Source organism: Hyaena hyaena, unplaced genomic scaffold, assembly GCF_003009895.1.
Source record: "Hyaena hyaena isolate Hyena2069 unplaced genomic scaffold, ASM300989v1 scaffold_267, whole genome shotgun sequence".
NCBI classification, from domain to species: domain Eukaryota; kingdom Metazoa; phylum Chordata; class Mammalia; order Carnivora; family Hyaenidae; genus Hyaena; species Hyaena hyaena.
Genome location: NW_024080903.1, coordinates 1659344 through 1800329, shown reverse-complemented (window position 1 = coordinate 1800329; position 140986 = coordinate 1659344). Strand labels below are relative to the sequence as shown.

General features: G+C 58.3%; 1 protein-coding gene and 1 long non-coding RNA gene across 3 annotated transcripts; one reads left to right on the top strand and one right to left on the bottom strand.

The window, feature by feature from the left end:
* The first annotated feature begins 38148 nt into the window (after positions 1 to 38148).
* LOC120240952 lies at positions 38149 to 44456 on the top strand. The gene is made up of 3 exons (XR_005530786.1): positions 38149 to 38246; positions 39369 to 39531; positions 43761 to 44456. It is a non-coding gene; the product is annotated as an uncharacterized LOC120240952 (long non-coding RNA).
* An 11457-nt stretch (positions 44457 to 55913) lies between these two features.
* Positions 55914 to 106415, bottom strand: CTDP1 (CTD phosphatase subunit 1). 2 transcript variants are annotated; one of them, XM_039245827.1, is made up of 13 exons: positions 105935 to 106414; positions 97250 to 97333; positions 96517 to 96610; positions 94938 to 95066; positions 92112 to 92262; positions 89553 to 89643; positions 87776 to 87942; positions 85762 to 86733; positions 84427 to 84568; positions 83808 to 84011; positions 76460 to 76619; positions 66584 to 66741; positions 56209 to 56446 (listed from the first exon to the last, which is right to left on the bottom strand). In XM_039245827.1, exons 1-13 carry the CDS (start codon positions 106237 to 106239, stop codon positions 56305 to 56307), a joined length of 2799 nt encoding a protein of 932 aa, XP_039101758.1. In that variant the 5' UTR covers positions 106240 to 106414; the 3' UTR covers positions 56209 to 56304. The 2 variants fall into 2 exon arrangements, with proteins under 2 accessions (XP_039101759.1, XP_039101758.1); XM_039245828.1 differs by lacking the exon at positions 66584 to 66741 and having other exon boundaries at positions 55914 to 56446; positions 105935 to 106415.
* Positions 106416 to 140986: the final 34571 nt, after the last annotated feature.

Sequence of the window (140986 nt, the reverse complement as noted above, 5' to 3'; positions counted from 1 at the left end):
CAGGTGAGAGGTCAAGAAACCTGAGCTAAGCCGGAGCGTGAGGAACGCGGAGATGCCTCGACAAAGAAAAGTCACACGCTCTCCGCCTCTGCCTTGGCCGAGGAGGAGGCTCCGTCTACCTTCCCTGTGGAGGGGGGTCCTGGCTGGCCGCAGGAAGGGCCCAACCCTGTATTCCGGGGTTGGAATTCCACGGCGACCTGCCTCGACACTCAGGGCCCGTGGAGAAGGGCTGTTCCCTTGAGAGCACACTGAAACCACACGTCCGGATGCTGGAGGTTCCCTGCGAGCCGGGCGCCGAGCCCAGCACGACTCTTGCCGCCCAGGCGGGAGAGCCGGGGATGAGTCAGCGGACGGGGCTGGGGGACGCGTCTTGGCCGCATTGGGGGTGCATCTGGGGCCCCGTCACCTGGCTCTCTCAGGTCTCCACGTCCAGGTAGTAAACCAAGGGTCAAATGAGACAATCTCTAGCTGCCCTTCAGACAGCAAGGGAGCTGTGGTGCTTTGGAAAACAGAAGGAGCGGGAAGGAGGGAAGAAGTAGCAAAGACTGAAGAGGGGAGGGGCTCAAGCCCGGGAGGGAGAGCGTGTGGGGGTGCAGATGAGGGAGGGGGTATAGGTAAGGGACCCCGGGGGGCAGGTGAGGGGCCCCGGGGGCAGGTGAGGAACCCCTGGGGAGGGGAGAGGCACCCCTGGGGAGGGGGGAGGAACCCTTGGGGAGGGGGGAGGGACCGGGGGGCAGGGGAGGCAGGCTGGCATGGAGCTGGTTGTGAGCTATGCCATCAGCCCCCCGGGGGGTGAGCATCCTACATCCCCTTCGCAGCCTTCAGTCTGGGATCTTGGGAGGGGCTGGAAGAACACCGTTCTGTGGAGGATGGGGAGGCTGAAGCCTCGGGGACACGGGGGACAAAGGGGGGGCTGGGGGGCAGCGGACACGGGTTCTCCGGGGGACCCCAGTCCATCCCGCTCTTCAGTTAAAACTCAGGGTGGTACCCTTGGCCGCCTCCTGCTGGCCTTCCCGGGTAGCCCTGGGCTCCGGGTGCCATCAGGTGCACGAGGCGGCCAAGATCAGGACACAGGTCATCCGTCCTCACCACCTCTGAGGAAGTCCGCGTGTTTGTGGCGTCGTGTGCTGGGATTCTCTAAGTGCAATGGTTTCACAGAAAAGACCAGTCCCCCGGTGCCCGTGGGAGCCGGGCGCTGGGAGCTGGCACGCTGCTTACCTCCCGTCGGCCTCCCTGTGCAGGGCCTCATCCCAGGGGGTGCCTTGCAGATGCTGCCATCTCATCAGGCCCCTGCAACGACACGTCAAAGCCCCTTTCAGGGCACGGTTTCCTGACCGTGGTTCTGCGGCTGGGTCATGAACTTGTTAGAGAATCCGACGAACACAATCCATCTCCTCGGGTATAATTCACTCCAGCACACACGTCATCGCCTGGGGTGTCCCCGGACCCTGTGCGCTCCACCCAAGGTCCTGGGGACCGCCGATCCCGTTAGGGAACTTCTCTTCCAGGGGGAATGTGTCGTATTTATTCTAATTACCAATTTAATCATATCTCCTCCCCAAACAACACCGTCACTCCTGCCCCCAAATGTACAGAGTCTCTAAGTGCAGGATTTGACAAATGGAAATGTAACAGCTTTTCAGAATCTGCTCCTTTCTCTTCTCTCTGTGTCCCATTTGCAAGTCAGATGGCCGCTGGGGGGTCCCACACGACAAGGTGTAAGGAGTGTCACCTCCAGGCTCCATTACAAGGTCCTCGACGCCCTCCTGGCCTCTGACCTCGTCTTTCCCGTTCAGGGAAGGAGGGTTGTTTCTGGGGGTCCATCTGCGTCCCGTGCCCCCTCCCACTCACGAGGGCCCCCAGAGACCTTCTCTTTCTGCCTTTCCCACACGCCTGCCACACTCTTGCACACGGACAGATGGGCCCCCGGCCCCAGACGGCCCCCGCGCACGGTGTACTTCTCACCCGCCCTCCCGGACGAGGGTCCCCACCGCCTCAGCCCCCCGCGCACCGCCGCGGTCCTTCCGCACCCACACTGGGCTTCTCTGTCCTAACCACACGCGGCCTCTCTCGGCGGGCCAGACGGTGCGTTCTCTCTAATCCTCTCTTCTCTGGGCTGGCCTGTCCCGGCCGGGTCCTGGCTCCTCACACCTCTCCCTCTGAACCTGGTTGTGCTTACTGCCTCCTGGACTTCTAGGCCAGGCCCCCGCACGCCACGTCCCGCGGGCCCAGAGCATGTCCTTCCCTCCCCTGCATCGGTGAAGCCGTTGAACAGAAGTTGCTGTGACCGGGGGCACCTGCTCCCCCTGCCTCAGTCTCCCTGGGTCCAGCTGACCCCAGGTGTGCACCACGTTACCCCCAGGATGGCCATACCTCCAGACCTCAGTGCCATTCGAGTCTGCAGAGCTGAACACGCACACCCTCCTATGTGCTTGCACGCCTCTCCGCACTGATGCCTGTGCACACCCTCCTATGTGCTCGCACGCCTCTCTGTGCCCGGTGCCTATTTTTAGGAAGAGCCAGTATGATTGTAACTGCTAAATCTGTTTCAATGTATAGGTAAGAGGATTATAATTAGCACACTTGTATGCAGATTACTGTCAAATTCACTTTTTATCTGAAGCAGCTATTTATGGGAGGGTTTTTGCCTGTGGTGTCCAGAGAAGAGAGACTTCCCTCCACCCACCACCCTCTGGGTAAGTACCATGAGCAGCGGGCAGCTGATGGGTGGGCAGCGGAGTCGCCCATCTGCTTGCTGGTGGTTTCCAGGCCTGCAGCTGGCATGAAACGTGCTCCTGGAGGGAGGGGCTGACCCTCCTTCTAGCATTTTCCAAACCCACCCTGACCACCTCTCATCTGTGATGGGCATCTGTCAGGCCCCTCGTCCAGGCAAGGGCTGGGACCTTGGTGTGTGTGTGGCACAGCCCCCAGGGGGTTTCTGACCCATCAGTTTCTAACCTTGGATGGTGACCCCCACGACCCCCACAAAAAGCCCAACTCTTGGAAGGCCAGATAAGTGTTGGATGGAGACGTGTGAGAGCCGCTCTGCTAAGCTGCCGCGTCCCCCTGGCCTGGCCTGAGCCCTGGCTCTGCCCAGATGCCACGGCTCCCGTGAGGCCTGGCCCCCGCTTTCCGGGACTGAGCTGCTGAGACAGCAGGGGAATAACGGGGACCCGGCATGAAGCTCCCATGGGTCCCAGTGGTTTTCCTGTCCTGGCCCTCTGCCCATCGGTACCCCCAGGACCTGACGGGGGTGGGGGTGTGTGCAATCTGGTGGCACAGGGTCTGTTTCGGACCTGCCACCAGGCTCCACGCTGGCTCCATGACCCCAGGGAATCTCTGCTGAGCCTTCAGTGAAGGGTCCCCGGGCCCAGACCTCTGTTGTGTCCCCATAAAGGACCAGCAGAGGCCAGAGCTGGCCCCCACCCATCCCAGTGAGAGCAGGCGCAAACAGCAAATCTCTCTGACCTGAGCAGCAAGGGAGAAAATTTTCCAGATAATTTAACTTAACTTCTCAATCATGACAATTCTTAATTGGTAATTTCTTTTTCAAATCAATTTTATAAAACAAGTGATTAATCATTGCTATGCCCCCAAAACAGAATGCCGTGCACATAACTTAACCTTCCGTGAGGAGCTGTGTGCACAGCTGTGAACCGACCACGCCGTGGTGCCAAGGGCACGTGTGTGTGTGTGTGGGGGGGGTGATGTCACCTGCTTGTGACCGCCATTTCCCCACAGAGGGGCAGCAGGCCCCCGGTGCTGCCCGCTTGTGCCAAAACAAGTCTCCATTAAAGTCTGAAGCAGCTACCGTCCCGGGACGAACTCACGCCCCCGAAACCTGCCCGGTTGACGAGAGCGCTGTTGGACTTGCCCGGACTTTCTGCGCCTGCACCGCAGGCCCGTCCCCTCGCTGCCAGGCTGGTGCAGATGCAGGCCGAGGGGCAGGCAGAGGGGCCGACCGAGGAGCACGGCCCAGCGTCCGGAGCCCACAGACCCACCGCCTCCCCAGCAGGGAACTCCGCTCTGCATCGCTTTGAGACGACCTTTCAAGCCTGGGCGGCGCCAGGAACGAAACCAGGCTGCAGAACTGCGCAGACCGCAGGACTGACCTTGTATCTGTAAGTTTCTTTCCTGGGGGGACACATCAGGAAACATCTGGAAGGAAACTCATCAACAGGCTGACAGCACACAAGTGGGGGCAGTGGAATCTTAGGTGATTTCTACTCTTTTCGAGCCTGCTTCTTTTTTTTAAACAAACGGTACAAGCAATTTTAGTAGCCAGAAAAAGGAATAAAACCGCTGTGATTTTACAGGGGAAGTCACATCTTACAGGGTTCCGTATGATGAGATGGAAGTCCCGTGAAATGACAATGTGACAGACTGACCTTCGTGTGAAGTCTGAACTGGCATTGAGCACCCCGAGTGTTTGCTCTGGAAGCCGTGTGAGGCGGCAGGGACAGGGCTCCCGTAACCACCAAGCACTAAACTGCTTTCATGGTGTGCAGTTCTCTAACCGACCACACGGAAGAGAGATTTTGTATAACCGCACATGGGCTTATTCTCTGAAAACTGAGGGTGAACAATTGTCTGTAACATGTTGCTTTAAACATAATAATACTTAAAATTCTAGGATGACAATCTTTTCTGGTCACTCAAACTCCCCTCCCCCAATTCTTTTTTTTTTTTCTAACATTTTTATTTATTATTAGACAGAGACAGAGCATGAGTGGGGGAGCAGCAGAGAGAGGGGGAGACACAGAATCTGAAACAGGCTCCAGGCTCTGAGCTGTCAGCACAGAGCCCGATGCGGGGCTTGAACCCATAAACTGTGAGATCATGACCTGAGCTAAAGTCAGATGCCCAACCGACTGAGACCCCCAGCCGCCCCTCCCCCATCATTCTTAACCACATGACTATATTCAAGAAATTTAACTTTTGAAATGGAATATAAAAAATCATGGGGCGCCTGGGTGGCTTAGTCGGTTAAGCGTCCGACTTTCGTTTAGGTCATGATCTCGCGGTTCGTGGGTTCGAGCCCCGTGTCGGGCTCTGTGCTGACTGTCAGCTCAGAGCCTAGAGCCTGTTTCAGTCTGTGACTCCCTCTCTCTCTGACCCTCCCCTGCTCATGCTGTCTCTCTCTCTCTCCTAGAAATAAATAAAAAACATTAAAAAAAATTTAAAAAATCATGAGACACTTTGGAGTCTTCTATGCAAATAAATCTAGAATCCTAGAGGAAATGGATAATTTCCAATCAAAATTGGTCCCAAGAGAGATGTAAACATACCAATTGTCAGTGAAGAAACACAAAGTTATAAAGGAATTACCTACCCTACCAAAAGTACCAAACCCAGAGGAGTCCACTGGGAATTCTGCCAAACTTCATAAAAGACCTGAGAGTCCTGATGCTCTAGGAATTATTCCGGAGCATGGCAAAGACGGGAGAGCTTCTGAACCCCTTTTACAAAGCAGGTAAACACTGATACTTAAACCAAACACAATTAGGACAAAGAAAGAAAACGAGAGTCCAATATCACTCATGAATATTCAAAAAATCTAAGCAAATATTATTAAACAGAAAAATAACCCCAATGTGTTTTTAAAAAACATATTAGAGGGGCGCCTGGGTGGCTTGCAGTTAAGAGTCGGTTAAGCCTTGATCTCGGCTCAGATCATGATCTCAGGCTTCATGAGTTTGAGCCCTGTGTCGGGCTCTGTGCTGACAGCGAGGGGCCTGCGTGCGATTCTCTCTCTCCCTCCCTTTCTGCCCCTCCCCAGCTCTTGAGGGCATGCGTTCCCTCTCTCCAAATAAATAAGTGAACTTAAAAAAAATTACTAGAAAAAGTGGAATTTATTCCAGGCATGCAAGATAGGTTCAAGGGTAGGAAGTCCAGGAACATCATACACATAAAAGTAAACCTAAGGGGTGAAGAATTCTCTCCACAGACCCAGGAAAGCCTCTTAACAATCACTCAAGAAACTGAGGGCTATTTCAGCAACACAGTAAACTACCGCGTGAGGTGTAAAACCGGCCTCTGGTTCGCCACGAGGGGCGTCCCCAGCGACGTACAGCTAGCGAGGGTCGCCCGCGGTCTCTGACGTCGCTCACTGCCGCCCTAGAGGTGCCAGCTGGAGAAACCGGGCCGGAGCATGGGTTAGAGGCGGGGGTGGGCACAGGTCGAGCCCTCTCCACGCGGAGACGACAGCGCACTCGGGGACAGCGGGGAAGCAGCGGAAAGACCGGATTCGCGGGACGAGAGAACCGAGTGAAGCAGCAGCTACAAAATCAACAGCTTTCTTCACACAGACAAGAAACAGAGGCGATGACTGAAAAGCCCCTTTACAGCAGCAGCAAGAAAAGACTAACCACGTAGGAAAGTTTCGCAAGCAGTGTGTGCAGTTTGTACAAGGAACACTGTTAAAACCCTCCAGAAACACAAAAGGAGACCTGAGCTAAGGGAGAGCCTCCCGCGCGTGGACAGGACAAGCCAGCACTTGACACTGAGAGAGTTTTCTCCTAAGGTCAGTGTGTAAATCCGGTTCAATCCCACTAGACGAGCAAGCCTTTTACAAAGTCAGGCACGTGACACTAACATTCAAATGCGTGCGAACAGTCAGGAGCGCTCTGAAAAAGAAGTCAGGAGAAAAGCTAACCTATAAAGAACTCTTGCAACTGAGGAACAAAGAACCAAAAACTCCATAGAGAAATGGGGAAAAAACCACGAAAAGGCAATTCACAGAAAAGAGAGAAAAATGGCTCTCAAAGGTGTGAACAAATGTTCAAGCACACGCATCTTCAGAGAAAACAACAGTGAGACATCGTTTCTCACCCGGGAGACGTGAACGATTTAAAAAGCCGACCTCAGGGGCGCCTGGGTGGCTTAGTCGGTTAAGCCTCCGACTTTCGCTTAGGTCATGATCTCGCGGTTCGTGGGTTCGAGCCCCGCGTCGGGCTCTGTGCTGACTGCCAGCTCGGAGCCTGGAGCCTGTTTCAGTCTGTGACTCCCTCTCTCTCTGACCCTCCCCTGCTCATGCTGTCTCTCTCTCTCTCCTAGAAATAAATAAAAATATCAAAAAAATAAAAAATAAAAAATAAAAAGCCGACCTCAGGGCACTGGCGAGGGTGCAGATGAGGACCCTCCCCCCGCCCCTCCACCCCGCGTGTCTGCCGGTGCAGCCCCCCCCGCCCCCGTCCCCCGCCCCCCGCGGGTCTGCAGGTGCAGCCTCCCCCCGTCCCCCGCCCCCCGCGGGTCTGCAGGTGCAGCTTCCCTCCCCCCGCCCCCCACGGGTCTGCAGGTGCAGCCCCCCCGCCCCCGCCCCCCCGCGGGTCTGCAGGTGCAGCTTCCCTCCCCCCGCCCCACGCGGGTCCGGCGGACACTCGGAGCGCACAGCGCGGGTCCCGGCAGCGCCCCCCGTGACCGCAGAGCACGGGAAGCACCCCGACGCCGGCGCCGGGGAGCGGCCGCACACACCCGGGGGGGGGGCACCAGGGGGCGTCGGCAGCGGCACAGGGAACGAGGGAGGCCCCCAGATCCGGCGCGCCTTCCAGGGCCGACCGTGGGGCGAAACGCAAGGGGCAGAGGGAGACGCGGGCGCAGCAGGCTCCGGGGCGAGACCCAGGCACGTGGGGCACACGGTGTGTGATGGCGGGACGACACCGGGCGAGCCAGGAACTGAAGACAAGAAGGGGGACCCCCTCCCAGCGCCTGTCTGCGCGTGACCCCCAGAGACGTGGTCCACGGCCCCTCGTGCGCCACGAAGCGACGGAGGCTGCGGGTCACGTGGCACCAGCGCTCACGTCACGAGGCTGAGGACACGGGGCCCCGAGGGGCCGGGGGACGCGCCAGGGCAGCGCGAGGGCCCCGCACAGACGGCCGGGTCGCCCCGCCACTTGTCGCAACCGCCCGCAGGCTGGGGCCGCGCGGGGCGTGCGGGGCCCTGGGTGGGGCCCGGGTCGCGGGCACAGCTGGGGCGGCCTCCCCACGGCCGGGCCGGACGCGAGTCCCCGCACGCGGGGCGCCACGGGGGGGGGGGGCGGGAGAGCGCCCTGCACTACTTTTGCAGCTTGTCTGTGAGTCTAAAACAGTTCAAATAAAAAGTTGTTTTTAATCTGACTTCTCCTGCTTCAACCCTGGGGCACTGGAACCGAATGCCCTGAGCCTGCGTTTGACAGGTTTTACCGGAAACCTCACTCTCTCCCCCAGATATTAGTGTGGGCTTTTCACTCAGGCCAAACCTACCAGGAGGCTCAGCCCACTTCTAGGGTGGCTCTCAAAATCCCAACACTGTTTCTTCCAGAAACAGGAAAGACCTATCCTAACGCTCACAAGGGGCATCAGGGACTGATTGCCGAAGGGCCCGAGGAGATGAGCAAAGGGGGAGGGCCGCTCTTCCCAGGCTCCAAGCGCACGCAAGGCTGCAGTGTCCGCACGGACAGACACGGCGGTCGGCGTGATGGGCCCGGGGGTCCGGAAGAAGCCTTCACATTGTGTCCTGTCGAGTGCAGACAAGGCTGCCAACACCACTCGATGTGGGAAATCAGTCTTGTCAGCAAACGGCGCTGGGAAAGCTGGGCGTCCACATGCGGAAGGGTGAGTCTAAACCCCTGCCTCACACCACAGATGAAGCTTAACTCGGCGTACATCAATAATCCAAGTTTAAGAACGAAAACTACAAAACTCTTAGAAAAAACACAGTGTGAGACCTTCACAACTTTGGATTTGGCAGTGGTTTCTTGTAGGGCCCGAAAGCACAGGCAACAAAAGGAAAAATTAGACCAGTTGGACTCCGTTAGACATTTGTTCTCTGAAAGACACTGTCAGCAAAGCGAGAAGGTAGCCTACGGAGCGGGAGAAAATATTTCCACATCACACAGTCTGTAAGGACTTGCTACTGAGATCGTGTAAGAGCTCCCACAACTTCAACACAACAAAACAGCCCAGTTAAAAAACGGGCAAAGGACTGGAAGAGACATTTCTTCAAAGAAGACACGCGAATGGCCAATAAATACCTGAAAAGACGCTCAACATCACTGGCTGCTGGGGAAATGCTGACCACAGCCGCAACGGCGCTCCACCTCCCGGGACTGCCAGCATCACAAAGACAGAAAGCGGCAGGTGTGGACACGCCGGAGCCCTGTGCACGGCTGGTGGGATGTGCACGGTGCAGCCGCCGTGGAAGAGTCCAGAATTTTAATATGACCATGTAATTCCACCCCTGAGTAGATGCCCCAAATAACTGAAAGCAGGGACTTCCGCGGGTCCATGTAAGCTAACGTCCACAGTGGCATTATTCACAATAGCGAAAAGGTGGGAGCATCCGCCAGCAGATGAATGGATAAAGAAAATGTGGTATATTTGTACAATCTTGCTTTTTTCTTGAAGTTAAGAGAAGAAATGAAAAAAAAATAATTATAGAGTAATTTAAATTAAGCACCATAATTTACCAAAAAAAAAGAAAGAAAGAAAATGAGGTTAATACATGCCCTGTTGTGTTTTAGCCACAAAAAGGGGTGAGGTGCTGGTCGGTGCAGGGCCGTGGACAGGCTGCGAAGACATGCTAAGTGGGAAGGCAGACGTAGAAAGGACAGATATGTGGGAAAACGGGCAGGTTTATGGAGACAGAAAGCAGCTGAGGAGTCACGGGGGGGGGTGCTGGGGGAGGGAGGGGAGTTAGTGCTCAGGAGCAGGTCTGCTTGGGGTGGGGGCACGTGCCAGGGACCACAGTCACGGACAGCAGAGCTTGAAACGGTTGGGACGGGGGAGTCTGTGTCCACAGGGTGGACGGCGCTGGTGGCCAAGCCCTGAGCTGCACGGGGACGGCTACCTGCAAGGTCACGGGCGCTCGTGTGGCCACGTGCCGTCCCGCCCTGCTGCTGACCCACTGGGTCCGGGCGCAGCCCGGCATCGGCCTGCCCAGCATCCCTCTGCAGACTTCTTCCATGGCCTTCGTCCCGTGGGCTGTGGTCTGCACCCCACCTCCCCGTATGGCCACTGCCCTCCCCGGCCTTGGACATCTGGGGCTCAGTCCCACCGCAGGGCTGCACGGCCAGCTTCCCTCCAGTACCGATCGCACCTGGCTCCTCCTCTCCTTCCGTCTTTCCTTCAGCTCCTTGCTGCTCTCAGACGCCTCAGTTTCTCATCCGACAGACACACCGCTGTTTGCTGTGCATCTCCCTGGCCAGGTGCCAGGCGGGGCCCTGGGCTCTGAGAGCCTGGAGCACGTGTCCCCCACGATCCTAGCCAGACCCCGGGGCCACGGCTCAGTGCAGCAGTGGGGGGCCGGTTTTAATGGCAAGGCTGCCGGGGGCCCACCTTGGGGTGACTGGGGAATGGCTCGCCCTGCAAAGCATCCACCCTGCAAAGCACTCCAAGTCTGCTCGAAGAAATTAAAGATGACACAGAAACTAGGAAGTACATTCTGGGGCACCTGGGGGGCTCGGTCGGTTAAGCGTTGGACTTTGGCTCAGGTCATGATCTCACGCCTTGTGAGATCAAGCCCTGTGTTGGGCTCTGTGCTGACAGCGCAGAGCCTGGAGCTGCTTCGGATTCTGCGTCCCCCTCTCTCTCTGCCCCTCCCCCGCTCATGCTTGCTCCCTCTCTCTTTCTCTCTCTCAAAAATAAGTAAATAAACATTGGAAAACTATTTAAAAAAAGAGGAAGCACATCCCACGTTTGTGCACTGGAAGACTTACTGGATGAAGATGTCTACACCACGCCGAACGCCCCACAGACCCAGAGCAGCCTATCAAAGTCCCAACAGCATGTATTTGTAGAAACAGAAAAAACCCATCGGAACAAAGCTGGATGTCTCACACTTCCTGATTTCAAAACCACTACGAAAGTAGAGGGTGCTGCTGGCGTTGAGGCAGACATACAGCCCAAAGGATTAGTTAGCGCAGGAGCCCAGAATAAAGTCCACTGTGTGTGGCCACGGACGTTGGCGAGGGCACCGAGGCCATTCGCCAGGGAGAGGACGGCCTTCGACGGCGGGTACTGGGAACACTGGACGTCCACATCTGTAAGAACAGAGCTGGACCCTCGTCACACCCCAGGCTAAAAACTGAGTCAAGTGGACCAAAGACCTGACTGTAAGAGCCAAACCTTAAAACCGCTAGAAGGAACCACAGTGTCTTCATGACTGTGGATTTGGTGATGAGCCCTTGGATCGGGCACGAGGAGCACAGTTAACAAAAGGAAATACCAGCTCACCGGACCTCCTCAGCCTGGAATCATGTTGAGCACACACCACAGCAGCAACCGTGAAAAAGCCCACAGATCAGATTGTAGGGAGAAAACGTTTTCAAACCATACCTCTGCCCAAGGATTAACATCCAGAAAATTCCATGTATCCAGAGAACACAGCAGCAGCAGCAAAACAATTTTAAAATGGGCAAAGCTTTGGAATAAATGTTTCTTCAAGGAAGACACACAGATGCCAATAAGCACGTGAACAGGCTCTACCGTCGTCAGTCGCTAGAGAAATACACCCCTTCGCACCCATCAGGACGGCCATTACACACACGGGACATGACAAGCATTCACAAGGACGTAGAGAAACGGGGAGCCTGGGGCCCTGGGGGTATAAACGGGGGCTGCTCTTTGCACAGAGTGCGGAAGAGCCTCAAAAAGTTACGAGCAGAGCTACCGCAGGACCCGGCAACTCCACGTCTGGGCATTCTCCCCAAGGTGCAGTCACATCTCTGTCCCCCACGTTCAGGGCAGCATCACTCACAACAGCCCATGTGTCCGTCAGCGGGTGAGTCGAAAAGCAGAGCGTGGTCTGTCCGTTCACTGGAATATTGTTCAGCCTCGAAAGGAAGGGGATTCTGACCCCTGCACAAATTCAGGAGCTCGGCCACACTGTGCTGAGTACAGGAGCCGGTGACGGAATTCCACTTACACGAGGTGCTTCTGCGAGTCACTGTCACGTGGGCAGGGTCTGGGTGGGGGTGGCACACTGCTGTTTAACCTGCTGGGGTGAGAAAGTTCCAGAGACGGGTGGTGATGGCCCGACAACAACGTGAATGTATTGCCGCCCCGGAATACGCACCTCGTGTAAGTGGAACGCCCCCGGGGCAGGCGTTCGAGCGTCCTCGGTTCCACGTCCAGGGCTCTCTCTTCTCCGTCCCCAGAAGAAGAAGTTGACGGTAAAACAGAAAGGTTGAGCAAGACCTACGAGGAGAAGTTTGGGGTCTGTGCTGTCTGGAGGGGGGGCAGGCGTGGAATGTGACGAGGCCCACGGTTCTGGTACACGGTGGACCCTTCACTGATACTGGGAATCCAGTATAAACACGGCGCTGGGCCTTCGTCGACGCCACAAGAAGTCATTCTCCACGTTCATCCACACTGTTGGTGAGCATGTTTACAGGAAGTGTGCATAATATCTCATCCCATAATATCTCAGCCCGAGGACGGGTTATTGCTTATTTCAGCGTTCCGCCATCACTGGGCATTATTTTAACACTAACCTGCAGTCAGACACCGTGAATGCTCTTGCCTGTTAAAGTCACTTGTTCTGAGAAGCCTTCCCCATCCCCAGCTAAGCGTCTTTATGTTAGCATACAGCATTTACAACGGCACACAGAGCAGAGAGTCCATGTCCACCATCCCCTGCAAGTCTAATCCAACCCTCACAGGTGACTCTTGAGGTGACACATTTGCCCAGAACTTTTACATGAAATATTTGCACATACATTCTAAAGATTAAACTTACTTTGAAATATCTGTGGGTTCATATGCAACTGAAGCACTAATATAAAGAGATTCCGTGTGCCCTTTCTCTGGTGCCCCAGTGTTAAAGCCACCAGGGTGTTGACACTGGTGCCCCAGATGCCGGACAGGCATCACCATCAGGGTCCATCCTGACATCCAGGTCCCTCCCTCTCCCCACCTCCTTAACCCCTGGCAACGGCTAATCATTCCCCATCTCTGTAATTTGTCATTTTGAGAATAATATATAAATTGGAATCATTAGAGTGATCGTTTAGAGATTGGCTTATTTTACTCAGTATAATTCCCTGAAGATTCATCCAAATTTTTGGGTATGTTATTAGTTTACTCCTTGGGGCGCCTGGGCGGCTCAGTCGTTTGAGCGTCCGACCTGAACTCAGGTCATGATCTCACAGTTCACTGTCTCCTTCCCTCTCCGTCCCTCCCTCCCTCACTCTCTTTCTCTGTCTCTCCAAAACAAGTAGACATTTAGAAAAGATAGTTCACTCCTTCTCACTGCTGAGTAGTATGTCGTGGTGAAGACGCCTATAGTGTAACCATTCACCAAGAGAGGGACATCGGATTGTGTCCAGTTTTTGACTATTACAAACAGCACTACTACAAGCAGTTGTGTACAGGTTTTTGTGTGAATATAGAGTTGTCGTTTCTCTGGGATAAATGCCCAGGAGTGCAACTGCTAGATCACGTGGTGTTCCATGATTGATTAGAAACGGCCAAACTATTTTCTAGAGTGATTATACCGTTTTCTGTTCCTACCAGCATGTATGAGAGATAATTCCTCTACACCCTCATCAGTATTTGGTGTGTATTTTTATTTCAGTCACTTTGATAAATGTGTGATGATAACCTCTTTATGGTTTTAACTTGCATTTCCCTAATAGCTAATGATGTTGGACATCTTTTCATGTGCTCATTTAACATCTGTATATCCTCTTCAGTGAAATGTATTTTCATATATTTTGTTCATTTAATTGCATATTTTGCTTGTGGTTTTTTTGGGGGTGGATTGCTATTGAGGGTTTTTTTTTTTTAACTTTTTAATGTTTTTGAGACAGAGACACAGCATAAGTGGGGGAGGGGCAGAGAGAGAGGGAGACACAGAATCCAAAATGGGCTTCAGGGTCTGAGCTGTCAGCACAGAGCCCCACGCGGGGCTCAAACTCACAGACTGCAAGGTCATGACCTGAGCTGAAGTCAGAGACTCAACCAACGGGGCCACCCAGGTGCCCTTAGTTTTGAGAATATTTTATATATTTATACATTCAGATTTTGGTCCTTTACTGGACATGTGGTTTGCAAATATTTTCTCTCACTTTAGCTTTTCCTTTCATGCTCTTAAATGGTCCTTTGAAGAGCAGTTTTTAATTTTGATAAGTTAGATTTATCAAGTCTACTTTTCATGATCATGCATTTGGTGTTAAGTGTAAAAACTCTTTGCCTAACCCTAGATCCAAATGGTTTTCTCTAATTTTTTCTCTAAAAGTCTTATAGCTAGCTGTACATTTGACATTTAAGCTTATGATCCATTTTTTAAAATTTTATTTATTTGTTTGTTTGTGTTTGTTTATTTTGAGAGAGTGGGGGAGGGGCAGAGAGCGAGAATCCCAAGCAGGCTCTGTGCTGTCAGTGTGGAACCGCACTTGGGGATCGATCTCGCAATTGTGAAATCATGAGCTGAAATCAAGGGTCAGACACCGCCTTAACTGACTGAGTCACCCAGGGGCCCCTGTGATCTATTTTTGTATTAATTTGTGTATAAGGTCTGAGGTTAAGTATGAGGTTCTTTTTCCCTGCCCGTGGAGGACCAGTTGCTCAACTATCACTTGTTGTGAAGACCCTGCTTCCCCCACTGACCCGGTTTTGCAGCTTTGTTACAAATCAGTTGGACATACTGGTGTGGGTCTGTATTCTGTTCCACTGTTCAGTGCATCTGTCTGTCACTCTGCCAGCATCACATGGTCCTGGCTCCTGGATCTATATAACAAACAGTAATATTGGGTAGTGAGACCTTTTTCTCAAGATTGTTTGAGCTATGTTAGAGCTCACACCTTTCCATAGGAATTTCAGAATCAGCTGCCTATGTGTACAAAAATTCTTGTTGCAATTTTGATAGAAATTTTATTAAATCCATAGATCAATTTGAGGAGAAAAGACAAGTAAACTATATAGGGTCTTCCAATCCATGAACATAGTATATCTTTTCATTTGTTTAGATGGTTTTGGGTACATGTCTTAGAATTTTCTATGTAGATAATCATACTATCTGCAAAGAGGGAGAGTTCTAGTTCTTCCTTTCTGACCTATACCATTTTTGTTTCCTTTTCCTGCTTTACCTACCTTCCAGTACGAGGTTGGATAACAGTGGTGAGGGTGGACAGTTTTGTCTTGCTCCTGATTTTAGGGGAAAACATTCAGCTTCTCACCATATGTATGCTGTTAGCTTTAGGCTTTTTGGAAATGCTCTTTATCTAGTTAAATATCTATTTCTAGTTTTCTGAGAGTTTTCATTATAGGTGGGTGTTGGATCTTATCAAATGCTTTTTCGGCATCAATTGATGTCTCCTGTGGATGTGGTGGCTTACACCAGTTGATTTTTTAATATTGACCCAGCTTGCACAGCTGGAGTAAATCTCACTTGGCCCAGCAACTATATACATTGCTGGAGAAATTTGCTAATATTTTGCTTAGAATTTTGTGTCAAGGTCATGAAAACTCTTGATCTGTAGTTCCCTTTTTGTGCTCTCCAGTGTGGTCTCCAGGTAATGCTAACCTCAGAAAGTGAGTTAGGAGATCCCTCCTTTTTGCTGAATGTTTGATAGAATTAAACCTTCTTCAAATGTTTGGTAGAATTTTCTAGTGAAACTACCTAGGCTTGGATATTTCTTTTCTTAGGAGTCTTAAAAGAATTAATTCCATTTTGTAAGTTGTATTGATTTAAGACTGGTGGGGGCTCATTTCAGACCAGGGACAGGACAGCCATGCAAGGCTGACTGAGTGAGCAATGCAGGACTAGATTGGCCCAAATGCAGATGCCTACCTGGGGCACAGACCCTGGCCATGGGCTCCAGGTCCCCCACAACCCCTGCAGGCTGGGTCCCCACAGTGGTGGAGGAGTTTGAAACCCGGAGCACCGAAGGAGTCAGGGAGGAAGACTTCTGGGAAATCCATAACCTGGGTGGGCCAGGGCAGTTAGCGTCATTCTGAAGCTCTTGTGTTTTCTAGAAGAGGTGAACAGCCTTCTCTTCTAGGGTGGCATGCCACGGAGCACCATATAAGGAAGATGACTCGGGGGACATGAGTGTCCTCCTTGCCGGGACTGAGGCTACGACAGAAGCCCCACGGAGCACTGGTGTGCCCAGGCAACCGTGTGCGGTGGAAGTGGACAGTGCCAGGCCCTCGAGTGCAGACTCAGGACCGGATTCGTGGCATCACAACCAGGACCAGCTTTTCTGACCTGGTGTGAGGGGGGCCAACCACATGCGTGGCTGTGGGCCCAATACCCAAAGTGCTGCCGGGACCCAGACCATGGGAATAGTCAGGAGGGAAGGGGCTGTCTGGGCCTGGGACAAGCCTGAGTCAGAAAATGTGTCTTAGTCATTCGACGAGAAGATGTGCGGCCTTGAGCTCTCACTCAATGTGCTTCTCATCTGTTACAGGGAGTGAACACACCTGCTTCGGGCTCTTTGTGAGAGTGAAAGTGCAGTGCCTGATGTGTGCAAAGAGGTTGTAAGGCTCGGGGGCCCATAACGCTTCCCGGAGCGAGACCGTGGAGCCCAAGGGCTCATTCAGGCGACAGCGCGTGAGGGCAAACAGAGACGCAGGGGGTTCTGGTGGCGTCTCACAGATGCGGGGAGATATGGGGGCCTGCTGAGAGCCCCCGTACGAACAGTCTCACACAACGCACTCCTCGGAGACCCCCTTTGGGGAAGAACAGAGGACAAGAGCCCACAGCCCCGGCCGGTACGCACCCCTGCGCTCCCGGTATGGGGCCGCAGTGCGGAGCCTGAGCCCCGCCGAGCCCTGGGCCGGCCTGGAAATGAGAGCTGGGCTGTCTCCCGCAGTTCCTTCCGGGCAGCCCCAGGCTTCACGCTAGATCTATTAGTGACCCTTAAAAAAGAAGAAGGAGGTCAGCCCTGGTGGCAGCCTGACGCCCTACGCAGAGCTCCGAGCCATGGGGAGGGACTAAAGAAAAGAAAATGAGGCAAAACCCCCACTTAGTATTAATGTCGAATTCTGGCCCCAAACCAGTGCGCGCTGGGAACGCCGGCCGGCGAGGAAGAAAGAAAGCTGTTTCCTCGTTAGGAACTTCACCTTCACTTGCCCGAGGAGGCTCCCAAGCACTTATTCCGGCCTCAGCCTGAAAGGGGGTCACCGCCACGGTCTCGGGGAAGGTGCCCTCACCAGAGAGCAGAGCGAGGGGTCACTTCGGTGGTGAACGGAGGCGCCGCGAGGAGCAGTCAGAGAGCCGTGTTCTGAAGCTTCCCCCCAGCAGGTGTTAATGGTGCCAGCTCTCAGAGGAAGCAGACGTCTGATTCTGCCGGCTTTCTTCTCCAGGCCTGACTAGGGGCAGACGGCACATCTGAAGGATCCCAGAATAACTCCCATTGCCAAGGGCCCCAGGCAGTGACAGAGTGGCTGGCCGGACACATTTTAGGAGACACCCATGAGACCCTGCCAAGCCCAGGGGACCCCAAGCCCACTGACAAGGTGAACAAAGCCTCTGTGGGTGCCACAGCCTGCAAGGCACAACCACTCCGTGCGGGGACACAGGAGGGCAAACCAGCACGTCCGACGTGCACAGAAGGCTTCGTCACGCACGCTGCCCTCGTCTCGGGAGATGACGAAACCCTCAGAGGCAGGTGTGCGTCCCGGGAGACAGGCTCCCCCCACCCGATGGCGACAAGGCTCAAGGTCACCCAGGACACTTGCATACCCCCATCGCGCAGACACCAGCACGCAGACCACCCAGCTCGGCCCTTGCAGGTCGGCCTCTCCCTGGGGACTCCATCCAGGCGTCTCACCAGCCCTGAGTCAGCGTCTGCTCATCAGGACGTGCTCGGTGACTTTTCCTAAGGTCATCCCTGCGCGCCAGGCTTGTGCACGTGTGTGTACACGTGTACACGTGCACGTGTGTACACATGTACTCACGCATGTGTGTGTGTGTGCACATGAGGCACGTATATCTACCTTCCTGCCCCATGATTACACTTGAGGTTTTAGAGGGTTGAGACATGTTTTCTAATTCTTAGCAGAACCAGTTCACCCTGAGTGCTCAGCAACGTCTCCTGACTTAGTGTACCTGGGTCCCTAGAAGCGCCGCCGGGCTCGAGGACAGCTGGCCAAGTGTGGGTGCTTGCATGCTGGGCGCCCCCCATGGGCTGGACAACCCTAACAGTGTCTGGGGGCACACGGGGTTCTGGGAAGAAGCGCATGCCGACTGAGGGCAGCGGAGAGCAGCATGGAGAAACTGAGGCCAGAGCAGCAGGGCATCGCATGAGGAAGGTCAGCCCCCCTGGGGGCAGACAGGGCACTCAAGGCAGCAGGGATATCTGAGGACCCACGCGGATAACCAGGTATCTCCTGTACACGGACACACGGTCCATGCATGCACTCACGTGTACACGCATGTGCACACATGGCCCGACGCCCAGAGGGATGGCAGCTGGACAGCAGCACATGTTCTAATTCACACGTTCTGACGCTGTGTGACTTTTACAACCAAAAGGCGCTCACTTTGGCGATCTGCAGGGAGGCGTGTGATGAGCAGGAGGAGGGGAGGGGGATGCGGGCCCACAGCTTCCCTGAGAAACGGTGTGATGTTATGTATCAAGTGCCTCAAGCACTGATGCTTCATGACCCAATTCAAAGTTTTCCAAGCATTTATCTACAAAGATGTCTATTCCGGTACTAATTAAAAGATCGATGAGTTAGAAACCGTCCACAGGGCCAACCTCAGGACGCGTGGACAGGTTCTGAGGGATCCACGCGAAATACGCTCCACAGAACAAGTGAAAATGACCCCACGTGTGTACGTGACAGCGTGTGTGCCGGTGGGGGCGGGGGGGTGATTCTGTGTACACACACTGAGCGACAGAGGAAACGTCCTTGTGAAGCCGGAGCCGGGATGTAACAATGTGTGCGCCTCTTTAATCTCGTCTCTGAGTCTCCTACGACAGAAGTGGTTTTGTTTCATAAGGAGGGAAAAGCGTTTTAACATTGTGCTTGTTGCATCTGGAAACTTGACAAACTGCCTTTGCAGAGGCCCTGGGGTCCAGTGCTGGCTGCTTCCTGGTGTCTCATTCCCTTTGCTGTGAAACAGTCCCCTCACAGTTCCCGGAAAAGAGCATCAGCCCAGACGTGACACACGGGTCAACCCCACCGGGGGGGGGGGGTCCCGCCAGTCCAGGGACACGGCTGTCGCAGCGGAACCGGGGTCTGATCACAGCTGTGTGTCAAGACGGCAGCGCCCGTGCCCGGCCGGGAGACAGGTGCATCTCAGCCCCCACCCTGGCCGGCGGGAGGGGGCCCCTCGGAAGCCGCCAACGTCACGGGCTGCTTTGAATAACAGCGTGTCACGACCACCAGAGGACAAGTCGCCTTGTGTCTGGGAGCGCTGCCCCCGGCTCCCGCACCTGCATTTTCTCCAGGCCTAGAATTTTCCTATTTCTAATGTGCTGAGTACTGAGGAAGCCACACGTTTCCTATTTCCTCATCTAAATGATGTCTTTTTCTTCTTTCAAAGGAAATTTGTTCACAGTCAGAAACTGTCCTTTTCTTGAAGGAAACGTGAACAGGCCAAGTGAGCGCGGGCTCAGCGGGAGCCCAGGAGACAGGGCGCCGCCTGCTCCCGACGCACGGCCGCGCCTCACGGCCGCCGTTCTGCCTGCGACTGCACAGCTATGCTACAAACAAGCATTAATTTTTCATGCATTTTATGTCACCAAACGTTTCACTCCGTTGCATTAATTGCTATGATGTTAAATAAAAGATACAAAAATAAAACTGGCCCCGCAGCTTACTTTCCTGTTAATCCACACATGAAGGCGTCTCCTCCGCACCCCTGAAAACAGGAGACAAGAAACCAGAAGGGAGCCCTTTCCTGGCTTGGCCAGACACGGGCTTGCATGGCTGCTCTGGGGGGTGACCAGAAACCCGCTGGGCTGCAACCACGTCTGCCCAGCGGACGCCTGAGCGGGGAGCCGAGTGGACAGAAGGAGACTGTGTGGGGAGCCTGCCGGGCGCCCCTCGGCAAGGGCAGGGGCCTGGCCTCCGCGCTGGTCCCGGCCCCTTGTGCTCCTCTGGGAGCCAAGCCCGCCTTGGCTTTCTAAGAGCTTTTGGAAATTTCTTCAGCTAACTGAGCTCAGAGACAGACTTGGGTGCCTCGAGGCTTTCAAAGTCTGGGGACGTCTGTTATTTTGAACCCACGATAAGACGTACATTGTATATTGTCCATACACACAAAATGGCTCCTGTGAGATATGAAATCCTGATACCTTCTCTTCTCTATCTTGTTATAAAAAAATACCAGTCACAGGGGCGCCTGGGTGGCTTAGTCGGTTAAGCGTCCGACTTTCCGACTTTCGCTTGGGTCATGATCTCGCGGTTCGTGGGTTCGAGCCCCGCGTCGGGCTCTGTGCTGGCTGCCAGCTCGGAGCCTGGAGCCTGTTTCAGTCTGTGACTCCCTCTCTCTCTGACCCTCCCCTGCTCACGCTGTCTCTCTCTCCTAGAAATAAATAAAACATTAAAAAAAAAAAATACCAGTCACAACCCACAAACCAGTATTTCCAACCTTCCAAATGATGAGCATTACCCAGAATTCGTGTTGAGAATCTGAATCCCTGGGCCCCACAGGACTGAACCCGAGAGGGATGTGAGCAGGTGTGGGCTCAATGCTCTGATTTCACACCCCTCCAGGGCCCAGGGCGCATGTGGGGACAGCCAGCCAGGGGCCCAGAAGGCCCTGGAAGCCCCCGCAGCGGGAGGCAGACGCTCTGCGCACCCACCCCTCCCCGAGTCCGCTGGGGCCAGGCAGGCGCAGGCCAGAGCCCAGGCAGGAAGGTGACCGCCACGCAGCCTCTCCCATGCCGCTAATCCTTTACAGAAACAAATCTGCCTCTTCAGGGTAGAAATGACTGAAAAGTGCTGACATTCATATTGGCCTGATGGTTTCTGAGGCTTTGCGGGGCCCGTAATTCCCACCTTCGATTTTCATGTGCCCAACACACGCAAGCCTAATCTGAGATTGAAATTTCATTGTTCAAATATCTGAGATTAAAAATATCCAGGAATTTCATTAAATTCTGGGAACTGCCACCCAGGGCTCTGGCCACTGCCTGCACAAGTCTGCCTTCCTCACAGCCCCCCGCTTGCCCCAGGGAGGCTGAGCCACGGGCTGGGACAGAGCAGGTGCGTCCTGGAGCACGGGACATGGGGGGCCCATGGGAGGGGCTGCTAGATGTCCAGTCGCCCGTGCGGGGCAGGAGCGGGCGACGGAGGCTGAGCCTGGCCTCTCAGGAGCCCCATGGGCAGTGGCACGTGCCTCTCTGTGAATTCTCTCTCGTCTTACCTCCGCTGGTTGAACAGAGCAACAGAAAGGTCTTCTGCACTATTTAAACATTATACTTCAATTAACCTTCTCCTACACATAAAATCAAATTAAAATACTGGGTGTTTCCATTTTGAGTGAGTATATTGCTAACTTCCTTTCTCACGATGCAAGTTTCTCCTCCAAATATCAGAAAGCTAAGAAGACATGGCTCGGTCCAGCCTTATCATCTGTTGTGGGAGGAATCAGAAAACACAAGCAGGGGACAGATTTGCCGACATCTCTTGGCCCGCAAGGCACGGGCATTTGCACTGAGCCTCCCAGGAACACGCACCCTTAGTAGGGGCCTTAATAACAGGAGCCAGTAACCAGCCTGTGCACTGAGGGTAAGTCTGGCTTCACCCGTCACAAGAAGAGGTCGAAGCAGCCTGTTTACACGGTTCCGTTAGGAGTTCTGTGACTGTGAGCCGACCCTCTACGGCCTTCCTCTGTTGATCTCTTTACACTTGATGTTTGGTTCACGTGCTTCTCAAAGCGGTTTCTGACCAAAGTTTGCTCTTACAAACAAACCTGCTTGTTAAAAGGAGCCCAGCGAAGACTGCACCCAGAGGTGCCCCCAGGTGAGACACCAAGCCAGGAGCTGGCCTCAGAGCCCGCTATTCCTTTAACATCCCTGTGGGCCCTGAGTGCCTCTCAAGCTCTGAAGTGCCCATTAATGGCTCACTAAAAGGCTGGGTGGCGTCGGGAGCCGGGCTGCAGCTCTGACCAGTCCCAGGGCCATCCTCCGTGCGCTGGGAGAGCCGGGAGCTGGCCCTCACCTGGCTCCCTTCACATGCCACTGTCCTCGGACACGGCCGGCCCAGGCTCCGTGACGCTGCCCTGACTCAGTCTGACCGCGAGTGGGTCCTCAGGCAGTGGGGGGCTCCCTGGCTTCGGCCCTAAAACATCCCTGTTCCTCACGAAATTGCCCGTTAGTGCACAGGTGCTCAGGTACTCAGACACACATGGCCATGATCTTGGGCCACCCCCCCCCTGCCCCCGCACCCACCTTCCCCATCTCTCAGGTCCTGTGCCCAGCAACCCTCTGTGGCCTCCCGATCCCCTAGCACACGCACCCTGGTGCCGCCCCCCTGCCCCCCTCCCCCCCTCCCACCCCCACACATCCGCACTGGCAGCAGAAGCGGAGAACTCCCTCCCACTGCAAACACTCCTCAGCTAGTCCCGCCCTCCTGGCGCCTGAGTAAGAGGTGCTTCTGCCGGAAGAGCAGCCGGCACCTTGGGGCTCCCCCACACTCACACCCCACCCGCCTCTGCCAGGCCAAACCCAACGTCTTATCGTTTCCAGCAACCTAGGGCTGCACCCAACCTATTAACTACAGCACATACACCTGTAATTATGATAATGCAGCTCCCAGCCGTACACTGGGTAGGAACTCTTAATTATAACTCCAACAATTAATCAGCCAGCACATATTTTCCGAGCATCTGGCACGCGCAGGACTCGGTGCCAGGCATAGAAAAGGGACACTGCACAGCCTCCCCGCTTCTGAGCCAGCTAAGAACGCACGTCCCTCCTTTTCTTCCCATGCCTACAAAAACACCCATTTTTTTCTTGAATTATGGAAATCTCAAGGTATAAAAAAAACTTTTGAGAAGTGGAATATATAAACTGTAAGAGGAAAGGGATCAGAGCACTATTTGGCACTTGCCTTGGAAAGAATCTCAAAATTGTTTTCTTAACCTGTCTCCAATTAAAATACAAATATGTCTTTTCTTAGCCATAGCGTATAATTCTCAGTACGTGTGTGGCCGGTGCACACCAGGAAACCACAGCTAAGTGGATTTCATCCCCCAACTGCAACGCACCCTCCCCACAATTCAGTTTAAGAGAACCCAGAGCAGTGCGCCCGGGGGGCCCAATCGGTTAAGCATCTGACTCTTGGTTTCGGCTCAGGTCACGATCTCATGGTCTGTGAGTTCCAGCCCTGTGCTGGGCACGGAGCCTGCTTTTGTTCTCTCTATCCCTCTGTCTCTGCCCCTCCCCTGATAGTGCGCACACGTGCTCTCTCTTTCAAAATAAATAAAAAGGGGTGCCTGGGTGGCTCAGTCGGTTAAGCATCCCACTTCGGCTCAGGTCATGATCTCACGGTTTGTGGGTTTGAGCCCCGCGTCGGGCTTTATGCTGACAGCTCAGAGCCTGGAGCTGCTTCAGATTCTGTGTCTCCCTCTCTCTCTGCCCCTCCCCTGCTCACACTGCCTCTCTCTCTCTCTCTCAGAAATAAATAAAACATTTAAAAAAAAAACAAAATAAATACACTCAAAAAAAAAAAAAAGAACCCAGAGCAATTCCATCCCATTGACTAGCTGGGAATGTTAAGGAAGGGAAGCCTCAAGAGGACAGAAGCACCTGCTGCAGAGCCCGAGGGGGAAGGGGGGGCGGCAGAGCCTCTCTTCCGCTCAAGCCCATCAGGGGTTTGTGGGGTCCCTCCTGGATGGCTCAGTAGAAACAGAACCATTTCATGACTTCGTCCCCTGGGCCTCCCTTCCTTGTGGCCAGGATGACCTTGGAGCGGTCCCCTACTGACCTTGGCAGCCGCCCCCAGCAGGGCTGGGAATGAGCCAGTCTCACCACTGCTGATCCCCAGAGGTCAGTCATCCTGAGACGCTCCAACAGGGTCCAGTCCGACACTGACCTTGAGCACACCCCCGAGGAAACCACCAGTGTTTGCAGCCCAAGAAGAAGGAGAAGGGAGGTCTGGGACAGGGAAAGGACTTTCTGGAATTCTAGACACCAAGTAGAATTCACTGGAGCCCCAAGGCGCCCTGGGCTGGGGTGCCAGGTGACACAGGGAGAAGCTGCCCCTGATCGGGGCCCTGCTCCGGGGGCCAGAAACCAGAACCCGAACCTCCGGAACAAGGCAGGCTGGAAGGGGCTCCACCGTCACCCCCAAACCGCCGGAGCACAGCGCCCGCCCCCCTCGCTCCCCCAGCGCCTGTCTGGTCCAGGGCTGCCCCCCGCGCGCCTCCGGCCCCGGATCGGGTCTCCGCGGGCGACTCTGCAGAACGTGCGGCTGCCTGGCCGGGGACCCCTCGCCGCCGGCAGGGTCGGCGCCAGGGCCGGGCCGGGGAAGACAGAGCCGGGAGGAGGGCCGTGCGCGCGCGTGGAAGGTGTGAGTGTGCGAGGCGCGCGCGTGTGGAAGGTGCGCGCGTGTGAGGTGCGCAGGGGTGAGCACGAGGGCTGGCGTTCGCCACCGCCCCCGGGGCAGCGGGAGCCCGATGCGCCCCCCCAGCGGGCGGGGGCAGCCGCAGGGGGAGCCCCGGTCACCCACCTCCGGGCGGCGCCCCTCCTGCCCGTCTTCCGACCCGGGCTCGCGCGGATCCGACGCGGACGGACGGGGCGGAGGCAGGACCCGGGCTCCGGCCGCGGCCGCGCAGACCGGCGCCCAGGGCCCCCGGGGCCCCCGGCTCTGGGCTGGGGACTGGGGGCGGCGCCCCGCACAGCCCCGCCCCGGCTCCGGGGTAGGGGGGGCACCGGGCGCGCGGAGGGCGCTCCAGCCACCCCTCCCGGATCCCCGTCGCCCCGACCCCGCGGCGCAACCGAGTGGCACCTGCGCGCGCGGGACCAGCGCCGCTTTGGGACGGGCGCCTGCGACCCCCGGCCCCGCTGCGGCCGCGGACCCTGCGGTGTGGACACCTCCAGCCCTGTCCCCGCTCCGGCCCCGAGAGACCCCAGTGTGGACCCCTCCTCCGCGCCCCCCCTCCCTGCTCCCTTCCAGAACCCTCCCACGTAGACCCCGGCGCTCCCAGTCCCCACGACCCCCGGGCGTAGGTCCCCTGCCTCTTCCCCGGCCCACGCGTCTGTCCCGCGACCCTCCGGCGCAGACCCCGGCCCCACCGCGCGCAACTTTACCTCGGGGCCGGGACTCCGCTCGCCGGGCCGTGGCCTCCTCGGGGCGGAGCTCGGCGTCTCCGGAGCCCGAAGCCCGGAGTCCGGCACCGCCCCGCGCGCCGCCCCCGGCCCCGCTCGGCCCCGGCGCTGCGCCCGCGGCGGTGGCGCGGCGCCCCCTCGCGCCCGGACGCGGGTCCCCACGGCGGGCAGACGCCCGAGCCCGGGCCGGTCCGCTGGCAGCGGGCGCCCTGGGACACGCGAGGCGCGGCCCACGCGCTCACACTCACGCGCGCACACGCGCGCTCACGCGCGCTCACATTCACACACTGGCGCTCACACTCGCACACACTGCCCCTCACTCGCACACTCACGCGTACCCCGCGCGCACACGTGCTCACACTTGCACACGCACCCGTGCGCACTCTCTCGCTCACACACGCGCACACAACGTGGCGCTCCAGAAGCAGAACCCTGCCCGCCGTCCTCCCAACCACACCCCGAAGCAGCCCTGCGGTGGAGGGGTGCGGCCCTGGGAGCCCTCGGGAAGGCGGCTGGGTCCAGACTCGGCCCGGCACTGGGAGGGCCTGCTGTCCGGGGAGCACCCAGCCGCGTCCCTGCCAGGAACTCGGGTGACCCACGCAGCCTCCATTCCGGGGAAGGAAGGGCCCCTCCCGGCCTGAGGCCGAACACGGAGACCTTGGAAAGAAGGGATCTCCTCCGTGGACCCACTCGTTCACCGTCAGAGCAGGAGAGGCCTGGCCCCTGGCCCTGGCAGCGCCCCCTTCCCACTGAGCCATGCCCTCTTTGCGCTCTCGCAGCCTTCCCTACGACCAGTGGACTCTGCTCTCCGCAGCCAGCACCCGGCCGCCCTGCAGAGGCCACGGAGGAGCCCAGCGCAGAGCCCTCTGACCCCGGAACACCCGCTGAAGCCTAAATCGGCAAACAAGATGACTCCTGGAAAGTTCTCGCTGTGCCTGGCACTCAGCGGTAGTTTTATTTACCGAGGTAGGGATGTGTTCGCATGACTTCTCAGGCTAAATGCTGCTCAGTCCCTCGCAGTCCCTTGCAGTCCCTCCCGGAGGAAGTTTCCAGGCCCAGCTGCACCCCGGCTGCCTCTTGCAGACCCCACACCTTTTAGCAAGTGCCTGGGTTTCTGTGGCTGTGCTGAGTGGTCCGTCACCTCCCTTTCCCAGACACTATACCCCTGTTCATCGGGCTTTTCTGACACTGCATCACATTTTCAGTCAACCTCGGCTTTTTAGTCAACAAAAAATCTCTACATCTAGTTGTTTTTATTTGTCCTGATCCATAATTGTCAGTCTGATTCTTTAAAATCAGAAGTCTTAGAAAACCTAATGCTATCGTGTAACACATTAGCTCCTTCCACACCTTGAGCCGTAGGGAAATCCGTGCGTCCAGGGCATGGATGCAGTCGCCGCTGTCAAAGGCAGGCTGTGCCCGAGGCCCCGGGTGCTCCACGGAACCCTGCCTGGGAACTGGTGCTGACCGGCGGGCCGGCCACAGCCTGTCTCCCGTCTACACGGCCCCAGCAACTCGCATCTCCGTTCGGCACGCGTCAGCGGAGGCATTCTGGAAAGCCTTTCAGAAACCCAATCCGGCTTGGGCAGCTGTGCGCAGACTTCCGTTTGCTTGATCTGACTCCACCTTCCCTTTACTCGTGTGTCTTTTTCACGAGCGGCTGGTCTGTAATTTCCCTCGTATGTGTCTCCTTCTCTCCTATTTTTTGTATTTGCCTTGTTTCCGAACCTCCCAGTGCTTCATCTGTTTCGATTGTTGTTGAAATCACAGCAAGGCAGCGTCAGTAAGGGGCTAACATGGGGGACACTGGACCGTCTGGCAGCCACACGTCTGGGGGGCCTGGGGGGCTGGTCCCCAAGGACGGGGGGGCGGGGGCAGGGCTGCCAGAGATGGTGTGCGTCGCCCCAGAAGGCTCCCGCTTGCTTCTGCTCGGCGATGTTAAATCCCTGTCCCGGTTTACGCGTTTGCACTTTTGTGTGGCTTCTGTTTTCTGGGAGGAGTGGCTGTTTACAATGGATTATAAATAATGTGCTCATTGTACAGCATCAGTAAACTTCCTGTGAAAAATACGAAGGAGATAATAAGAACTCCCCGGCTTTTCCTGTCCCCATCGTTCAGAAATTGTCACTGCCACTCTTTTGGTACCTAATTTTTGTACCAAAACATTTTGTTCTTTTTTAAAGTAACTGTATATTTGGTTATTTACACACAAAAATAGCACCATAATGTATACTGGATTTTCAGCACTTAACGAGAAATGAACATTTTTGATGTGTTCCAGGCTCTGATCGTTTTAAATGATGGTATAGAATTCCGGTACCATACTTTAACTGAAACTCAATTATTTGACATTTATATTTTCTCCAGTTTTTCACTATTATAAAATGCTCTGCCATGAACATCTTTGTAGGCAAATCTTGACCCATTTGCTTCACAGCAACAGAGTGGTGGCTAGTACTGAGTAGCGGCTAGTATTGAGTGGTGAACTAGTACTGAGTGGTAACTAGTACTGAGTGGTGACTAGTTCTTAGTGGTGACTAGTTCTTAGTGGTTACTAGTACTGAGTAGTGACTCATACTGGGTAGTGACTACTGCTGAGTGGCAACTAGTGCAGAGCAGTGACTAGTGCCGAGTGGTGACTAGTACAGAATGGTGACTAGTACTGAGCGGCGACTACTGCTGAGTGGTGACTAGTACTGAGCGGCGACTAGTACTGAGTGGTGACTAGTGCAGAGTGGCGACTAGTGCTGACCACTGTGCTCTTAGGCAAGTCCTTTTGTGAAAGTCACTGAAAATTCATTTCTCTGAAGGAACAAAGTTTGCACGTGCCCTTCCTTACCTGTGCTGGCAGGCGGGAAGCCCCTGGCGCGGGGCCGGGCACCTGAGCGTGTGTTTAGTAGGCGTCTGCCTTGAGTGTGCAGCTGAGGAAACGAGTGACACGTCGAATTCCTTTCTTCACTAATATTTTCCAAAGTAGTCAGTTTTTCTAGATATTTATAAGTTTCATGAATTTTCATTTCTTGGCTGCTTTTCAAACCAAGAGATGATACATTCCTTCCTCTTTTTGTTTTTTTGGTCACAGCTTCATTGCAATAAGATTCAGACACCAGACAATCCATCCATTTAAAGTGTGCGATTCAGTGGTTTTTAGGACGTTCACAGAGGCGTGCGGCCACTGGCACAATCGACTTGGACATTTGCTGCTTTGCCGGCCCGGCCCCAGCAGCACCGGCGCCTGCCCCCTGCCCCCCGTGGGCCGCAGGCCCCGGGGCCAGCGCTTGGCTGAGCCTCCAGGGCCGCGAGGTCTGCCCCGGCGCCCTCGCCGGCAGACGCGCCTGTCCTGTTGATCTGGCTGTGGCTCTTGTCACTGCCGTCACGCCAGAGGGGACTGTCTCAGACCCCCCCACCCTCCCTCTCCGCAGCCGTCTCCGCGGCCGAGGGTCCTTGCTCCTGAGCCGCCACCTTCCCCACAGCGCCTTTCTGGCTTCGCTCAGCCGCCACTTGAAACATTTCTCTCTCTGCATTTCTGTTCCCAGATCTCTCTCTCTCTCTCTCTCGTTTGCAGCATTTATCCCTCCACTCATACTGCAGCTGCCCCAGTGCCCGGCCGGCCGCACCCCTCCCTCCAGAGCCTCTTCCCACTTCTCTCTCATCTGCTCTGTCTTCCCGCTTTTGATGGATCAAGCGTCCCGTCGTCCTGTCGCAGGGAGCACCCCTCCCTTTGAGCTCAGATTTCCTCCTTTGTTCAGGACTTTTGATCCCAGTTCCCCAGCCCTACGTTTCTGTTGCTTTTTCCTCACCTTAATTTGACCTGCAAACAGGAAACCGTCTGCTGAGACGTTATGTCCCCATGTCCCCGAAGGAGCAGAGACGCTGGTCTTTCTCCCCACGCCCCGGGGACAGAGCGGTGCTCCACGCAGGGAGTGCGTGCTCCTGAGGTCCTGCAGGCTACCATCTTGTTACTTAGTCCACGTGGGACACGCTAGGGTGAGCTAATGTGTCCTCCTCTCCCACCAGCAGGCAGTGCGTGATCTGTGAACTTTCAGGATCCGCTCCCTAGTGGGCGACTCACATTACAGCTCTTAGTGTTGCTTCTGTTATGAAATGTTCCGGGGTGTTTCCTCAGGACTTGCTCTTCTATTTGCTTGCGATCCAACGGATCCCCACGGATTGTGTCTTACAAAGTTATGTTCGACCTCACTGGGTCCTGCTTCTCAGAAGTGTCTCGCATTCGGTAACACTTTAAATTATTAGAATTGCTTAGTCTGTCTCGTGTACTGAGACTGGGACTTGCCTTTTTTCCTGAGTTATTTGGCATTAGTGACATTCTGAAGAGAAATTGCTCTTGTTTTTATAAATAGAGCAGAGCCCTCGGCCATTCACTTGTCTCTGTCCAGTTCAGTAAGTATTTGCTCACACGTCAGTTAAACAGCCACTGGTGCCAGGTGTGCTAGGCTCCGCAGCCCAAGGGACGCGCCTGACCCAGCGCTGCCCTTGGGGGTGGACGCTGTCGCGGAAGACTCCGTCGGCGGGTCAAATTCGGGGAACACACGGCAGCCCCAGTGGGAAGGGGCTGAGGGGATGTGCACAGGAAGGCTTCTCTGTCTCAGCTCAGCCTTAAACATTTATTTATTTTTGAGGGACAGACAGGGCACGAGTGGGGGAGGCGCAGACACAGAGTCCGAAGCAGCTCCAGGCTCCCAGCTGTCAGCACAGAGCCCGACGTGGGGCTCGAACTCATGGACTGTGAGATCATGACCAGAGCTGAAGTTGGGTGCCCAGCTGATTGAGCCCCCTGGGCGCCCCTCAGCTCAGCATTTAAAATGAGCTTCACCTTCTTTCTCCCCAGACATGAGCCGTTCTGTGCGCTCACCCTCCCCGTCTTCCGCCTCCACGAAAACTCAGGTCCCAGAGGCAGGAGGCAGTAGTGAGAAAGAGCAACACAGAGAGAAAGCTACGGTCCCCTCCCCCACAGCAAACCCAGCTAGCGCAGAGTCGTTCTCCGGTTAATAAGCAGAACATTTCTCAGCTTGTGTCGGACTAGCCACCTTCCCCCAAACAACAAATGAGCCAGAATCTTCCCGTAAGTAAGGGGAGCAGGGCAGGGGGTGCGCAGAAGAGGGTGGGTAGGAGGAAAAGGCCAGAGTCCGTGCAGACAAGCAGGGCAGAGGGCCGGGCCGGCGTGGTCACGGCGACCCCAGTCCCTTGGAGGGAAGGGGCAGATGTCGTCAGTTCACCGAGCAGAGGTGTGGCCCCCACACCTGCCTCTTCGTGCTGGGGTCACCAGCGCTCCCCGCTACGACGAAAAAACAAAAAGGAAGGCCCAGACGTCTTCGGTGTCTGGACGCTTGCCTCTCTCTAAATGCTCTTAGTCACCTTCTACCTGAGCTGGGTCCTGAGGGTGGCCGGGCGCCCAGGCCCTTCTCGGCTCGGGTCGGGGGTCTCTCCCGCCACGGGGCGCAGACGGACGACCCGCTGTTGTCTGGCTGTGCCTTCTTCCCGTCCCCGTGTTTGTAAGCAGGGCTCCGTCTCCACGTGAACAGCAGGGCCGCTGCTGCTGGGAACGTGGTATTTCAGGCACACCCGCCCTGGGTTCGCTGTCAGCCTCACACCCTGGCCAACGCTTCCCCGGCACACTCTCACCCTCACGGCGCCCTGGGGCGCAGTGCCCGAGGTCTGACGCGGCCCCTGGGCTCCGGCCAAGGACGTGTGTGGGCGTCGGCCCGGGCTCGGCTCGCTGGCTTCCCGGCTTCGCCGGTGAGTGACGCGAACAGGTCCCGGGGCCCGAGGCGCCCCCGGGGTCTGCCAAGTGCTCGGTCTGCGGCCGGCCTGCTGGCCCTCGTCGGGAAGGGAACGTGGCTGCCGTCGGTGGCGGCCCTGCGTGCGGACCCGCCCGGCATGTGACGACGCGCTTCACGCAGGGCTTCGGCTTTTCCACACGTCCTCTGGGGCCGGAAGGGGGATCGGGACAGGGCGAGGCCCCGGACACGACAGCCTCAGGCGCGCCCCGCGCACGCGTGCTGGCGTGGGGGGCTCTGGACGCTCGCCCCCGGAGCCTCCGTGGCCTCCGTGGCCTCCGTGGCCGCGGCTGGAGGCCGCTGCGCTGAGCAAAGCGATGCCATGTGGCCAGAACCTGTCCCGGGCCCCCCACACCCCTGCTGGGGGCCGGTCCCGGGAGCTCTGACAGCGGAATCCGTGAGGGGGCTGATCGCCTCGGGCGCGGGCACCGAGTGAGTGTGTACGCGATTCGTGGCATTTATCAGTGTGAAGCATCACGTCTGGGTGGTGGGTTGCTGGAAATTCCGAGGGCATTTTCTCCTGAGACGCTTGCGTTGCTTCTGCGGCTGGGACGGTCACAGCAGCTCCGACCTGGGCCAGGGAGGAAGGCAGTGCGCGGACGCGAGCCACGTGTCCCGGGGAGCGGGCAGCCAGCCACGGGGCACGTGCGTCCGCAGGTCTCGGTCCGCAGGCACAGCCGGCCCTGCCACGTCGGCTGGGACTTCCGGTCCCTTCACACGCGCCACCGGACTTGTGACAACTCGTTATCTATGTGTGTTTGAGCAGTGTGCGCGCACGTGAGGTTGTGTATGTGTGTGCATGCATGTGTAAGCACGCGCAGGTGTGCGTGTGCAGTGTGCGTGCACGTGAGTGTGCCGGGTGCGCATGGGTGTGTCGCGCGTGTGCCGGGTGCGCATGCGTGAGTGTGCCGTGCGAGTGCCGGGTGCGCATGCGTGAGTGTGCCGTGCGAGTGCCGGGTGCGCATGCGTGTCTGGCCCCCGCGCCGGAGGGGGACGCCAGGTGACCTCACGGAGGCCGGGGGGCGTCTCGCGCGCGACAGGCCCTTGTTACAGTAGTTCCGGCCGCGGAGGTGGCGCTTCCTGCAGGAAAGCCTGGGGTCCTGTGGCCGAGTGTCGGGCTGCTCCCCCCGCCCCCCCCGTCCCTCGCTTCCTGGCCCGGAGCCTCCGCAGTAACGGACGGAGAAGGCCCCGGAATCGAGGGCGGCCACGCCCAGGGGGTGGGTGAGGGTCTCCCCCATTCACAGAGCGAGGGCGTGTCCAGGAGGGTGGCCCCAGGTGGAGCCGCTGAGGAGCAGAGGGCCCGGGGACGATGACTCCCCTCTTCCTGGGGCCCCAGGGACGGCGGGCGTGGCCCCGCTGCGGCGGCGCGGGGACCCCGCTGAACGGGAGGGAACCTCGTCGGCTTCTCTCCCGGGCAGGAGCAAGGACTCTGCTCGGTGTGAGGGGCGACCACCCGTTACCACGGATACAGGCTTTCTGAAGAAAAAGATGGATGTTTTACATTTTGGTAGCAAACTGGTCATATTTCTCACATTTGAAACAACTGATTGGAAACAATTAAAACTCAGTGCAGGGGAGGGAGGTCCCGGCCGGCTACAGGCGGTCAGCCAGAACATTCTCTTTCGTTTAGGAATTGACGGGCGGGAGGTCACTTTGCGTCCCCTGGGGAAATCCGGTGGAAAATTCGGAATTCCTCTCTTGGAGAGTCTCTGACGTCTTAAGTGGTGGTGCTTGGTCTAAGGCGGGGTCCCTAAGCGGGGTCCCCGCTGGTGGTGACAGGGCTGCTTCGGTGCCCAGGGAGGGAACACAGGTGTCCTGTGGCCCGGGAGTGGCCGTCTCTCCCAGAAGAGGGGGCTTCGGCAGAGGCACCACAAGTGAGATGAAAGCTGCCTGCCTGCCCCAGACTGGAGCCTGGGGGCCCGGGGGGGCCCGGTGTGTGTATGTGGGGGGGCTGGAGGGGAGGGGAGGGGTGGAGGGAGAGGTGGGGGTGGCACCGGTGGGGGTGGGCAGGGCCTCCGGACACTCCTGCTGCGGAAGAGAGGCTCACTGAGCACCGAGGGCGCCTGCATGACAGGTGTCCTTTGCCGGGGCCTCCCCAGCCACAAGGGTCCCGTCTGTCCTGTCTGGACAGGATGCAGGTGCTGGTGTCCCGGCACTCTGTCTAGTGGCTGGGGTGGGGTCCTTGCCATTGTTTCCCACTGAAAACCAGTAAAACATCTGTTCATCAGAGCAGCTGAGATTTACCTCTCAGAGCAAACAGATGTGCAGTGCAACTTTCTACAAGTGTCCGCAGCTGTCCCGCTGCCCTGTGAGGTGACCGCGAGGCCAGCCCAGCTCCGAGGAGGGGAGAGGTGTGCAGCCCACCGGCCGGAGGCCGCGCCTGGCTAAGCGCAGAGGCGCCTGCTCTCTCCCCGCTGGGCCCTCGGGCCTCCGCCCGTGTTGTAGTTCCGTCATCTGTCCGATGAGAATATTCAAGGGCAGCTCCTTCCCAAGGGACGACAATGGAAGTGACAAAATATAAAAACACCAGCAAACACTGGAAACGCTTGGAGGCTCCCTTACGTCGAATGGAGGCCCCACCCCTTGTCAGAGGCCCTCTGACCGCGCAGCCCCTTCTCTGCAAGTCCCAGACGGGAACCGAGTGGGACGGAGGAGTCCCAGGAAGTTTACGGGAGCTGTATTCATAATAGTGCAAAATGGGGACCCACCAAGCTCGGACCGGCCTCGTGGGCCACGGTGGGGGACGCGCACGTGGACACTGCACCGGACGCTGTACTATTGCAAGCATTCCGCGAGGTTGCACATCTGTGATGTGATGACAGGAAAGGGGGGCGGGGGTGTTACAGTCTTCGTTAAAATCTGCCAACGGTGATGTGAACCAGACTCCGGCCAGGCTGCCTCCCGGGTCCGCGTCCAGGCAGGTCTGAGGACACGTGGGCATGGAGGATGGGGCGCGGCACGTGGGCACCTCGCCTGCAGATCCGAGCGCCGTGTGCTCCTCTGTACTTCTGTGTCTTCTGTACAAAACCTGCGGGAACTTCCTGACGGTAACAGGTGGGGAAGGAACGGTGCAAAAAGCGGCCCCTCCCCCTCGGCCTCGCTGGCGGTCACAGGAGCCACGCTGCCCTGTCTGACCCGTAACCTGTAAAACCTGTCGACTGATCAAGGAAGGCTTTATGCCGGAAGGACTTAGCGGTGTTTTGCAAACGATTTGGTATAATACTGGGAATGTAAAGTGCTATTTAAAAAAATTTTTTTAATGTTTATTTTTGAGAGAGAGAGACAGAGTGCAAGTGGGGGAGGGGCAGAGAGAGTGGGAGACAGAATCCAAAGCCGCTCCAGGGTCTGGAGCTGTCAGCACAGAGCCCGACGCGGGGCTCGAACCCACATACCGCGAGATCATGACCTGAGCTGAAGTTGGACGCTGAACTGACTGAGCCCCCAGGCGCCCCTGTAAAGTGCTACTTTAAACCATAGAACAGTGGAGCAAATAGAAGTTAAACAGAGGAAAAAATCCTAATTTATTAAACTGCTTCACATTAAAAAAGGAAAGAAAAGTAATTCTGGTGTTTTCTGACATTTTTAACTTCATTTATTTTTTTTTTTATTTTTTTATTTTTTATTTCTAGGAGAGAGAGAGACAGCGTGAGCAGGGGAGGGTCAGAGAGAGGGAGTCACAGACTGAAACAGGCTCCAGGCTCTGAGCTGGCAGTCAGCACAGAGCCCGACGCGGGGCTCGAACCCACGTACCGTGAGATCATGACCTAAGCGAAAGTCGGACGCTTAACCGACTAAGCCACCCAGGCGCCCCTGACATTTTTAACTTCAAATCAAAGGAGTAGGCTTTGCAAAAACATTGCCCCTTGGTCTAGTGTGCTCTTGGAGAGTGGGTGGCTTTATGTTTTATTTACATAGATTGTCCCTTTACTACAAACACCGTGACATCAGTAAATGTGGTAACCAGGACTTTGGTTGGACACGAGAAATGTTCTCAAACTGGCTCAGCCTCCAGAGGGCTTGGCCCGCAGCCCTTTTCTCAGGGCTGGGAGCCCAGCCGCAGGCGCACCTGGATTTCGGGTTCAGATGACGTTGTGGGGCCCACGTTTCTTCTCCGGCTGGTGGTGGCCCTGCGGTCCTGTCCGGCCTCTTCTCAGCAGGTGCTGCCCTCGGGCGGAGGCCCCAGCGCAGGTGGCTTCGTCTGCCTCCAGGGCAGACGCATCCGGCTGCGTCCCCTGAGCCGGGTGGCCCAGCTCAGGTCCCCTTTCTGTCCAGCACTGTCATTGCCGTGTCCGGAGGCATGAGCTCCCTGGCAGATCCGGCCGGGCGGGTGGGGAAGAGAGGACCGTGGCCGCGGGGCCCCGGGAGGGGCAGCTCTGGGAGAGGGTGAAGGGAGGACTGTGCAGAGCGGGGAGACCCCCGGCCAGCCAGGCCTCGCCACCTTGGCTCCTGGGTGTTCGGGCAGATCACGGGGGTCCTGCGCTTGCCCGGTGATGGGCAGTCCCAGTGCCCCCCCCCATATGTAAACAAGACTCTCCAGACGTTGCCAAATGTCCCCGGGGGTGGGGGCAGAGACACCCCCCAGAGAACTATTGTGTCATATGATGTCCACACCCCAAATTCTCTGTTAGAAGAAAACTGCTCTATTTTAGAGCTGAAATGAGGTGTTGCCACTTAGACTTAATCTCAGAGGTCATCTGGTGCTGCTGCATTTGTGGGAGCAGAAAGTTCAGTAATGCCTCACATACAGCCTGGAAGAACAGAGGGCAAGACCCTGGTTTACTGTGTTGGACTCGGGTCTGACTATTCACTGCACTGAAGAAAGACATGACCTTGCCAACGAACAGAGGGGGAGAGGGTGGCAGAGTATGCAGCTGGGTCAGGGACGGCCCCTCCCTGCCTACAAGGCAGACCCCTGCCCCTGGTCGGCGACTGCTCCCATGGCCCCCCAAAGCCAGAAACCCCCAAAATGGGAGTCACAGGAGCTAAAGATAGAGCTGTTATGGGTAATGAATTCGGCCTGTCTTCTCCCTTCTCCAAGTTAAATAATTCCAGTTCCGTTAGCAATTCTTCATGACATGGATCTGCCAGCACCTCATCTACGCGGCCGTGGGCTGAATCATCCTGAGTCCTCCCTCTCACTGTGGGGTCCAGAGCTGAGCCAGCATTTAAAATTAGTATAGATGTAGCGCCGAGGCTCCTGTCAGAGGAAGAGCACGCAACGCAATCGGTTCCGGCCAAGGCGGTCCCCAAGCAGCTTGGGCACCAAACAGCGTGGACAGAGGGCATGAGGTGACCCGGCACCGTCGGCTTGTCCTTGCTTTCCGTGGACAGCCCATGCGACGCCGTACCCTTCATGGCTGGATTGCGGCTCTCAGAACATAGTCAACCAGCTTACCTGGGCGTCCACGTTTCATGTTGAACTGACTGGTGGAATCCACAGTAGAAACACATGTTGGTATGTACAAACACAGAGTTGTCAATTGAGTTTCCTATTATTGTAAAATAATTTCTCCTCATTCCAGAACTTTCCTTAATTACCCTCTCACTGCAAGTCATGGGCCAGGCACTTGGGATGCAAAAATTCCTGCCATGGAGCAGCTTCTGATCTTTTGGGGAAAGAGACCCACAGACAGGTGTCAGGTGTGATATTCAGACAGGCAGGTGTGATGGGCGGGTAGGCGGGTGTGAGGGGCGGGTAGGCGGGTGTGAGGGGCGGGTAGGCGGGTGTGATGGGGCAGGAAGGCGGGTGTGATGGGGCGGGTGGGCGGGTGTGATGGGGCGGGTGGGCGGGTGTGATGGGGCAAGTGTAACTGCAGCCATTCAGCCTATTGATCCACTTCCTGTGCTATGGGCACTGGTTCAGCGTCTGTCCCCTCCACGCGGGCCTGCATCTGTCACCCCAAATCCCGGGACTGGCACTTGGCACGAGCAGAAAGCTCCCCAGAGGATGAGCTGATGGCGTCGCATGTTCCACGGGAAGCCACGTGGCGCTGGCGTGTCCAGCTTTTATTTGCATGAACAAAGGGAAGGGAGGGGGTTCTGCTTGCTGGACACGTGGCTGCTCATCATTCTCTGCTAATGGCCCCACGTCCTGGGCCCTCCTCTCTCCTCCCTCACTCTTACCCAGTTTGCTGACTCTGCTCTAACCTATTTTCCAGACTTGTCTGGCTCTGTACCTCTTATCTTTCTGATGATCCCTGATGACTTCTAATGGTCTTGTCGGCCTTTCCTGTCATATCCTTGGAAAGTTCTGTGCCATTGAGCACGTACCGTGTCCCTTCTCCCATTGTATGGCTCAGTTTACCCGATGAGACCTCTGGCCGGGGGCCGCTTCTGCGTCGGTTCCCTCTGGTGTCTAAGCCAGTGTGAGTGAGACAGGCAATTTGATTTGGGGTCAGATGTTCACTATCTCACTGTCATTACATCCTTGTTGGACGCTGTGCTTATTAGATGCAGGTGGGCTGAAAAAGCACATTTCACAGAAAACAAAGCAAAACGAAAACTATTGTTTTCATTTTGCCAGCCCTCAAAGGTGGAGTTGCTAGAATGTTCTCACTGAGAGCAGACACACACTCATCTGCAGGGGTGTCAGAAGTGAGGACGGCCTCACGCAGAAGCTGCCCCCAGGTTCTCAGCTGGCCTCGGTCCTGCGTGCATGGAGGCGTGTCACTTACTGGCGAGGGGCTTGTGGCACTGTCCCTGGCCCTGGCGCCGGCACACCTGCCTTATCCTCTCCCCGTCTCGCCGTCACCTTGCAGCCCTTCCTGTGGGGACGTCTGACCGGCAGACCCAAGGGCGGACTCTGTATACGGACAGAAGGGAGAAGGGTCATCTCACAGCATGACGGGACACAGCCCGGTGGCCTGGAGCGCTGTGTCCACCAGGGAGGCCACGTTTGCAGGATGGAGTGGCGGGGTGGCCGTCTTAGGGCCGCTCTAGACCCTCACAGAAAGGACGGACCCGGGTGCTTCTCGGGCGCCGGGGCCACATCTCCTCCCGCACTGAGGACTCCTGGACCTCTGATCACAGGACAGGCTATGGCCCCCATCCTGTGTGACATCACCAGTCCCCTGTGACGTCGCAGGCGGAATCTCCCTTCCTTCCCTCCCCCTCCCCCAACTCACTGAAGAGGGGGAGATGTGATTACCAGGGGAGGGATCTCTCCCTCGGCCACTGGCAAGTGTGCGGGCTGCAAGTTTGCTCTGGGCATAAACTTTTTACTTGTTTCATAGTGAGACAGTGAGTGAGTATCTGTGTGTTTTTAACTAGTCTCCATGCCCGGTGTGGGGCTTGAACTCCTGACCCTGAGATCCAGGTTCACACACTGTGCCGGCTGAGCCGGCCAGGCGCCCTGGGTGCTTCTGTCGGCTCTGAGCTGTGAGCTCCAGACAGGATGGCCGCGTGCTCCTCACGGCCTTGCTGTGAGCACAGGCACCCGGAGAGGGGGGCCGGGGGACCCCCTGCTGGGTTGGAAGTCCAGCTCCGGCTCAGCTCGCGGCTCCCAGGCGACGTTGTGTGGCCGGAGCCTCCCGTGGACGTTGCCCAAAGGCCTGGGTGCGTGCAGGGCACTTCACGTCCACTGGGGCTTGTTCCCACGGCACCCTCCGGGTGGGAACTTAGGTCAGCATTACAGGGGGAGACACAGGCTCGAAGCGGAGGCAGGGGAGCGGCGGGCCTGCCCCCATCCCGGGCCGTTGCACCCTCCAGGATGACTCCAGGCCATGACCGTGTTCTGCAGAGACTCCTGGAAAGTGTTGTTTTACTGAGTGGCCATGGGCCCCTCATCTGTTGGCTCATTTCCTTTCTGGACGGGAGTCTCCCCGGACCCGTCCTGGGCCAGACATCCGCTGGGCAGGCTCAGCCGCTAAAGGAGGGACTGCCCCACCTTGGGGTCTGCGGCACCGGGGGGCGTCCCACGAGGCACAGGGAACAGGTTAATTCCGTCCCTGGGCCAACAGGCAGTTCTGGAAACGTTTAGGGAACAGTCACGGTGCCGCAGAGGCTGGGAGGCAGAGGCCCCGGGTTTGAATGGTCTCCTGCTCACCCATTTTCCTGTATTTGCTGTGGGGTGACTGGAGAAGTCCCCATCCCTCCACGCCTACGAGCCAGAGGTCACCAGGACAAAAAAGGAAACGATGCTCCACAGCCTCTCCGACCACAGCACTGCGATCGAAGGCCCCCCGGGACCCCTCGGAAGCCGTTCGCGGGAACCCTTACGATGGCACCGCCAGGAGAGAAACAGTCGCTGTTGAAAAAAAGCCAAATCCTGCTAGCTTTACATTTTTTTTTCTTAAAAAAAAAATTGTTTTCTTTTTTCTCAGATGGAACACTGGCCAAGTTCTAAAACTGGAAATTTGAATTTTAGGAGGAAATGCAACAGCCCCGCCGTTCCAGAGTAATGAGATACCAGGTCTCTCAGACGACAAGCGTCGTTACGGCGCGGGTGGAGCGGCCATTTCCTCAGGGAGCTGACGCTTCCGGAGCGGCGGTCGCCGCGACAGCGCACGAGCCAGGGCTCACACCGCACGGTGAGACTCAGAACTTGGTGGGGTGGGGCTGCCCCTTGCACTCAGGGGTGAGACCTCCGGGGTCGAGGGTGGTGGGCCCCGCTCTGCTCCCAGGAGGGGGAAGGACGCTGCTGGTACAGGTCCCTCCCTGCCGACCAAGCGCCTCTCGCCTCGGCCACAAGGCAGCGGGTCACGAGCTCTGCCCCCAGAAGGTAAGTGTTCAGTCAGGCAAGACCCCGGGGCCCCAGGACCGCCCACGGGGAGGCTCACTGGGGAGACGCCCCCCACCCCCGCCCCCCCGGGAGGTGACGCTCGAGCTGGACCCCCGGCCAGTCATCGGCGCCGCGGAGCTGGACCGGAGAACGCTGCTTCCTTCGCAAACGGAGCTCGAAGTAGTTCTAGAGTCTTTTCTTTCCTTTCTCTTTAAAAGTGTAGTTGTTTATTTTGAGAGAGAGCGCGTGCACACGCCCGAGCAGGGCAGGAGCAGAGGGAGGGAGCGAGGATCCCAAGCAGGCTCCGCGCTGTCAGCACAGAGCCCCACTCAGGGCTTGAACTCACGAACCGTGAGATCACCTCCCGAGCCGAGATCAAGAGTGGGACGCCTAACCGACTGAGCCAGCCGGGCGCCCGAAAGCCGTCCCCGTTTGCAGAAATGTGCTGTGACGGGTTCTGAAAGCGGGGGTGTTGGCCAGGTCGATAGGCCCCGGGCCGGGCACTTGCCTGGCAGTGGTGCTGTGAGAGCCAATCTCAGCCGCCCCCAAGCTGTGCCCAGCAGCACAGTGGCATTTATGTGCCTCCCGAGGTCAGAGTGTGGCAGACGAACTCCCGAGGCAACAACAGGGGCTGTGTGCTTCCCTGTGTGACACGCGGCGAAATATCCGTTTCCGTGGGGCCCTCCTCATTCTCGGGTCTGCTTGGTGGGCTTGCAGGTGAGCGCGCTGGAAACCGACGGGCGTCTGCACCGGGCAGGGAGAGGCCGCGAGGGCACGCAGACGAGAGTGGATGAGAACGGGGAGGGGAGGGGAGGGGAGGGGAGGGCCGCGCGGCCGTCTGACTAGCTGGAAACGCGAGCGGGGCGGCTACGGGCCTCTCGGGCCTCGGCTGCTCAGCCAGGTTGTGCAGCCGACGGTCTGAGCCGGGCGCCCGCGCCCTGAGCCACGTGGACGTGCCAGCGGGAGTTCAAGTCTCCACTCCCAAGGCCCCGAGACGACCCCTCGGAGCGCGGGCCAAGCTCCCGGCCTCTGTCTGTGCCCTGCACCGTGTATCTGCGTCCCTAAGAGGCCGTAAAGAGGCCGGCGGAGCAGGCGGGCCGCGCACACATCAGGCTGCTGACGGAGGACGTTTGCTCCCTTAACATCTGTCGCGGGCGCATGCGAACCGTGGGGCCGGAGCTGCTGGGCCAGTGCGGAGCAAGGCGGTTGTTAAACAGCCGTGACTAAACACTGGCTTTCGTAAACTTACCTGACGGAAATAGCAAAGGACGAGACCCATCTGTCCCTAGCTGTTGTCCTACATTTTCCTGCGGGAGCCGGACCAGGCGGAGCACTCGCGCTGCAGACGCACGCCCACCAGCGCCCACCCGCCCTCCCCGGGAGGGGAGGCTCCCGCACACACGGCGCCTGTGAGCCTGGTCTTTCCCGAGAGCAGGCTGGGAAGGGGCTGTTCCAAGTGCACGTGACGACGTGCTGGCTCCAGAACTGTGCTTCTAGAAGGAGAGGGGCCGGGTGCCCTGTGGACGCCTGGCCAGCACTTCGCCCCCCCCCGCCCCCCCCGCCCCGCCGCTCTCCAGGGGGTTTCCACAAGTGACTGTGGTCACATTAAATGAAGGGAACTTTCTAGAAAAACGTTCAGAGCTCACAGGTTCACTGACCAGCTCCCGGGCCATGAGCCCCAGAGGAACAGTCATGGAAAGGTCAGAGGTCAGATGTGGCGGCCGGGCCCCTCAGTGCCATGAGCGTGGCCAGGCCTTCCTCCCGCAGGACCAGCGCACCCCCCAGTGACAGGGAGCGGCCCTGGGGGTGTCTGCACCCGAGACTCCAGGAGCTCCCAGACGCTAGAGACGGCGTGTCCCTGGGGTGCTCGGCCCCACACACAGCGCGCCCCTCTTGGGGGCCTCTGCCAAGCTCCTCCACCTAGTGCTCAGTTCTAACATTTAAAACCAGACTCAAAATCAATTTCATCACGAGGTTCCCCTTGAACGTCTGGCCCCCCGGCCCCCCTCTCCTGCGCTGCAGGCCGACTGGGGTCACAGCCAACAAGGGGATTTTGTCAGAATCCCGCGGAAGAAGCCCAGCGGTGATGTGCACGTGCCTTGTGCTGTCTTTTCACCTGGACCAGCCAGGAGGACACGTGTCCCAGCAGAGGCCACCGCGGGTGAGAGCTGCCCCACTGGACACCGGCTGCCAGGAGCCGGGACACGGGGTGCGGGTCACTCCAGGACGCGGGGACAGAGCACGCGGTGAGGCCAGCCGCCTCTGCAGCTCGCCTGGACTGTGACAAGTGGCCTCTTGGTCCCGACACAACATCTCCTGGGAGACGGGTCTCCCCACGCCTGGGCGCGTGTCCGGTGACCAGCGCCAGATAACCGTTGTTCAGTGTATGCCTAACCGACTGAGCCACAGGCGCCCCCGTGGTCCAATGTATGAGCGGCTGAGGGCAGCCCCGTTTCACTGCTGACAGCGCTGGGCGCACAATCCACACTTAGCGGAGACGTAGACTCGCCCGTGGCCGGCGAGTTTCTGACTCGGGAGGCGGGACTCGGCAGGAGGCAGTCTTCGAGACCAGAGTGGACCCGGCTGGCTGGCGGGCCCACCATTGTCCACGGGGGCCCCAATTCAGCAATTAGCTGAAAGTCAAGCCAGAAGCTTCTAACGGGGGCGCTGGTTTGCAGCGTGCAGTGTCTGTGCCGCTCTCGCCAGGAGGGACGCGTGCCCCTCCCAGCAATCCAGCGCCCTGTGTCCTGAGTGCGGACCCCTCCCGCCGGCCCCTGGAGGGGCCCCGGGCCGCTGGCCAGGCTGACGGCTGTTCTGACAGCCCAGTGGAGTTGACATGGGGAGTGACACCCCTTTCCTGGAGGGCCGGCACCCGCCCCTGAAAATTGCTCCTCCAGGAGACCGTGCTCCCCGGGGGGACCGGCCGCAGGCGGAGGCCCAGACAGTCTCAGGAGGCGGCCTGCCCATCCGCGGGCCGGAGCCTGGCACCGGGAGGCGGCCCCGGGCGCCTGCATTCCGCTGCGGCCGCCGCTCCCCTGCCTCCCATCTCCGGTCTGGTGTTTCGGCGATGCCGCGATGGCGAGAGCCGAGTGATGGCCCTTTGCAGGAGGGAGTCAAAGTTGGTTTCCGGTTAACAGCCCCTGCAGGTGCCCGAGGCCACGCGTGGTGTCCACACGCAGTGCTCGCGCTCCCCGTGTGGAGGTGGGCGGTCTCTTTAAAGGCAGACAGTGGCCTCTTTGTTTCCGCGGCTCCTCGTACAGAGGCTGCTTGAGAGCCATGTTCGCTGAATACTTGTTGGCTTCAACTGAACGTATAGAATTCTGTGTTGGCGGGTGATTCCTGCCCGAGAGTGCTTCACACACACACATGCACACGCACGCACGCACACACACGCGTGCGCACACGCGCGCGCGCACACACATGCACACACACATGCACGCGCACACACACGCACGCACACACGTCTTGCCATAAACACGATGGATCAATGTCCTGAGCGAGATGCGCAGCTACCAGCCACGGCCATAGGGCTCCTGGTTTCTGCTCTACTTACATGGCAGAAGGTCCAGGCGGTCAGATCCCCGCATTTGCAGACTTGAATTCAACCCCCTCCCCGCCGGCCCTGCCTGTGTGGCCTCCACGCCCCAGATCCTGGGCCACCTTCCCACGGAGCAGCCCCGTCAGGTGGGCACCCTCATCACAGGGCTCACCCCCTCGCTGCACCCCCCCCCCCCCCCCGGGCTGCAGAGGAGGACCTGGAGCCGGTGGGCCTGTGTCTTGGCATCTCTCCCTGTGGCTCTCTCTGCTGTCAGCCGTGCCAAGTCCTGGGGCCTTTCCAGGAGAGGGTGGAGCTGTGGGGTACCGGAGCCCCAGGAAGCCGCATCCCTGCTGAGTGGCGGCATCAGGCTGGCAGGCACCCGGGGGCTGGGATTTACCTTTGAGTCCCAGGTACTGGGCAGATCCCCATCTGCTGTCAGCGCCCGGGACAAACCGGTGTCGTGCTGTCCCCACCAGCTATGCCCCGGCTTGTCCCGCCAGCCTGCTTCTGTTCCCTTGAACTTCCTGCATGCACGTCTGATCGAACACTCGCATTCCTGCCCCGTGGACGGTGAGGCAAGGTCAGGGCCTGGCGCCGGAGCCCCCGCCCGGATGACAGCAGCGAACCCAGCACCCTGCTGCTGGGTGCTCACCTGTGTTCCTCGGGCAGCAAGCCTGGTGCCGGTGAGAGCGGGGGGGCCCTTCCGCGCAGGTGAGGGTGTTCCTGCCCCCTCTGCTCCACCGGCTCCCACCAGCCCCGTAGAAGGGCTCACCCTTGGCATTTTCCGGGGCTCTGAGAATAGGATCTGATTTCTGGACAGGACCCAAAGCAAAGGCCATGCCCTGTTCAGGGCACCCCGGCCCCCATCACTCACACAGCCAAGGGGATGGAGATGGTCTGGTCAAGATCGCCCTCGGACCCCAAGGGGGACACTGACGCGGACAGTTAACGGGGAGCTGCGGGCTGGGTCCAGGCATTCTGTCCCTTTCAACACGAACATATGTATTTATAGTGTAATATATGCAAACAAAATTTAAGTTCATATGCGTGTGGGTTTCATATTTATACCTTTTTCTGTTGCTGAAATGGAAAACCGCTGCTAAATATATACACATACATATAGAAGTCATACGTATATGATTTATGTTGAGTTCAGCGTACTTAATGTTTTATCTCTTTAGTAGACGTGAAATAACAGTGACATTTTAAAAGCACTGAATAAAAATCCAGTGGTTATGCCCTGCGTGCGTGCGTCATGGTCATCAATTCGTCTTTTCTCCCTGAACATTCTTTGCAAAGAAGGACACCCCTGAGCAACGCACCCCGGCCCAGTGTGTGTGTCCAGCAGCAGGTGGTTCTGGGACCGGGGCCTCCTCCCTCCTCCAGGGCCTCCTCCCTCCCCTGGAATGGCCTGGTTGTGGGTGGTCCCCTCCTTTCCCCGTCCGAGGTCTGACCTGGACCCTGTGACTGCCCACGAAGTACCCACCCGCCTCCCTGGCAGGTGGCTACGGCAGAGGGCCCTGCCATTTGGCAAGACCCACAGTGGGAGCCGTTGCAGTAAACCTGGCACTGGTGCTAAACTCAGCGCGCAGAAGTACGACGGGCAGCCGGGTGTTCGCGAAGCCCCGGGGACCCTCCCCCAGGGCACTTCTGTAAAACGGGTAGCAACCTGGCGGACGCTGCTCTAGCCGCGATCAAGGTCCACCTCATGGTAGTGACAGGGCTGGCGGCTTGTCCCTGGGAGGGGCTGCGGGAGGGCACACCACCGCGCTGGGGCCCTGTAACAGCTGCAGCAACGACTGGCAGTGACGACACGGGACAAAAGCCCAAACCGAGGGCCTGAAACAGCGGACCAGCGTTCCTTGCAAGGGTCCAGGTCATGAAGAGACAGACGAGGAGCCACCACAGACCGGACGGGACGAAGGACTAGCAGCGCCACGGGAGCTCCCGGGTTGGGTCCCGAAACAGAAAAAGGACTCGTTAGTGGGTCAGCCCACACGGACGTAACCACGTCTCCAAGCCCTCAGTCCACAGATGTTCGTGTTTCAGCCAGGCTTTCCCGAAGCAGGTCCAGGACAGACACCCACCGGACAGACGGCGTGAGCAGGTGCGAGTGACTGCGGACCCCAGGGCGCCCCCCCCCCCCGGGATGGGAGACGGAGCCCCCACCGGACAGCCGGCTTCTCTGCTGCCCCCGCCCACCCTGGCTCTGCATTCTCGAAGCCCTGCAGATGTGCTCCCTGTGGGCCCAGGGTGGGATGTTTCCTTCCCACCAGGACGCGGGCGGGCGGGCGGGCGTGGACGGAGCGTGTGTTGTGACATCCTGAGCGAATTAACTTCGCAGCGCTGTGTTTACCAGGAGCGCTTCCAGGTGTTGTCGCATCTCGGCACGACGAGCCCCCGCTGCCGGCCCTGGTCGGGCTCGGCTTTCAGACCCTCCCCGCGAAGGAGAAGGCAGGGCGGCGTGTTCCCCGCTGCCCGCTGCTAGTGCCAGTGTTCTTTAGGCTGGTGAGCTTGCAGACATTACTGTTACTAATTGCTACTGTATCTGCTCTCCTTAAAGTGTTTATTTCAGTCGCAGTGTGGTTACCTGTTGTGTCAGGTGCAGGCGCACAGCGGTGATCCAGCGGGCCCCTGGCTCTTACTATTTTATTAGCGGGAAGCCCTGTCCTCAAACTGGGCTCCGGGAGGAGATGGAGCCTGTGAACCAACACAAAGGAGCGGGTCCTCTTGGGAAGGGGCAGTGGAGTCGGGGGCCCAGGTGGGGCCGACACCCTCTCCGTGCTCCCTCCTCCTCTCCCGAAGCAGGAGCACCCATCGTCGCGCTGCTGTCTTTCGCGCATCCAGCGATCGGGTATTAAGCGCCCAGTGGTGATGATGACGCAGGGACAGGCCCGGGGGCGGGGGGCCCTGAACTTTAGGAGGCGGTTGGAGAGTCGCCGAGGAGCCAGAGGAGGGTCTGGAAACGCTGAGGGGAGAGGAACTGATGCTATGCGAGCACGTCGGCTTCTGGTAAACCCGCTGGGTCTGGAGCAAGAGCAGGTCAGCGAGGTCGGCCTGGGGTGTCGGGGCAGGGGGCGCGGCCGAGGGCCCGGAATGGCCACCACAAACACTCCAGGCCTCAGAACCGAGGCTCCCGTGTCACTTCTCCGCCCAGAGAGCAGAGTCGGAGTCCCTTCGAACACAGAAGGTCCGTTTTATCCCTGAGGTCACTGCTTGTGACGCTGACTTTGGTGGGGTCCATCCTGTGGGGCGCCAGTGCTTTCCTTCTCCGCCCTAGGTTTACAGAGATTATTACCAAGTATCGGGAGAGAAGCCCAGACCAGACGAGGGTAACCTAGAGCAGCCATACGGCCCCGCCAGCCCTGTGGGGCCGTAGGGGGGCCAGTGTGGAGACGGTCTGCGGAAACAGCTGTGTAATACGAAGTGGGCACTGCCCCCCACGTCACGGGCAGGCAGCCCTGCAGAGTGGACACGGTTTGGGAGGGGGTCGCTCTACAGCCCCCAGATCTTCGTCTCCGGACCCTCCAGAGGCTGAGGTCGTAGGGCTAAGCTGTCCTTGTAGAATCGCCAGGAAGACCTTCCTGCTGAAGTGAGAAGCACGCTGAATGGACTCCCGCCCCCCAAGAACCCTGGGAGGGGCCTGCTGGGTGTCCCCACTGCTTCCCAAAAGGCAAGGCCAGCTGGGCGGAGCCTGGGAAGCTCGGTCAGGGGCGGCCCGGCAGTGGCCTGCCTCCAGGTCTCTGGCCGGCTGCCCAGGAGTGTGGCCCCCAGGAGGACGCCCCCCCCAGGAGGACACCAGCCCCCCCAGGAGGACAGCCCCCCGAGGAGGACAGGAGGTCGCAACCCCCCCCCCCCCCCCCCCCCCCCCGCAGGAGGACAGCTTTGTTTCTCCGGTTTCCTCTGGGCAGAGACACTCCCGGCAGGCTGCGGGCGGCAGGCAGGGTGACCTCTTGGCTCCGCCCCAAGATGAGCACCTGGACACCCCCTGCCTCCAAGCAGCCACCCAGCGCCGGCCAGAGCCCAGTGAGCGCGGGACGGCGGTGATTCGTCCCATCAGACCATCTGCTGAGAAGGAGGGTCCCCGGGCTCTGGGGCAGCAGACACCCCACCTGGCTCCTGTGGGTCGAGCGGCGGGTGCGGGTCAGGGCCGCCTGGGGTCCTGCTTGCACCCTCCAGCTGCTGGGAACTCAGACTCCTGGAGGGGCCACCCTCCCGCAGGGCTGACTGGGCCCCTCGGGCTTCCTCAAGCCCCTCGTCCCACGTGGCTCGCTGCTCCGTCAGTCCTGACCTTGAGCCCTGGGCAACGCTCCCCACAGCACAAGCAATAAACCAGGACGTCCCCCTTCCGAGCTCCCTGTCTGAAATCCAGAGTGACTTTTCGGCAACACTGTCACCGCTGGGAGAGGGACAGCCAGGGAGCAGCTGTCTTGAACATGTCCTGCTTACATCCCTCCCTCAACGTGACGTGTCGTGTCCTAACCCTGCTGCCCTTGGGGAAGGTGCCTGGTCAGCCCGCATGGTGGCGGGGTGGGGGGGGGTAGTTAGGGCCAATCCCTTCCACACGAATTCTTCCGTTCTGGGTGCGGGGCTGTGGCTGGAGCTAATTCTCCCCCCCTGCTCAGCAGGTGAGTGCCCGCGGGAAGTCACCTCTTATGTGAAGAAGACACCAGTCAGCTCCCGGGCGGCGCATGCACATGCGTGCTCACACGTGTGTGCATGTGCCTGTGTGCGCCATTCACATGACCTGCAGGTACGCGAGTCCTGACACCGTGTCCAGCGTCAGTCATGAGGCTGACGGGCGAAGACATCTCTGCGCTCAGGGCGCTGAGCCCGGCGGGAAGGCCGAGGGCAACGGTGAGGCCCGTGGGGGGTAGTGGCTGAAGCCCACGTAGGGTGTGCGGAGGGTCAGGTGCGCGCGTGCTCTGCGGACCCTCCCCGCGGGCCCGAGGCTGGAGACACAGGTGTTTGGAGACGACCGGGCGGGGGTGCGGCAGGGGCGCAGGGCCTGGGTGGGAACCGACTGGAGATTCAGAAAAAGCAAAACCGGCCTCCACCACGGAGGCCTAGAAACAGAGCCGAACACTGTGTGTCTTCTTCTGTCGCGAGCACAGCACGTTCTCTGTCCCTCAGGGCCTTCGTCAGGTCGGGGCGTGACTGCAAGCGCTGCAGGCAGGAAACGGGCGTGTGAGGCCAACAGCCCCGGGGCCAGGATTGGGGCAGCAGCCCGGCCACGCAGCCTGAAGGGGGCTCGTCATCGCCAGACGCGCCAGGACCGTGCGGCTGGGGCCACGTCTGCCCGGTGTCCCGGGCTGGCCTCCCTGCCTCCGTCCCCCGCAGAATGCCGTCTGGGGCCTTAGTTCCTTTCCGCGGCAAGTGCCAGAGTGCGTGTGCACACCTGCCGTGGACAGCGGGGGGCGGGGGGGTCTGCTGACCGGCCGCAGAACCTACCAGCGTCCCGCGGAGGTGCGCGCCCTTCGTGCTGAGCGCGGCTGCTGCAGGGACAGCCTCCCCGTGGGCGCGGTGCGAGCGCGCGTGTGCATGCAGGTGTGCGCAGGGGCGCGCGCGCCCGGGGGGCGGCCCACGGGGCGGGAGCGAAGCCCGCGGTGGTATTTGTGTCTCTTCTGCTCCGACGGCTGGTCAGCAGGCTGCTTGGGGAGGAACCACCCCCGGCCGTGTGAGCGGTCCGAGAACCGGAGGCGCAGGCCGACGCTGTGAGGGCCAGATGGTGCCCCTGGTGAGGCCCCGGAAGACGGCTGGGCTCCCCAGGGGCTTCTCCTCGTCCCCCGCGCACATCCGCGAACAGGGCGCGGCGCTGGGGCTCGGGGCGGCCTCTCCGCTCCTGGGGCTGCGGCCAATGCGACCGAGAGGCCTCTGGCTCCGCAGGTTGACTCCCCGCCAGCTCGACGTACAGGCCCCGCCCATCTCCGCACGGTCCCGCCCACACACCCGCAGGCCCCGCCCATCCCACAAGCCCCGCCCATCCCGCAAGGCCCCGCCCACACACCCGCAGGCCCCGCCCATCTCGCGCCACCGCGCGGCGCGGGGCTCGGCCACACTGGCTTGCCCTCTGGGCTGGGCTTCGGGGCCGGCCTGGCCTGCGGGAGCCCCGTCCCCGCCGTGTTCCCCGTTCAGAGGCCGGTCAGTCCCGCTTCCGTAAAATCACCAGATTCCCGGAATGGAGGTGCCCGGACTCTCAGAGGCGGCGGCTCTGCGGCCCCGTCTGTGAGCGGGGCTGGGAGCGGCTGGCAAACGGAGGGACCGTGAAGACGGCGGCCCGGCGCCGGCGGATTTACAGCCGGGCCCCGGCGCAGAGGAGACCGGGCCGGCGCCGCGCGGGGACCAGCCGGCCGGACCCCTCTTGGGCCAGTGTCCCCGACCCACATCCAAGGGCTCACAGTGGGACGGGGGGGAGGCGAGCGGCCGCCCTCCAGGGTCCCTACGAGGCTCCTCAGGGCGGGAGGCCGCGCGCCAGGCAAGGCTGGTGGTGCTGAGCCGGGTGCTCCCTGCAGAGGGAGCCGGAGGCCGCATGCACCCACCCCGCTCCCTCCCTCCCCCTCCCCCTCCCCTCCCTCCTTCCCTCTTGCATCCAACCACCTCCCCATCCATCCATCCATCCATCCATCCATCCATCCATCCATCCATCCATCCTTCCACCCACCCCCAACCATTCAGACCCTTATTCTAAGGTACTGTGTTCAGCACTTTGTCACCAGAGACAAAGGCACCAAATTCTAGATCTCAGGCCAACGAAGCCACGCAGTGTCCTTTGCACACAGCCTCAGAGAGGAGCTGAAGTTAAGTCTGACCTTAAAGTGGGGCCGCAGCTTTGCAGGCAGAGGGGGAGGTCAGGGCATTTCAAACAGGGGGGTCAGCACATGAAAAAGTGTTGGGATGTGAAACTGGATGTCACCTCAGGACTGGGGACTAAGGTGCTGGAGGCGGGGGTCACTCCTGGCGAGACTGTGCTCCGTGGGCATTTCCACTCGGCCCTTGAGCTGGGGCACTTCGGAGCCTTTGATGGTTGTGGAAACGTGACTGATGCCCTTTCAGCACAGTCTGGGCAGAGTCGTTTCTGAGCCTGCGTGAAGCAGAAGAGACCCCAGCAAGGACCCCTTGTGGTAGGGCCCCAGGTGCAGGGACCCAGATTGAGCATTTGGGGCTAATTCCTGGCTCGTAAACACACGCCCATCGTGGTCTCATGTACGGCCTTATTTCATGATCTTATTTAACCCTTAACCCAATGCCACCAGCACTGTTACGTTGCCCATTTTTCAGACAGGGACACTTAGTCATTAAGGGGGCAAGAAACACGCTGCATGTCACGCCGCCCACGGGGGTGAGCTAGGAGCCGATCCCCTTCTCAACTGGGCGGCTCTCACTCTGCCCGTTCATGTGGGCCGGCGCACCGTGGGGCAGGGCCCCCCACCCCCAGGAGGTGACCCTGAGTCTAGTTCTCCTGCTTCAGCCGGAAGCATCTACCTGCCCCCCCAACCGAGGAATGGTCTTCACACACAGCTGATTCGCAGACAGTCCGAGCCTCTGTCAGGACCTCAGAGCCGGCGGCCGGGGCAGCAGAGGGCTCCGTGGCGGGGGTGTGCCTGGAAGGGGTCGACGCGCAGGAAGGAGCGTGTTTTCTGGGCCACGCAGCAGGAAAGGGCAAACAGTGGCAGCCTCCACCTGTCCGAGCGGAATCTGTCGCGAGGAAGGGACGACGGTGACCGCACCAGGAGGGATGGGGGGACTGAGTGGTGTTGGCCGCACGCTGGGTGCTGGGGGAGGGGGCAGATCTGGCCCCAGTACTGACACGAGGTCATTAGGCTGCATGTGCTGTTTACCCCCAAAGGGTGAGTGCTGTGGTTTGTGACAAACCTGTGGTCCGGGCCCCGGAGGGCGCGCAGAAGACTCGACTTGGACGCGTGGAAACCCTGCTAGGCAAGGACAGTGGCTCATTTCTTAACTTGTATCTTCTTCAGCGTTTATTGAGCCCCTGCTGTATGCACATACTGCTCTAGGTCTAGAAAATGCAGAATGCGCTGGCCAGCCTCTCAGCCCAACCGGAGTGACGTGGGTGCATGTGTGTCAGGCCCTGTGCACCCAGGGGCTCTGCTCCATACCCTGGGACAATCAGGATGCATATTCCCAGCAAGTGCCCGGAGGGGGGTGTCCAGCGGGCATCTGAGCTGGGAGGAGGAAGGGGAGGGGGAGGGGGAGGGGGGTTGGGGGGGGTTCCAGGGGGCATCTGAGCCAGGGGGAGGGGGAGGGAGAGTCCAGGGGGCATCAAACGTGTCCAGAGTGTGTCTCTGTTTTAAGACACAGGGTAAGAGTTACTTTCGTTCTCTTCTTCCCTCTTTCAAAAGATTGGAGTTTTCTGGAGAATCTAGGTTTTGAAAGCAAGCGCCTATGAACGGCCTTGGAGGGGAGGGGACGGGGCAGCACGGGAAGTGCACCCAAGGAGTCCATACAATCCATGTTAGCGGGCTCTCTGCAGATACTGAGGACTGATCATTTATTTACTCGACAGTAAATAATTTTTGCTGAGCACCAATCAGGAGCCGGGTTGTGTGCGGAGTGTAGGAGCTACGACAGCCAACCAAACAGCATTCCTGCTGACAGAGAGCTTAGCCAAGAAAACCATAGAGAGAGCAAGGATGGAGACCAGGTGGGGACGCGGGGAGAGCCGGGCACACAGCGTGGCTGGATGCCCTCTCCAAGCCAGGGCTGTGGAGAGCACATCAGGCAGAGTGAGGGGAACGTGCAAAGGCCCTGAGCAGGGAAAGAGAAGCTTGCTCGGCAGCGGAAGGAAGTCAGAGCCCTGGAGCATGCAGGTCAGCAGGCTGCTCTCACTGAAAACAGGGGTGGTGATGCCATCCCCCCCACTGTGCTCTGAGTACAGACAGACCTCTCTTCCTCGAAGAACGTGCGGGTCTCTGAAATACACAGGAGAACCTGTCGTTTACAAAATTATAAAATGCAAGAGCCTGAAGAAAACCTCAGAAGAGCCAGGATGCAACAGAACAGGATGTGGAAGGTTCTGGCGCCCAGGCGCAGGCCACCAGTCGGACATGACAAGGAAACCGGGCAGAGAAGCTCCTGAGCGGGACTGGCGATGCACACGTCCTGGAGAAGGGCCTCCAGGGCTTAGGGCGGAGGACGGAGGTATGGGGTGACAAGGGGCAGGTGACCAAGAGCAAAGTTTCCCCCAGAAAACCCAGAATAACTAGGAAGAAAGCAACAAAACCCAATTTACACTAAAAGCATTCATGCTTGCAGACTGGTTCCTGAACAAAAACCTCCAAGAAGGTACGGCATCCAGAGAAACCCTAAGTGAAAGAAAACTGTACGATACCAACCCTGAAAGCACTCTGGGGGCGGGGGCGGCAGCGGGGCCCGACTGCAGACGCCGGGGCAGCGGGGGGAGGGGGGGCGCTGGACTCCAGACGCCGGGGCAGCGGGGGGGGGGGGGGCGCTGGACTCCAGACGCCGGGGCAGCGGGGGGAGGGGGGCGCTGGACTCCAGACGCCGGGGCAGCGGGGGGGGGGGGGCGCTGGACTCCAGACGCCGGGGCAGCGGGGATTCCGGGCTCCAGGCGCCAGGGCAGCGGGGCCTGACTCTGGACACTGGGACAATGGCGGGGGGCGGGGGCGAACCCCAGACACCAGGGCAGCGCGGGGGGCCTGGACTCCAGACGCTGGGGCAGTGGGCATCCCAACATGCAAATGTGTGCGGCAAGAACCATGAGTTGTGGTTAAAAAAGATGAAAGGGCCTCAGTTTGGAGCCAACTTGGGGCAAGCTTTGTGGCCGGGGGGCAGCTGGCCACGAGTCCACGCCGAGCTCTTTCCGACCCAGTGGCCGCCTGAGACCGGGGCAATTTCATTCCTCTACTTCCTGCAAACGCAGCACACGTGTGTGCAAGGGACACAGCGGGTGCTCGACCCTCCTGGGTGTGAGGGGGCCCCGGTCCTTTTACCGCAGAGGAGCCTCATTCTGAGTCTTACAGAACATCTCACACACACACACACACGGAACTCCAGTCCCACCGCTGACAAACCACGATGGACCCTGGCCTTTAACACCTCGTGCACCCCTTGGTCTTGCAGCATTTGGATGCAAATCCCAGACATCATGTCATTGCCTTCAGAGTCCATTATTTCCTCACTGCCAGTTACACGTAAGTGACGGAGCACTAAATTCTACTCCTGAAATCATCACACTGTATGTTAACTACCTTGCATTTAAATTTAAAAAATAGTGGAAGAAGAATTTAAAAAGCAAAACAAAATATAAGGGCTCTTAAAAAAGCAGACCATGTAAATTAAGTGACTCCTTCATAAATATCAACTCTCTACAGTGTGTGTGTGGACTCCGTGTGGATTAGAACCCAAGCCACGCGTTGGGACGCGTTCATCAGCTTCTTGGGTCTCTAATCACGAGGTTCCCTCTGTTTCCCCCGTCTCTCCCGCCCAAGGTGCAGCCACTGCTCCTCTCCACAGCCCCCAGCCCACCCTCCCACCGCACGGCGCGCTTATTTCTGAGAGAGTGCAGGGGAGGGGCAAGGAGAGAGAGAATTCCAAGCAGGCTCTGCATGGACAGGGCGGAGCCTGACACACGGCTCAAACCCACGAACTATGAGATCATGGCCTGAGCCGAAACCAAGAGTTGGATACTCAACTGAGTCCCTGGGCGCCCGAAGAGCCGCATTTTAAGCAACTACATGGCTGACTCAACTGTTGGGGTTCCCGGAGATGCCTGTGCTGGGATGAGGGGACCAGAGGCAGGGGTGAGTGGTGGCCCCACTGCCCTTCTGCTGAAGTGAAGGCCCGGCCACTCATGCTCCCTGAGGGAGGAGGACTGGAGTCCTCAGTTTAAAATGGTATCTTTCTTTTGTCTGGGGCACAAACTTACTTAACAGTGACAAAACCACCAAAGGCCAGAGGAACGAACGGCAGGTAGACCACGGTGGGTGGGGCTGGGAGACCCCCCAACCCCAGCGGGCACCCCGAGCCCTGCTCCTGCCTGGCTGCCCTCACCTTCCCAGGCTGTGGGCTGGGCGGGTCCCCAGGCGTCCCCCACGGCAGAGCCCCGCCACGGACCGGCACGTGCCCACATGGACATGTGCTCTGGGACACGCCAAGTCCAAGTACGCAGAGGAAAACTCCCAGCCGCAGAAACAAAGACCCCCGGGGCTGTCCGGAGCCCTGGCCAGCACCACGGCCGCTGGTGCACCCCTCCCGGCAGGTGAAGGCGCTGGATCTCCTTGGGATGACTTGTGAGCCCCCGTGGGCGTCCCCGCTCAGTGCAGCTCACAGCTGGCCCTCCAGGCTTCCCTCCCCAGACTGCTGTCTCCTTTTCCCGAGGCCTCGGCCCTTCTTTCCTGGTGACACCGGGTGTTGGCTTTTTTCTTCAAATGCCACCACTGTTACTCTCCTGTGACTCGTCAGAGCACTCGGAACCCCAGGGCCTCCGAGACAGAGGAGCACCCGCAGGGAGGGGCCCAAGCAGCTGAGATGCACACAGCTTGTCCCCGCCCTCCTGCGTGTGCGGAGCCCACGGTGTCGTGCAGGTGTGAGAGCGAGCAGCAGCCCAGGAGCACGGCCCCCCCGCCCAGCCCAGACAGACCCCTGCTACCCAGAGCGAGCAACACTGCGAGAAGATACCGAATTAGCACTGAGCCCTTCTGGAAACCACGGCCCGAGAGGCTGCTGGTCTTTAAGATCTCACACTGACCAGATCCCCGGCTGTGCAGTCTCCTTTCTGTGCCGACAGGAGCGTCAGGGCCAGCCCTCCCCCGCTTCCGAGCGCAGCCGCTGGAAACTCTGGTTGCTGCTGTTCTGGAGAAAAGCAAATAGGCGCACCTACGCTCCCCTTGCTGAAGAGAACAACGCAACGAAGAGGCTGTGGTTCCTACACCCCCTCCCTGCGCCTACGGGGACACCCCCGCCCATCTCCGCCTGTCACCAGCAGTGACCATCATGCCCAATGTGCAGGCCTACTGGGTGCGAGCAGCAGCGAAGAAGGCCCAACTCTTGGAGGAGGAGTCAGGGTCGGGACAACACCCACGGACGCAGTGATCGCCCGGACCCGGCCAGGGCCGCGGCTCCACCCATCGCTTCTCAGGCGAGTGAGTGATGTAACCAGACACCCCTGCTGCAGCCGAAGGCCACGTGTGCGGCACACCGCCGTACCGGACACGCTACTTCCAACTAATTAGTCCAGGAAACAGGGAGGGCGCGAGGCTGCTTGTGCCATGGATGGAGACTGGAGAGGGGACGTCTTTCACTCCCGGTGCTAATTCAACAAGGACGTGTCTCAGCAACACGTGACGGAACAGCGCAGGCCCCGGTCCAGGCCGGCCTCCCTTCTCCACAGGACGAACCAAATCGGCCGCAGCGCCGTGAGCACATCCTAGGTCACCTGCGGCCCAGAGCCCGGCCAGCACCACCAGCAAGGGTGCTAAGGGGCCAGGCCAAAGGCAGCGGGAAGAGGAATTCACCCCCTGCACCCACAGCCTAAAAGGAACAGCCTAAAAGGGTAGGCTGGGTCGTCTATTCCCCCGGGCAGCCTCCTAAGGCCTGACCGGGCACGCCGAGCGACCTGACACCCAGTGTCCTGCGCCCTACAGGCGGTGGGGGGCATCGCACCAGGGAACGAGTGTACAAAAAGGAGTTTTATTAAATGAAAGAGAAATCTGCTCGGTGGGTCAAATGCGAAATAGATATACAAAAACTTTACACCCGTGTCCTGGAGGAGGAGGGCCCCGTGCGCCACCCGGACCCGCGCCCGCCCGCCCGCAAGAGGCTGTGAGGGGCGTGGCGATGTCTTTGGCACACTGCCTCCAGGGACACTGTCCCTTAGAAAAGTAGACTTTCTGTAGTAAAACCTCTAAAAACACCTATTTCTGCAAAATTATGTGTTTTTGTATGTGGTGCTCTGCAAATATACACGTCTTTCTGGAGGAAAGGAGACCCCATCCAAGGGCCCACGCGGCCGGGAGCCATCTGGGGACGGAGCGAGACGCACACGTCCGCCGCGTGCCCTGCAGGTCACATGAGGTCGTTGAGCTCCGCCTCCAGCGCCGCGGCCATCTCGTCCGCCTCCGAGCTGCTGCCCTCCTCGTCCTCCCCGCTGGTGTCCCCGCTGGACGCGCTGCCGGCCTCCTCCTCGGGCAGCTTCCGCTTGTGGCCCCTGCAACACAGGCGCATGCTGTGACACGCTGGCATCGGGGGCGGGCGCACACCGGCACACACGCACCCGGGACAGCACCTGGGACATGCACGCACACCAACACACATGCACACACGCACCCAGGACATGCACACGCACCAGCACACATGCACACAGGCACCTGGGACATGCACACGCACCAGCACACATGCACACAGGACATGCACACGCACCAGCACACAGGCACACACGCACCCCGGGACGTGCACCAGCACACACGCGCCCCGGGACGCGCACACACACGCACCAGCACACATGCACACAGGACATGCACACGCACCAGCACACAGGCACACACCCACCCTGGGACGTGCACCAGCACACACGCGCCCCGGGACACAACACGCACCAGCACACATGCACACAGGACATGCACACGCACCAGCACACAGGCACACAGGCACCCCGGGACACACATACGCACCAGCACACATGCACACACGCAGCCGGGACAGGCACCCGGGACAGGCATGCACACCAACACACACGCACACAGGCACCCAGGACACCCACACGCACCAGCACACATGCACACAGGCACCCGGGACACGCACCAGCACACCAGCACACACGCACCAGCACACATGCACACAGGACATGCACACGCACCAGCACACAGGCACACACGCACCCCGGGACGCGCACCAGCACACAGGCACCCCGGGACGCACACGCACCAGCACACATGCACACAGGCACCCAGGACACACACACGCACCAGCACACATGCACACAGGCACCCAGGACACGCACCAGCACACCAGCACACACGCACCAGCACACATGCACCCAGGACATGCACACGCACCAACACAGGCACACACGCACCCTGGGACGCGCACCAGCACATAGGCACCCCGGGACGCGCACGCACATGCACCAGCACACATGCACACAGGACATGCACACGCACCAACACACAGGCACACACACACCCCGGGACGTGCACGCACACGCACCAGCACACATGCACACAGGCACCCAGGACACACACATGCACCAGCACACCAGCACACACGCACCCTGGGACGTGCAAGCACACGCACCAGCACACACGCACCCCGGGATGCGCACGCACACGCACCAGCACACAGGCACCTGGGACACGCACACGCACCAGCATGCACAAACCCGGGATGCGCGCACACACACACCAGCACACATGCACACAGGCACCCCAGGATGTGCACACGCACCCCTCCCCCGACACGCAGGCATGCACTATGGGCTGCATGCATGCTGCGCAGTGCTGTCCTTTGGGGCCATCGCTGCAAAAGTGCTGTCACAGTTTCACTGTGAGAAGGAGCTGGATCTGGTGGCCATGCCCCAGAGATGACCCAGCAGTCACAGGGTCAGGGAGGTGACAGAACAGCCATGACCCTGGGGCACACGGGGCAGGCCTGGAGGGCGCACTCCTGCTGTCGCGCCCGTCCCCTCCTCCCCGGGAGCCCTTGCAAACTGCCTTCTCCCCAGAGCTCCAGACGCCGTCACCCCGATCGGCCCCAAGAAGAACCACATGCGAACAAACACAAAGCACGGTGGGAGAGGGCAGCTCGGTGGTAGGAACTATTGGTGCCACTTTGCAGACACGGAAGCCAAGCCACCTCCCAGGGCACAAGACGGGGCCGTCACCCGGTCCGGCCTAAAAGCCCCGCTTTCCTCAGGTGGCCATCAAGACGAATGACCCCGACGACGAACTGAAGCTGCGAGGGGACACGCTGTTCCACACTGACCGCCAGCCAGGGCAGCCGCCTCCGCTCTGGGGACAGTGTTGGCAGACTGGGACCAGAACGGGCCCGCGGCTTCAGTCGGCCAGCGGCCAGCGGCCAGCACAGCACTTCCCCCCCAGGAGGCGCCCGCTGGTCCCGAGCGGCGCCCCCACGCTGAGGAAGACCGGCCTGACCACATGTGGCCGCCCCAGGTCTCCCCTCACACAGGGGCACGCGCGCCTCGCAGGTCAGCCCCCCGCCCCGTGTGCTGTGTGGTGGGGGTACAAGCATGCCTTGAAGACTTTCTGGATCTCACACACACAGATGGCAGCCACACACGTGCGTGTAGATACCGGGGCACACGCAGGCTGGAGACCACGGGTGCTGGTCGTAGGAAAGCCGCAGAATTGAAGAGAAATCCCGCCAACGAGAGCAGACGGACCCACGGAAGACACTTTGCTGACTGACCACCGTCCTCCGAGAAACAGGATGTGCTGCAGGGGCGGAGGCGCCGCGGAGCCTGCCGGGAGCTCCCGCGAGGCCACTCGCAGAAGCAGCAGCCCCTGCACCGTCCCTCCGCCCTGGGCTCTACCCTGTGCCGCCAGGGCAGAACTGCCTCGTCCAACTCATCAGAGCACTTTATCACATGCTGGGCATTCGGTCCAGATTTCAAATAGCTTATTTTCACATCGACTCAGTATTTCTCAAAAACACGTTTAAATTGTTACAGAAAACGTGTTGGGCTCAAAACTGAAGTGGAGAGTGGGTTTCTCTCACAGCATCTGACAATTAAGAGACACGGGTTGATCGATTAGGAGAGCTCTGGAAAGTACACAAGTAAGAACAGTGTAAAGGGGCATCTGAGCTCAGCAATGTTTCAGGGAAGTTACCCCAAACACTAGGCCACACGGCCTCCTTTGCCCTTGGCCCCCCTGGAGGGCAGCTCGGCCTCCAGGTGCACCCAGTGCAGCCTGTGGAGACGTGTGCGTGGCACCAGCTCTGCGCTCAGGGCCTTTCCGGTGTTAGTTGAACACGGGATTCCCGGCAGCGCCAATGCATTCAGGCACAGGAGCCACAAAGCGCCCTTCCTGGTGCGAGGCGGGGCGTGTGGTGGGCCTGCAGTCGCGCCTGCCAAGAGGGTCCTGGAGACCTCATGCCCGGCACACGTTCGCACGGAAGTGGCTGCTGGGCCCCAGTCCAGCGGCTCACGAGCCCCAGCTCTCTCTGGGGACACGTGGTGTAGAGCCTCCCCTCCCCGATCTCATGAGGTGGCGTGTCCAAGCCTTCAGTCTCAAGAGCTCTCTTTCCGAAGCACAGACCGCAGTTATTTTTCAGGTGTGTGCTGGAATATATTTGTGCTTTTCACGCTCTGAATGGCGAGAAGTCTTTGGACTATCAGTACACAAAATGAAAAGTGACCGTGTATCCCAAGGTCACAAAGATTTGTTTTCTTCCCGATCTGTGAGTTGGCTTTTGAATACGTTTCCGAGGCAGGGCTGAGATGAATTCTACATCTGGACATCTAACTATGGCAGCACCATTTACTGAAAAGAAAACTTAAAGAAACGTCTATACTAATACATATGCAGATATAAGCCTACAAAATTTTGAAGACAAGAAACCCCCCTAAAAGAGAGTCGTGAAAGTCTCTGGGCAAAAGAGAGCACAAGCAGAGCCCCAAACCTGAGGTCAGGAAACTATGTGCAAGACTAGGGCACGTGTGACCCGAGCCTATGAAATGGAACACGCTTTCGCAAACTGGTGACACAATAAATAACCTGAGAGAAACGCTCCCAAATCAGAAAACAGGAACTGATAGAATAAACTCAAAATGGACAAAAACCCTGAAAACGATACCGGGGAATGTAGCTGAGGGGATCGGTGTGACTGCTCAGGCTGAAAAGTGAACAAGAGGCCGGCACCCCGAGGTCCAGGGAACGGCATCGGTGGCCGTGGCACGTGGGCTGCGTGGCCCGTCCAAGCACCCGTCTGCAGGGCCAACATCAGCCTGAGGACACAGACAACTCAGCAAACAGTGAATTTTGGGTAAGATATCCTGAAACAAAAGCTATTTTTATGCACAATTACTCTGAAGTCTCTTGGGGGACTCCTTTTGCTCAGTGGTGACAAAACAGAGATGTGTTTAGAAATGACACGCAGACGTAGATGAGACAGACACTGGTAAAAATGTCAGGTGGCCACTTAGCTCCCATAAAAGGGGGTCCGTCCTGTTCAGGCTACTGTGAACACCAACAAGAATAACACCCCCTGGGCACCGCCCAGGAAAAAGCTGGTGGGCCCAGGCCTCACAGGGACACAGCTGGGGTCACAATGCGTGTGCGGCCCATGGTCCCCAGGCCTGTAGGAACACGTCCCGTCCCGGCTGCTGGTGAGCGGCACTGGTGTATCTATCCAGAACAGCAGTGACTCTGAGTGCACTTACTTAAGAGAAGGCAGGAAAATACCGGCTGCGCCCCACCCTCTGGGCACCCAGCCCGGGGCCCACAGAGTGAGGCACCGCGGTGGGACAGTGAAGTCCCGGCCTCCTTCCAGGGTGCGCTCACCACTGTGGGCTCCCCGTCACAAGGACGCGTCACCCAACTGAGGGCACGCCACCTAATCGAGCTGCGCTCTCCGGTCAGCGCGGCACAGCAAGGTCTCTGGAAGTCACAGGCCCTCCCCTTCTCCCCCCCCCCCCCCCCCCCCCCCCCCCCCCCTAACCCCCCCCCCCCCCCCCGGGTACACAAAATGGGGGTAATCCTATTTTATAATCCTCAACTCATAACAGACTCCACCTTTGGTCCATGCATGGCCTGCTTTAATTTTCTTCATNCCCCCCCCCCCCCCCCCCCCAACGCCTCCTAAGGCACATGGTCTGCTCTTCGCCTGAGAGCCGGGCCCACATCTGCTCCCCACTTTCATCATTTTCACAACTTGAAGCAAAAAGCAAAAGCAGAGGAGACAGTGGCCATCAGGGACACGGGCCCCCAGGCCCAGGGAAGAGCCGGACCCCCTGCTGAGGAGAGACTGGGAAGCCATCGAGAGCCTCGAGGCAGGGAGCGCCTGCTGGCAGGGCCAGGTGGGGACAGGAGGGACCCCGAGGGCAGCGCCAGGGCAGGGGAGTCAGCCGTCCAAACAGCCGTCTTACAACAGCGATGCTGTGGGATAACGGCTTCTATGGAAACACGTGACCCGCACTTGCAGAGCGTCTGGGACAGCAGCCGCCGCACCTGGAGGCTCACTGCACAAACGTCGTGTTCACAGACCCCTCCTGATGACGCAGCGCGCTGGCATGGGGTGACACGACCGTCATTTCCACAAACCGTGCAGTGGGTGTCGTGGCTCCCATCAATGGCTGAGGAGACCGCACAGCCACATCCTCGGGGGGCTGGACCCCACACGACCCCACACAGGTGACAGGGTATGTCAGACAGAGTACACCCATCTTACAGACCAAGGACTTTACCGACACAGGGTCGTCTCGCCGGGAAGTGACAGAGGGAGCAGCCCCAGGCGGGGTCGTGCACGGCGTCCCACGTGGCTCAAGACCGGGGAAGACGGTCAGCGGCCCAGGTGGCAATGCGAGTGTTAAGGTTGGCCTCACGCTTTCTGTGACAAAGCGTGAAATGAGACAGACGCAGAAGAAACCTTTACTCTTGCTAAATAACACTTGGAGAATATCATATACAGCACGACAGAATTCTAGTAACTAAAAATTATCTCAAGAATTGGAACCGGCATGGGGCGCCTGGGTGGCTTAGTCGGTTAAGCGTCCGACTTTCGCTCAGGTCATGATCTCGCTGTTCGTGGGTTCGAGCCCCTCGTCGGGCTCTGTGCTGACTGCCAGCTCAGAGCCTGGGGCCTGTTTCAGAGTCTGTATCTCCCTCTCTCTCTGACCCTCCCCTGCTCACGCTGTCTCTCTCTCTCTCTCCTAGTAATAAATAAAAAAGAATTGGAACCGGCATGCAGGCCGTGGCTAACGGCTGTGGATGGTCAAAGCTCCATCTCCCGTCAGCACAACGCACAACATTCACAGCCCGGGACGCAGTGCCACCTGCGAGCAGGTTTTATGTGGAAAAAACCGAAAGCTGAAAAAACCTCCAACATCCAGCGAGGAAAACAGCAAGAACAGAATAAACTTGCTCCCTGACACTCCAGCTTCCAGCACACCGCCCACTGGTGTCTCAAGCGTGTGCCCGTTAGGAACGCGGCCGTCTCGGGGACTGCGGCAAACACCCACGCCGGCATCTGACCGACGACTGCCACACAGAGCCCACAGAGCAAGTACTTTCCAACTCGTTGCTTAAACCTGCTCGGTTTTCTGGCAGAAAAAAGCCACAACGCGACACGCAGCGAGGTCACTGTCTCAACTAACCCGTCTCCTGCGTCTGTATGCATGTGTGTGTGTGTGTGGCACGGCCAGGTCTGTGTCCTGCAGTACAGTGACGTGCAAGGCCGAGGGAAGACGCACCCTGCGTGCACCAAGTATGGCCAGCAACGGGCACAGCGGGTGTGTGCTGGCCCTTAGGGCAGGCTGGGTGGGGACCCAGGCGACCTGTCACCTGACACGCGGGCTCGGGGTGCAGGCCGGCAGCCACCCCCCTGCACGCGGTCGTGCCACTGCAGCGGCGGCCCCAGAGGGCACTGGCTGCAGCCGCCCAGGTGCGAGGTGGGTGTCTTACTGAGTAGATAAGAAGTGGCAGCTGGGGCACGGAGCTCAGGGTCACGGGCACGGACCCGCGGGAGCTGCTGCTTCATGCGAACAGCACAAGAAAAGGGCTCAGAACGACATCAAGGCCTCTCACCTGAGAAATGGGCAAAAGCGTTAGATTCGGCAGTTTTGCTACGAACCCGGTCGGAGCCCCCTCGCAGAACGCACGTGAACGGGAGGTGGGCTCCCGGCCCCCGCCTTCCCAAGAGACACGTGAGTTCCTGTCACTGAAAACCGGCACGTGGAGAATTTTCACAAGCGAGACAGGAAGGAACCGTGCGCAGGGTGCCCCCACGTGCCTCAGGGGCCCCGGCCGGCGGTCAGCGTGCAGGCTTCGGGAGAGGACAGTCCCCGGAGCACAAGTAGTTGGATCACATTTGTCGCAACTGGCTCTGAAAAGCCTGCCGCCTGACAGGAATTTACGTGTTATGAGACAACTTCTAAACCCCTCGCAGGGACGGGCAGGACGGCCTCCCTTCACCGCCAGGTCCACGTCCACGGTGCAGCTGCATGGGCACTGCTGTCGGCAGACGTGTGGGCTCACGGGCGGTGACCCCACATCGTGCAGGAAGGAGTTCTCGCGTGGGGATGGGGTGGGGGCCACCCATGCTGAGCACAAACGTCAGTGTCACAGTCTGTCCTCGGGTCGCACACCCACGCACACTGGTTACGGTCATGTTCAGAGGCCCTCCTGCACTTCTGATCCAGTTCCTTCCTTCCGGAAGTCAGCACATCCAACGTGACACCGCAGAACGGGACCCATCTTCTCAGACTTCCTCCCCACGCGGACCCACGTCATGTGGTCAGAGCCCGGTCAGACACAGGTGCAGACTCGCCGCTCAGCTCAGGGCCTGCGCTTCCTTCGTGCGCTACTCTGCTCCCCTGCAGTCCATCTATGTGTGCTGCAGACTGCTACAATCGCTGCCTTGTCACCTTACGTTTTGTAGAGAAGCCGAGAAAACACGGGCACCCTTAGACACGTCGCGCTATCCTTCCCATTTACTGTTTCTTCTGAGGCCTCTCACTCCCACAGTCCGCGTGGGCGCTGGCAAGCATCACACTTCAGGTTCATGGATTATGTCCACGCACCCGCACACAACTGCTTTTCTATCCGCTCAGGGGAGAAAGGAGAGAACTATGAGTTTTTACTGCTGGTGACCACACGCTCACGCCCACGGGGCTCTCACATGGATTCCCGGCTCTCCCTGGGTCAGCGGCTTTCAGATCAAGGTGCTCCCTTCAGAGTTTCCTGCAAGGACAGCGTGCTCTCTGTTCCCCGCCGGGGACACCTTCTCCGAGCTTCGTTTCTGCAGGGCCTTGCCTGCCTGATGGCCTGTTCTCCTGCGTGAGCGTGCCGCCCCGGGGGCCCCTGTGGTGTCTGATGAGACGCAGCTGCCGGGCCCGCAGGCCCTTGTCCGGCTTGCACACTTGAACCACGACGTGTCTGGGTGTGGCTCCCCGTGCTGTAGCGATTTCGGGACGTCTTAGATGCTCTTCTATCCGGTCTGGGAGGTTTTCTGCCCATCCCCCTCCGCGGGCACGTGTGTGCACTTCTGCCGCCCCTGCTCATTCTCCCTCCCATGGTTCAGATAGACCCCCACAGAACGCCCACCTCCTCACTGTACTTCTCAGCATCATCCGTGGGCTGGCTCTCGGCCTCCCACATGGCTCCTCTGGCCCGGAGTGTGCTTGGGGTGGCGGCCAGGAAGCGCTCTGGGAGCTGTGCTGTCAGGCCGTGCACCCGGGGCCCACCTCTTCCTGGCCAGGGCAGCCACTGCGGCCCAGTGACCGGTGAGCCCATTTTCCTCCGTCTGAAGCCCCGGGCACAGCCCGTTAGAAGAGAAAATCACGTTAAAATGAAGCCACGGTGACACCAATGGTCGCCTATCGTGTTGCCTGGAAGCTGCCACCACGAACACCGTGCCACCGGACAAGTCGCCATAGAGAAACGTGAGGCCTTCTGTGCAGGCACACGGCCACTAGGTGTCAGCTCAGACACGCACGTGAGCAGACACACATATGCAAGCACTAGAGCACACACCAAGTGTGGCCAGTGCACATGCAAGCACGCCCAGCGCACACGGGTGTTCACTCGTTTTGTGTGCAATGGCAGGAGATGAAACCAAGTACAAACGCAGAGGTGGCTCCTGAAGCATGACGGGGGCGGGGCCACAGCCCTGCTCCACACCCTCAATTCCGTCCCCAGGTCCCAGAACCACCGCTGGCCACGCGGGCAGAGATGCCCCACTAGCTTCCACAGGGAAGGATGTCCTCGGTCCGACAAAGCCCCCAGACTCCCGTCCCAGCCACGTGTGTATCCTGTCCCTTATGACGACACGCCTACCCGGGGCTGGAGAGGATCCTGCCCAGGTCCGCCGGCACCATGAGCACCTTTCACGTGCACCAGGCCTTCTGGAGTCTTGTGAAAACTGCCCTGCACTTGTTTTTTACGTGACAGAGAAAACAAGCTCAAGCAGAGCGGGCTGCCGACCACCGAGAAGCCACCAGGCACCCCTGGCCCGGCCGACGCCACCACACAGAGGTCCTTGGGCGGGTGGGAGGCGGGCTTCTCGGAGCCCCAGGGGGACCCTGCACGGAGATGAGGACACAACTCAGCACAAGCATCCTACTTCTTGTGACAGTTCTGTCCTAAGACGACTGGACGGCATTTCAACGCGCTGGAAAGGTCTGCTGTGGGGCCAGCCTTGTGCTCGGACAGCTGGTGTCCAACACTCCTGCACACAGGGGCAGGACGGAGACGCCGTCCGCAGGGTCAGGCTCTCAGAGCAGCGGGTCCACGCCAGCACTGCATGCAGACAGACCCGGAGCAAAGCCGTCCGCACTCCGAGAGACACGACTCCCTCCCTGGCTATGATGGCCCCGCCCCACAGTCAAGCAAGTAAGCACAAGGCGAGGAAGGCCTTTTCTGACGTGCGAAGTTTGTCTGCCTTCCATGCACACGCTCCCACGAAGCCCCTGGAAGATGCATCTGCTCCACCAAAGGAAGAGAACAGAGAAACAAGATGCTGGAGCCGGGGAACGTGAGTGCCTCTCCTGAGGCGGAGGGGCCTGGAGGGGAGGCTCGGGGACACTGAGGGACAGCACTTCTGGCTTTGGGAGGACCGAATGCGCCGCTGTGGTGAGACACGTAGAGGAAGGCAAAAAGGAAAGAAACTGAGCAAAGAGAACATAGCATGATGATCAAATCCAAGTGGGACAAAAAGGTGCTTCAGAAAAGACGAGTAACCCTGGCATGCTGTGTGGCCTGGGGCAAGTGTGGCTGCGTGGACACCAGCCACCACCAGCAGGCACGGTCACATTAGCCGCGCCTCACACAGCTGGGTACGCGGTAAGTCACCAACTATGAAAACGTGCTGGCGGTGCTGCCGTCCGCCCTTTACCGCGGGACCGCCAGGTCACGCAGGCACACGCGTCACCACTTACACAGACGCAAAGGGCTTTGTATGGGGAAAGTTAGGTCTCCACGAGTAATAACGGAAACAACAAAGACTCTAATAAAAATCTACATCCTGCGAACATAACATTCTGAAAATGCCAAAGCTTGAAGAATGCGATGTTAGCACATCACACCTGCAGACCTCACCTGGGTGCGCCCTCACCTGCCCCGCCCCCCACGTGGACTCCCCCCTCACCTGGGCCCACACCCTGCCCTCTCACCTGGGCCCCCGGCTGCCTGCTGTGGTTCTCTCGCTGGACGCCGTGGCCTGCAGCGTGGCCCGGGGCTCCCGGGGCAGCGGCCGCCCCTGCCGCTCCTCCTCGGGCTTCCGCTTCTCGCTGTCGCTGTCATCGCTGCCCTCTCCTAGGATGTCATCCACCTGGCAAAGGGGGACAGTCAGGGCACACACCCAGTGCCTAGAACCCGACCCCTACGGCAGACGCAGCGTGGTCCCGCCTGGTCCCGACCCCATGCCCTCGCCTTGAGCACAGCTGCGAGTCCAGGTGCCTGCCAGGCAGAGTCCGAGGTCTGTGGTGGCCTGGACCTTGTCGGTGGCACACGAGGCGGCCAAGAAAGCAGAGAAGGCCCAGCCCGTCCCTCCTCCGGGGCCCTCCTGGGATCCCAGGACCCCGAGTGTGCCCCTGGGGAAGGACACGTGGAGCGCGGGACGGTCACTTCTCGGCGGCGTGATTCTAGAGGGATGTTCCCTCCAGGGCACTAAGACTCAGCCTTCTGCTCACGATCGGGGGCTGCAGCACTTGACTGTTTTCTGGGAGGCACTCCACAGTCTGGGGGCGGGGGCGCGCGGCTGCCGGGGCCCAGCGGTGTCCCGGCGACTCACACAGGGTGCTTGTCCCCTGCCTGCTCCAGGGCACTGGTTTTCTCTCACAGAGCTCACATTTCACCATTTACGGATGTGCCACGTGAGGGCAACGGGAACTAGTGGCCGTGGGTCCCAGAGTCAGCCCTCTCTGCGCCCCTACAGCCTGGGGGAGGTCTGCTTCCCAGCTGCCCAGGGGCGCCCACTGAGGTGACGAGAGCTGCCTCCTAATGCCCGTTTGTGCCACAGAAGGAGCCGTGACATCAGACTTGGGGTGAGCGTGGAAACTGAAGACGGGGTTCTAGACTGGATCCTGCTTTCCACCTGTCTGACCTTGGTCTCTGAGCCCTTCTCTCAAGTCCATCCTACCCTTTCAGCAGACTCTGGAAAATGATAAAAATCCGGTGGAAAGGAGAGAAGTAAGGAAAAGGAGGTCCCTCTAACACCACTGCAGAAACGTGCTGCCAATTCCTCTGGGTGTCCAAGCACCCACTGCCAATGACACATTTGGAACACTGCTGTTTTCTCAAAAAGTGCTGCTTCCCTGGCACAACTGAAATTGCTAGTTTCCTTGGTTCTAACTTAATATGTGCTGGAGAAACTGCACAGCCCCCTGCCGGGTGGGCTGGGGTCTTACAGCACACGGGCAGCGCAGCCAGCCTTTCGCAGACTCGCGTACGGTCACAGCGGCACCAGGAAGGCAAATGTTCACGGACGCAACTCCCAGGCGCAGAGGCTCTGTGGCAACACCTCCGTAACTTCCTAGACACACGCACGGGCGCCTGAGAAGCGTCAGGATGCGTCAAGACGGTAACATCAACTTATTTAAAAAGGCACAAAGTGGAGTGTAAAGATGACCACGCTAACACATGCATCGCTCGGGCCCTAGGTACCAGGCTTCAGAGCTGAAGGTGTATTTTCCCCAAAAACACTGGAATAAAATTGTCTGTGTGTAGGAACTTTACTCAGAAAAAGCAGTGATGTCAAAAATCCTGTAAGTCGACATAATTACATTTTTATGACCTTGAACTGGATCATTATTTAACAAGTTTATCTGATTTTTGGTATGTTTTCTTGTTTTTTATTTTCACTCACCTGTAAGTTACCTTTTTTAAGTTTAGAAAAAGCAGGGAGCTTGAGTGCATGAGCAGGGGAGGGACAGAGAGGGAGGGAGGGAGGGAATCCCAAGTAGGCTCTGTGCTGTCAGCACGGAGCCCAACACAGGGCTCTAACTTATAAGACTGTGAGATCATGACCTGAGCTAAAACCGAGAGTCGGACACTTAACCGACTGAGCCACCACGGGGCCCCGTATCCGACCCATAACACTGCTCACGATGGCTACAGCAGGAGATGTTCATTGGTCCTTGTCTCTGGTTCCCAACATCGAGCCCCTAAACCCCTTCAACCTGCCTGGCTGATGGCAGCATTTTTTCCTAACGAGGCAACTGCACGTGGCTCCTGGACGGGGCTGGTCAGCAGAGCAGACGCTTGGGGCCGCATCCTCGGGGAGGGGAGGGAGCTGGAGACTGACCAGACTGGAGTTCATGACTCATCACGCCTCCTCCATGCAGCCTCCATAAAGGTCCCCAAAGCAGGGGGTTCAGGGGGCTCCTGGGTGGCCCACTCCACCTCCACGGGGACAGAAGCTCCTATGCTCGGGACCTGTGTGGCTCTTCACCGGGCCGTTCCCGTGTCTGGTCATGTTCTTTCTGACACAGTGAGCCGCTCAGCGTAAATAAGCATGTCCCTGACTTCTGGGAGCCGTCTCAGCAGATGATGGAACCCCAATTTGCAGCTGGCCGGTCACAAGTACGGGTGACAACCTGGGACCTCCCCCTCATGCCTGGCGTCTGATGGGGGTAGGTGTGTGGGTCCGGGCAGTGTCAGAGCCGCTGTGTGGCCCCCACACATCTGGGCAAGAGCAGAGGGGCGCTGTGCTTTCCTAGATGAGTCTCAACAGCCTCCCGTCGGCCCACCCTCGACAAGGGCTGGCAAGGAGGGTGTGAGGGCACCGTTTCCCCCATGAGCAGCCCACGCGCCGCAGGGACCCGGGACTGGCTGCAGCTGGGGGGGCGCGGGGTCTGTGGGAACCCTGACGGTGTGCTCGCGGTGGCTTTCAGACGTTTTGAACTTGGAACTACAGGGATGTGGTGGCAACTTAAAAGTTAAATTGGCAACTTAAAAAAAAAAAATTTTAAAAAAAGCTTCTTCCAGAAAACAAAGGCAGGCAGGTGGTTAGAGGTGTTTAACTCACGAAAACTTTGATTTTTCCCATGGACAACCAGGGGCAGCCCCTGGGGAACCTTCCGGCAAGGCTAGACGCCCGCAGCCTCTCCTTACAAAGGGTCAGGTGCCTGCCTCCTGCCCCTCGCCAGTCTTGCAGCATGTTCAGGGACAGGGCTGTTCGCTCCTCTCCTCCCCTGCAGCAGGCACCCCCACGGGGCCCGTGAGCTGCTCTGCGTGGACGAGGCCTCAGGGTCACTGAGGGACAAAGCCTCTGACTGACAGAGAGGACATCCCGACACGGAGCACCTTCAACCTGAGACCCGTGGTGGCTCCCAAGCTCACCTGCTCTGGAGGACAACAAATGCAGGTTGAAGTCACCATGGAAAACAGTGTAGCGACAGTTAACCGAACAAAGCTATCACCAGGTCAGTCACTGTAGAGGTGACATGCAGACGGACGGACGGACGGGGTTTGCTGCTGAGCTAAAGGCATTTAACAGACAGCACGGAGCTAATTCTAAGTAGCTGCATTCAGGTGTCGCTGCTACATTTACTTAGCTGTGTATACTCTATGTTGATGAACAAGCTTATTAGAATTATCAGTGTTAGGTCATATTTATCAGAATTATTAGTATTAAATTTTGCTCTGAAAATATTTCAGGCCTTTAAATCTGCATCATGCCTTTTCTAAAAAAAGGAAGGAATTTTAAAAGCCAGTTATTTTAAACACGACCACCAACACACACAACCACAACCTCCGGGTGCGCCGTGAAGTGACCCAGGGACCTGCTGCTGGCGGAAAAGAAGCCTCCCACCGCTCCCACGTGGCGCAGCTCACCGACGTGCGTGTTCACTCTGCCAGGGGGTTGGGAGACTCAGGAACATTCTGTACAGCCAAGCGGGATTCGTGTATACACGTCAGAAGCTGGTTGTATTTAAATTACGCTTCAACTTGCTCTTCGTCTTTCTGCTTTACTCATGTATCTGCTTCAGAACAATGGACATTCTTCCAGCACCTTCTCTTACAGAAAGTCATCTATAACGTATCACTTACTTTATAAATACTATTTAAACGCTGCTAGGATAAAAATTTCAGAATCCTGAAGAAGTGGAAACGCTCATTCTAGAGTGACGGAACTACCAAGGCCTCTCTGACAAAAGGCCCACGCGGATCACCTCGAACGCCCTGGAGAGCGTCCCCATCACCGCCCTGAAGACGCAGGACCAGGAGGAGCTGCAGACCCCAGGGCCGTCACACGGCGAGCCTCACCGCCCAAAGGGCTGCCGACACAGGGGAAGAGATCCAGCCGTCGTGAAAATAAGCATTTAAACCCTGCAAGGACATGCTGCTCACCAAGTGCGCCCGGCGCCTGGGATTACACTCACGTGCCTCGCCTCCAGTAACTCTTGGAATAATCTCCGGCCAACGAAAAGCAAGTCCCGCCACACGGCCTGCCTGGGGCTGCTTCTCCGGACGTGAGCGCAGAGCCCTCCTCAAACTCGGCCTCTCCCGCACGGCGGCCGTGGCCCCGGGGAGAAGGGCGCTGAAAGCAGACATAGCACGTACAACAGGACTCTGCTTTCCGGAAGTTCGACGACTGCTCAAACCAGCTTGCAGCATCAGAAACCAGAAGATTTAGGCTTTTCACCAAATCCTGGAGGTTTCTGGACACCGTTCCTCCAAGATTCTGTCCCGCACCCATCTCCTCCCCCACTTCGGGACTCCACTCACTCACTCACACTCTCACACACACGCGTGTGCTGAGTGAGGCTCTCTGATGCTGACCAGACGTGCCCTGTTTGTGGGCTCTTTCCTCCTCTTACTAGCACGGTCTCCTGCCAATTTTGGGGACAAGTGTACGGCAAGCGTACTTTCCAGTTCTGGAATTCCCACTGCTTGATCGTCACTCTGCATTCACCCCAGGGCCGTTCCCTCCTCCTGGGGAGCACGGCCACCGAGCCGTCTCACGGCGCTGGACCCACGAACTCAAGTCCAGGGTGGCTTGTGGGACCTCCACTGGCCTCACCCTGACTGCGCCCCGGACGGCTCCGATGCCGCATCTGCCTCCCACCACCCTGAATGCGCGCTTGCGTTTTAGCAGAGTCAGCCTGAACAGGGTGGGTAAGATGGAAAGTTCTGCCTCACCTTCCGTGGATGCTGTCTGTCCCACATCTGTGCCCCTGGGGGTGAGCCTGGAGCTCAGGTCGGCTCCTATGCAGACTCAGGGTGCCCTTCTCTGAGAGCCCGAGCTGTGGCCCCACATGGTGTGGCCGGGCGACCCGGGTAAAAGAAGCAGAGAAAGGAGCCTCCGTCCATGCGCTTTCGGCCCCAGGCTCCTGTCCCCGGCCCGAGTGGAGACACAGCTCCGTAACAGGGGCGGACCCAGAGCAGAGCCATGGGAGAGACGCACATCCCCCCTGAAATGAGGGCCAGAGCCACGGACACAGGAGAAAAAAAGCCTAAAAGCCCCACTAGCACCGCTTGGTCTTCCTGGCTGCACGGGTGCTGACTTCCATGACTACCTTCTTCCCTCCTTCTCTCTCAAAGGAATTTTTTTCTTTTTAAAAAAGTGAGCCCTACGCCCAACATGGGGCTCGAACTCACGATCCTGAGATCAAGAGCCACATGCTCTCCCAACTGAACTGGCCGGGTGCCCCCAGGGCCCTGCTGTTTGTTCGTGGATGTTGGCTGCAGACCTCATGGGGGCCGGAGGTGGGGGGGGGCGGGTGGCTCACCCACCTGGCCCAGCACCAGGCCGGTGCTAATCTGCTCCTCCTCCCTGTGCCTCTCAAGCGTGCGCTGGGGCACCATGGACTGGGCCTTTGGTTATTTACAGCTAATGCTTCATTTCCTTACTTATCGGACCCTAAGCGAATTTTGTCTTAAAGAATATTAAACTTTTAACTTTCAAAATAAATTGTACATTTTAACTTGAAGGGCGGAACTTTTCTATTTTGGAGCCATACCCACACATCACACCACAAAAACTGCTCAGCAGCCTCGGAGCGGGCAGTGAGGACTCCATTCTGCACTTTCGTCGTTTGTTTGCTTAAAACGAACACACGTGACGAATAAAGATCGCCTGTGAGACACAAGGCGGGGACGCGGCAGGCACACCGGCGCGGGGACGCCGCGGGGACGCAGGGCAGGGTGCCCCACCACCCTTACTGGTCCTGCTCTGGATAAAACACCACGAATGCATTCTTCACCAACCCACAAACAAAACTACAGCAGTGTCACAGACGCACCTGCAAGTGCCCCCAACTGCCCCCCCAAGCTGGAGTCCCTGGGAGCTTCTGGGACTTCATCTCAACGTCTTGAAGCCAACGGACACGTGCCCATTTTACTCAGGATGTGTACTTGTGGCCAGAAGGGCAGGCCTGCCGTCCGGGGTGGGACGCTGCTCCTGACGCAGGGGCCCGCGCTGGCGTGTGCGGCCTCAGGCGGAGCCCCCAGCCAGCAGCGCCCCACGATCGTGTGAACCCTCGCCCGGTGAAACGAGCGTAACTGTTCACATGGACGGATACTGGTGCGCCTGCTTCTTGTGGACTCTCAGGGTCATGTGGCTCCCGGGGACACTCGGTTAGCTCGGGTGGGACTGCCTTTAACGCCCCGACCAGCACGTCCATGGCTGACGCCCCACTTCCACGTACAGGCGGGACACGAGGCATGCGCCCACCAGACGTGCTGATCAGAAACAAACCTACAGGTTCCACAAAACCACGGCATCTGCACCACAAGGCTCACCGCCTCACGCGGACACGAAATTGCTGCCGCAGCGTGAACACGTGGGCGGGCACACCCGGCACGTCAGTGTGAACCACAGCACACGGCCAGGTCACTGAGCCTTGGAAGCGCTCTGTTGTGTAAACCAGGACACGCCAAGTACAGCCATTTGGCAGCACGCTAGAAACGCGTGCACAGCAGGCCCTCCCTTGTCCGTGCGGGCACGCTGGCCCCCCCCCCCCCCCGCCCCGGGGAGGCCTGAAGCCACACACGCGTTGACACGGTTCACGGTAACTGACGGTGAAGGCGGCCATCGCAGTGCCACACTGGTAAGCGCTGTGTCAACGCGGCCTCTCGCGTAGCTGCACCCGCCCTCCTCCTCTCGGGCTCCCGCAGGAAGGGAAGGGACGGAGCGTGGGAGGTGCCACCGGGCTGCCGCTGACTCTCTGCTGCTGCGTGTGGAGTGCGGCGGGACCAAAGCTGCACAAAGGAGGCGTGGCTAAGGGCACTGCTGTGGTTTCAGGACCGTCTGGAAACAGTAACCGCAAGATTCGGTCTCAGATCCTGGTTTGCAAGGAGGCTGGTCTGAAACGCCAGCACGATGCCTGCTGCGTGACAAGGCGGGGCCTAGAGCACCTTGTCACCGGTGAGCTGTGCCTCCTGGTGACCTGAGCGGAGCTTCGGCAGCGGCACGAAGGGGGACAGAAGGAAGGGGACCGGGGCTGCTGGGGGCTGGAGGTGGCGCCTGGGCCCAGACAGGGCTCTGAGGGACCCTGCCTCGGCACACCCTGCTGCAGAGTGCCTGTCCGTGCTGACGACAGGCTACCTGAAGGGCCCTCTCTAGTGGATTAAAGAAACACAACCACAGTGGGCTCTGAGTGCAGAGGGCAGCTCAGGGGCATCAGGACACGGTGTGGGTGGGCATGGGGACCTCAGGATGCAGCACCGGGGAGGAAGCTCCCGTTTCTCGTCACATTTCCCGGGACCCTTCACTTACTGCAGGGAGTAAGAGTCACCTGCGGGGTGCATGGAACGCGCCAGGGGATCTCAGACAGATTTCACAGCTTCTAGAACCCAACCGTGTTTCAAGTAAACGTAGGGAAACACCACACTAATGAACTGATAGAAGAGATATTTTGTTACTCAGCTCAACATTCCTGATAAACCCAAGTACAAACGCACAGAAGGCACGCCGCTTCAGTCTCCAAGGTGCACCGACCTGTACGGAGCCCGGGATGACAGCGGAGCAGGAGTCCACCCCGAGTTACCCCAGGAGGGCCAGGGCCGCCAGAAAGCAACAGCGGTCCCACACGTCAGCGGCGGAAACGGGGCCCCCTCCTTTCACAAGTGGCTCCAGGGTTCGGGAAGCTTCCTGGGATTCTCTCCGAAGATTTGTTCCAGAATCTCTAGGAGCCTCACCCTCCCTTCCTTCCCTCTGTGCAGCTACGAAACCTGCGAGCGCGGCGCCTCCGTCACAGCTCCTCCCCTCGCCCGCCCTGCCCGCCTTCCCCATCGCAAGGCCAGGTCCGCGGGAGTGCAGCGCAGCTCACGAGACTCGGTGAGGCGGCTGCGGGCTCGGAGCGGGGCCCAGCCCAGGGTCCGCGGGGGCGGCGTGTCTCTGACGCCCCGACGACGGTGACAGGGGCGCGAGCGGCAACGGGCATCTTCCGACACCTGGGTGTCCCTCCTGTCAGGGGCACACGCTGTCCAGGACGTCCCCGCCTGGCCTGGCACAAAGCTGCCGACACCACCCGGGCCCCTGGCAGCCAGGTGCTCAGGACGGTGCCTCCAGCCCTGGCCGTGTGCCGGCAGTGTCCCCGCCACACCACAGGCGCGGCCGAGCGCATGCACGTCCCCGCGGCCTCTGGCCCGCCGAGCTTCCCCAGAAGCAGGGGTCCGGGAAGAGGGGCAGGGGCGGAGTGTCAGCGCCCGAGCGCGGCATCCGCCTCGCTGTGGGGCTCAGGGGACACGGCCCTCTACGCCCACTGCAGCCCGGAGCTCACCGGCTCGGACGTGTGGGGCTGCTCTGGCCTTCGCCGCCTCCTACCGCAGGGGACTCAGATCTGAGGCGTGAAGGCTCATTTTTCTCTCTCTCAGAGTGACGGAAAGTTCCATTTGGCACTTTTATTTCACATGAAGATTCCAATCTCCCCTGATAGAAACAAGTGCCAAAGTTACCGTCATCGCCTAGCAGACTGGTCTGTGCACGTCTGCAGGGCGGCCAGGGGAGGCGCGTGCCGGCGCCCTCTGCCCCAGGTCTCTGTGAGGTCCGCAACGTCCTAGATCAACAGTCTGGGCTTACAGATGAAAAAGCAGTGCTGAGAAAATTCTCCCGGAGAAAACACTTAGGAAACATCAGCAGAAAGCACGTACACCAGCCAAATATCCAGGCACGGCAGAGGGGAGACCCACACATTTGTGGACAGGGTCCAACACCGTGGGCAAACGGGGGTCTGCAGAGGACGAGGTGACTCGCTGTAATGTTCTGTATTAAACGTGACCGCCTACGTTTCCTGCTGAAGATAAACTAAAACACGCTTTCTACACGTGTGCCCTTCCAGCGGTGGCGAGGAGCACTGAGCACGCGTGGTGCCGGAGCAGACACTGAGGCTGCCGTGGGGCCAGCCAGAGCACGGCTTCCGTCCCAAGCAGAGGCCGGCCCGGTGTGACGTTCACTTGGACGCACAGCTTTCTGCACTGATGCTGCAGGAACCAGCTACAGACAAACGGAAACCCCAACGGGAGGGACCCCTGCCCCCCGTCAAGGGTACTGGCTGGCGCAGGACAGCAGGGGCCATGGCGCCCAGGAGCCAGCGGGACTCAGGACAGGCTCATTTCTGAAGATGAGCAGGAGCTCATCTTTTTGTAAGATGACAAACGGACTTACAAAATTGTCTGCGGTTTAGTGGTTTTGTCCCGAAAGGCAATCCCTACCATATTTAACCTCCAATTCAAAACGGACTCAGGACCATATTATTATCATTCCCACGCTTAAGCATCTGAAAAAACAAAAATTCCACTGTTGTCGCCCAAAACTATTTAGTGGCGTAATAACAAGATCCTACCGTGAATTGCCGACTGTGACCTGTGCTTTAGAGCTGTGGCCCGGGCAGAAGGTCATCTTGGGTCTCCTGCTGGGCAGTGCAGGCCGCCAGCAGCCCTGGCACCCGCCCCCCCCACCTCTGTGGGTCGCAGCCAGGCTTTCCAATGTTGCAGATGGCCTGATGCATCACCCTAAGCTGCACCAAATCTGCCAGTGGACGCATCCCCGGGCAAGCGCGGGCAGTGCGTGAGCGCAGTGGGTGCCCTGCCCCTGGCCTCACCTCCTTGTCCATGCTCTCCAGGTCCTCCTTACACAGCGTGTACAGAGGCATGGTCTCGGACATGCTGGGCTGTCGCTTCCTTCCGCCGGGGCCGGGCCGCTCCCCGCGTCGGGTGTCCGGCAGCTCCTGGGCGAGCATCTGTGGTGGCGGCTGAACCACTCTGAAACAAAGGTCACAGGGCCCTTGTGAGGAAAGGCTTCCACGGCCGCGCGACATGGACAGGTAACGAGCACAGAGAGCATGGAGTCGCGAGAGCCACATCGTCCCTCCACCGCCCTGTGTGCACTTCTCTCCGGCTGAGAGCAGACACCTCCTGTCCCCGCCGGCACGGCACCGCCACGTTTGGGTCCTTTGGCTCGGAGTGAAGGGCAAAATGTAAAGAGCTAGTGTCACTTCCCCAGAAAACAGCAAGAAAGGTACCTATCCTCAAAATAAAGTCGAGCAAGCTGTAAGATTTTAAAAACACTAAACCAACCCAGCATGTGTCTCTATTCTGCCCAGAACAGAAGGAACATGCTGGCAAAGCGGAGTGACGGGCTGTGCGGGGCTGAAGTCGGTGTGCCGTCCACCCAGGGACTGGAGAACATGACCCGGCACTCGTCTGCACAGTTATGTCCGTCAACCAAATATGAACATGAGAGACCAGTGAGCGCTTCCAGAATGTTCTTCCCCGGAGCCGGTCCCATGCTGGGCCCCGCAGTCTCTCACGGCACCCTTGGCACACGCACCCGTGTCGGTGGCAGGCCCGGAGCACACACGACAGGCGGGCCACGGCCCGAGACGGGCAGGAGGACGCCTCTGCCCCCTGCCCCCCGAACACACCCGCTCCCCCAGACCCCGACGACGCGGCAGAACCTCCTGACTTTGAGGAGGACGCGGGTACGAAGTCTAAACCACAACACGGTCAAGCAGCAGCCATGTGTCTAATGAAAGGGGGACTTCAAGGGACAGACACGGGGACCCGTGCTGCGCCGTCCTGACACGCGAGCCTCGCCAGTGCCATGGCCCCTGGGCCGACCACGGGACACAGCCACTTATCTTCTTACTGAAAGCAGCCATGCCACAGTCTCCCTTCGGAAAAGCGGTTGCAGTTTTAACCAAACGTGACACGTGGACAAACGAAGCGCTGGAGGGAGAGCTGGTGCCCAGGGCGTGAGGGCTGGCCCACTTCCGGGGCGCTGTCCCTCACAAGGGGGCGAGTCTCTTCATCACGTAAGATGCCGAATCGGCCACTAAGTCAAGGGCCCCCAGTGCCCCTCGGGGTGTCTCCCGACCCCAAGGATAGGCCACATGGGAGGAGGCAGAGTTTCTTCCTGTGTCTCTATCAGAGGGCGGAAACAGGCGGTGCAGAGGCCAGAGAGAGTCACAAGAAGTGCAAAAAAGCCATTCCTCTCGTTACACGTGTGAACGAGTATCTCCCAGATGGCTCAGTTCGACGTCTAACGTGGCGAGCTCTGTGGACGAACCCCCAGGGCGGAGAGCTCCCTCTTCCCGACACCTGCAGGCCCCCACACCGTGCTGCTTGCACAGCTCCCCAAAACGGGACCGTAAATGCAAGAGGAAATAAAACACAGAAGACTCACGGTCCGTTTTGAATCACAAGCGGACTTCCACCCCCAGGAAGGCAGCTGGGCCTCTGCCACCCTCCTGGGGTGCCAGTGGAGACCCCACCTGCAGGGTTGACGGCAGAGGGCAGGAGCCAGCAACGCTGAACACCAGCGAGCAGACCCCAAGCCCGAAGACTGGCCTGCTCTCTCCAGGAGAAGCCCACAGCAGGGCCCCTCCAGTCACTGCTCCCCTGGGCCGGCCTACGCTGCAAACCACACCCCCTCACTGGTCTGAGACAGCTCAGAGTGGGGGTCAGGCTCCTCCTCCCACCCAGCCGGTCACGAGCACCCCCCACTATGCAGTGTCCGTGGAGACTCTGCTGGGTGGGGGCCTGGACCCCACCCTGCAGTAACGAGACTCCCACCCCAGGCTGGGAGGGGTCAGAGTCAGATGTCCACCTTCGCCTATGAACGAAGGGGCGGTAACATGAACACCCACCACCCTGTGTCTGCGGTGACCTGGGGGCAGCCGGCGACCCCTCGGCCTGGGAGCAGCGACGGCCCCAGGCTCCCCACCCAGGGACAGGGGCCTCCACCACGCTGCCGGAGCAGAGCGGGAGGGAGGCGGCCTAGCACGGGGACTGAGTAAGGTCCCGGCTCTCACCATGAGCTGTGAGACCGTCCACGTTTCAACCACCCGCGGGGCACCTGCTGGCTTAGTCGGGTAAGCCTGGCTCTTGGTTTCGGCTCAGGTCCTGGTCTCATGGCTCATGGGATTGAGCTCCTCATCAGGCTCTGTCTGGGCTAACAGCCTGGAGCCTGCTTGGGATTCTCTCTCTCTCTCTCTCTCTCTCTCTCTCTCTCTCTAATAGACAAAAAAAAAAAAAAAGAAGAAAAGAAAACCACTCGTCTTACCAGGAACAGAAAGCCCTCGGGCTGCAGGAGGAGAGCCAGCAGAGGCGCACCCGCGGGCACGGGGGAGGGCGCCACGCAGAGGGCGCCTCCACGCGACGCCAAGCGCTGGTGACCGGGCTGGGAGAGCAGAGGGCCTGGCACGGCGGCAGCATTCAGTCATCAGAATGAACACGTGCTGATAACCGAAAATTTAAAACTGCACTGGACGGGCTCCGAGTCACAGTGAGGGGGACAGAGCCGGAAAGCACAGGAGAAATGGCTCCTATGTGTCAGGAAGAAGACAGACTGAGAAGGGAGAAAGGAAGAGCCTTAAGAACACAGGACTCAGTACTTGTGTCCAGGAGCCCAGAATGGGGACAGAGCTGGAAAAGTCCTCAGAGAACAGGGCTGGAAACATCCTAAACTTGGCAAAAGGCATTAAACGTTCAGATTCAAGAAGCCTGAGTGGATCCAAAAAGGACAAACCTCCAAATCCACAAAAAGACGCTTTGTTGTCAAACTTACTATTCAAGACAAGGAAGAAAGTCTTGAAAGCGGAGAGAAATGTTACTCAGCCAGCAAGAGAAACAATTCGAACGACAGGCCAAAGACAAAAAACCATGTGGTATCAGTACAGACAAGGCATCTGGAAAAAATACCCATTCAGGATAAAAACTCTCAGAAATATGGGAAGAGAGAGAACTTCCCCAGTTTGGTAAAAAGCATCCACAGAAAACCTACAGCCCACATCATACTTGAAGGTGAAAAATGGAATGTTTTCACCTTAAGATCAAGGAAAGGCCAAAATGTGCACAGATCGAGGGACCAGGGGGGAACCCAGAACAGGCCTGCACGGGCGACCCCCGACACACAACTCAGGGCTGGGTGGGAGCAAACCCGACCCCACCCCAAAATCTCACACCCTGTGCAGAAACTCAGGGTGCATCATGGCCTCAAGTATGAAACGAACAGCTAAGAAACTGCCAGAACAAGACACAAAACTTCAGGACAGCGCGTCCCTGGAGGGCACGCACCGGTCGAGTGGCTGCAGTGACAAATGGCGCCTACACCACGGGCTGGCAGCGGCGGGGGGGACGGGCCCCTCCTGCCCCGCCGGTGGGACGAGGGCACCGCCACCCTTGAATAAAACCACAGGTGGCACACAGCTCAGCACCTGCACCCTGGGCATCGGTGCTGGTGACGCGGACGTGGACACCAAGGTTGGGAGCACCCTCCTGGCGGCACCCGGGGCTGGACACACCCCTGCTGTTGTCCTCAGCAGGACGCTGCTCGGCTGTGAGACGGGAAAGCCAGCAATGCGGCGGCAGTGGAGACGGAGGCCCTGCACCGCACCGAGCGGGGGCCACGTACCCCGGTGAGGGGCGGGGAGCGGGTGGAAGCGAGAGGGGCATCAGGAGCCCTGCCGGCGGGGTTCTGACCACGAGAGAACCATGGCCGGGTGTCTGTGAGACGGGCCCGCAGGTCTGCGAAGACGCCACGGCCAGGCACCCTGGCTGAAGGGCACAGGGGCCGCTCCGCGTCTCTGACAACTGCCTGCGGGTCAGCGGCTCATACCACGACGTCCAACGCACCCCCCAAACGCTCACAACTAGTAGCACAAAGTAATTCTGAGTTCGGTCCTCCGTCCCCAGGGCAGGAGGGAAGTTCCGACGGACAGCTTGGCAAGCACCTTGCTCCTCTGTGGTCCCGGCTGCTTCACCCCTGCCCCAGACCGGGACTGCCCTTCACCGCCACTTGCGCCAGGGGCCTCGCCGGGGAAGCCCGAGGCGGATGCACCCAGCGACCGGGATGAGCCTATCTTACCCCACGCTGTCCCCGAGTGCTCCGCGCACGAGCATCTCATGGGGAAGAAACGCCCTCATGAACATGCGGGATGGCGGGAGAGCCCCAAGGAGCTCTGACCTTGAGTCAGGTCCCCAGCCCTGACCCAGAAACATCAAAGCAAGGAGGACGGACACTCACAATCCTCGGGGCCTCAGTCAGACAAGCGCACGGAGCAGCGTCCGCACCCACAGCCCCAGGTGCCCCGTCACAATGGGGTCCTCACAGGGTTCCAGGCTCGGAATGGCGCCGAGCCACCGTTCTCGGGCCCTCCATCCCGCGGCCCTCGACACACAGCTGCAGGGGCCCCGTGGCCCGCAGTCCCATCTGCGAGGACTGGGGGTGGAGGTGCCCGGGTGGCCGCGGGCACACAGGAGGATCACAGACACAGGTGGGTGGGGCACAACATGAACTCACACACACAGGTCTCAATGGAAAGGAAGCCCTTACTCTACGGCCACAAAGACGAAACAACGCACGGGGTCTCACAAATGCTCGTGTGCCGGGCCCCTCCTGTTCCTCTTTCCTCTGTGGCTGAGATGGGCATCACCTTCCTCGTGTAAACGGGTCATCTCATCAATTCCGTAAACGGATCTATCAATAAATTCTACCAACGTTCGTTACATTTAGAATGTATAGTTTCCTACACACGAAAAAAAAATGCAGTAAACACAAGACGACAAGAGTTACCTAAAAAAAGCCTCACGGGCCCCTGATGGCATCACCACAGCGATGGTGCTTCCCACCACCCTTCCCTGATTAATAGGATTTAACCGTCCCTGTTAGTAATCCTATAGACGGTCATTAGACACTGACACAGACTGGCAATAATGCAATTAACGGTTGGTAGAAATCACACTTCCAACTTCAAAAAAGAAGAAAATTTCACCAACAAGAGCCACCTCCGAATAAACTATAGCACAGCATGTCTTCCTCCCAAACGACGGAGTCAAAGCGCAGGTTTTCAGTCCTGGGAACCTGCTCACGTACACCACACACACGTGAGAACGGGCGGGCGGCTGTGTGCTGCTCGACCGTCAGTGTTCCCCATAACAGAGCAGTGCCCTGCCTGACTCACGTCCATGCCCACCTCTAGTGCTCCCACAACACCCAACTACCACTCGTCCCGCAGCCCGGAAGCCCTGGTGTGCCTCCACTGATCTCGAGCAAGGCTGGATAATCCCCAAACCGTCCTGAACCTAAGTCTGAAACATTCCAACGCTTGTTCTTACAATTAACTCAGAAATTTGTTACACTTGACTCGGGACCACCAGCTGCCCAGGGTGCAGGGGACATACCACCCCTTGCTGCCCTTTGCAGATCAGCCACCTTGGCTGAGCCTGGCAGTGGGGACATCGACACAGAGGGTCACAGCACTGCCTGTGAAGAAAGATAAGAAGCTAGGGGACACCCCAGTGTCGTTCCCCTCACCTCACCGACTCAGGCACAGGGCCCAGACGCCCACCTTCCCGCCTACCACGTGCCTATCCACCGCTCCCCAGCGTCCTGTACCCGCATGCGCGGTATGGGCTCTGACACTCGCTGGGCACATCTCAGAACCAAGACTCAACACTGTCACTTCAAAATCTCTGTCCCAAGTCCTAGCTGTGCTGACAGCTTCGAAGCCCAACCTCTGCCCCCAGGGCCCCTGTGCTTGGCTTTGCTCCACAAACTGGGCCACTGTGTTGGGGCCTCCACCCACAGCTTCCGTGACTGTCCGTGGTCAGCAGGATGATCGGCCCAGTAAGAGGCGGCCCACAGCATGCTCCAGGGCACGTGCCCCAGGGGAGACGCCGGCTAAGGGGACACAGAACTGCCCACGCTCCCTGAGCAGGGCAGGTGCACTGGGTCCTGTGACCTCCCGGGCAGCACGCGGATCACCACCTGAAAGCGGTCTGCCGGCCGGCCACACGGAGGCCTGCTCTCCTGGCCCACCCCGTTCCTGTCCTGGCCTCTGCCTGCACCCTGTCCCTAGCGCCGCATTGGGCTGAGGCTCCCCTCACGCTGCCCCTGACAGTTCCGGGCCCACACGTTCCTCATGATGCCACACTGGCCTCCCACCAAACTGGGGCCACGGCCCGTTTGCGCGTCTCACAACCTCTGACCAGAACTCTGTCGGAAGCACCTCTAAAATCTCCGCCAGCCCTGTTCTTGTTTTCTAGGCCTCCTGGGCCCCAGTGTCCACCTCGGACCTCACAGGAGGGGCTCCCACTCCCTCTGCAGACTCGCACCCACACGGCTGAGCCCAACACCTCCCTCCTAAGAGCCTCGACGTCGGCCTAACCCCCAAGGCCCTGTGGGCCCCACCCCACCGTCCTGCACTCCCGTTTGGCTCCTTTCAAACGGAGGGACTGCAGAACTGGGGTGAGCTCTCCATCTTAGCAGTAAAAACGAACACCTGCAACACACAAGGCGTGCTGGCGGACCCAGAACGTGTCCTGACTCTTCAAGGTTAAGACGGGAGTACAGGGGCGCCTGGGTGGCTCAGTCGGTTGAGTGTCCAACCTGGGCTCAAGTCATGATCTCGTGGTTTGTGAGTTTGGGCCCTGCACCGGGCTCTGTGCTGACAGCTCAGTCTGGAGCCTGCTTTGGATTCCGTGTCTCCCTTTCTCTGCCCCTCCCCCGTTCATCCTCTGTCTCTCAAAAATAAATAAATGTTAAAAAAAGAAGAAAAAAAAAAGAGGAGCAGAGGATGGACCGGGCAGAGCTGACCCCTCCTCCCTCGGCGCGGGGCAGGGGTAGGTGAGCCCACATCAGGGCGCGGATCCAGGCTGCAGGCGAACAGCCCGCTGGGGACCGCGCCCACAAGCCGAGAGCGGGTCTGGGCCGTGCAGGCCATCTCACTGGCCAGACCCGGGCCTGTTCCAGGGCCGGGGACCAAGACGGGACAGAGCGTGCAAGAGGCCGACGCCGAAGCAGGGGAGCCGAGCCCCCGCAGGACAGAGCAAGCCCCGACGTCCCGTCCCGTCAGCAGCAGCACCACGTTCAGTCCGCTCTCGGTCTGCGCACGGTCTGAGGGGCTCCGAGGGCCCGCTGCCGCCACCCCCGCTCCCAGGCCCCCGCACCTGAAGGAGGAGTGCTCCGCGTGGACTGGCAGGGAGCCGGGGGGCCCCGGGCCCACAGCACCTTTCCGGATGAGCTTGCCCGTGTTGGCATCATAGATGCGAACTTCCGGCCCAGACGGGGCCCTGGGATGGACGGGCGTCGGGTGGAACAGGGCAGTGGGGAGCGCGCCCTGCCTGTCAGGGAAGGCCGCGGGGCCGTCCTCCCTGTGGGACCAGAACAAGTGCCGTGAGAAAGTGCTGGAACAGACCACACACCCAGCAACGGCTGCTTGGCCCGACTGCAAGCAAAAGCCTGTGCAGATAAAGACAGCCAGTGAGTGCCCCATGCCATTGCCCTGCCCCCGATCCCCCCCCACACCCGCTTCCCAACTTCACCCGGGAAAACAGCCTCAGAGAGTAGGCGGCGTTTCTCAGGCTACGCTAAACAAAATGGGCCCTCCCCCCGGAACATGCACGGAATGGGCCGGAAGGCTCCCACCCGACCACTGGCCACGACACTGCCCCTAGCCTCCCTGTGGGACCTAAGGCCAGAGAGTGTCGGGGCTGGAAGCACTGGTGACCCCGGCCTGGGTCGCGGGGACCCCGGGGGAGCAGGGGCGGCGGTGGGGGCGGCACTTACCTCTGGGCCCGGCTGCAGTCGGCCCTGAGCGGGAACAGCTGCTCCTCCACCCGGTCCCAGCGCTCCAGGCAGCTCCACAGCCAGTCGGGGTTGACCACGTGCAGCTGCCCGCACTCCTGGGCCTGGCGCACCTTCTCCGTGCCTGCAGGAACACGGTCTGTCAGTTCGGCCTGGGCTGCGGGCGAGGGCGCCATCTGTGTGTCTGAAACCCGGCACCTCACTGTCTGCGCGGCCTGCCCCTGGCATGCCCCGGGAAGCAGGGCCCCACCATGGGGCCTTGCCTGGTGCCCACCTGCTTCTGTGCGAAGTCTCCCGCTGCCTGTGACCCACGCCGGCTGTCCAAGATCTCTTCCCTGAGACGGCCCACTAGGTGTGTGCAAATGCCCCGGCCTGTTGCTGCCCAGAGGCCCTTCCTGCCACTTCTCTTGGCTTCTTTGCTGGATACTGCCCACCCCCCCCGCCCCCCGCTCCCCAGGTAGTACAGGCACAGCGGGCTGGGGATGGACAGGCCAAGTGCAGGCTGGGAGGGAGGTACAAGGACATCTCCCGACGTGCATGCAGCTGTGTCCGTGGCAAGGCGAACCCTCGGCGGGGCGCCCAGGTGGGGGTTCTGGGCTGGCTGCGCATGCGGGGTGCCAAGGGCTGCCGCGAGCCCACCGCCCTCCCAGTCAGTGTCTCCCAACGCTTCACACCAACACAGGGCTTCTACTGCCCCTTTCTGCGACTGTCAAACAGGATGTGACGCGCAGGGACGGAGCTGGCCTGGAGCAGCGGGGGTGTCTCTGCTCAGAAAATAGCACCCAGCGGCCTGTGAGGACCACGCAGAATCAGTAATGGCGTGTTTTGAGCAGCGGTTCTTCCTGACTCGCCTGTGGCCAGGTAGCTACTTCCTTGGCTGAAATCCTTGCAGCCTGAGTGTCGGAGGGGGACTTTCTGACAATGACTTCACTTTCCTGGTTCTGAGCCCTTTCGACGTACTTGGTTCTCCCGGATCCCGTGTCTGGTTTTCAAACCCCGAGGCCTAGCCGCTCTCTCAGCCACTGCACCGAGCACCTGGACATGCTACCTGGGCTCCGTCGTGCCCACCTGACCCCTGAGTGCCACCCCAGCCAGAGGGAGGAGCCCGACCACAGGGGGCGGGTGGCGGTGGCCAGGAGATGCGGGCGCACGCACGCGCCCACACGAAGCCACGCGGGGACAAACTTCTGAAAATTCCCCACGAGACGAGCAGACGTGCCCATCGAAGAGCAGCCGCGCAAGGTCAGTGCAGACACACCCGGCACCAGGGGCAGAGGGGCCCGCCCCACGGGCAGCACTGAGGGCGGGGGCGCATACCTGCCCTGGCCGCGATCAGGTGGGTGGCCCTGTCAGGGTCGTCAGGGTCCAGCACCAGCTGAGTGAGGATCTTGGCGCCGAGGGCCGTGGCGTGGTAATGCTCCCGCGTCTTCTCGATGGGGAAATTTGTGGGATGCAGCCCGCTAAATATGATGGCCACGTCTGCCAGCACCCTGCTCTTGAGCTCCGGGACGATCTTGCGAATGTCGGGGGGCTCGGGGCTGTCCCCGCGGAGGTAGCGGTCGTACTTGGCGTAGTAGTCAGAGTGCACTCGGGCGAGGATCTCCTCCAGGTGGACCAGGTGGTCGTCTTCATCTGTGTCCTCCTCCTCCTCCTCCTCCTCCACGCTCTGATCCAGGGACTCGCCCGCGGTGATGCCCGACTGCTCGCTGTTCTGCGACTCGGTCTCGGCCTCCTTCCGGTCGGCAGAGCCGCCGCCCAGCCCGCAGAGGCCGTCCCGCTCGTCCTCCTCCTGCGCGTCCAGGTGCTCGCCTGGGGCCGGCTCTCCGCACGGACTCGCCCCTCCCAGACCAGCAGGGCCCCCCCGCTGGGCCACTCTCCCTGCATCTCGTGGGCCCTGAGGTCTTTCCAGGCCCCTCCTCTCCCCACTTTCTCCATCAGAGGATGACTGGGCCTCCGACTCGCTGTCACTGGAAAGGTCAAAGTCCAGGTCACCGCCCGCCGTGCCCTGAGTGGGCCGCTTTTCTGGCAATGTCCGACCATGCGGCTGAGCACCTGTGGGGGGCCCCCTGCCCTCAGCCAAGGGGCCACGGGGGGTGGGCCGGGCGCCTCTGTCCTCCTCCGGCCCAGGCAGGGGCCAGTCCCCCCGCGGAGAGATGCCCCCGTTGAGCTCCCTCGCAGGCTTCCCAAGGCCGTTACTTTGCTCGACCCCAGAAATCTGCCGTCCCTCCTCGGTCTCCCTGACGGACGCAGCATGTTCCGTGACATCGGCAGCTTTGGAAGGCTGGTTCGCTACAGGGGCACACAAAAGGAAAGGGGACCAGCGTTTAACGGTCGCTTGTTAGAGCAACGGCAGTGCTGCCGCACAGCTGCTCTCACCGCGCCCCCAGCCTGGGACGCACAGTTGATAGTTGAGGTCTGACCGTCTAGACACAGATGGTCACTTGGTTTTGGTTTCTTGCAATGGTTTAAAAATGTACAGAACGCTCCTGGTTTCCACGCTGTGGGGGGACGGCCCAGGGAGGCAGCCCCTGCCCTGCTCTGGCTGCACCAACCCATCTATCCCCTGGAGGGACACCCTCAGGTCCCACTTTCTCCCAGTCTGGGCCTCCAGCATCACTGCACACCTCAGAACATCTTGTTTATGAACTAAACGTCATCAGAAATACCTCAAACCTTCTCCAGACAGACACTGGCTTCAAGCTCACCAGACAGGCGAACCCACGTGGCACCCTGCAGCTCCAGGCCAGGGCCCAGCGCCACCCACCAATGAGCCGGAGCTGCGATGACCCACAGCTTGCTCTTCCAAGGACCGCGGTGGCTAAATTCCCAGTGTCCCGCTGGTCTTTTCAGAAACTAGGAGGGGCGTCTGGGTGTCTCAGTCAGTTGAGCATCTGACTCCTGACTTTGGCTCAGGTCATGATCTCTCAGGTTTGTGGGTTCAAGCACCAATTCAGGCTCCGTGCTGACAGCATGGAGTCTGTTTGGGATTCTCTGTATCTCTCTCTCTGCCCCTCCCCCGCTCACAATCTCTCTTTTTCGCTCTCAAAAGTAAATAAATTAAAATATTTTTTTAAAAAAGAGAACTAAGATAACAGGCAGGACTCAGATGTACTAAATTAAGCAAATTCCTTAACCTTCACTCAATCAGGAAAATACTTGGGTTAGTACTGTTAAAAAAAAAACAAACCCCAAGTGGAAACCAAACACTGGTGTGGTTGCTGGTCTCTAACCACTGAAGTACCAATGACAACAAAGTGAATCTGGGACCCACTGCAGCCGCGTCACGGACGTCTGAGCACGCTGCTCCTCTGCCGACCAGAAGGTCACCCACCTCTCCTCCTCGCCTGTGGCTCCCGCGACCCAGGGGGAGCATTGATGTCTCCTGTGCCCTGGAAGTAGACGTATTTCTTTACGGTTATCAGGTTGGGGGCGAACTTCCACACATCTTCCCGATCATCAATAATGCACACCATGGAGTCTCCGCAGGGAAAGAGATTTCTAGGAGTAAAAATGCACCAGAACTAACACACTTTACGAAGAATAACGAGTCATGATAATCTTTTATAGTAGCCAACAGGTCACAGAGTAATCAGAAACAGATGGAAATCACACTGCAGGGACTTTGGTTTAGCTCCTATTTAAACTCTCAAAGTTTCCAGACGAAGTCACACCACAATAGCTGCACTTCCCCCACTGCCTGTGACACTGGTCAAGGGGGAGCCGGCACTCTCCCTGTGGGGCCACAGTGCAGAGCGGTTAGCGTTGGGAGGCTGTGCCCCCATCCTGGGCAGCCGGCACAGATGGCCACAAACACATTTACAGTCACAGGTTAAGAGGCCTGCGGCCAGCGTGCTCCTGCCCCTCCCGGGGAAAGGTTTCCGGATGAAGGCTGGAGGGCATGACCTTACAGCTCAGCTTTCTGAGACGGTCCCTGCAGCGCATCCGAACGGTTTCTCTCTGAGTCCAGAAACGCCGTCAGAACGTACGGGGCCAGCAGAGATGCTGCCCTGGTGCCCTCACGCAGCTGTGTAAGATTCCATTTCTGTCCACCTTTCTGAGCTGTGGACAGGCTTGTAGGACTCAACATTCACAGTGAATTTGTTCTCGGATCTGGAAACAAACTCAGGAGGACCACCTGACACCACCAGGTTCTCTAGCAGCCGCGGCCACGACTACCCAGACGCGCAGGTTCGTGTGTCTGAAATGATCACTGCTACTCCCGGTCTGCTTCCCACAGGTAAACAGCAGGCAGGCAGCTAAAGTAACTAGAGTGGCGCTTTCTGGCACCTTGAACTCCACATGAGGGAGATGAAAACTGGGAAGGGAGACCCAGCTGCCTGTGCCTCTGTGACTGTGACCGACAGCACGTGACAGTCACGTCCTCTCTCTCCGTCAGTGTGACGCCAACTAGCGAACACGTCGGTTTCCTCCCCTGGCTCCTAAGGCCCTGGATCGGGCTGCGCGCATGCGAGACACAGGAACCTCCCGCAAGGACGCCGGCAGCGGCGGGAGCCCCAGGCCTCTGTGCTACTGCCCAGGTGTCCTCAGGAAGCAACGAGTCACAGCTGATACAGTAGCACGATTGGGGGAGGGGAAGGGCTCCCTTTTTGGGGAGAAACAGGGCAAGTCCTGAAATGTCCAGGAGCCTTTGGAGGGGGTGGGAGCACCCGCTGTAAGAGCACAGGGCGGGACAGGCAGGGGCCCACGGAGGTGACAGGGAGAGGTGGGAACAGGACTCCAGATGTGAGGAAGAGCCAGTGGGACCCACAGCACGCAAGCCCCTAAGAGCACACAAGCCTGGCACACCAGCACCCCCTCCTCCCAGGCTGCGGCACCCGGGGGGGTGGGGGGAGGGCCCTGGGCCCCCTTGCTTGTCACCACCCTTGTCCCTCATGTCCCTCAGCGACCCTCCCCAGACTCCCATTCTCTGGGGCCCACCTCCGCCCAGATGCCTGGGGAGCGGGGGGAGGCAGGGGTGTGGTGGGAAGACAGCAGGCTGAGTGTCGGGGCAAAGGGAGGGGGGAACAGACCCAGAACCACGGGCCTGCTGCTTTTTCTGCTGGAAACTGCTCCGTGAGCCCCGGAGACGCATGCGACCAGGTACGTACCTCAGGTTCCCTGTTTTAGAGAACGGGTCGATACATTCATCCCTCGATAATATTCGATGTGAGAAAAGCTTCTTCTCAGGGTCCAAAAAGCCTTTGGAAAGAAAACAAAATGAAGGTCAGACACGTGAGCCGCGGTGCCCTGCTCTGCACATGGTGGAGCCCCTGCCGATTCTGACGGGAGCAGGGACCCAAAGCTTCGCGCTGACACCGACCGCCGTTCTCTTTCCTGGCAGGACTGATCCACGTGGCTCCTTTTAACGTGTTTAAAGGCATGTGTTTACTGAACACTTATTGGATCCAACATTACCTGGAACTTGGCTGGGAACAGAGGATGAGCACCACCCAGTAGCACGCCCGAGGGAAGCTTGGGGTGCACGGGGGCGACAAACACATGAACACAGTCCCGCGACGTATGAGGGGCCAGCACCCAAAATTCCAGTGGTGCCCCTGTGTGCAGCTGCCCCGGGCCCTCAGCTGTTCGCAGAGCGGGGAGCCAGGCGCCAGGCAGCCTCACGCTCACTCTGGTGAGATGGCCATGCCTCTGGAGACACCTGCAGGTATGTCCCCGCAGGGCTGTGAATGCAGGCACCGTGGCCCACCTCTGCCACCCACTGCTGTCGGCTGGGACCCCGAGTCCACCGGACACCCCCCGCCCCCGGCAAAGACAGTGCTCCGCAGGGCCCTGGTGTGTGCACTGCGGGCCCCACACTGCCGTGCACAGAGCCCTCCACCAGCACATCCAGCGCATTTATGAATAGACAACACTCAGAGACAAAACTTTACAAATGTACCTCCTTACTAAGTACACAAACACTGATGCCACTTGCTGACTAAACCTGAGGCTTATGCATAGAATTATTAGAATTTCTACAATAAACGAAAAGCATCTGAAACCACTTAATAGTTTTATTCTAATAAAAATAGATGTACCCTAATTATACTAAAAGCCTACAGGGGCGCCTGGGTGGCTCAGTCAGTTAAGCGTCCGACTTCAGCTCAGGTCATGATCTCACGGCTCGTGGGTTCGAGCCCCGCATCACGCTCTCTGCTGACAGAGCCTGGAGCTGCCTTGGATTCTGAGTCTCCTTCTCTCTCTGACCCTCCCCCACTCACGGTGTCTCTCTTTCTCTCTCTCAGAAATAAATAAAACATTAAAAAAAAAAAAAACCCTATAGACTGTGAGAGTGGTAACTTTCAGAACGTGAAAAATGACAGAAGAGGAAGCTATAGAAACCGTGGTGAGAACCACGCCAGGGCCCCCAGCCGTCTCCTGCTAACAACCAAGCCCACCGGCCCAGCGCCAGACTGCAGCCCCCCGCGCTTCCTGTGCCAGCGGCCTACCCTCTGAAGACCCGACCACCTCAAAGCCACGTGGGGGCACTTGTCCCTTGGGCTGCAGGCCTCCTCCCAGGGCCTCTCACGCGCACGGTGCCGTCGCCAGTGCTGGAGGTGGCCACACGGCGACGGTGGGTCCCCTGGACTCAGCGCTGCTCAGCCGAGGGGCTCTGACCCCCCTGCTGCGGAGACGCTGGCCAGTGGGGAGGGGAACTGCCTGCAACCTCTCTGGAGGTGGGTTCCCAGGGCGTGGAGGGCGCAGGCCCCGGGAATGTCCTCTGGACCGCCAGGGGCGCCCCCAGGCCCTCCTATTTAAACCAGTAGGTATTCTCTTCTCTACCCCGCACAGGTCCTCCCAATGGAGGGCCAGAGAGATGGCAAGGCTCCGGAGGCTTGGCCGCCTGAGGGGGCACCGGAGGACATAACCACTCCCTGCACTTGGGGTGCTGCTCACGGGACGCGAGTTCCGCAGAGTGATTCCACCACGTCACCTCTCAGGAAGTTCTTTCTTACACGAGGAAGGAACTTGCACACACAGCCAATGTACTCACGATGACAACTGCCTACAAAGGTGCTAGCTGTTAGCGGAAGATCCCAAAGTCATTTCTCCGTCCACAAAGATCAAGACCAAGCTGTCAAAACATTTCCATTTAGAAGCACTTAACTTGGCCATGAGGGTGCTCTGAGCCACTGCAATGCAGGTGCCGACATCCACAGACAGCCACGGTGGACTGGAGCCCGGCTGCCCCCGAGGCACCACGCCCAGCCAGACGGGCCACTGGGGGGGCACCGCTGGGGATGCCCACACCCGCCCCCACACACGGCCAGCACACACCACCAACTGCACCAAGGTCACAAGTTAGTGCTAAGTCACCACACACTTTACTCACAACCACTTCACCTGCACTGAGAGCGTTAGTAAACAGATGGAAGCAACATGGCTCCAGAGGGTTTCGGATCCAAGATCAAATTCTGAGTCGGCTTAAGTAGAAACTTCTCGCTCTCCCACACAGCAGTGCTGACCAACCTTGAGGCGGCCCGTGGTGTGAGCCTGACCTCAGGAAGCAAGAGCTAGCTCGGGGACCGAAATGGAACCTGGGGGAGCTTCACATGCCCCTTCATCGTTAAGGACGTCACTGAAAGTAAGAAATAAACCTGACCCGCTGAGGACCATGCCCACACAGCACGCGGCCCAGCACGGTGGCCGAGGCCTGAGTCGCCCACCTGCGATGGTGTGAGCGTAGAGCCGGCTCCCGAACGTGAAGACGTGCAGCTCGTACAGCCTGGCGATCTTCTCCAGGAACTCCCTGCAGTGCGGACGCACGCGTGTGTGCAGCATCGGCTCGCCGCGACCCAGCTGGAAGTGAAAGATGCCCTGGAGGGACACACGTGCTGTGAGAAGGCAGAAGCCGCCCGGAGGCACCTCCAGACGCACGCCCCCACCCCCCACGGTAACCACCCACGTCGTTGCCCTTGACGACCCAGCACGGTGACCACGTATGGTGACCACGGGGTCAGCGCCACTGGCAGATCCTGACACTGCCTCTGACAACGGCAGAGCAAGGGTCTCTGAGAGAGCACGGGAACTCTCCGTGTCCTCAGACACTAACACTTGTCGAGTAGCACAGCCGCAGCGGGTCACTTAGAACAGGTCTCCAGTGATGGCGCACGATGCCCCGTGTCCTGACGGAGTGAACCCTACAGTCCCAGGTACCACAGACTGGCCCGGCAACTGCTTTAAGATGCTGGTTTACTAACTCACAATGCAGCACAAAACCTGCACTTGATCTTAGCCAAAAGGCGGAGAAGTGATCACAAAACCTGAAATGGTATTTCAAACACTTTCAGTAAACGATATTAGGAACACCAAGGAGCCATGTGTCATTAATATACAATTAAACTTACTTTCCTTAAGCAGCTAAGCTTTGATCCTTTTAATCCTTGTTTATCATTCATTTTCTCAGTAAAATAACTCTGAAACACTAAAAAAAAAAGTAAGCGACCTTGGGTTCAATTAACTTTTTACTAGCTCTAAAGTGGTCAACCCCTTCATGAAGCAGCTGTTGTGTTAAAATATTTGGGAGCCTGGAATTCTAGAAATCACGGTCCCTTCCTCCACAGGTGCAATATAAATGTCCTTAAAAACACAAGTTCGGATCTCCAAAGTTACGAATCAAACGGGTCTTTCTAGACGTGCCGGCAGGTGTGTGGGTGCGCACCTGGGTGCCAGGCAGAGCTCTAGGGAAGCCGGGCCCGTGGGTAGGCTGTGGGTGCGTGCAGGAATGGGACCCGCTAAGGCCCCCCACAGCTGAGGCCTGTCCGTGCAGACGGGAGGAAAGCTTTGCTGTGTAGGCCACACAAGCTGAGAATAGGCAGATTACGAGTTTAAACTTTTGTGAAATCAATTAAAAGTGCCGACTTCAAAGGCACAATGAAGGCCAGAGCCAGCTGTGGCGACGTACACACAAGCACGTATGTGTGGAAACTCTTCACATAAAATTCTCCAACTCTTTTTTTTAACTGTTATTTTTTGAGAGAAAGAGATGGAAGGGAAGGAGAGGGGCAGAGAGAGAGGGAGAGAGGATCCGAAGTGGGCTCTGCAGTGACAGTAACGAATCCAATGCGGGGCTTGAATTCACGAACTGTGAGATCATGACCTGAGCCAAAGTCAGATGCTCAACCGACTGAGCCCCCAGCGCCCCTAAAGTCCTCCAACTGTAAGATAATTAAGCGGAATTGTTACGAATGAAATAACCTCAGAGTGCTTATGAACACCTTATGCTGCACACAAAAATACACAGCCATCCAAGATCTCACAATATAAAAAAATAGCTAATACTATTAAAAATTACACGCTGCTGGGGTGCCTGGGTGGCTGGGTTGGTTAAGTGTCTGACTCTTGATTTCAGCTCAGGTCATGACTGAACTCCGTGCTGGGCTCTGTGCTGACAGTGTGGAGCCTGCTTGGGAGTGTCTCTCTCTCTCCCTCTCTCCCCACCCCACCCCTCCCCTGCTAGCTCACTCTCAAACTTAAAACAAACACACACACGCGCGCGCTGTTTAATGGGGGCAGGACTGAAGCGACAAGGACCCTGCTCAAGGACAAGCTCGCTGCTCCCAAGCACGAGAGCACCCCTCGCACTCCTCAGCGATGTACGCGGCAGCGGTGGAGGCAGCTCCGTGGCCTGGGCGTGGTGGCCTACGGGACCAACGGGGATGGCCCACGTGTGCGCCTGGGTCACGGGATTTACACACGAAGCCAAACTGAGACGGTCAAGCCTGCTCCAGGGAAGGTCAGCGGCACCCCCCCTCCCCCAACACACGACCGTCCCGGGGCCCTGCTGCCACGCTCGGCCACAGCTAGGAACGGACGTCTGCATGTCAACCTCCACCGCAAAGAACTGAGACACCTGATCACGTCCGTGCTGGCGAGGCCTCCTCGTCAAGGACGCAGAAGCTGGCGCCAGCCCCGGACAGCCATTCGGAACAGGCACAACTGGCACGCTCAAACGCCCGGTGACGGGGCCGGAAAGCAAGCCCCCAGGTTCCACACAAAGGAAAGAAGTGAAACGTGGGAAGAGTTTCAACGTACACTTCAACAGGGCACCGTCCCGGCCCTTCACTTTCTCTGAAAAATTAATTCTCCGGAAGAACTTTTGCAAGGTGGCCGCAGCCCCATCTGCAGTCCTGAGCGCAGACCCAGGTACCCACTCGTACCCCCACCCCTAGCATCTCAGGCATTCCCGCAGGTGCCACCGGCTCGTCGACCCCTCCAGGACCACACCTCCTTTGCCACCCCGCCCACCTGCCCGCTGCCCGCCGCCGGGACCAGAGCTTCCGGGTCCCGAGCCCTCAACCTTCCGACTCACATGATGACGTGTGCTCCCGGCACCAGGGGCCCGAGTGAGCCAGGAGGTGAGTGAGCCTTGGCGGCTCCCGGTGAGGACCAGCTCGGGGAGCCCGCCCTGGGAGCGTGGCCTGGGCTCCTGCCCCCGCCCCCGGCCTCCTGAGCCCAAGCAGCCTCGCCGAGGAGTTGCCGGGGCCGCTCACCTTGTTCGACATCTGCTGGCAATGCTGTTCTGTCGTGTGGATCAGCGTCTGGTCCAAGTCGACCATGAGCACCAGCTTTCTGTTCCGGTGCAGCCGCTGCTGGTCCTCCATTCCCAGCTCCTTGGCTTGCTGAGCGGAATGGAAAGGAAAATGGTTAAGTAGATCTGCATGCAAAACAAAATTCAGTTTTGTGAGGAAAAACGAAAGGAAGTCGAGAGGATCTCTGAGGCTCTCTGCAGACTAACACGGCTCATGGGGCCACGCTGCCACACCCTAGGCTAGGCACCCCCAGCTCCCCACTGGGCCCAAACTCGGGTGACACTATGATTTGTGATCCTAAGTCTGTAAGTTAATATGTAAACCAATGAAGAAAGAGATGAAAAGAAAATGGTTGTGTCCACAAAACCAGAGAGGGACGCAAACCATAACAGACTCTTAAGGCCAGAAAATAAACTGAGGACTGCTGGAGGGGAGGTGGTGGGGACGGCTGGATGGGGGACAGGTATTAAGGAGGGCGCGTGTTGGGGTGAGCACTGGGTGTCGTACGTAAGTGAGGCATCACCGGTTTCGACTCCTGAGACCAATCCTCCACCATATGTTAACCAACTAGAATTTAAACTAACTTTTTAAAAAGCACAAATCCTGGGGTGCCTGGGGGGCTCAGTCGGTTAAGCGTCCAACTTCGGCTCAGGTCACGATCTCATGGTTTATGGGTTTGAGCCCCGCGTCGGGCTCTGTGCTGACAGCTCAGAGCCTGGAGCCTGTTTCAGATTCTGTGTCTCCCTCTCTCTCTGACCCTCCCCTGCTCACGCTGTCTCTCAAAAATAAATTAGAAAAACATTAAAAAAAAAAAAGCACAAATCTAATCAATCCATGACTGAAAAATGTTTCTCCCGTCTACATCCCACTGAGAGCTGAGCCCAGTGCGACCTGTCGGGGCTCCGTCCTGGCGCCTTTCCCTCACCCAACATCTGCGCCTGGCCTATGAAAGCGAGGTTTCAGGACGCCCCGACCAACACTCCCCATGTGATCTTGAAACAAAGAGAAGTTAAGGACGGTTTCAGGACCAGGTCTGCGGGGATGGGGCCGCCCGGGGGCCGCCCCACAGAAGGGCGGTGCAGGCGTGCTTTCCCGCCTCTGCCCTGCCCCCACGTCCACTCAGGTCCGACGCTGCCCACCTCGTGCACAGCCACCTGCTCCCAGCCCTCCCTGAGCCCCACTTCTGCAGCTTCTGGCAGATTCTGGCCTTGCCATTGTTCAGCTTCTGGGACCCACTGCTTCCAAGCCACATCCCGGGGCACCACGTGAGCCACAGCACCCCGGAAAGCTCTGGCTCGGCGGCCAGGAGGCTGGCATGCCCCCAGGGAGCAGAGGCCTCTGGGAAAGGGAGAGGAGCAGGGAGCCGGCGCGCTGCCCACACCCCTCTGGTCCCACAAGCAGCTAGCTCAGAAATGACGGCGCTCACAGACCCGCTACATCCTGCAAACGTCCGGTGCACGGCACGAGCCCACACCTGCTCCCTGCTGCTCTCAGGACGTGTTTTCTCCAAGACGTCGCCCCTGCTAGAGGCGGGACTCACCTCGGAGCTCACCATCAGCTCTGGGACGCTGTGCACCATGGACACCGTGGCCGTGGACAGGGGCACCTGCTGTTGCCCGTTCTTACTCTGCAACCTGCACACATGAGAAGGGCCAGACGTGAGCTCCCTGAATGAAGTGCACACAACACACATGCAGGACCGTGCGAACCCCATGACCTGCACCCAGAAAGCACCTGGGGGCTTCGAAGGTAGGATTTTAATTTGCACTTCAGGCGCTGCTCACTGCTAGTTCAGCGTGGAACTTCCTTCTGCAGACAGCTGCTGAAATGCCGCCTAGTGTCTGAAAACAGGCTGGGAAGTTCTCAAAAAATACAAAAGTTCTCTTGGAAATGAACTGCGATGGCTACACTGTAACAGAGACCCTCAAACATGCAAACAGGACAGTCAGCGCTGCTCTGCGTGGACAATGAGCGTGATCGCACGCCACTGGTGGTTAAGGAGCCCAGGGGCCCCGGGGGGGCCTAGGGAGGATGTGCAGTGTGCTTGGCGGGGAGGAGAAAGCAAACCGAGCCAAGTCATGAGCACCCGACGTGCTCTGTGCTTCCGGGACTTATGGAAATAAAGCCAGAAAGGACACCTCCCCAGGAGCCCGCCTTGAGCCGCCAGACACAGGAGGGTGACGGAGGCCGCCTGTGCCCCTTTGTGCCTGTAGGAACCCTCACCGCAGATGCAGAGACGCACCGCCTTCCACCCTCCGGCTGCCAGGACTTACTGGGTTAGGTCCTGGCCACACTCGGCACACAAGCCTTTCATGACAACCGGGTGGCTACAGCCTTCCAGCCGCAGCAGGACCGCCCTAGAAACAGAGAGGAAGACAGTCCCACATGAGGAAGGGGCAGCACAATCCCTGGTTCACCACACAAGCCGACGGTGACCCCCACCCAAGCTGGGGCCCTGCACCCGCTGGGGGCGCCACTTCCGGGGCTGGAAAGGAGGGCTTCTCGCCCACGGGTCTCCCTTGTGCGGGCCACCCAGAACCACACGAGCAACAGCGAGAAGGATTAGCTGTCAGGAGAGCAGGCTTGGGGTGATATGAAAACTTAGGGCCCGTGAAATGTCTGTGCTCTCAGCTTTCTGAGGAACAACCAATAAACGCGGAGACTCACGCCAACACAGTTAAGGAGCACGCTGGTACAGCGCCCACAGATAACAAGTGGTGGCCCCCAAATGCCCTTCCCAGTCTACGGAGAACTGTGATCCACTGAAACCTACCTGATGGAACTGCTTTAATGTTTCCAGTTTTCACAAGTACAAACCACAATCTCCATACGAACCTAGAGGCCGTGCGGTCAGAGTTGCGGAGGCCCTGTAACTCGGGACCACAGGGTCTCCTGATCCCCACCCAGGCCCCGGGCGGGGCAGCATCTGGGAAAGGGGACCTTTGAGGGGGCTTCCTCACAAAATGAGGCCACATGGACGGCCACCCTGACTGCCCGGGAGCTTCTGGACGGCAAACGGCCTCCCAGGGCGAACTCCTCCTGGGCCGGCACCCCACACAGGGGCCTCCTTCCCTCCTGCGCACGTGTGCTGCTCCCAACCAGGGACACGGCGCCCCGACGCCCCCGGGGGCCAAGCCCGGCAGCTCTCTTGAGTGCAGACCGCGGTGCGGGTTGGGGGTGTGCTCTGCCACGTCTCCCTCCCCTAAGGGTGCTCCCACTGGCACCGTCACAACCGCCCCCTGGGGTCCGCCCCGTCCCCCTAACCCTCCGCCACGCGGCCCTGCAGCCCACCGGGAAGCCCTTGGAAGCCCTCCCTGTCTGGACAGCACCCCTCAAGGATGTGTTTTGCTTCCCGTTCCTGCCCGCAGGCACTGGGGAACCCCTGCTTGCTGCCCACCTCCTCTGGGTGCCCTGCGTTTCTTCAGCCTTGTACCACCAGGTTCCGGGCTGTATGTGGGGCTGGCCTTCCCCACCTGCTGGCCCCGTGGCACCTCCCCCACCAGCCCCGGTCCCCGCTCCGATCCCTGCAGAAGACCCCACCCCACCCCCACCAAGTGGCTGCCGCAGTTCAGGCCTCATGGCAGGCACGGCTGAATCCACCCTCAGACACCCGGCTTGGCTCCTGCCACTCGAGGGACACGCCCTCCACGGAGTCGCCCTCCGGGAGCCGGCCTGTCCTGCCTGGGTCCCGCCCCCTCCTCCCCCGTCCTGCCTCCCGCATGCAGGTGGGGAAGCAAGGGGCCCAGAAAGGTGACAGTCGGGCGACAGGACTGGCGTGCGCTTTCCAAAAAGTCAGAGATGCAGATCAACTGCTGACTGCTGTGTTTTTTTTGAAGGGTCTGTCAGCCTCCGGACCCGGGCAAAAAGCCGCTGGCGGCCCTCTGTATGCCAGGGCAGGTTTTAAAACTGCTGATGCTGCCCGCGTTTTAATTACAGGTTCTGTGGACCTAGAGAAGGCGCAGGCCACCCAGGCACCAGCGATGGAAGGGTTCCGGTCTCAGGCGCCGTACGACCTGCTGGGCGGCCTCCTGTGTGGACACGGCAGCAGGCGCGACACGTACCCGTCAGTGTGCACTTACCCACCGCGCTCACTTCTGTACTCAAACTCACAGCCAGGAAATATTTTCTTCAGGAATCCCCAAAATGGGCCGGGGCGGGGGGGTGGTTCATCAACCTGTCCTAAAACGTTAAGCTGAAGGCACATCTGGGGTCTCCAGCTCAAGCAATAAGCAGGTGGAAACACTTAGTGAGGTGTGCGTTTCCAGTGGTCGTCAGCCTTCTCATTTAACGGTGGTTTTTGGAGATCAGGTTTTAAATTTTGATCCAGTCCAATTTACCAGACGATTTGTGTCCTTAAGAAATCTTGGTCTCACCCAGGTCACCGGGGGTCAAGGTGAGTCTCGAGGGGGCAGCTAATTCTAGAGGATTAACTCTCCTTCGGGAGAAGGAAGCTTCCAGGACAGCCCCCCGCAGGGTGACAGGAGGGTCGTGACAAATGACAAGGAAGCAGGTGCGGGATGGAGGGGTGCTAAGGGGAAGTCACGCAGGTGAGCCATGCTGGCTCCAGACCTCCCTAGCCAAGAGGGACACGGAAAGCGTCAGATTTGAGACCAACAGGTGCAGAACCCGGACGGCAGGCAGCACAGAGGACCCACAGGTGGTGCCACGAGGGTGCCGGGTGTGGGCGGGCAGAGCCGCTCTGAGTGCGCCAGCGCCGGCAGGGGATGGCGGGAGAAGCGTGAGCTGAGGGACACAGGGGTGCTGTGGACACGCGCGGACATTCCTGGAGTGAACCTGCCGGGGACCGGGGACAAGAAGGAGAAGTCTGCCTGGAAATCAGAGCGAGGGAGGCGCAGGCACCCGCAGCCGCAACACAGGTGGACGCGTGCCTGCACGTGGGCGGGACCAGGGCCGGTACAGGTCTCGTGGGCTGCGTATCCCAGGCCAGGGCTTATCCAACGCGAATAAAACAGATGGCAGGCCTTTGGGGAACCCCAACAATTAAGGGCTGGGCAGAAAAAAGAATGCCAATTGAAACAAGAAATCAGTGCTCACAGAGGCTGAGGAGCCAGGCCCACAGCAGACACCCAGGAGGGAACATTCTGAGAAAGTAAAGGAGTCTCAGTGTTAAATGGCCCAAAGAGAAAGCGGACGACCGGACGGCGTTAACGCGCACCGGACGGAGATGTCCACGTCCTGACTGCTGCAGTGTCCAGGGCACACACGTCTGTCAGAACTCCCCACGCCACACACTCAGAAAGCACGCCTGGTACCCGCAGACCACCAACGAATGAGGCCAAGGCCACCAGACTTGGTGAAGAGCTGCTGGTGGCCTTTCCAGGGGGCCGGGGCACAGCACCGCCTCGAGGCAGAGAGGAGCATGTGGCTGGTCCCTGGGCACCTGCACCCCCAGCACCATCCAGTCACCGGGGGCGGGGGGTGGGGGGGCTTTGTGCGCGTCACCCACGCAGAGCAACCTAGGCTATGGCAGGCGTGCCGTCCAGCGTTGACAGCCAGCGTGATGGCAACGGGCCTTCTTGTCACCCCGCAGAGGCCTAGGACCTCGCATGCCACTCCATGGCCACTCAGGTCCCACGTGCTTGGCCGGTGGTGTGCCCCCGAGCGCTGCTGGAGGTCCCCCTCAACACGGGGGCTCCCTCGGCTCAGACCAGCCTGCACTGGACCCACCTCCAGAGCCACACCTCTTCCCAGAAGCCCTCCCGGCTCCCACCGCTCTGGGTGCGGGCACGATGCCCTGCGCCAGGCTGCGCCGGGGGTCCCTGCTCTGTCCGCTTGTCCCCGTGTCCTAGCAGGCAAGCGGGAGGCAGGCGGGGACGAAGGGGCGCAGGTCTGGGGGCACACACTAACCGCTCCATACACCTTGGCAACATGGCCCAAACGTGTGCTTTTCTCTACAGAGTCTTCTGCCTACAAATGACGCTAACAGTCAAGTAATTTTCTGTGCTGCGGTCAAAGAACTTTGCCTGTCTTATTCCACAGAGCAGATCAGGGCTCAGTCAGCGGCATGTGCTCCTCACGGGAAACTGGGCCTCGAGACACGTCTGGCTGTCACAACCTGGGGGCACTGTGGGCGTCTACACGGCAGGCCCCTCCTGTGCACAGGGCGGCCCCTCGCAGACCCCAGGGCTAGCAGCCTCCACCCACAAGAGGAAAGCAGTCGGTGACAGCCAGGAAGCAAGCACGGTGGGGGGGGAGGGGGGGGCCTGCTCTCCAAGGTACTTACAGGACGACTCAAATGACCCAAAACACCTGAAAAGAATATTTAACGTTGAACGATTGGCACACGAAACGGGCACCACACCCAGAGGGCTCCCTCCGTGGAGATACTACACATCGTTAATCGTGTGACACATGTAAGAGATACGTGAACGACCTGCAAATCAACTTACCCCCCCCCCCCCATTAGATGCCTCATTCTGAAGCTTGACGTCTCTCCTGACGTGTAAGAGCGACCCGCGGCGCTCAGAGTTCGGAACTCTGTACTCGTGAGCGCTAACAGGGAATCCTCCATTTACTAGCGTTAAACACGAGATCTCCCTTTGAATTCACCCTGGCAACGTCTGTCACATTTCTCTCACCTATCGTGGGGGTGGGCGCGGCACAGCACACAGCCACCTACCACAGGTGGGCGGGTCTGCGCAGCACGAGTGTAGGGAGAGGAGGTACACAGGTCATCAAACGCAAAATAAGAAGTCCTGCGATGTTCTCAGACTGCCCAAATCAGAAAACACAACGAGCTACAATCTAGCAAAGCGGCCCCAACGCAAGCATGTCAGAAACCCGCTGCCACAGACCCGTGCGGGATGCGGAGGCTACATCTGCCAGGCTGGGGGGAAGAGGAGGAAAGTCATGAGTCTCCCCGCCCGCACAAGGGAGGGCCACAGGTCTTCCACGGACAAAGGGACAGACAAAGCAACAGATGCTGGGTGCCGCCCCAGCCGCGGGCCTGCACTCCAGGCCGGTTCCTGGAGTTTCTGCAGCCGAGGGCGGGTCAGGGACTCAGAGCTGCAAACACACAGCGTGCACACACAGGACACACACGGCACACATAGTGCACACACAGTGCACACCTAAAACACACAGCGCACACACAGGACACACCCAACACACACAGTGCACACACAGGACACACAGCACTGCCCAAGTGCAGCACATGACAGTTAGTGACTATCACAAAGGACAGACACGTGCGGCCAAGGCAATGAAATGTTGTGTCCCACCCTTTCCCATTCGGCCACACCAACATCACACGTGGCCTGGGGTACAACAGTTCAGAAACACCCTGTCTAAATTAAAAGGAGCGTAAAGAGACCCTATTTTCTGTATGAATTAAAAGGCCACTCAGAACCGTCTTGCGGGTCAGAGCAGACGCCGACGCTGTCCGTGGATGACTTTGGCATCTCTGCAAGGGCTAAAAGAATTCTCAAGAAAAGTAATGGAATGGCTGAGAGAAGAAAGAGTATTAAAAAAATTTTTTTTTAAATGTTTTTATTATTGAGAGACAAAGAATGAGCAGGGGAGGGGCAGAGAGGGAAGGAGACACAGAATCTGAAGCAGGCTCCAGGCTCCGAGCTGTCAGCACAGAGCCCAAGGTGGGGCTCGAACCCACGAACCACGGGATGATGACCTGAGCCAAAGCCAAAGTCAGACACTTAACCGACTGAGCCACCCAGGTGCCCCAAGAAAGAAAAAGTATTATAAAAAGGTAACAGTAATGCCCTTTTTCGGTACAACATGATTTCACCTTTGCAGATACTGACGCAAGATGGGTGAACGGCAGGCAATAACCCTGGTGTGTACCCCGCACCCTGTGGGGAGGGGCCACTGTGGCCTTAGAGAAAACAAGGAGACCGGCCCCGGAACGGCAAGTCCATCACAATAAATGTTATCTTTCTGGGTTTGTCTTTGAAAAAAAAATCTGTAGGAAAACCACGAAATGCAATTTCTGAAGAGGTAACTTCCCCCCACGCACACAGACAGCGAACTCTCCTGAAGGTTTTGCACGCGTCAGCTGTGTGTCTGCTCCGACGGGAAGGTCAGAGGGCACAGGAAGAGTGAGGTGTGAGGAAGCGGGGCACCCTGAGCTCTATGCTGGTCGGGGCCAGCGCCGTCGAACGCTGGGTCTGACCCTCCATCTTCCTTCTCAGGTCAGGGCCGCGGGCGCCAAACACAGAGCTGCTCAGCAGACAAAGGGCACCGGGCAAAATGAGACCTGTGCACCCGGGCCTTGGTTCCTAAACGTCATTCTCCACTAAAAGGAAGCACAATTTCTCGGAGAGGGGGGCCGTTCCAGAGCCCAGGTACCGTGTGCGTCAGAAAACGCGGCCGTGCTCTCGGACCGACGGCGCCTCACCAGACAAGCCCGCGTGAGGCGCTCCCTCCGACCCAACCTGGACGGACGCTGGCAACGGACCGCCATCCGCTGGACAGATGAGAACGCAGAGTGCACGCGGTGAAGTGTTCTTACAGCAGGAAGCCGACCCAGAAACGGAGCCGGAACGAAGAGATGAGGAGATCACCGCTGCACAATCCCGATAAAAAACAGAGAAGTCAGACAAGAGTCCTCAAGTTGCCGAAAATGACGGGCGGCCACGTGATGAGGGAACTTAGGAGATTTCCTGAGTAATAAAATGCCTCTCACATGATTTTAACAGTGACAAGAGAATTAACTTTTCACCAAGACACCACCTTAACGAGCCAGAACGGCACAGACCGAAGCCACCGCCGCCTGGCAGCCCCGCCCGAAGGCACACCGCCATCGGAAGGGACGCCGAGGAGAAGAAAACGGAGGAGCAGACAGAGGTACCGCTCGAGGCTAGAGAGCCAGGGGCTCTGCCGGCTGAGCCTCCCCCGGGACCGGGGTTTCCTCCGCTTCCAAGGATGTTACTGGCCCATCAGGGAATCCAAAGAGCAGAAAACAGCCCAGCAGGGACGTTGTTTCTGATTCTGACCACGGCGCCATGCTTAGGAAAGAGGATGTTTCTGGGGGAAATTGAAATATTTCGGGATAAAGCGCATCACATCCACGACGTACTCTCAACTCGAGGGAAAAAACACTGTGTGCGGGGTGGGGAGGGTGGAGCAGAGGTGGCACACGGTGACCTTTAGGAAACCCGTGCGACACGTACAAGGGAATTCTTGGTACTATTCCTGCAACTTTTCTCCAGGTCTGGAACTACGTCCCAAAAGAAGCAAGAAAGTACCCCTGCTTGGATGGTGGATACGGCAGGGGTGGTGAGGTGCCAGCGACGGGGCTCGGTGCGCCTGGCTGCAACCGGGCTTCACCCGTGCCACTCGCCCCTGCGCGCCAGGAGTGACGTCACCGTCCGGTCTGCAGAGACCCTCCTGATGGACCACGGCAGCAAGGACCCTAAACCTCAAACACTAAAATACTCACCACTGAGAACTTGTCATCAGGTTAAGTTCCTCTGCTGACTGGCGGGATCCACGCGTTGGGGCGCCCTGATTTGCTCGTCTGGTGATGGTGTCAAAGCCCCACACGTGGAGTTTCTCACTGACTGCAACCAGTCCCTGACCTGCCTGGGCCCTAAGCCTTTTCTGTATGACGGGAGGGACAGACAAACCAGTGCCTGACCTCGCTGGGCCTCAGGGGCCCTCTACGTATAATCGGAGGAAGACAAGGACACGAAGAGCTTTTCACCTCCGGAATTTTCTACACAGCTTTCTACAGCAGCACTGGGCTCCACCTCCACAACACGGGCTCACGGGTTTATACGGTCAATCGCAGTCAGGTTAAGCTCTGACTTCAAAGTAATGAGGATGGCACGCGCACCACAGTGTGCCATATGCAGCCCGGGGAGGCCCTCCCTTCCGCAGGAGGCCCCCAGACGGCCCCAGGGGAGGGTGCAGCCCCGAGGCAGCCCCCATCGCCCCTGTGCTTGCTGGGCAGGCATGGGCACCTTACCCAAAGGCCAAGGACCAGAGTGCCGACTCCAAACAATGAGAGGGGAGAAGTGGACACAGGTAGGGGCTCCTGGGATGGGATGGAGGCCAGTCCCACCCCGTCCTATTGGAGGGGGGCAGATTCTCAACAGCTGCAGAGGCAGCGCAAGCCCCAGAGGAGGAGCAGAGCCAGAGCACACGGCACAACTGGAGGACCAGGCTGCGCCCAAGGGGACGGGCACCTGAGACGCGCGGTGCCCTGGGCAGCAGGAAGCTGCGCACCAGCGCTACAGCAGGAAGCAGGATCCCTCACCGGCCCGGGGTTCTGCTCCAGACAATGAAAACAACCACGTGAGTCATGTGTACACACCTGGACCCACACACCAACCCGATCTCAGAGCACAACACTGGTAAAGTCAGACGCGAGGTGTGGGTGCACAGGCTCGCCCCCTTAGAAAGAGAAAAGTCCCTTCACGAGAAAACGGAGATATCAACAGCCAGAGTCCATCACGGGGAAACGCACTAACGTCCGTACTACTTGTTACCCTGAACCGTCTGGGCTGAAGCTGCACCCCCCAGAGCTTTGATGCAGAACTGCACCCGGCTTTACAACCGCGTTTCCCAGGCTTTACGAGAAGCTAAAGATGCGCACCCCACCCCTCGCAGTTTACACCGCGATGACCAGCGTGGAGGTGCCCGATCGTCCCGTGCTCGCCGTGCAGCTGACCTACAAACGCGGAGCCGTGGGGACGGGGGGCGGGGCGGGGGAACACCTGTTACAGAAAGTCGGACACACCTCCTTTTAAAGACTGCAACTTTGGCAGCTGAAAACTTTTTAAGTCAAATGCTTCGAACTGATTAAATCACAGGTAGTGACTGTCCGCCAGCTTTATTTAGAAAGACACGCAGCTGCGGCGACCCACCGAACAAAGTGCTCCCGAGCTCAATCCCTCTAGCTGCGGCACCGGGGACCCTCTCCTGCCCCGCGCCCGGCCCGGCCCCGCTCCAGATCCCGCCCCCACGGCCCCACTCACCCGGGGGCCACCACCTGGCCCGGCTGCGCGCACAGCTCCCGCACCACGCCGGCGCGCTCGGACCTCAGCCTGCGCTCTGCTCGCACGCAGCCCCCGGAGCCGGCGCGGGCAGGGGCGGGACCGGTGGGCGGCGCGGAAGCGGCGGCCTCACACACGGCCAGCACGGAGCCGATTCGCACGGCCGCGCCCGCCGCCACCTTCCACTCGAGCAGGCGCAGCGGCCCGGGGCCCGGGCAGCGCACCTCGGCCACGGCCACCGGCGGGCCACCCTCGGCGGGAAGGGGAGCCGCTGAAGGCGCCTCCATCGCGGCCGGGCGGGGTCGCTGTGGAAAGGGGAGGCTGGCGGGGCGCTCAGGGCCCGGTCCCCATCGCAGACGGGCGGGCGGGCCGGCAACCTCAGCCCGGGCGGTGAAGGCGACGGCGCTGCAATTCGCGCTCCGGCACCGGCTTCCACCCGCCGCCCGGCCCGCGCCAACTTCCGGGACAGCGTCTGACGTCGCGTGACGCCGCGTGCGTGCGCCGCGGGGCCTGCGTGTAAACACACGCCTACGCGGGGCCCGGAGAGGCTGTCGCGCCGGCCGCGGATGCCGGCCGCGTCCTGGGCGGAAGCATGCGGGGCCGGCCCGACGGGAACAGCGTGACCTCGCCCCATGTGCCCCGGGGGCGCCGGCGGCGTGGGGTTGCGGGTCCCGGCGTGCAGCGCGCGCCGCTGCCCAGAAACCCCAGCATGCACTGCGAATCACCACCCCCTCCCGGCGTGCTCTGGATCCCGGCATGCCGCGCGCTCCCCTGTCCCACAACTCCCTTGGTGCGCGGAGGCCCAGGGTCGTTAAACTATGAGTCCCGGCATGCCGCGCGAGGCGCTCTTCGCAGCCCAGTCACGTGACAAGGCCCATTTTGGAGACTGCGAGTCCCGGCATGCAACGCAGATATCCGGGAGCTGCGGGCCCGGCGTGCCGTTCGCCATCCGGGGTCAGAGGGCGGTGGGCGCCCCGCCCAGCTCGTCGGCGGACTGCGGGGTTACGGCGCTCGGAGCTCAGGGTGCTCGGGGTTCGGGTGCAGCCTGGCCGCTGGCCGCGCGGGGCCGGACCCCGGCAGCTGGGCCTCGCGGTGCGTGAGGCGGGAAGGGACAGAGGGGGCAGGCAGCCGGGGCAGAGGGGAGGGAGAGCGAGGGCGCGCGGCCTCTGGGCACCGCTCGCCCCGAGTGGCAGCGCCCCTTCGCAGGGCACAGTGTGTGCTAGCACGTAGCCCAGCGCGAAGACCACGTAAAAGGACTGAAGTCAGACCTCGCCCGGTGTCCCGCCCCAGCGGAGCTCGCCCTGAGCGCGCCTTACAGGCGCGGACAGGAGTGGGGTCTCTGCGGAGTCAGCTTCGCTCAGTCGTAAAGCCATGGTAGCAGTTGCACAGCAGCTTCAGGGTTCCAGGCTCGGGGACATTGTGTTGCGCGTTGGAATTGGCCTCCTGCGAGTCACGTAAAGTGTAGTAGGTGACCCGCGGCAGACGAGAGAGGACAAGGGGTAAGAAGTTCATGAGCCGGCGGCAAAGCCGGTAGAGATGAAGCCCGGGTCTGGTGCGAAGTGAGTCCGCCGCCGCCGCACGCCGCTCGCTCCTGGAGCAGGGCAGCGCCTTGCTGGGTTCAGGGATCCGTCGGGCCGAGTCCCCGCGGCAGCTCCCAAGTCCCAGACGTCGGTTTGGTTTGGGGGGCGGGGGAGGGCGGGAAGTGCCAGCGTCTGGAGAGTCTGAAGGTTGGCTGCGGAACGCCTCCCTTTTTAAAGGAATTTAATCAGCCGTAGGTCTTTCCAGATCTCCTTCGGCTCCAGCGATCATCGGCGCCGGGCTCTTCAGGCTCCGTGGCCCTGCGGGTTATCAGGCTTTCGTTCCGCCGGTCTGCGCTGGTTTGGGTGAGCTCTGCGCTCCTCGGCTTCCCCGGTTACACCGCAACTAGGCAGGAGTGACTCCATCTTGCGGTCTACAGAACTAAAGTAGAAATCGGCAAAGGAAGGAAACGGGAAAGTCAACAGTTGTGTGGACATGAAGCAGCTGTCCGCAGTAACTAACGGGGCAAAGAGAAAATCGTGAGAAATAAGATGCTTGTGGATGAAAAGAAAAACCTATACTAAAGCTGGTGTGCTGGCAGCGAATGCAGCGCTTGGAGGAGGGAAATATATGACAAAACCCCCGTATTAAAAAAAAAAAAGATGTCTTGGGTCTAGCCTTTGGCCATAAGAAATGAGAAAAGAAAAGCAAACTAAGAGACAAAAATATTGACTAGGGCAAGAATAAATAGAAAACAGAAAAGCAGTGGAGGAAAACTACAGAACCAAAAGTTGGTTCTTTGAAAAGATCAACACAGGGCAGAACTGCACTGACCAAATAGAGAAAAGAGGAAAAATTTAATTACTGAAATCAGGAAAGTGAAAAAGAGCACTACTGACTTTATGAAATTAAAATGATAAGGGAGGGGCGGGCGCCTGGGTGGCTCAGTGGGTTGAGCGTCCGACTTTGGCTCAGGTCATGATCTTCCGGTTCGTGGGTTCAGACCCCGTGTTGGGCTCTGTGCTGACAGATTCTGTGTCTCCCTCTCTCTGACTGCCCTGCTCACGCTGTCTTTCAGAAATAAACACTTTAGGGGCGCCTGGGTGGCTTAGTCGGTTAAGCGTCCGACTTCGGCTCAGGTCATGATCTCTCGGTTCTGGGTTCCAGCCCCGCATCGGGCTCGGTGCTGACTGCCAGCTCGGAGCCTGGAGCCTGTTTCAGAGTCTGTGACTCCCTCTCTCTCTGACCCTCCCCTGCTCACGCTGTCTCTCTCTCTCTCTCTCTCCTAGAAATAAATCATTAAAAAAATTAAAAAAAAAAAAGCCTCCATAAACGAATAGATTGAAAGGGCTACATATGACTACACAACTACAGTAATACTAACAGTAGGGTATAGCTGGTGGGTATATGGATAGTAGATGTAAAATTATTTCAACTTTTTAGTATGTTGGAATTTTTTTGTTGTTGTTAAAAAAAGGTTTGGGAAGTAAACGTGTAATCTGTTACTTTCAGACTGACTGAGAAATAGCTACGTTAAGAATTGGCTAAATTCTCTGGACCAGCCTCAGTCCTCTTTCCAAATGGGAATGGGGCTTCAGTTTGTTTGGGATTAGGGAGATGGCATCCTGCAGCTGAAAGATCAGCCTTGTAAGTAAGGCCCCTTGCTCATTACACCTGCCGCTCACGGAAGTAGAGGGGGCCCACCCCTGTCTTCTGTCTCTCCCTGTGCTCCATGGAGAAGGACACATCCCAGTCTCACCGGGAAGTCCCCAGGGGTGTGAACCAGCCAGGCCACCAAAGAAACAGGAAGGAGATGTCCACAGGGAAATCTGAGTTGGCCAGTGACCTCTCTGTGGGAGGAGTGGCACATATGTCAGACACTTGGGGGACACAGGTGAGTAGGGGGCCACCCTGAAAATGCCAGCTGCTTAGATACCCGTGTTGGAGGCCTAACGCAGAGTGCACTGAGGCAGAGTTGGGAAGAACATGACTGTGTGGCAGACTGCCCAGCTGTGCCAGACTAGAGCCTCAAGTTTAAGTTCGAAGAGATAGGGGCGCCTGGGTGGCTTAGTCGGTTAAGCGTCCGACTTTCGCTTAGGTCATGATCTCGCGGTTCGTGGGTTCGAGCCCCGCGTCGGGCTCTGTGCTGACTGCCAGCTCAGAGCCTGGAGCCTGTTTCAGTCTGTGACTCCCTCTCTCTCTCTCACCCTCCCCTGCTCACGCTGTCTCTCTCTCCTAGAAATAAATAAAAAACATTAAAAAAAATAAAAAATTTTTATACACTTAATTTTTTTTTTTAATGATAAGGGAAGAATATAAAAACTGTGTGCCAATAGACTAGATTATTTAAGTGAAGTGGATAAAATTCTGGAAAAACCAAAATACAGAAGCTGAAGAACAGTAAATATGAGTAGACCTGTAACAGATGTAGAACTATTCTCACTTTCTCTGAGTGTTATAAAAGGCCTCATGGATTCTAGACCTTTTAGAGAGGGTGTTCTATGTCAGTACTTTCTCACTCCTTGGTCCCCACCTCTGATTCTCCTAGTAGTCTCTAGAAGCTTCTTTCAAAGCTGAGTCCTTGGGGTTGGCCAGGTGTTGAAGGAAGCCACACTCCCCGGCAACACAGAGCTGTTGCCATTTTTCCTCTGGTTATCCAAGAAGCAGGCACACCTTACTAAAAGGAGCATCATTTTTCTAGAATTAAGACACTCTAGCCTTGTGGAAGTGTATGTTTTCTACTAACGTGACTTTGATCCTGGTCCTTAGAAAACGGCAACCAGCCCATTTTTCATATTGTTGCCAGAAGGGGGCTGCTGGCTCTTCCCAACCCTGAGTGCAGAGGAAGAGCCACACACGGTGTTGTGTCAACTTACGTACCTTGCACCTTGCAGTGGTGGCATTTTTATATTTTTCTGATTCCTGAATCCTCTTCCTGATGAAAGGAAGCGACCCTGCCCCCTCGCCATCCTCAGGCCACTCCAGCTGCCACGGAAACGTGCTTCCTCGGGCTCTGGCCATTACAAGTTCTAGCCCCTGCCGTCCCCAAGTGGACCCGAACAGTCCTTGACACTTCAAGAGGTCAGTGTGCAGTGTTGCAGGCACTATGCCAAGGAGATCCTCAGGACTCACTTCTTGGGCCCCCTCGCCTCTTGCGTAGGCCGGACGCGCCTGCTGCTCTCCGTGGGGCTTCTATGAAAACACAGCACGCCACGCTCGGGATTGCTTTCACTGGTGTGCCAGACGCCATGTGTCAAAAAAGCACAGATACAGAAGAGCCTTTCTTCTGTAGGCACACGGGACAAGGGGCTGATCACCTCAGCGCAGTCAGCCTGGTTCGGGGAGGTGCTGGGGGAGGCTGAGGTCTGCTCCGTCCACTTCTGGTATCTCAAAATCGAGCCATGCTGCGTGCTCTCTAGGCCCTTCTTGCCGGTGAGGGGTTGTTGAGCCCTAGCTCCCTCAAGTGCAGCAGACCTGAGGTCTCGCAAGCCTGGCCACGCAGCCAGGATGTTCATGCTTCCCTAGCACTGAGCAGATGCCCTGCGTTTGGGGCTCTTGTTTCCAGTCTATCACGTCAGCACCCCCGCCTGGACCCCATGAGTATCTTCACTTCTGTGTCTCCAACTTCTCAAACATGGCCCAGACTCATCAGCTGCCTCAAGGATGGAAAGGGCCACGATGGCAGTTTGCTGAAGGTGGCTCTTCCCTCTTTGGGATCTCCTCCCTCCAGCCCTCTTAGTTTCTAGAGCTTTCCAGTGTCTTTTAAGACACGATGTTTGCAAAATTACCCATTTTCCCCATGTTCTTGCAATAGGAGTGATGGCTGGCCTCTACCTACCTCACCCCCACTGCAGGAAGACTGTGAATGGGTGTCTAGCAGGAAAAGGGGAAATGGGACAAGGCGCGAGGACCATCGTGGTTGGGGTGCTGGGTCCCTTAAGGGAAGCTTCTGTGACAGAAAGGGGAACAGGACTAGGATGTTTGAAGAGTTGCTGACACCACCAAAGTTCTGGCTGCCTGGGGTTTGGGGGCGACCTGGCCTCAGGAGTTTTGCTCACTGGGTTATTCCAGCGTGTAGCAAGGCTTGAGAACCACCTTTGCAGGCAGCAGGTGGTTACTCTGTGTTTTTCAGCAAATGTGTGAGCTGCTTGGACCCCTGCTTGGACACTGCTGGTGGCTGAGGGCACAGGGGACCTGGAGGTTAGAGACCCCACATCTGGGTTGTCTCAACACATGGGGGTGGTGCCAGGCAGAGTTTCTGAGTTACAAGCGCCAGGTCTTGTCGCTTGCTGGGCACACTGGTGAGAAGGAGGAGACCAAACTGGGCCCTGAAGAAGACGCATTAGGAGGAAGGGAGACCCTGAGTTCCCTTGGCGTCTGTCAGGTCTGGGCTGCGCAGAAGCGTGGTGGAGCCGGCCAGCGGGTGGGACGGCGGGGATGGGGTGCGGGTTCCCGGGGACACTGGGGCACTGAGGGAGGCACTAAGGGCAGCGTTTGTCGTGTGGGAAAGGTGGCCACGGTGATGCAGGCGGAGAAAGGAGGGGCCGGCAGGGAGCGGCCCGTGGGGCCAAAGGCCGCGAAGAGCTCCGGTGAGACGTGAGACGTGAGACGCGGGCCGACGGTGCCAGCTGGCCGGCTGCCTGGGGGGCGGGTGGGAGGCGGTGTTTGTGAGACAGGAGGGGAGCAGGGAGCCCAGGCAGGCTTCAGGGCGCTGACATTTAATGCCTTCACTTGGATCCCTTTTGTCCCCCCCCCCCCCCCCATTACAGCATATGTAAAGCCAGTGGACACCGGAATCGGTGTGTGATTCTCAAACGAGCCCGTCAGGCAACCTAAGCCTACAGCGTCCTGAGCCCCACGACCCCCCCCTTCCCTCAGCGATGTGTTTGTCGCTCTCCCTGTGTGTGGGTTTCACCGCACGCGTGGGCGTGGATGCAGGTTTGCTTACTTTTGAGTTTACAAGCAGGCATTTGCGTATACAGGTTGTTGTTTTGTCTGTGAATGGCTTTTTCATTCATCATTACGTATCCAGAATTCATCCACCTTACTTTATGTGGTTAGAGTCTGTTTATTGTGACTTCTCTATGGCCGCTCACTGTGGGGGTGTGACGGGGAGCCTTTACCTTTCTCCCGGACACCGGACACCGGACACCGGGGTTGTTTTTGATTCTTATGAAAAGCGCTGCATGCTTCCTGGTGCCTCTGAGCTGGTGTCTGAGGGTGGAGCTGCTGAATCGCACAACAGGTGAATGGAGATTTACGGGGCAACACCCAACCCCCTTCCTGCAGCGGCTGCCTCAGCGCGCGTGCCCCGCAGCCCTGTGCCACGCTTTCTGCTCTCTGCTGATCTAGGCGATGGTCTGTGTTACAATCAAAATTGTAACACAAGCACATGCAATAACGTGCAAGTTAGCCTGCATTATTCTTCCAATAGCCGTTCTGGCCAAGTCACTTTTCCTGTTGTTTACTTGCCTTTCATCTGCAATGTCTGTCCATGTTTCTCGATCACTTGTCTTTTGGGTTGTTTGTTTTCTTATTGATTTGTATAGTTACTATGGGTTCTGAATACTCTTGTTGTTTATTTAAAAAGTTTTTTTTTTAATTTATTTATGAGAGAGAGAGAGAGAGAGACAGTGAGAGCAGGGGAGGGTCAGAGAGGGAGACACAGAATCTGAAACAGGCTCCCAGATCTGAGCTGTCAGCACAGAGCCCGACGTGGGGCTCGAACCCACGAACCGTGAGATCATGACCTGAGCTGAAGTCAGACACTTAACCCACTGAGCCCCCCAGGCGCCCCACACCTTTGTTGTTTATATGTTACCCACATCATCCACCTATGTTTGGCTTGTTTTTTAGTTTCCTTTATGAAATCTTTTGATGAACAGAATTTCTTAATTTTAGAAATGTATTGCCTAATCTAGGATCATAAAGATAGCTTCCTTTGTAATTTCTAAAAATCTGTAAAACCTTGCCTTTCACAGCTTAGTCCTCAAGTAATAAGAAATGGATGTTTTGTCTACAGTGGGAGGCAGGGATCAGACTTCTTTCCCGGGGGGTGGCCAGCTGTCCAGCCCCACGCACGGGAGGGCTTATCCTGTGTCCCTGCTCTGGGATGCGTCTCTGGTATACACTAGGCCCCCATAAGTGCACAAGCCTGTTTTGGACGTTCTGTTCTGTGTCTGTGATGCATCTTGGGGACAGTAGGTCCCCATAAACGCACGAGCCCATTTTAGATGCTCTGTTCTGGTTTATGCTTGTGCTGTGCCGACTGCTGTGGCTTCACAGTAAGTCGTGGTGTCTGGGAAGTTTCTCCATGAGCTTTGTGGATATTCTGGCCTTTGTTGTTTCATAAATTTTAGAATTGGTGTGTCAGGGTTTTCGGCAAAGCCTGTCCGAGTTTCCATCAGGAAACTGGGGTGAAGCGACATCTTTGTGACTTGAATCGTCCCATCCATAAACACAGTTTACCACTCCGCTTATTTAGCCTCTCTTTAACGTCTTCTACTGAGATTTTTATAATTTTCTCCATGTAGGACTTGCACATTAAAAAACGTTTATTTATTTATTTTGAGAGAGAGCCTGAGTGCAAATGGGGGAGGGGCAGAGAGAGGGAGAGAGAGAAAGAGACAGAGAGACAGAGAGAGAGAGAGAGAGAGAGAGAGAGAGCAGGGGAAGGACAGAGAGAGAATCCAAGCAGGCTCCGTGCTGTCAATGCCGAACCTGACGCAGGACTTGGTCTCACGAGATCGTGACCTGAGCCAAAATCAAGAGTCGGACGCTCAACTGACTGAACCACCGGTTTTGTACATTTTTGGTTAGATTTATTCCTAGTTACCTTAGTGCTATTATTTTCTTGCTGATATCTTTGTTGATACTTTCAAACAACACCCTACAGCCTTCTGCAGTTGATTGTTGCTGGCATATAAAAACGTGAGAGATTTTTGTGGACTGAACTTATACCTGTTAATCTTTCAAAGTTCTTTTGTTTAATTCCTTAATTTTGGCCTATCTTCTTTTTAAGCAAAACTTCAATGCCATAAATATGCTTCTAAGTATCTCTTCTGCTTCCTTTCACTCGTTTTGGTATGTAATCTTATTATCAATCATCTGTTCTTTTGTATCCATTATGATCTTTTTCTTCGACAAATCAGTTATTTAGAAGTATATTTTATTTTATTTTATTTTTTAAAATATTTTTATTTATTTCTAGGAGAGAGAGAGAGAGAGAGAGAGCGTGAGCAGGGGAGGGTGAGAGAGAGAGGGAGTCACAGACTGAAACAGGCTCCAGGCTCTGAGCTGGCAGTCAGCACAGAGCCCGACGCGGGGCTCGAACCCACGAACCGCGAGATCATGACCTAAGCGAAAGTCGGACGCTTAACCGACTAAGCCACCCAGGCGCCCCTAGAAGTATATTTTAGAATGTCCGCATGCTTGGGCATTTTTCTCCATCTTTTTATTGTTGACTTCTAAATTAACCACATTATAGTTAGATACAAAACTCTGAATGATACTACTTTTTTGAAATTTAATGCAATTGGTATAATTCCAATATAGGGTTAATATGTGTTTTAAAAGAACGTGAATTCTTTCCTTATTTGATTCAGGGTTGTTGAACGTGTCACTCAAATCTCCTAGGCTTACATATTTTTCTGATCGACTAAGCAGTGGTTGAGAAAGATAAGCTGAAATCTCTTGGATGGATGTGAATTTGCCAGTTTCTCCCTGGAGTTTTGTTAACTGTATGTGTGTTTTTGTGTGTTCATATGTGTTTGTGTGTTCGTGTGTGTGTAGAGAGAGTGGGGGGAGGCTGTCACTAAAGGAACTCACATTTAGAATTTTTATATCCTTGATGAAGTGACCCTGTTTCATCGTGTGGAGTCCTCTGTACCCTGAACAATGCTTATCTCTTTTTTTCTGTTAAAAACATTTTTTTAATGTTTATTTATTTTTGAGAGAGAGAGAGAGAGAGACAGAGCATGAGTGGAGGAGGGGCAGAGAGAGAGAGAGACATAGAATCTGAAACAGGCTCCAGGCTCTGAGCTGTCAGCACAGAGCCCGACGCGGGGCTCGAACTCAGAAACTGAGAGATCATGACCTGAGCCGAAGTCGGACGTGTAACCCACGGAGTCACCCAGGTGCTGCAATGCTTATCTCTTAAAACATATTTTGTTTGAAGTACTATGACGGTTGTAACTTCCTTTTAAAAAAATGCTTGCCTGGTGTATTCTTCATTTTTACTTTTAATGTTTGTATACCTTAAGTTTACATATTCATCTTACTGACACAGTCTTTCTCACTTAGACTTTTATGACTTATTCTCATAATATCTATCTTTCAGCTGCTAAGTCCAGTACGTTTATATTTAATCTCATGTTTCTATGAGTACATTTTCTCCTTTATCATCTTTTCCTTTTTGGTGATATATTGAAATCTGCTTTCCTATTTTATTTTATTTATGTTTTCTTACTCCATTTTTATTCTTTTGATTATCACCATTGAAATTTTACTTTGCATTCCTAACTTAATAAATGTAAAGCTAATATTGCAACCAATTTCTTTGCAAACAATATACAGGCCTTAAAATACTGTTCTTCTCTAGGTTCACACACTGCAATTGTCCAGTATTTTGCTTCTTTGTTTTTATATCCCTAAATTAGGTAGTTATTATTTTACAGACAATGTTTGTTTTTATTTGACGTATATTTACCAGTTTATTTGCTCACCATGTTTTCTTACCTTTCAGGTCTTAGTCTTTTTAAATAACACATAGTTTGTTAGGAAAGGGAAACATTCCAGTGACAGAGAACTGGTTCTGTTATAATACTGGGTATATAACATGTATCTCAACTATTTGTGTAACGTGGGATGAAGCTGTGCCGTGTAGCATATGATACATAGTCAAACATGTTCCACTGCATGGAGTAAGTCATAACCTGCTTGTGGGGTTGGAGCCCCTGCGTGGACTGCATCCTTTAGCAAGGTTCCGTTGGAGTCAAGCTCTCCGTTTATCTGAGAATGCTTCATTTCGTTCTTGTTGTGGAAGCTGGCTTGGCAGACATACAGCTATAGGGTGGTGGCGATCTTTTTCATCAGAAGAAGCTCCCATCGGATTCTGGTTTCCGTGTTTTGTGGTTGAGAGTCTGTGAGTCTGATCGTTGGGGCTTTGTGAGTGATCTGTCTTCTCTTTGTCTTTGGTGTTCTATGATTTCGTTGCTGCGTGTCTGGGGGTGGATTTCTTTTCCTTTATTCTGTTTCGTGTGTATTGTAGATTGACGAATTTCATTTGCTCTTGAAATTCTCAAGCATTATCTCTTTGAATATTCCTTCTTCCTTTCGAGTCTGTGTGGAAATCTGAGTAGATATATTTGTTAAACTTTCTCATACCATAATTTCTCTCTTGATTTCTGTTACATTTTCCCTCTTGTTCTGCGTTTAGCACCTGGGGGAATTTCCTCAGCTGTGCCTCCAGCTTATTACTCTCTCTTCGTCTGTGTAGAATCTTCTGTCTGACTCATCCTTTGAGGCTTCCAAAATTATATTTTTCATTTATCAAAGGTCTATGTGGATATTTTTCAAAAATGCCTGTTCATTTATAGTCTATTTTTCTTTGCCCATTTTTTTTGTAATTCCTTTTTCCTAATAGTTCACACTAAATTTTTAAGATTCTGAATCTGATCATTTAAAATAACTGATGTCATCATGGGGTTAAGTCTGTTTCGTTTGCTTTTGTTCCTTCTGACTCTTGTTCATAGACGTGGTTTCCTCCCGTGGCTGTGCTCTCCACGAGCTCGTACTCGGTGACGGGAGTCTGTGTGAATCTGGTGACACCTGCTAAGGCAGAGGGCCCAAGGGGGGGGGGCGCTTCTAGAATCTTCCAGGAAGGGGTCTGGAGTTACCCCTGTTGCTGCTGCCGGGGGTCTTTCCCTCCCCACTTGTATAACCCCAGACGGTCCTGATTCTGGCAGGTTCTCTGAGGGCACCCCACTTATTGTATTTTCGGAGTCACGTTCCCTCCCCTGCGTCCAGTTCGTGAGGATTTCCTGGGTTTGCGAGTCTCGGGGTACCCCCGGCTTCCTGTAAACCCACTTCTGCCCTAAAAATCAAGTCTTAAAACCGAACTGTTGTGTAGTGTGAGGGCCCTTCAGCGTCTTGACTGCCCTCCTGCCTAAAGTAGAAATATTCCCTTTGGTTTTTCCTCTGTTTTTAACCAGATCAAATAGATGAAAATGGAGCAAGCTCCCCACCCCTGTTCGGCCCTGCTTTTCCAGCACGCAGCACTGACCTTGGAGGAGTGGTTGGCTCACAGTCCCTTGTATTTGAACGCGTGTGGCAGGTGGGAAAGGTCGGGGTGCGGGGCCCTGATAGCGGAAGCCCATCTGGGAAGGAGAGATGCGACCACAGCACAGGTCACGGGCGGGTAGAGCTCCGTGAGATAAGGGGCCTGCGAACAGACAGCGCGTCTGCGGCATCAGGGAGGGACTTTCCAACGGTCAAGACACCGCGCACGGCCGAGTGGCCGTGTCCCCTGGGCCCTGTGAGCACCAGGCGCCTTGCGCCTGAGTCAGCCGTTGGCCGGCTCTGTGCCCCACACTGTCCCTGCAGTGGCTCTGTGACAAGAGAGGAGTAGGGAAAACAGGTGCAGCGGTCCCCCCCCCCACCCTTTAAGGGACCCCATAGTGCCCCGTGTGTGAATCTGGGAAAGGGAATGACCACCGGGGGAAGGGAAGTGGGGCTGGCGGTCTCCAGAGCAGCAGCGCCAGGGATGTGGGTGTCGCGCTGAGCAGGCCGGTCTGGATAAAGCCTGGACCCGCTGCTTTCCAAGCGTCCATCGCAAACCTTCCCTTTAACGCGCCACACAGCGGCCCGCGCTCGCGGCCCTGCCACGTTCCAGCTGCACTTCGTACTAACAGTGACTTTTCCAGGAACACTTCCTAGCTCTTCGAAGCGACCAGGTGACCACGAGATCAGAAATAGGCCACGACTCCTTCTGCTCCTTTTCTTTATTGTCCTGCTTCCCAGGGGACAGGGATGTGGTCAAGTCTGGGGCGGGTTCTGCCAGAATATCTACGGGATTGTGACTCCGGCGACAGCCTGCGGAGTCAGAGGGGTTGGTCGGCCTCGGGTTCTGCCTGGGTGTACAGATGCAGCGGACAGATGTGACACTGACATCCTGGCCTGTTTGAGTCTTCCCCGTGGCTTGGGTTTAACTTTTTCAATTTTTATTTCAAGTCAGGTGTTAAGAAAACATATTTGAGAGTGAATCTTATTCTCTCAGTTACAGGTTTTCGTTTCAAGGCCCACGTAGCAGGTTTAGAACGAGACAGCCTCTCTGCCAGCCAGAGCCTGCAGGCGGCTCGCGGCCTTCCCGGACCGTCCCCCCCCCCCCCCCCCCCCCCCCCCCCCCCCCCCCCCCCGCCACGGAGTGACACGCTGCCCACCCTGACTCCTGGCCCGTCACGCTGGCACAGCCCCGCAGGCCCCGGGCCGCTGCGTACGGGAAACGTACATGTTTGGGGGAAAATCAGCATAAAGCTCCTTTGACATTACATCGCGAGATGGGTGTAAAAAAGGCTTTTAAAAGCAGATTCTAGGCTTTACAGACGGACTGTGGATAGTCCACGCAGCTTAGGAGTTTTTCTGCTATTAAAACAATTCCTATGGGATATTGCTGCTACTTTATTTGATGATTGGCTTAAAAAGACTCTTGATCACTTAGAGCCGTGTGCTGAAATATGTACAGAGGAGACAGTCGTTCCCAGGACCTGCTTCTGCAGAATCCCGCAGAGGGTCTGGTAGGCGCGCCCGCAGCGAGAGCGTGAAGACGAACCTCAGTTTGTGTATGTTCTGAAGACTTTCATGATGAAAAATGTTAAATGTCGTGTTAGAGGAAATAATCTTCCTGAATAAATTCCACATGTGATTTATGTACAAATTACCTTCTAATTGGCTTCTCCCCTCACGACTGCCAAGTTTCCATTACAGCCACTGGAAAGAGTGTCTAAAAAACAGGTCCCAGGACGAACATCTTCGTGTGATTCAAAACACAGAGCAGGGTGGGGTCATTGCCGGTCAATTCCTTCTCTGTTTTGAATCCAGCACAAGATAGACCTGAGGATACACTACAGGGCTGAGGGAGTCCTTATTAGAAAGACATCTCTCTCCAGGGACCCTTCACAATGTGATTTTGTGTCACATTTTACCACGTGGACCACGAACGCCTTCGATTTCAAGTTCTGATCCGCTGACCGTCTGTTCTTATGTGAACACCAGCTGAGCTGGGCGACTGCGGCTGGACCTCAGTTTGAGGTCCGATAGTGTGAATTCTCAAACTTTGTTCTTTTTCAAGGTTGTTTTGCCTATTCTAGGTCCTTTTCATGTCCATAAAAATAATAGGATCACTTTGTCAATTTCTACAAAAACATGGGATTTCTGCAAAAAGCTGGGGTTTTGGTAGTGATTGTATCCAATCTATACCAGTTTGTGGGGAACTCAAATAGAAATGATGCGGAATCTTTCCATCTATGAGCACAGAATATCTCTTATTTAAATCTTCTATCATTTCTCTCCGTGATGTTTCGTAGTCTTAAGTGAACAAATCTTGCATTTCTTTTGTTACATTTAGCCCTAAGTATTTTATTATTTTTGATGCTATTATAAATGGAATTGTTTTCTTAATTTAAAATCAGTTTGTTGATACTGTGTGAAAATCTGGTTGATTGTTTTGCAGAATGATCTGTGTACCCTGCAGTCTTGTTAAGATAATCTCAGTTATTAGTTCTGGTTGTTGTTTTTTGTAGAAGTCTTAGAATTTTCTCTATATGTGATCAGGTCATCCGTAAACAGTTTTATTTCTTCTTTTCACTATGTACAGCTTTAACTTCTCCTCCTTTCCCTCGCTCTCTCCCTTTCTTCCTTTCCTTGAGGGGCTGTGGCTATCGCCTTGATTGGAAGACCCCACACGACAGAGGCGGTGAGAGCAGACCCTCGCCTTGTTCACAGCTTTAGGAGGGAAAGCGCTCAAGTCTTTCATCAAAATCCGTCCTGATGGGAGCTGTCGGCTGTTTGTTTTCACATGTCCTTACCAGGCTGAGGACGTTCCTTTCTTTTCCTAGTTTATTGAGAGTCTTTAAAAACTATGAATAGATATTAGATTTTGCCAGTCGTATTTTTCCGTATTTACTGATTGATCGATTTTCAGATGCTCATCCATTCTGCACTCCTGGGATAAATTCCGACTGGTCCTGGCTTATAATCCTTTTTATATGCTTTTGGATTTGGTTTGCTAACATTTTGTGAAGGGTTTTGTGCCAGTGTTCATCAGAGATGCTGGTGTGAAGGTTTCCTGTAACGGTTTGCCTGGCTTTGGCGTCGGGGTGATTCACACGGGACATTTCCAAGGCCCTGGTTTCTCCAGAAGTTCTCAGTACTCAACAGAGACACAAGACGGGTGGATCTTGTTTGGCTCATTCGTGTCTTTGTAGCCGCTTGTCCATTTCATCTCCATCAGCACGACGCTGACCCCAGAGTTCCCACATTACCCTTGTGTCTGTGGTCGTGAGAGACCCCTCCCCTCTGATCGCTGGCTTTGCAGTCGGGCCTCCTCTCTCTTCTCTTGGTTGGTGTAGCTTGGGGTCTCCTGGCCTTAGCACTGCTCACGTTGTCGGCGAGGGGGTGGCGGCCTCGCATGTTGCAGCCTTGCTCACACCCAGTGGACAGGAGGTGTGTTTAGGACCAACCCCCGTGGAAGGGGCCTCTCCTGGGCTGTCAGGGCTGCCCCCAGATGCTGCTGGGGTTTTCCTTCCTGCCCCGCTCAGAGTGTGGGTGTGGGTCCCTGCGGCTGAGGCACTGGGGCCCCTGAGGGGGTGGGTCCCTGGGGGGGGTGGGTCCCTGCAGGGGGTTGGGTCCCTGGGGGGTGGGTCCCTGGGGGGTGGGTCCCTGTGGCTGAGACACTGGGCCCTGAGGGGCTCACGCTGCTCTGGCTGCGGCTGGGCGGCTGAGCCCTTCTGGGGGCAGATGGGGGGCCGGCGCTTCTGTCTACCCGACGAGGGCCCTTTCTCCCTTAAGGTGACCAGCAGGGCCGTGAGGACACAGGCTATGGTGGTGGCAGAGTCTCTGCAGGTCTCAGGCCCGTATTTCCAGTGCGTTTTAAGGGGGGCGCCCGCCCCCCTTGCTGGACAAAGAGAGACTCCTGGGGGTGCTCTCCCTCCCCGAGAACGTGCCGTGCACACGCGGCTTTGTTTTGCACTCTACCCACACCTGTAGCTGTGGAAGGGCTGGGGCTGCATCTCAGCTGGAAAATTAACACTTGAATCCTAAATAATAATAATTACTGTTTCTGGTTATTTTGAATCTGCTGACAAAGACCTTTACAAAATAATTGCACTGATCAATCCCCTGTGAGTTACAGGGGAAGATTCCTGAGTTGGTGTGTGATGAGAACATTAGGGGGAATTCTGTAATGGTATTCTGTTTAGTAAGTGTAATTGCAAGGAATATGTCATGTTAAAATGCCTGACGTAGTGTCTTGTGATAACACATGGTTTCCATCAAGCAGCAGATGTTTCTTAGCCTCCCCTTAGAATAAAAATCATAATTTAACCCCACCCACCAAGTCTGCGGCGAAGCAAGAGCAAAGGCATATGCCGCGCATTTCTGATCTGTGCAACTGCAGCTTGAAAGCACGTTGTAGGGAGAAGTAGCCTTAAAAAGAAACAACTTTTTAGAACATCAGCTGAAAGGATCCTGGGGAAATTGTGTTTAATAAGAACTGTAGATGTGGGGGCGCCTGGGTGGCTCAGTCGGTTAAGCATCCGACTTTGGCTCAGGTCATGATCTCACAGTTCATGAGTTCGAGCCCCACGTGGGGTTCTGTGCTGACAGCTCAGAGCCTGGAGCTGCTTCAGAGTCTGTGTCTCCCTCTCTCTCTGACCCTCCCCTGCTCACGCTGTCTCTCTCTCTCTCAGAAATAAACATTTAAAAAAATTAAAAAAAAAAACAACTGTAGATGTGGTTTACAAACACGCAAAAAACCCATTTCTATTTTTAGAATAGAAACCTGGAATATAAACCTGATATGCACCAGACAAAGCACAGATAAAGGCACCCTCACTGTGCTGTGGAGAATTTAACATCACAGAAGAAGGCAAGGAGTTTTCTCTTTCTGCTACACTGACTGAATACTTTCACTTCTTAAAAAATTGAGATATAACTTGTGCCGTGTAATTCATCCTTTTAAAGCGTACAGTTCAGTGGGTTTTACTGTACTTACAAAGTCATACAACCATCATCGCCAATGCCTGAACTACCCCCCCCCAAAGGAAACCCCAGCTCCTCACCGAGGCGGGGCTCACGCCCCAGTGTGATGAGAGGCGACCGCCGCCAGGTGGAGACATTGTCCCAGCGGATTCTCCAGCCGCGGGCCTGCACTGCCGGCTGCCCTGGGAGGGCAGAGGCTGGCTGGCTTCTGCGGCTTCTCCAAGGGCAAGCACGGTCTCCAAGACGGGTCCCCAAAATTGCTACACTGGATCCTTCCGGACAAGAGGCTCTTGAGGCAGCATCTGGACAAACATTACTTACTATATAGTTACTATGTATCTGTTTGAATGTGTAATAGAAAAAAGCCACAGTAAGCCCAAGATATTATTTATTTTACTTAGGGTAAGGCTAAGTTAAAAAATGATTGGGGCACCTGGGTGGCTCAGTCGGTTGAACATTCGACTCTGGATTTGGGCTCAGGTCATGATCCCAGGGTCATGAGAGGAAGGCCCGGGTCGGGCTCTGTGCTGAGCTTGGAGTCGGCTTGGGATTCTCTCTCTCCCTCTCTGCCCCTTCCTAGGTTGCACACATGCACTCTGTCTCTCTCTCTCTCAAAAAAGTTTCACTAATAATAATGTCATACGTTCATTAAATAACTGGTAGCACAGGTGACGTGGACACGGCCACAGTCACGTGGGGTGCTCAAAGGTGAGGCCGGGGGACAAGGCTGGGGGAGGGTTTGCGGGAAGGTTCAGTCAAAATCCCGTAAACGCGGCGAGAACAGGGAATTCCACTGTCAGAAACGTATAGAAATTACCTGCCCTCCTAGCGGCTGGGAGTCCTCCCCTGCTGATCCGCAGGGAACATTTCCAGCTCCTCGCCTCTCCTCCCAGCCTCTGATGCGAGAGCGCTTTGATTTATTTTCTGCTCTCAGAGAGCTGGGCAGGGGAGAACGGCCCCTCGGTAATCTGGAGCTTCCTCGTGCTGCTAATGCAATCAGGAAGCTGGCCCTTTATAGAATTAGGCTCCGGGTGCGTGCTTGCAGCTCCTAACCCGGTCACCCCTCGCACAGTGGGAACGGGGGGAGGCCTGGGCGGCCCTTTGGGAGCAGATAGCAGCTCGTGGACTTAGCCGGCAGTTCTGAAACCTGGAAATCAGGTGCTTGGAAATAAACCTCAGTAGGTGAGTCGCTCAGTGTTTTGCAGACTCTTTCTGTGGCCAGTCCTCACCGCCACTGCCTGCCCTAAGGAGCCTCAGCTCTCAGTGCCTGGCCTCATTTTAGCGACAATCCTGTGAGCTAAGAGGTGTTGTGATCCCCATCTTCTAGATTAGGAAGCTGACATTGAGAGCGGCTGTAAGTAAACGGTTCCTGGAGTGAAGGCGTGTGGCTTCTGGTCCCGGGACGTCTTCCACTGTCTCAGGACAGCGACACGGTGCGCCTGCTTGTACGACACACCCGCTGAACCTCCTTCTGTTGTGGGCACCGCCAGCTTTCTCACGGGGAGTCCCAAGACATCATCGCGTTCTCCGTATCACAAAGTGTTGCGATTTGGGGGAGGGGATTCCCATGCTGAGTCCTCGTCTTTGTGAGGGGGACAATTTCCAGGACCTGGAGCCGCATCGCACAAGGGGACTTATTCCTGCTTAACCGGCTTGGGGGAGGGGCGCCTGGGGGCTCCGTCGGTTGAGTGTCAGACTCTTGATTTCTGCTCAGGTCACGATCCCAGGGTTGTGGGTTCAAGCTCCACGTCGGGCCCTGTGCGGGCAGCTCGGAGCCTGCTTGGGGTTCTCTTCCTCCCCCTCTCTCTGCTCCTCCCCGCTCATGCTCTCGCTGTCTCAAAACAAATAAATAAACTTAAAAGGAAGAGAAATATTTGTTGAGGACATAAATAAATGAATAAATCAGATAATAACATAATATCTGGTTTCAAAGATTTAACAGCTGGGGTGCCTGGGGGCTCCATCGGTTAAGCATCTGACTTCGGCTCAGGTCACGATCTCACGGTTCATGGGTTCGAGCCCCACGTTGGGCTCTGTGCTGACAGCTCAGAGCCGGGCGGCTGCTTTGGATTCTGTGTCTCCCTCCCTCCCTCTCTCTCAAAAATAAACATTAAAACAATTTTAATACAAAAATTGAAGACAAATGAACAAGGTAACTCGCTGGGGCTCCCTGGAAGCCAGCGTGGCTCTCGCCGGTGGTGAGGACCCCACGGGCCCCGGAGACCCGCCCGTAGGTTTCTGTTCGAGCTCTTTCCTGCCACCACACGGGGGCACAATTGGACCTTTGAAAATTATATGTGCAAGATGAAATGTGTTTTTCTGCATTTATAGCATCCAACAAATAAAAAAGGCAAAATCCAGCTTACTTCCCAGGGAAAGAGGGATCAGGCTGTAATGAGAGGGGTGCTGCCAGTGTGCCCAGAGGCAGGGAAGGGGCTGAGGACCCGCTGCGGGGCCCAGGGTGCAGGGAGCGGCCGATGGCCTGCGTCCCAGGGATGGGGAGGGACCTCGGGGAGCTGACTCTCCACCGCCGCCCCGGCCAGCACCCAACACCCAGTGTGGTCGTGGGCAGTGCCCCGGCGCCCAGAGCACCCTGGTTGTGAGGGGCGATGCGGGGCAGGAGGCCGCAGGGGGAGAACCCTGGGGGCCCAGCTGGCACCGTCACGTGGGCCAGGAGAGGACAAACCATCAGAACCAAAGGCAGGGGGGTCAGGGGGGCCGCAGAGCTGGGGGCACAGGGAGGGAGGAGGGATCGCAGGCTCCCCGGAGTCTCCAGAGCCTGGAGCTTATGAGCAGTCCCGCCCAGTGAGGACCCGGTCCCGGCGCCAGGCGGCCTCAGGGAGCGCAGAACGCGGCCTGCTGGCCACCAGGAAGGTCTCCGTAGGAAGTGCCCACAGCAGCCCGTCCCCAGGCCGGAGGAAAAGTGAGACCTGAATGCAGGCCTGGGCCCCGGGAGGTGGCAATGACCAGAGTCCCCCTCCCTCCCCCCATCTCCCCTCCCCCCTCCCCCCTTCCCCTCCTCCATTAGTATATCTCAACTAATGAATGAGTTAAATGTCACAAACTTGTGTAAAAAAGTGGCTTAGGGAAATAGGAATTCCTGCGTTAAAACATGGTGAAGATGGCATATTCCCGAGGGAAATAGAAGCAGCGTCTCCAAAGGACCCTCGTGTGCCCATGTTCACAGCCGCTTTACTCACAGAGGCCGGCCCGGCCCAGTGTCTGGTGAGGGATGAGCACGCAGGCAAACGGGGTCCACATACAGCGGGACGTCGCTCGGCCATAAAGAGGCGCCTGCTACCGCACGGTCGAAGCTGGAGGACTTGGCGCCCGTGAAACGAGCCGGCAACAGCGACGGGTAGGAGGTCCCTGGAGCCGTCAGAGCACAGGGAGACAGCAGGGGCCGGTGGGGGGGGGCGGGCAGGGAGGGAGACGCGTGCTGGGGACGGTCCTGCAGCGTCGCGAGTGACCTCCATGTCTGTGCCGCTGGAGGTCGTCATGGTGCTGGGTTTTGTTTCGTGTATTTTACTGCGGTTTGAAAACGCGGGCAGGGAGTTCATGCCTCAGGTTTGGGAATTCCGGGTGCCTCCCCGCAGCTGCTTTTAGAGCAAGGGGAGCCCAGGGCACGGGACTCGCGGGACCGAGCAGGCCTGTCCCGAGCCCCGCTCCTCGGGAAGAACCCTGATGCTCCACGGCCACAGACACAACACGGTGGGGTGGTTTTCATGCCTTCTGTGAGTAGGAAGGAGGAACCCAGGAGTCACGGTGAGGAGGGGGACCAAGCTGGCCGAGGCTTCGGGGACGCTGGAGGCGAGGCCCCGTGTGGGGCAGCAGGGCCGTCCTGGGCGTGCGGGTGCCGCTCCTGTTCTGTGCGTCGCCCACGGCCCTGCTCGGTGAGCCGTGGGCGCTGCTGTGGGGTAGCCAGGCGGCCACACGCCCGCTGTCCCGTGAGAGGGGTTTATGGCATAGTTTAAGTGGATGTCACTCTTCCTTTCCAAGTCCAGTAAAACCTCGTGGTCCAGAGCCTCTGCCTCCCACCGACTCCGAGTGGAGAGCGTCCGGGCCACCAGTGGCCTCTGCGTGGCCACCCGCCCTGTGGGCGGATCCAAGGGCACCCGGTGGTGCCTCCTCTGGGGGGCGAGGCGGCCTCAGACCCTGCCTCGTCCTTCGGGAGATTTCTCGCTGGCCCTTGACGCGGGGTTGAGGCCGGGAAAGCCGGGCCCGAACAGCACAAGCAGCCGGGGAGGGGCCTGGCGCCGCGGCCGCCTTCCCTGCAGGCGCGAGGGACGCTCGTTTCCTGCACCAGACCCCTCAAGGTGTGTCGCTGCCCAGGTATGTTCACTGAAACGCTTGAGCTCACAGAAACCTTAGGATGGAGTTCCCTGTTTACAGATCAAACGCTGGCACAGTTTTCCTTCGCACGGAGGCCCGGCCGGTGAGATCCGAACCCACACACTTCCTCATTGTGAACCAGAGACGGACAGTCTAGTGGGTCCGGGAACAGCTGCAGGTGGGGGCTTGCCCCCCCACTTCTGATTCTGGCCGGGACACGGCAGGGCCCCCGGCCCCCATGGGGATGTCCCTGGAAAACACGAGAGAAAAACCCGGAACTGCCTCTAGATGCTCTGACGTCTCAGAAGCGGGCTCTTCAGCCACAGGTCTCTCCAGGCTCTGGGGTGAGACATCCGTGCGGCTCATTCCGATGGGGGATGGGAACCTGGGGTCCTCCCTCTGAGCCCCTTCCCGGCCGCAGACGCTGTTCCTGCCAGAGGACACACAGCCCTCAGCCCCTTGGCCAAGCCCACCCACCACAGGGCCAGGTGGGTCCCCGGCCCTCACAGCCTCACAGCAGGGAGAGAAGGTTCCAGAAGCCGGTGGGCCTGTGTCTGGCCCTCGGCCCGAGTTTGAGCTGGCAGCTCCTTGCACCTGGTGGCCTTCAGGAGCCGCACCCCCCCACCCCCCCGTCCCCGGGTTTTTCCAGATGGTAGTTCTTGTGAGCGGGCACGGTGGCCAGGTCCCCCCCGTGCCCGCAGGGTGGCCCTCCGCCTCGCGGTTCCGTCGTCCGCCACCGCGCCGTTCCGTGCAGGTTCTGCGGGTGGAGTGACTGCCCCGGTGCCATTTCACAGAAAGTTAGGCCAGCGATGCTCTTCCCGACTTGAAAACACAAGTCTGAGGCTGTCCCTTTGGCACCTTGTCCTTAACCATCCTGGGCCCCAACCAGACAGTGCAGCCCTAAGCCGCATGACCCCAGGCCCGGGTGTGACCCCAACCCAGGCCCAGGCAGGACCCCAGCCCGGGGCTGCAGGGTCGCATGAGCTAGAGGGCATCGGTGCGGGGAGAGGGCGGCGGTGGAGGGGGTGCCGTGCTGAGTGGTCCCTCCTCCCCCTGGGGGGGCTTTGGGCAGCTGTTGGCCAGGTTCGCAGCCCCCCTTGCGTGACGTCACGGTCTGGGCTCCCATCTGGTTACTGAACGGCGGCCTCTCTCGCGGTGAAGCCGTGATGTGGGAGCCTTGGTGGCTGCGTGCGGGCCTGTGGGCCGCCCTCCGGCCCCTCCCGCGGTGCTCGCCCCCAGCTGGCCTTCCCCTCTGACCTGCAGGGGGCAGCCCCTCCTGGTCATGCCGCCCGTCCTGAGGGCGACCACAGGGGCCAGGACCAGCCCGCCGCTGTTCCTGGAGGTCAACCGTCTGCGACAGAGCTCGCGCGGTCTGGTTCTAGCTGTACGTGGGCTGTTACTCACGGAGGTTTGGCTGGAGAGGTGCCCCTCGAGGTGAGTCGGCCCCAGTGGGGACCTGCTGGCCGTCGCGCTGTTCCCACCGCGGGCCCGTTTCCGAGGCCGCTTCTGCTCCGGGTGCCCTGTCCTCCCCACGGCCCTGCGCCCGAGCGGCTTCAAGCTGCGTGCCTGCATGTGTGAGTCTGCGGGTGACGGGGGCCTTCGCAGAGGGCGGTGGCGGGCAGGTCCTGATGGCCCTCAGGGGTGCCTGGGGTCCCCGCAGGGGCGGGGCTCCAGGCTCAGGTGGGCTCTGCTCCGGGGCGCCCGCGCACCACGCTCCACCCACCGCGTCCCCACGGGGACGTCCACGGCAGGTACTGCCGCCTGCTCGGGGCACAGCAGCCCTCGTCAGAACCGTGGCTGCCAGCCGTGCCTCCTCTGGGGCCCCTGACATGCGTATGAGCCCTGAGCCGCCCACCCGCCGTGTCCTGCGCAGTGGGCCGCCACCCCTGGGCCTCACTGCCCTGGGCCTGCACGGCCAGGAGTGTCTGCACGCGCCCCTCCCAGCGCGGCCGGGGCCCCCCTCACTGCCTTCGACCCGTCTGCTCACGCCTGCGGCGGCGGCCCCGTGTCATCTGTACCCTCCTCTCCTGGTGTCTCTTCTGACCTCAGGTTCTCCACCAGCCCCGCCCCCGGGCCCAGCGCTGCTGGCTTTCAGGTCCTTCCGCTCTGCTTTCCAGAGAGCGCGCTGCGTGCTGATGCCTGTTGGTTACCTGGGCCCACCTGCTAGATTGTACCCAGGTGGGCGATAGGGGGCCCACCTGTCTGCCCCTCCTTAGAGCCGAGGCCACGTGCGGACGCAGCAGCCCTCAGCGATTACCGCTTGAGCGACTGCTCGTTCGAACCAGCCCCGAAAGGTGGTGTGTGGAGCCCGCGTGTGAGGCAGCTCCTGCAGGAGGCCCATCTCCCCAGAGACGGGAGAGACGGAGAGAATGCGTCGCGGAGAGACGCACGGCGTCTGAGGAGGACTGTTTCACGTCTCGTGGACACTGAGCTGTGGCACCTGCCTCACTTCCCCTCGCAGTGGACTTCGTGCAGGAAGGCCCGGCCTCCTGCCGGAGCCACTGCCTCCGTGGGCGCTGCCGCGCATCCGTGCCACGTGCTGCGCCGAGGGGCCCGGGAGGGAGCAGGCCACGCAGGGCAGGACGTGGCCAGAGTCTTCACAAAAGGCTCCACGTGTCCGTCTGTCCCACATGTGCCTTTTATTTAGATGGTGGGATCTTTTTAGTGGCAGAGTTCTCATTTAATTTACTTCTCCTAAACTGCTTTTTTGTTTGGGTAGGTATATTTTTGTTTGTTTCCTAGTTTATCACAGCTCTTCTGGCTTCATGCCATTAAAAAAAATCTACAAATACAAGTGCAAACTAACATTGATTGTAATTTGCCTTCAAGGTAAACTACCGCCATCAAGTTCACCGCCCGCCGACGCGCTGACCTGCAGCCGCTGCGCGGCTCAGACCCGCCTCCCGCCGCAGGTGCCGCCTCGGAGGCCGTTCCCGAGGGCGAGGCCGGCTCTGGGGGCCGCCTGGGGCGTGGGTCGCTGCCAGCCGCCACCCTTTGTTTGGTGTTGAGGTTCGTAACTCCCCTGCCCAGCAGGACTCGGGTGGACGGACGGACGGACGGACGGGTCAGAGCGAACGCAACGCCGAGGAGCCGGGGTGTGGGGCAGCGAGTCCTGACCGCCGGCCGACCTCGCGCTGCGCCCCCCGCCTCACCCCCACACGAAGAGGAAGTGGGACGTGGCCTTTCGTGTGGAGAAGGAGGGGCCTCCTGTCAGCCTCCCGAGATTGATCTGAGGGCCCGCCCACCGCCGGTTTTCTCTCGTCCTGGTGGTATTCCCGGCCCCCGGCCCCCGGCCCCCAATCCCACAGGCCCCTCCCGGCGCCTGGAGTCGAGCCCGCCGCGCGTGTGCTCTGTGGGGCGTGGGCTCGGCGGGCGTGGACCTGCGCGCTCCGTGAGCTGTTCCCCGGGACTCGGGGGCCGCGTGTTTGCTGCCTGGCGCCGACCTGGGGGCCGGGGGGCCCTGGAGGACGTGTTCACGCAGGCCCAGAGGGTGAGCGTGGCAGGAGGCACGTCAGCTGCGTCGGAAGGCGCCGCTCGCTGAGAGGACCGCTGGAGGGGCCCCAGGTGGAGAGCGGCCGGGCCCTGAGGGGCCTCCTTACTTTAGGGAGACGGACTGTGGGCAGGGGGAGGGGCACCCCGAGCAGGCTCCACGCCCAGTGCAGAGCCCGACGGGGGGCTTGAACCCACAGACCGCGAGCTCACGAGGTGAGCGGAAACCAGGGCCGCGCACCTGCCTGCTGGAGACCTGCCGCGTGCCGGGCGCTGCGGGGCTGCGTCACACGGGGGACACACGGGGACCTCGATTCTAGGAGTGGTGGGCGCAGTTCAGTGGGAGGAGCAGGGACAGCGTCATCCAGAGAGTGACTCTGAGGGGCGGCCAGCACGTCTGGGGCCTTCCGGAGCCACCAGGCCCGGTGCTGGGCGGGAGAGCAGGGACACGGGAGAAGCGGGGTGCCGGGGGTTTGGGGAGCAGGGGTGCAGGGGTGCGGGCCACGTGGGGAGCTCCGCCGGGGGGCGCTGGAGGGCTGAGTGCAGAGCCCCGCAGGCTGTGGGAGGTAACGTGGGCCTGGGCCCCCCGGAGCCGCCTGAAGACTGGTTGGTGCCCCTCTGCCCTCCTGCCGCAGCCCCAGGCCCCGGGGTGGCCCGGGCTCGAGGGCCCAGACGCTCTGGGTCCCAGCGCTGCCTCTGTCCCAGCCTGTGTCCTGGAGGGCGTGTGCAGGGGGTTCTGTGGACTGTTTGGGGCCCTTCTGGGAGGGGGGTTGGGGAGGGCCGTGGGCCCCTCAGCCGGGCACACACGGGTCAGGGTGGTGCCCCAGGCCTGCGCGGTAGCGCGGCAGAGCACCCACCATCCAGCCCCGTGCGGCCAGGGCCCTGCTGCCCGACCCCAGGTGCACCGTGACGCTGGGCACGCCTGTGTGCTTTGTCAGACTCGTCCTGAGACGGTCAGAGGCTCGTGCGGCGTCCCCTGAGGTTTATGTGAGTCACAGCAGCGTTAGCCTCGCCCAGCGGAGCGTGGCCGGTGGGCGGTGGGGTCCGTGTTCTGGACAGGGCAGCCCCAAATCTGCACTTTCCAAGAGCGTTCATGCCGTGGAAGGCGTGCCCGTGCTGAGAGGAGGCAAGGACCCGAGTGTGCGGCGGGTGTGCAGTGCCGTACGTAGGTGGGGTAACAGGGAGAGCCCTTCCCAAGTGCCTGCTGAGTGCCAGGCCCGCCGTCCACAGGAGGTGCCGTGGTCCTCAGGCGACCCTTGGGGTCGACTCCGCTCCGGCAGGGTTCTGGGTGATGGGACGTGGCCTTGCTGACCCGGGCGTTTCCAGGACTTGACCCCTCGCCCGGCACCCAACCTCCGAGTGACAAGCATGCAGAGAAGGGCAGCATACAACCCGCGCTGTCCACGCTGCCCACATGCCCGGCCTGGGCTCTGACTTGTGGGTACGAGGGTTCACCTTTACTTTAGTTGTGTGAGGTCGTTGTGCACTGACCTGGACACGCAGACACATGTGCACACATGTGCACGCCTTTGTACATGCATACACGCACACCCCCCCACATGTGCACATCCAAGCATGTGCATGTGAACGTTTCTGTGCCGGTACACATGTGCACACACGTGCAACCCCACACACGTGCACACCCCTATACATGCATCCCCCCACATACACACATGTGAATGCCTCTGCAGGTACACATGTGCACACCCCTGCGCACACCTCTGCAAACACATGCATACCTCTGTACATGTATTCCCCCCACATACACACACGTGAATGCCTCTGCGCAGTCACACGTGTGCACACCCACGTATACAACCTTGCACACATGAGCACACCTCTGCACACATGTGTGACCCCACACACGTGCACACCTCTATACACACACATGCACACCCTGTACAAGCACACATGTGCCCATCTCTGCACATGCACACACATGCACACTCACACACCCCAGGAACACACATAGGTACACATGTGTGCGCACACATAGCAGCTGTACTTGACCAGTTATTCTTATTCTCAGTAACTTTAATGGATACAAATCTCCCTGGAAAACAATCACAAACAAAACTCATGAACAACCGACGGGAGGCTGGAAGCCCGTGTTGCCGGGGATGGAGGGTGTGACTCACGGCTGGTTGGCGGGAGCCGGGGGGCCTCGGTCGGGGAGGCAGGACCCACCATGTGCTGGTTACAGGCCGCACTTCCTCCTGTTCCGGGACACGGTTTATTTTCTGTCAGTTTAAACATCTGCCCTCACACCTGCAAGGGAAACTGAGGCACAGGGTGGGGGAGTGTCAACGTGACCTCCATGCGTAGCCCCTGCTGGTATGGGGGAGCCCTGCCCACAGATCCATACCCTAGGCCGGGGCAGCACTGGGACTCCGAGAAAGCTGCTCTGTGACCTTGGATGGTCCGCACATCTCGATGGTGCCAGGAACCCACGTGCCGTGTCTGAGCCAGGATCTCTGGGCCAACGAGCCCTGGAGCTGACGGACTTGCACACCCCGCGTGGTCTCGTCCTGGGGACACGTGAAAGGGTGGGGCTGTGAGTTGTGAATACGTTCGTTCCGCCACAGCAGTGATGATAAGGGTGCCAGGCGTTCACCCCCGCATGTGCCCAGGAAACGCGCATCTCCGTGGCCCGACACCGCGTCCGGCTGCCCTATTCCTGAGGGGCATGTCCTCTGCCTCTGTCCACTCTGCGTCTTCCCGGGGTCACGGGCTGGCCCTTCGGGGGCTCACCCGTGTCTCACAAGAGCTGTGCTTGCCGCCTGTTCACGGGCTGAGTGTGGGCGTCGTCCACGGCTGGCCGTGGTGAGGGATGGAGACGTAGCCCCCCACTGTCCCTCCCCTGTTCATGGGGCCTGCGGTGACGGTGACCGGGGGACCCGGCCTGTCCCTCCTGGGGTCACGCTGCAGGAGGCACGTCCGCGGCTCGGCCCTCTGGCTCCCGGCGCCGCCCGGCACCAAAGAACTGTTCCCTGACCTTCCGTGCCTCTGGGACCCGCCCTTGGGCTGCGTGCTGGCACCACCGAGAAGTCGCGGGCGGGGGGCTTCCCACCTGGAAACTCGAAACTTCAGTTCTGGGGGGTTTTCCTTGGGTTACTGGCTGGGGACGGCTTCCGTTCCACGTTCCTCGCTCTCCGCTCTGACTCCCGTGGGCCGAGCCCCGGCCCTTCCCGCTGGCCCCGCGGTTTCCCACGCTTCCCTTCCTGTGTCTCGGCTTGCTGCGTACTTCCTGGCAGCGTCCCCAAACAGTGCGGCCCACGGACCCTTCCTCGCTTCCAGGGCTGCTCACGCGGTGTCAGTGGCGTGTGCGCAGCGCGGTAGTTAGCGCGCATGTCCTGTCGGGAAGCGGGGCCTCATGTGCAGGCCCCGCACGCTGGGGGCCTGGGAGCCTGAAGACCGGGTTTCAGTCTCTCCAGAGAACAGCCCGGGTCCACTTGTGGACGTGGACGTGGACGTAGGGAGAAGATTCTCGAACTGGGTGGTGCTGAGCCCACGTCTGTCCGCTCTCGGTCGTGCCGCCTGCTCTGGTTTGCTTGCAGACGCTGGTACTGGTTTGCACAGAAGTGGATGTGCCTCCTGCGCCCTCGCCTGGCGGGACAGCGCCAGCGCCCTTCATTCTTTACGGCAGCCGGGACCAGGTACGTGGTGACAGGTGACCCACCTCCCCTGTCATCTCTCTCCCTCGGGGGAAAGCGCATGCGGGTGCCGTCGGCCCCGGGCGTTCCCAGCCTGGAGAACACGGCACACGCTGCCGCAGGTGACGGGGTCTCAGGCCGCGCGGGCCTGTTCTCCGCGTTTCAGCGTTTGTCCCGGGAAGGCCCTGCGGGGAGACCGTGTGGGCGCGGAGCACCCTGTGCCCACCCGCCTCTCTTCAGGGCCAGTGGGTCATGTGTGCTGGAATCTGGGCTCAGTGAGGGGGACACAGAGGTCAGAGGGGACAGTTGCATTTCCATCTGGAAACGCAGCCTGACCTCCCGCAGCCAAACAGGTGCGGGCTCCTTGCGGGCTGGGCCCCACGATGCCACGGCCCAGGCACGGCCTTGTACTCGGGACAGCTCGCGGGAGACCCGCCGCCCCTGGCGACCCTGGCTTGGCCGCCTGTGCGCCTCCTCGGGCTCTGCGTGTCCCTCCGGCCCCTTCCCCCGATGGTAGGCTGGTGCCCGGCTCCTCCGCCCGCGGGCCACTTGCCCTCCAGGGTCCGGGGCAGCACGGCCCAGGCCGGGGCACGTCAAGCAGAAGAGAGGGCGTGAAATCTGTGTTTAGGAGTCGGCCGAGGCTGACACCCGCTTATTTGGGCCTTGGGGGAGTGTCTCGGCTGAGCGGTCACTGCACTCGCTCCTGGGAATCGACCGTCTCCTGCCTGCCGGCGTCGCCTCTGCACGTCCAGATGGCCGTCGCTGGGCCTGCTGAGCCGTCAGGCCAGCTTCACGTCAGGCAGGATGTCCCCGAGGGGACACCCGGCTGCCAGCTGCCTGTTAGGGGCCTTTAAACACAGGCTTCTCCCGAACGCAGATTCCAAATGTGGGTGGAAAGCTCCAGTGACTTCCTGACGGCGGTGGCCACGAGCATGATGTGGGTATACTTAGCAGCGGGTGACAGCTCCCTCCCCGCGAAGACAGCCGTGGGCGCTAATAGGCACCAGCTGTTGCTCTGAACCTCTGCTGGCGTTTCAGGGCCCGCGTACACCCTGTGAATAACAGGACACAAGTGGAAACGCCCATTGCTTCTGGAGAACTTTACAGACCCCTCCCCAGGACTCTGCCTAAGAGGCCACTTCTACCTGAGGAGGTCAGGGGGTGGGAAGGACCAGACTTCGAAGAGGTCAGTTTGTTAATCAGTGTAACTCAGGCCTAATTCCAGAAAGCGCTAGTTATAGAGCATACGAAGTAAAATGCTTAAGATTATGAGGGAAGACAACAGATCCTAACCAGAAACAACAGGAGGCGGAACCCACGTTCAAGGGGAGACACGGGAGACACAGAGCAGATCAGTGGCCCCCAGGGCATCTGCGTGGGCTGAGAATTCAGGTCTGAATACTCGCGGGAGAAAGTAGGCAGCCCGTGGTTGTGCCCAAGAGGACAGCCCCTCCGCGGGTCCAGGCTTCACTGCGGCCAATTGTGGGCTGGGCTGCGAACGCAGAACCCCCCAGAAAGCACTCCTGTGGGGAGAAGGGCCAGGGGTGCATGTCTGCACTGCAGCAGGGTGGTATGGATGGGGGTCCCTGAGGCACCTTCCTAGGAGGCCGGGGGCCTCAGAGCAATTCGTGCAGGTTTTCTCTGCATTTTGTAACGGGATGGTGCCAAGTGCACCTGCATATGCAACCGCGAGCAGCTCTGGGGCGAGGGCGGCTCTGGGCCCCGGGCGGCTCTGGGGCGAGGGCGGCTCTGGGCCAGTCTTGGGCCCTGACAAGAGCCCTCAGACGGAGCGTGGCCCTGGGGTCAGGAGCACAGCAGCCCCGCCAGGCGCCGTGCGAGCGGAACCCCAGGGCTCCAGGCCTGTGTCTGTTTGGAATTTATTTCGGCAAATCCCATCTTCCAAATTAGTTTTCCAAACAGTCTCTGTACCAGTTATTGAAGAACTCGTCTCGCTGAGGAGCTGAATGCCTCCTGTGTGGCGTCTGTGCACCTTCAGGTCTGGCCTGGGCCGCCCCGCCCCGCCCCCGCCGGCCCTCGGTGTTCGGACGCCCCGACCCTTCAGTGGAGCAGCCACACGTGTCCTCCTATAACTGCAGTCTTTCTGTTTGGCTCTGCCTTTCTCGTACTTTTCCAAGAAGAGAAGTTCGAATGTGCAGGAAGGAAGCCGCTTGTCTCACTCACTGTCTCCCGGCCGTGAGTGTGCAGCACCTGTGACTGAGGCCCAAACGTGACTGGAAACCGCTCGTCAGCAGCGCCCAGCGCCCGGGTCAGGGGCGGGAGGGCCTTGGCGGGGCCTCCGCTGTCCAGACACCCAGCCTCGTGGCCCTGCACCTGCGAGAATACGGAACGGGAGACTTCCGGTTTTCCTCCGAAAGGGGAAGCTTGGATCGATCATGAGTATTTTGGGTCCGTTTATTGTTTCTGCTTTCTCCAGAAATAGCTCTCTGCTGGTGAGACACGCTGACGTCTCAGGCCGACCAGTCACACAGGGAAGCCCCGTGCGGCCCGGGCGCCTCCTCAGGTTCTACATTTGTAATCAAAGGCTCCTCCGCAAGGAAACGGGTGAGAAGTTTACAAAGCCGGTTGCTGGTCCCTGGAAGCGGAGGTTCGCCCTCAAAACCAGAATGTTGTTGTTATTCTCAACATCGTCTTTAACGTGGAAGTGTAGGCCGGACAGGAATCTCACGACCTCGCTCTTCCCCGCTGGGCGCTCCGTCCTGAGTCTGTGGGCAGTGGCGCCAGCTACAGGCGTCCTCTTAACGCTGTAGATTAGCAAATCTTTAGAGACGCCGTGGAAGAAGTTTCCTTACACAGCACCATCGGGGCTCATTTGGCCTCTGTAGGATTTTCAAAGCCGTTTGAGATTAATTCTAACTTTCAACTTCTACCCACCTGTATCGTGAGGTCAGTTCAAACCCACTCATACAATAATCTAATCAGGAGATTTATTGGCTCCTATAGCTAGTAGGTCCAGAGGGTCTTCAGGGATGGTTTGATCCAGCAGCTCAATGGTGACTTCAAACAGTTGTAAGTATTTCTGTCCTAGCTCATCCTGAGGCCAGTTCCACCTGCCATCACAAGGGGGTTTGGACAGGAACGGGTGCGTGAGAGCGGGGGTCTTCCTGTGCCCACATGGGATCGTGGCGGCTCTGGAGGGGTGCTCCACAGGGCTGACTTTAGGCCGCATCTCCTTCCAGGGACAGTGCTGGGCTGGACGGCGCCCTTGAGGCCGGGGCTGGTTGACATCACAGGCACCCAGTGTCTCCTGCAGACACTGGGTCTGAGCAGGTCCCCTCCCGTCCTTCACACACTGTTCTGGCGCTCCCAGCCTCAGACAGGGTCTCGCACTCAGAGCCCCTAAAATCTGAGAAAGACACAGGGCAGGGGCATAGGAAACCCCTTCCTCTTTTGTATATAGGTGACTGTAGAAAATTCTGGAGAATTCTAGAAACCAAGGCCTTTCCATTTCCAGTGCTGGGTTTATTAGTACTCAGATTTAGGTGCGGGTTGACTCCTGCTTTGGGAAGGTGGAGTTCTCCCGTGGCCCCGACCATAGGGCATCACTAGAGGTCCCCAGGAGGGCGTGCAGCTCAATCCGTCCACGTGAACAAAGGGTTATATTTGGACGTCACGCGGCTCCCTGACTCGAAGGACTGACAGGACGGTGGCACCACCTTCCACTTGTGGCTCGGACCCTCCCCCTCCCCTTCCCCCCAACTAGTGCCCAGATGGATGGGGTGGGGACAGAGCTGGGGGGGCTCCCAGGACAGGGCCTCCACTTGAGTCACTTGGAGGCACTGACCTGAGAGACCCCTGAGGGACGACACAGCTCCTCACTGGGACCATGTGCTCCAGGTGGTCCTGCCCCCGGGGGACCAAGCACAGTGAGGTCAGGGCACCTAGGTCGGTGGGGAGACGTGCAGGAAGGGAGGCGGGTGTGGTGCAACCCGCACCAGCTGCGTGGGGTTCCTGTCCAGCCGCGGGGTGTGGGCTCGCACAGGGGTGGGGGCAGGGGAGCTGCGGATCCCTGCCGCGTCGGCATCTCTGCTGGAGCCTGGAGGCCCCCTTGCCCCGCACCCCCGTGCCGGGAACCCCCCGGAGCCCCCTCGCCCCGCACCCCCGTGCCGGGACCCCCCCGGAGCCCCCTCGCCCCGCACCCCCGTGCCGGGAACCCCCCCGGAGCCCCCTCGCCCCGCACCCCCGTGCCGGGACCCCCGGAGTCCCCTCGCCCCGCACCCCCGTGCCGGGACCCTCTCAAACCCCACCTGCTGCCTGCAGCCCCCCAGTGTCTCACCCTCGGCAGAGAGCTGGGTGTCCACCCACTTCTGCTCAAGGTCCCGGAGGCCCCGCACCCTTGACACCCCAGCCTGTTGCCACCACGTTTGCTGCCCCTCCTAGTGGCCGGAGCTGGAAGCATTCGGAGTCCGATGCACACGTTTGCTTGGACACGACCTCTCTCTGTTACCCTGGGCTCCCCAGGAAGTGCAAGGCGGTGAGGGTGCCCGGGGGGCGGCGGCCCTGGGCCAAGGCCTCGGGGAGAGGGCAGCTGGGTCCCCCAGAGGCTCCCGCCCTGTGTCTCACTCCGCTCACTCGCCCCAGGCCGCGAGGACCCACACAGCCAGCGCCTTCAGCTTTTGTTTCCGCGCTTTCTCTCTGTGGTCACTGAGGGTCCTGTCTTCAGGTCTTCCCATTCCTCAGCACTGGGCCCGTCAGTCCTCGGATTTAGGGAAGAATATGTGGCTCAGGCACCCTTCACGGGACCCAGAGAGCACGCGGAGGGCCTGCCGAGGGCACCCCGTCCGAGCCTTTGTCGCTGGGCTCCGTGGCTCCGTGGCGTGGGGACGCCCATCAACTTCGCACAGTTCTTGCCCAGAGACGTGCGGAGCCCGTTTTGTGCCCACGGAGGACAGTGGACGGACTAGAGAGGATCCCTCGTTAATTACTGTGTGAGCAACATGGGACACATGTTCGTTTTACATTTGTGTGAGAGTCGTGATCTTACCTTTAAAAAAATCTATCCTTTAACAAAAGTCAAACATTCTAGATGTTAAGGTACAGACGTCTGCAGGGTCACTTTGCATGTGGGTGTGCAGATGCGTGTCCGTCCTTCTGTACGTACAGAATTTTCCATACACTGCTGGGTGCGTCCCCACTTTGGAGTCAGTGTTTGGCCTTTAATACCCTGGCTCACCCAGCCCTCTGCTGACCCTGGGGCACCTCTTCCAAGCTCAAGGGCAGAGCATCCCCCGACTTGCTCCCCATCACAAACCCTGACCTCCCAGCAGGTAAGGATGACCAGGACTGTAACCCCCTTTGCGGAGAGTGGCAGTCCGTGGCCCTCTGGTCACAGGTGGTGGCACCCGTGGGGGTGGGGCCACCACGCACATGTGCAGAACACCCACAAAGCGTTGCCTGGCTGGTGACATGCGCAGGTGAGTGTCCTCCTCACGGCAGAGCTGAGAACTGGGTCCAATAGAAAGAAAGACGCTGGACAGAGGGCGGGCGTGTCCACCTCCGTCCCGCGCACTCTCCCTGAGGCTTTTAATTTTCGTGGGAGCGCTGGCGGGGCCCTCGGCACAACCAAGTAATCAGGCGTGAGGGATAATCACGTGTTAACTCCGTAAAGTATAATGATGGGTCTCCACATTGGATAGTTATCTTAGGTTCCGTCTGTATGTAATTTTTATTTTTAAAAGTGTATCTGTGACAAGATACAAGCTATTTTCATGGCTTTCAATAAAATCTCTGTTATGTGATTTACATGCCAGATGTCTCACAAGCTAGAGATTGAGTTGAGGGAATTCGAAACAGTTTTCTACACGTAACCTGCCTTGCCCGTTTATACAGAATGAATCGACATGCAATACATTATCTAAAAGTGTCAGCTGAGAAATGTTTCCATATGTCTCTGCTCTTGGTGGGGTAGCAATTTGCTCTGGATTGTCAGGGCTCCAGATTTCACAGGAGCCCTGCCCACGCACACCCACATGCACATCCACACCCACGTGACCTGTGCACACTCGCGTGCACACATACGCACGCCCCACTCAGGGGAGGGGGTCTCTGCCGTTGGGAGCACGGGGAAGGCCATGAGGGACCAGCCGGCTTGGGGCTCGGGGACCCATGCTGGCCTTCCTCCGGCCACCAGCTATGATGGGTACCGAGCCGGCCCCGGGGGGCCTCGCCGTGTGGTAGTAGGTGGTGGGGACCAGACAAGAACAGCTGTGCAGAGGAGGGCCCTGTGAGAGCCTCTGTGAGGTCCCACCATGACCGAGGGAAGGAGGTCGCGGGGTCCCTGCTGGTGGGGACCCACCGGTCAGTGAGCCCCGGCCCTGGAGCTGTAAGGTGAGGCTCTCTGCAACTACGGGACCGTTTGTGTCATTTTTCTGGGGCCTCAGAGCCGACACCCCACAGGCGGCTTGCGCACACTGTGCAGAAAAGCAGTAGACTGAGGGGTGAATACCTGCTCCCACTGAGCCTCTGGCTGCACCTGTCCCCCGACAGAGGCCTGCGCCACCAGGCAGCAGCAATCGTGTCAGAGTGCTCCTGGGAGCACGGAGCTGCAGGGCCCGGGGATCATCTTCCCGGCTCCTTCCTGCCTCCCACGCCGACCGATTCCAGATGCCGCAGACTCAGGACACGCCTCTAAGGTACGGGCCAGCTGCACGCCGGTCGGGGGCCCTGCCTGACCCCAGCTCCCTGGCCGGCGGGGGCGGGAGTGCTTTTCCTTAGTGCGTGTGGACGGAGCCGCTCACACAGTGAGGGCCGAACTCAGGGCAAGTCTGCA

What these genes read in the sequence shown, in the direction of transcription:
- CTDP1 (XM_039245827.1), bottom strand. Translation starts at nt 106,239, where the DNA reads ATGGAGGCGCCTTCAGCGGCTCCCCTTCCCGCCGAGGGTGGCCCGCCG. An exon ending in CCTGATCGCGGCCAGGGCAG is followed by an intron (nt 84,569 to 85,761) that starts GTATGCGCCCCC and finishes GTGTTCCTGCAG; the next exon opens with GCACGGAGAAGGTGCGCCAG. An exon ending in GCAGGCAGCCGGGGGCCCAG is followed by an intron (nt 56,447 to 66,583) that starts GTGAGAGGGCAG and finishes CCTGTGTTGCAG; the next exon opens with GGGCCACAAGCGGAAGCTGC.